Source organism: Macrobrachium nipponense, chromosome 42 (genome assembly GCF_015104395.2).
Source record: "Macrobrachium nipponense isolate FS-2020 chromosome 42, ASM1510439v2, whole genome shotgun sequence".
Taxonomy (NCBI): Eukaryota; Metazoa; Arthropoda; class Malacostraca; order Decapoda; family Palaemonidae; genus Macrobrachium; species Macrobrachium nipponense.
In genome coordinates this window covers 48,126,236-48,270,414 of record NC_061103.1, presented here as the reverse complement: position 1 = coordinate 48,270,414, position 144,179 = coordinate 48,126,236, and the positions used below count along the sequence as shown (strand labels likewise).

The 144,179-nt window shown below is 42.3% G+C and overlaps 2 protein-coding genes across 2 annotated transcripts; one reads left to right on the top strand and one right to left on the bottom strand.

Annotated features, from left to right (window-relative positions):
• The first annotated feature begins 28,210 nt into the window (after window positions 1-28,210).
• Window positions 28,211-107,085, top strand: LOC135213190 (zinc finger protein 501-like). Its single transcript, XM_064247159.1, has 2 exons — window positions 28,211-28,774; window positions 105,621-107,085. Exon 2 carries the CDS (start codon window positions 105,696-105,698, stop codon window positions 106,965-106,967), a length of 1,272 nt encoding a protein of 423 aa, XP_064103229.1. The 5' UTR covers window positions 28,211-28,774; window positions 105,621-105,695; the 3' UTR covers window positions 106,968-107,085.
• A 34,306-nt stretch (window positions 107,086-141,391) lies between these two features.
• On the bottom strand, window positions 141,392-142,459 carry LOC135213369 (uncharacterized). The gene has a single exon (XM_064247349.1). It carries the CDS (start codon window positions 142,457-142,459, stop codon window positions 141,392-141,394), a length of 1,068 nt encoding a protein of 355 aa, XP_064103419.1.
• Window positions 142,460-144,179: the final 1,720 nt, after the last annotated feature.

Genomic DNA, 144,179 nt, shown 5'->3' with positions numbered 1-144,179 from the left:
TCTTGGCGACACTCGAGATCGGGGCGCTGTGCTCAGTCCAGCCGTTTCCTCCACAGCGAGACGGTTCGACCAGGCCTGCAGCTCGATCGCCACCGCGGGTTGACGATCGCCTGCAGCCCTCCAAGCCTGCTGGTTCTGCCAGCGAGCGAGGAGGGAGCGTCAGGTCTGCCTCTCCCGTACTTTCAACCTCCTCGGGTTACACCGGGAGGAGCGAGGTATTGAGGAGTGATCGTGAGGGGTGCGCCCCTCATGATCCCACCACGACGCCCTACGTGCCAGGCACGGTTCTTGGACCGGCCAGGACGTATGCGCAAGTGGATGGAAAGACGAGAGGGCTGTCGCTGTTCCCCCTTCTTAGGAGGAAGGTTCTCGGAATATGCTCTTGTTCGAAGGGCTTAACGGTCCTACTCTGCAAGTGCTGTGACTTCCGAGATCCAGAGGAACTTTGCCGAGGTTATGGTGCTGATTCGTCAGCACAACGACCTCGGGGAAGGATCGCCGCTCCCACCAGCAGAGCCACGTCTCGGCTCGAGTCGTTTTGGGGCCCGAGAGGGAACCCAAATCGACGGTGGATCTGCCGCGATCGGAGCTTGCCGACTGTGTTGAACCAGGTAGTCTCTCGTCTCCGGACAAGAAGGCTCTCTCAGTTCTGGCCGGTCGAACAAGCTACTTCCACCTCCTCTACTGCGACAGAGGCGTTTTTACGTGTCTTCGGACACCGTATTTGAATACCCCTTCGGTCCTCCTGAGAGGTTTCGACCTCGACGAGGACTGGAATGAGTCGGAGGACGGTATCGGCTCTCTCCTGTCAGGTGTCAATCAGCCCCACCCAGACGACGTTCACAGTGGCGACAGACCCTTACCTACAGTATGAGTTCGTAACCCTCCTCGGGGAAAACGTTTTCTCCTGACGATACGTTTTCCCAGGCTCTGAGAGGCCATCGCCGTAAGGCGATGGCTGCTCCTTTTCTTCTCCAACTGCTAGTTCCGCTGGGAGGAAGCGAGCAGTATCCAAATTCCTCCCCCATTCCCTCTCTCCTTACGGCTACGAGGGAAAGGGGAGGATCCTACAGAGATTTCTCTGTAAGATCCCACGTTAGGGGCTGCGCTACCGGGGGGACCTTCGGGTTCTACCTGACGTAAGCCCCGGTCGTTGAGGAGGGATCCTGCCCCTTTCTCGATTTCTACGGGAATCGAGAGGACCACCAGCCGATATCGTTTGACGAATTCGGTGGGTTTCGCAGAGTGATTAGAATTCTACGGAATTTCTAGCGCATCGAGTGTTCGAGTTTTTTACGATCTCCAAACACTTAGGCGAGACCACGGTCCCAAAGTGAGAGAATCCCCGATAATTGTTACACGATATCGGGAACCTCGCTTATGCTCGAATTCCTGTAATTTCTAGCATTTGGAAGAAGACTGCTGCTGAAAGAAAAGTATCTCACAGTAGGCGATTAACCTGGAATAGAGAAGAACGGACGGGAACTTCCAGTTTGGCTTGAACTATCGTCTTCGGTATTCTGTTCACCATTGAAGCTTTCCTTTTGGGAAAGACTTCTCCTTCACTCTCTTGACTAGAGAACGAAGGCGGTCGATCTCCAATCATTATTCTCATTCTCGAGGGGAAAAGAATTTAGGATGGAGGTCATTGTACAGAACCTACAAATATACTATGTATATTACCCTCGCGACATGATTCTTTTACACAGTTGAATTGTCCGGGGGGTAGGCGCATACCGTAGTTAACTCTACGGTTGTGACCGAGACGAATTGTATCTTAATTGAACTGCAACTCGGGGTTGCCTGCAACCTCCCAGCAGTTATCAGTTTTCGATTTTAGATACTTGGTATTGTCATGACAACACCAAATCAGCTTTTGTATTTACCGAAATCCGTTTTCGTTTAAATATAATTGCTCGAGCGTATTCTTTATGCTCGATGGTTCTAGCCGAAACGCATTCCTTCGTGGAATAATGGATTACCTGGCAACTCAGGATGACGAGTCACCGAGAGCTACTGCGTATTGAACTGCCTGATAGCAGCTCAGTATCAGCTAGGTCTTGGAGATGCACGGTTGGTTACGTCTCTCTCTCCCCTGGTTTGATTGACTACCGAACCGTATCTCTGCCCAACAATCATGGACTTAGGTCTCTGATTAACGGGGGATCTCGCAATAATGAAGGGACCATCTACTGCTGTGACGCTCGATTTCATCGCCTTCGACATTGCGAGAATTTTCAACAGAGATATCTCTTGGACTCTTTCATCTTTCTGTTTACCGCACGGTAACAGAAGTCTGTACTAGTCTCCCGCTGCATTGCACCGCGATAATGCGAATGATTTTTGCAGACATCTGAGTTTTGTCTTCAAAATATCTCTTATTCGTAGGTGTGCAATTATTCATTGTTCGCCCCGTCCCCAATTAACAGATGTGTCAGAAGACATCGCCTACTCTCCGACCTGACAGCTCTACTTCCAAATGTTCAGCCCATGAGAAGCAGTTCTTCAAGCAGTATTTCCCTGTGTCTTCATTACTGAAAAGCGCTCCGCTTTCATTGCAACTACGATCCTCACCGGACAGCAATGAATAGCGGTTTAGCGTTTCTCAGTGTTTGTAGCACAGGTTCAGAATCTTGAGAATCCTTCTCTCGGTTCAGCTGTGAAGACGTAGGTTGCATTTTCTGTACACCTTCGTCTTCAACGACACATAGTGTTGTTTCTCCTTAGCTGAGAATCAACTATACTATGAGATATCTTGCCATCAGGGACCTCGGTCTCTAGAAGGCAATTGACTTTCGCTTGTTGGGCACATGCCTTAAGAGAAATCATCACCTCGCCTTCTGGCATCGGTGACGAACAAATTATTTGTTTAGTCTCTTGGCATAACCCTTTTAAGGCGAAGGTCACGTGACTTGCTCGGGTGCTTGGACAACTTGCCTCCTACCGAACGCAGTCAGTCGGCAGCTGTCAGAGCGCCCAGTCTGTTACGAACTTCGCTGTGGACTTAGTTCGGTTGTTCCATAACAGTCTTTTCTTCGTCCTAACGGCTTGTCACAGTACCCATACCATCGCACCCAACATTGAGTGTCGGTGTCCTATCCACTACCGAGAAGAAGAACTTCACTGCTTGGGGATAGGAGAATGTGAGACACTTCGCTGCAGACGGATAGACCAGTATGGGTACAGGACATCACCGAAGTCGAGAAGAGGGATAGGTCATACGACCATTCCCTTCTTTTCCTCTGAGGTAATTGCATGACTTTCCCTGCAAAGTCAAGCATCCAGGGGATGGGGATTCGTGATGCTTGATTTCGTACCGACTTCGTAGCAAAGACTCAGAACCCTTCGGTTCCTGACGATCGGTTAGAGTCCTTCACAATCCCCTCCCTAATGGACTTCACCGCCTTCGATGCGAAGGGAGATGCTGCTTTGTCCTGTGAAAGCGCGACCGCGCTTTCTGAAGAAACTCGACATCCCAGGCTGGAGTGTTGAAGACTCTTCGTCAGCACCAAGATGACCTAGAAGTACACTCCCTCGAGTTACACAAGAACTTTCTCCGTGGCGCAGGTACTGAAGGCAGGGGTCTGGTACAACCAGACCACTGGCACCTCCTTCTACCTTTTGGATATTGCCCACAGGTCCTTGGATCGTTTTCCTTGGGACCCGTGGTGGCTGCTCAAACAACGTTGTGTAGCTAACCCCAGACCCTAGCAGGCTGAACAGCATCGAGTCCTGGTGTGTGACTGTAAGAATAGATAAGTGAATGAGAGAGTGACTGGCTTCTCTTTCCTATCTTTTTCTCCCCCTCTACCTGTGGGTAGAGGGATACGGTCATCACCTTGCTGGATAAGGACGAGATGCAGGTGAGCTACTCGACAGAGCCCCATCCTATCCCTTTCACTAGGGATGGGAGCGAATATCCACCACTTCCTCCTACAAGGGGGGGGAAGTGGATGCCAACAAGAGACAAACCATAACTTTATGTTGCCTCTTGCAAATAGGAACTTGTTCTTGTTTGCTGGTACGAAGAGATACGCTTGCCTCTCTCTTAGTACTTGGTCCAGAGGTCTGACCATTGATCCTGCGGTGCACACCCCGATCAATCGGACAGAGGCTTGGATCCCTCCCTCGCTCTTACGACCAGGGAGGCATTCCAAGTTGGCGAAACACCAGTCTGTTTCACAAAAGGGACTCAGATTCCTCCCACCAAGAAGTGAGTCTTCCTATTGTAAAAGGACCGAAGGTTTGTATGCCGTGTCGGAACAAATGACAATTTGTCCAAAATTGCATTTTTCCTAACTATACAAACCTGAGGTCCTTTTTACAACATAGTCCCACCTCATGCCACACCCCTCACTCTGCAGTTTTGCTTGGGCCAAAAGCAAAAGTGATTTGTTTACCTCCCAGTCGCGCGCGCGCGCCTGTCGGACAAGCAGTTAACTACCGAACCCCTTGTTCGAAAGCTTACGACCTATCCAGCTGCCGCTAGTACCTTCCTATTGTAAAAGGACCTCAGGTTTGTATAGTTAGGAAAAATGCAATTTTGGACAAATTGTCATGTTATATCCCCTTGGAAATATAACTTGATGCCCCGAAAGTGGGAGGCTACTCTTTGTTGTCTCCGAATTGGTCACACTCGGATGACACATGAGTTTCTGCTAGCTGGCCAACACCAACCATATTGTGACGACTGTTTGATACCCTTGACCGTGAGGCATTTGTTGACTGAATGCCCCACTTATAGCACGGAAAGAAATCGATATCTGTTTGAGGCTCGAGGTGAGGATGGCAGGTTCATCCTTGCCAAGATTCTTGGACATGATGTGTCATACAATGCAAGTGGCATTTTTAGATTTATTTCAGAAGCAGGTCTTTTGAAAACTATAATGATATATTTGCTTTTATGGTTTTAATTGAATATACTTTTATTCTTTATTTATAATAAACGATATCGGCATCAATGACCTTCGATGTCAGGATGCCAGAAAACTTCCAATCATTCATTCATTCGCCCTGTGAAATCCCCCCCTATATCCCGCCCTGCAGCCCAAGATTGGGCGTGGGGTATAGTAGTAGTAGTTGCCGCCTCCGCCTATGGATCGGCTCTCGCAGGTGTGGGATTTTGATGTGGGAGAGTTCTAAATGGCAAGAGGTTCGTGGTAGTGGTCTCACTCGCCCCAGTTACCATACCGACACTCTCTTTTTATTAGGGTGAGCGAGTCAGTTATACTGACATCTTTCTGAATTTATTTTTCTCTGGTATATTTTAGCTTCATTTACCTTAGAAATAATGAACTTAAGGATTATTTCACAGGGCGACACGAACCCCTCACCCAGAAATAGATTTTTCTTCGTCAAAATCCTTTTATTATGAAAATATAATTTTTCTCAATCAAAACATATGCCCCTCAATGCTAACTTTCCTCTTTTAACGACTTTCTGGTCATTGCAAATTCGGCCCCATAATTTCTTATGGTGCGAAAACAGACAGAGGCCCAGGGACCGAAAACTATTGCGTCACACTACGGCGATAATCCGGCAGTAAACATCTTCATGTATCCAAAAAGTAAATAATAAAGATATATATGCGCATAACGATTATAACAATTACATGAATAGCTGATAATCTGCATGAATAAGTGGTAAACTGTTCTGCAAGAAAGTTGAGTAAAGCAATTATTTACCATAGGTACGAAAGTCAAGATGTCGTGACGTCATAATGCAGGACTTAAAAGAACGTTCTAATTCCTAAAAATAATTACTTAAATTTGAGTCAGAATCGAGTTACTTTTTAAATAACGAATATTTTCAAATTAATCATCATAAATATGTAAAATATTGATGTTTTACTATTTATTTAAAAAATTATCTAAGTGCATGCTTCGTTGTCGTCTTCTACCAAAACAGTTGTTTACTAAAAAACGTACTGGTAAGGGACCGTGTTCCGATTGTTGTGATGAAAGTGCCCCAGCGTCTGTGGGTACAAGTGGTGTGCGGATTTATCACAGGAAATGGGAAGTTTATTGACACAAGTGACTCCGTGAACATCGAGATGGCGTCAGTCTTCTAAAATATTGAAGCGTAAGTAAATAAGGGATTTTGACGAAGGAAAAATCTATTTCTGGGAAAGTACCTGTGTTGCCCAGTGAAATACTTCCTTTAGTGGATATTTCTAAGGTAAAATATTGTTATAATTACCAGAGAAAAACTAAAATAGTAATGCCAGAATAGACTGGCTGGCTCACCATTAATAAAGGTGTCGGTATGGTATCTGGGGTGGGTGGAAACCACTACCAGAGGTCCCTTGCCATTTAGGTTCTCCCTTCCTCAATATCCCTCGTCTACAGAGGAGCCGATGCAAGGCCCCGCTACCCACCACTACTACGACTAGCGCCTTTGTTTTCATTCCTATAGATAGTACTAGCGCCTTTGTTTTCATTCCTATAGATAGTACCCAAGCTGGGCCAAAAGGGGGTGTGGAAAGAAAAGTCGGGTGGGATTTCACTGGGCGACATAGGTCCTTGCCCAGAAATAGATTTTTCCTTTGTCAAAATCCCTTTTCTGGGCCCAGCCTGTGTCGCTCCGTGAAATAGTGCCAGAGAATTGGCTCCACCAGCTTGGAAAAATGTAGATAGTCAATAATTACAGGTGAATTAAAACTCAGTTAGAGTTAAATACTACAGTGGTACCTCGAGATACGAAAGGCTCAACTTACGAAAAACTCGAGATACGAAAGCCAATACGAAAAATTAACGGCTTTACATATGAAAAGTTTTCAAGATACGAAAGGTTTCTGTAAAGTCCAAGATTCACCCGAACCACCGATAACAATTTTGAAACTCGTGCGCCGCCAACTTAGTAGACTCGCCACCATCCTCTTGCTCTCCCATTGGTTCCTGATGCTAGTCGCGGCCATGAGATCCTTCTCTCCTATTGGCCAGCGTCCCTCCCATCATGCATCTATGTACGTGGTGGCGTGCCTCGGCCACTCGGTACCAGCATTGTTATAGTACGCACGCTGTATTCGTTTCGGGATCGTCAACTGTTTCTGAATCTACTAGTCAGAGTTGACATTGTGATGGTGTTTGTGTCGTGTATTTAAAAAAAATTTCTCATATCTTTTCACAGAAAATGGAAAAAGAAGAGCACCTCTTGAGTGATGACATATATGATACGATTGACCAAGATCTCTCGTGGGATAAGTGACCAAGATCTCTCTGGGGATAAGTGACAAAGATCTTCAGGGATAAGTGATCAAGGTCTCTCTCATGGGATAACTGGAAACTTTGCAAGGTTGGTAGAATCTCCACTCCCTGCTGAACAAAGGGTGTTGACCAATCATTTACAACATGCATACCAGTATAATCAAGGCACTTCAGTTTATGTTGAAGGTCAGCAGCCGAACATTCAGTACCCAAATCAGTTGCAGAGAGAGCATTTGGTTGAACTGGGTTTTGATGGATACCAGGGCCAACAGAGTCATGAGGTGCAACAATTAGTAGATAATTATCAAGACGGGCAGCCGTTAATGAACACTATGCGTTTATAGAAAAAAGGCACCCCGAAAAGGCTCACACAGGTCGTATGCTTGCGCAGTTCGATGACGTTTGCCTGAGTTGTTTCAGGAACATTGTGAAAAGGAGGCAGAAGCAATCTTCCTTGGATCGTTATTTTTTAAAGAGGCCTTTAGCATTAGCAGGAGTAAGCAAAAAGGAAGAAACCAATGATAAAAAAACAGAAAGTTGTAAGCAAAAAGGAAGAACCAAGTGATAAAAAACAGAAAGTTGTAAGCAAAAAGGAAGAACCAAGTGATAAAAAACAGAAAGTTGAAAGTGGTGATGAAGTTAAAATTCTGTAAAAAAAGAAAAAAAAAAAACCTACGTAAAGTAAAAAAAAAAGTAAAAAAAAAGTTAAAAATTAAAAAAAGAAAAAAAAAACGGCAGAGATTAAGGATTCTAGCCGCTTTTCATAAAGTGCAATCGTTTGTCCTCCTCCTCCTCTGCTGCCACTTTCGGAGATAGCCTTACTCAAAAGGTAAGCTTCCACATTTTACGTACAGTATTTCTTGTATACCATGTACACTAATACACTTTATTTACAGGTTATTTTGCATTTTGTTATTAATTTAGGTGTTGAATGGTCCAAATTGTTGTAGTATTTCATTGTTTATAGGTCAATTTAGCTTTATTATGAAATTTACTGGGGTGTTTTTGGAGGGCTTGGAACGGATTAGCCATTTTACATGTAAAATGTGGTCCAAGATACGAAAACCTCATGATACGAAGGGCGCCTCGGAACGGATTAATTTCGTATCTCAAGGTACTACTGTATAATGTAAGTAATATTAGATCACAATAAACAACAAAATACAAGAGTTCTAGAGTTTCAATGATCCTTAACCTCTTCATTACCGAAAGTTTGTTTGGAGGTAGGCGGGTACCACCATTCAAGTCTACTACACCGCCCCGGGTGCATAAAGGTGGTACGAAGAGTACCATCAAAACTCCTCTTTTCAGATAGGGACTTCCAATCATTCTGTAATTTTGGTTTGAAGAGTTTGGAGCAAAATAAACAGTATGACACGATGCCAAACGTATAATGAACCCAAAAAAATATTATTACTGCTTATAGTAGTGTGTAGGTGACAGATGAACTGCGTTCTCAACAAAAAACTCACAAACCAGGCAAGGTAAAACATGTAATAACTTCTACCCAAGTATAAAACCAGTTGCATCATCATTTACTGTATTTATTTATTTATTTATTCACTTATTACATTTTACAAATAAAAGATATGAACACCAGATAAATGAAGGTAAAAATAAAACCTTATAGTAACTTTATATATAAAAAACCAAACCAGAGAAAAAGCAAAAAAGCGATTGTTTCTGAGGACAAGAAACTTGAAAAATTAGTTTAGATACCCCTAAAGTTGTTTTCTGTGATGAAAATAATCTTAGAAAACGTAGAAAATGACATCGACCAATTTTTGAGAGGTATATGTACTACTATAAAATTTGCGATTTCTTAGTTGTTGCTCTTTTTTTTGTTATTACGTGCTTATTTACTGTTCTACTTTGATAATACTTTATGTGCATGTTCCAGGTGGATATACCAACATTCTGTAAGACCGAATTTCTATTCAAGACTGTAGTTTTCTCACCGACCACCAATGTCCCTTGTACAAGGGACACTGAGTTTCACATTTTTTTTCATAAAATCATGTATTTTCCCTGTAGGATGATAAAACTCACAGAGAATATGCATTATAATAGTGCTAATAATACCTGATAATTTCATTAGCCTGTCTTGATTAGTGTATTTTTGGCAAATATTTTTATGATCGGCACCCCTCCAAACTGGAGCCTACACTTCACTACCGAGAGATATGGTTCTGCAGCGAACGCAATGTTTACATTCTGCTCACCCACCCGGGAAAGAAGGGGTTAAAACTAACTTATCTACAAAGTGGGGTTAAATAACCCACAGAGATCCAAATAACACACACTAGTAACAAACCATCACAATGGAATTAGACCCAGATACAATTATATATATACAATACAAATGATACATATATACAGAAAGTGCTATCCAAGGTAAATTATGAACCCGGTAACGACCGAGCTACGGCAAGAATGCTAGTGAGGCAGGTAGGAGAGAGAGGAATGTAAGAGAGATATAGGCTATATAACTACTTATTATTAATTATACAATGTCAGGGGAAACTGTGTTTCCGGCTGCCACTGCTGGAAATTTAAAGGCCTCTAAAGACTTCAAGTAGTGGCGCTTAAATACTGTCAGAGATTTCCAGCCTGTGTACTTCTTAAGATCATCAAAATTCATATGTTGAAAATAATTAATGGAGGTGGCTACTTCCCTAACATTATGCACCCTCGGAAAGGATTCCGGGTTAGCTTGTTTTATGAAATACAAAATTTGTTGTCTAATCCCTTTTAGGGAAATAGTTCCGCCTTTTTCCCTAATGAACAATGGGTCTGAAGATATCAGGGCAGTCCTGTTTAAATATGCTCTTAGAGAATTAACTGGACATAGGGATGGGTCCTGAGGAAGTGGGACAGTCTTCCATGGGGCCCATCTATCTTGTGGGTCCTCATTTTTAGCTAGAAATTGACGATCTGGTGATAGAAGTAGTTCTCCTGTAGGGAGAAATTCAATATGATCTGATTCCTAGAGAGGGCCGACAGTTCAGAAATTCTGGCGCCTGAGGCTAAACTTACTATTAGGAATAATGTTTTCCTTAAGAGGGTTATATAGTTACATGAGTCATTATTAGTGTCAGAAGCCAATTTAAGGACATCGTTTAAAAACCATGAGACCGTTCTGGGTCTCTCAGATGGTCTGAGTCTTGCACAAGCTCTTGGAATGGATGAAAAGTACGAATCTGTTAGATCTATATTGAAACCAAATTGGAAGATCTTCTTAAGAGCTGATTTGGTAGTAGTAATTGTACTAGCTGCTAGACCTTTCTCGAACAAGGTTCTGAAAAAAGTTATAGCCAGATTCGTGGACATGGTTTGTGCATCTGAGTCCTTTAAAAATATAGCTAGTTTCTTAACTGCTGAGTCATATTGACGCAAGGTCGATTCTCGCTTGTCAGATTCTAAGAACAGGATGTTCTGAGGATCTATGTTAGCATCTTTCTGAGCTGCAAACTTCATAAAGTCCATAAAGTTAGGGCTTTCTGAATTCCTGAGTAAGCGGACACAGTCCGCGTTTGAACCAACTGCGTCAGTTTGGGATTGGGAATCCGTTGAGGCCGGAGTCCTAATTCCAATAGTAGAGGGAACCAATTGCTCTTGGGTCAATTGGGGGCTAATAGTGCAACATGACCCTTGAACGTCCTGAGCTTGTTCAGGACATTCAGAAGCAGATTCACTGGAGGAAAAAGGTAAATTCTCTTCCATACATTCCAATCTATAGCCATAGCGTCCGTGGCGTAGGCCAGAGGGTCGAGGTTGGGAGCCACATAACAAGGGAGTCTGTGGTTCAACTCTGTGGCAAAGAGATCCACTTGAAGTCCTGGTACCTGTTGACAAATCCATCTGAATGACTCCTTGTCCAATGTCCACTCCGATTCTAGCGGGATGGATCGTGATAGGGCATCTGCCACCACGTTCCTGACTCCTGCTAGGTGAGTGGCTGACAGGTGCCATTTGTTCTTGTCTGCTAAGGCAAATATGGCTATCATGGCATGGTTCACGTGGCTCGATTTGGAGCCACCCCTGTTTATGCAGTGGACTACTACCGCACTGTCCAATACCAACTTGATATGAGACTTCTTGGCTGGTCGTAGTCTTTTCAGGGTGAGAAACACTGCCATAGCTTCCAGTACATTGATGTGTAGCTCGCGGAATGTTAGAGACCAGGTTCCCTGTACCTTTTTGTACTGTGAGTACCCGCCCCAGCCGCTTAGAGAGGCGTCTGTGTGGACTACTAGGGCCGGCGGAGGAAACTGCAAGGGTATTGTCTTTGACAGATTCTTAATTTCCGTCCAAGGGCGAAGTCTCTTGCGTAAGATCGCTGGAATGGGAGCCATTTTGTCCCGGGATCTCCGGTTTGCTTTTGAGCGCCAAACCCGGTTTATATCCTTTAGTTTGGCTTTCAGCAGAACGTCCGTTACTGATGCAAATTGGAATGATCCTAGGATTCTTTCCTGGTTCCTCCGGGATGTCTGCTTGTTTTTGAGAAATTGCCTTGTGGCCTTGGCTATTTCTCTTCTCTTCAACGGCGGAATTGATAGAGTATGAGAGTTCAAGTCCCTTTGGATTCCTAGCCACTGGAAACGTGACTCCAGTGTTAGCCGAGACTTGGTTTTGTTTATTTGGAACCCTAAATGTTCCAGAAACTGAATTACCTTGACCATCGCCTTGTGGCATTCTTCGACAGTTGTGGGCCATACGAGCCAATCGTCCAGATAGGCTACTAACATTATTCCCTGAGTTCTCAACTCCTGTATGTACTACTGTTTCCGCCAACTTGGTGAATATTCTGGGCGCTATGTTGAGCCCGAATGGCATTACTCTGAAGGAGTAAGCCTTCTTTCCTAGTTTGAAGCCTAGGAATGGACGGAGGTGTCTTGCTATTGGGACATGATAGTAGGCATCTGTAAGATCTATAGAGGTGGTGACGGCCCCACGGGGAAGTAAGGTCCGCACCTGTGAAACGGTCAGCATTCGAAACTTGTCGCAATGAATGAATGAGTTTTGTACATGAACTTCCCTGCCAGATATATACTTAGCTTAGGTCTCTGACGTCACGACAGAAAATTCAAAACTCGCGGCACACGCTACAGGTAGGTCAGGTGATCTACCTTACCCGCCGCTGGGTAGCGGGTGTAAGAACCAGTCCCCCTTTCTTGTCAAATTATTTTCTGTCGCCGGCTGGACAATACCTGTTGTTCAGTCCTTACGATAGTTAAATTCTTTCTCGTTGCCGACGAATTGGATTTTGGTGAAGTACCCTTTGTTTGTTGGCTTGGCATACGTTTTTTGGATTGTTATTTGGATTTTTCTTTTGGATTTCTCTTTGAATTAATAATCATGGATGATTCTGAAGTTAAGAAACCTACTTTATTTAGGGTTTGTTCAGTGAAGGAATGTAAAGTGAGACTTCCTAAAGCTGCATTAGATCCTCACTCCGTATGTACGTCTTGTAGAGGGAATGAATGCTCTTTTATTAACCCTTGCAAAGAGAGTGAGAATTTTGATGAGGATGGTTGGAAGGCTCTTTCTTCTTATGTGAGAAAGTTAGAGAAGGATAGGGCACGCAAGGCTTCTTCAAGGAGCTCTAGTAGATCGAGAGTGAGTGAGATTGACGCTGAGAACCCTGTAGTAGAAGTAGTTCCTTCTCCAGTTTCAGCCCCTGCGCCCAGCTTTGAACCCGAAGATTCGTTTTCGGAAGTTGCTTCCGGGAGAGCCTCGATCAGGAGTAAGGAGAGCTTCGCTCGCTCTCGACAAGGTAAGAGTGATAGTGCAAGTGATCAGTGCAGTGGAGGGTGCGTCTGACCGGCTCACTAACGCTTCCAGGCCTAGACCTCTTCCAGACTCCCAGACCCAGTGGAGGAGGAAAGTCGAAAGCCGCAGGAAGGTTAGGGAGAACCCCCACCGGTCAGGCGTCCCCTCGGCAGATCCTGTTGCTCGTTCCCAGGCTGCCTTGGATCGAGCCAAGAAGGAGTTATTGCGCCAGTGCTTCTCGTCATCTTCGTCGCCTTCTCCTAAGCGTAGATGGAGCGCCTCGGAGTCGTCTCGCCCTCTCAAGAGGCCCTGGAAAGCTCCTTGCGCCCTTCCTTCCAGCCCCGAATCCTTCGCGGAAGAACCAGAAGTGGAACGCAAGAGAGCCAAGAATTCTTCTTTTTACGCTTCTCCTGTGCGGTCTCGGACTTCGTCTCCTGTAGAGGAATTTAAGAGGTCTCCTGCGCGCATACTGGCGGGTCTGCAGGCGCAGATTGCGGCTTTAGCTGATTCTATTGCCGGGACTTCTCATCGTCGGAAGGACGCCTCGCTTCCGGTGAAGAAGTCTAAGAACGTCCCTTCTGCTAGCTCTCCTCTGGCTAGAGAAGTTATTGAGCCTCGTAGCAGGAAGTCAGAAGTACAGACTGAAGTTCGGGATCAATCTCCGAGTAGGCTCTCCTCTCTCCCCAGCAAGAGTATTGAGCATGTCAGGCGTAAGGAGCCTGACAGGCTCTCTCCTCAGGATTTCCGCTCCTCTTCAGTTAGGCGTCAAGAGCTTGACAGACGTCAAGAGCCTTGTTATCGTCAGGAGCGAAGGAAGAGTTCTTCGCCTGGTAGCCGCTCTCCTTTTGACGGACGCTCGGAGCCTAGTAGGCGCCAAGAGTCTAGTAGGCGCCAAGAGCCTAGTAGGGCGCCAGTGGCAAGCATTTCCTCTCCGTTGGATCACTCCCGAGTTGGATCGGCGCGGTCAGAGGCCTTTTCTGTAAGCGCCGTGCTTCGGACAGGACTCCTCCGTGGATGTTTTCTCTCCCCGTGGCAGGCGTCAAGAGCCTGGGAGGGGTTTTGAGTCTGACAGGCACCAAGAGCCTGGCAGGCGTTTTGAGGATGGCAGGCGCCAAGAGCCTAGCAGGCGCAGAGAGCCTGATAGGCGCTCTCCCTTGGTCCAGCGCGACCTTAATCTGTGGACTTAGACTTTGTTTCCGACAGGCGAGCTTCCACACTTAGTAGGCGCTCTAAAAACTAGTAGGCGCTCCCCAAATAGTAGGCGCTCTCCTAGTAGGCGCTCTCCTAGTAGGCGCTCTCCAAGTAGGCGCTCTCCTAGTAGGCGCTCTCCAGGTAGGCGCTCTCCTTGTAGGCGTTCTCCAAGTAGGCGCTCTCTCTGTAGGCGCTCTCCCAGTGGGGGCTCTCCATGTAGGCGCTCTCCCAGTGGACATTCTCCCAGTAGGCGCTCGCCTAGTAGGCGCTCTCCGAACAGGCGCTCCCCGAGGAATAGCTCTCCTCCTGGCAGTAGAACTTCTAAATGTCATTCGTCTGAAGAATATCTTGGGGAGTCTGAGGAAGATTTGCCCAAGGATGCTTCAGTTTCGTCATACAAGAGACTGACCGACCTCCTCTTGCAAGATTTTGGGGAGTCTCTTTCGGCTGTTGCTCCTCCGTCACCTCCGTCCTTATTTTCAACGACCAATACGACTAAGAAGTCTTCAGTCGTTAAGATGAAACCGACAGTGTCGATGAAGAAGGCTCTTAAGAACTTTGACGACTGGTTGGTATCGAAGGAGGAGAAAGGCAAGACCGTATTTTCTTTTCCCCCGTCCAAACTTAGGGGTAAGATGGGGTTCTGGTACGAGTCAGGAGAGCCCTTGGGTCTGACTCTTCCCTCTTCAGCAGACTCAGACTTCTCTTCGTTGATTGATTCCGCACGTTGCTCGGTGCTTAATTCTGCGAAGACGACGTGGGGTATGAGCGAGTTGGATCACCTTCTGAAGGGAATGTTCCGAGTCTTAGAAGTTTTTAACTTTCTTGACTGGACCCTTGGAGTCATGGCTAAGAGGACTCAAGATCAAGACACTCTTTCACCTGAAGACCTTCACGCAGTGCTGTCTTGTATGGACAAGGCAGTAAGAGACGGATCCGGGGAGATAGCTTCCCTTTTTGGCGCAGGAGTAGTAAAGAAGAGGGCGGTTTTCTGCTCCTTTCTTACCAAGGCTGTTTCTCATGCACAGAGAGCTTCCTTGTTGTATTCGCAACTTTCTCCGCAACTCTTCCCGAAGAAGATAATTAATGACATCTCCAGCTCGTTGTCAGCAAAAGCGACGCAGGATATGCTGGCTCGCTCAGCTAGAATCCCAAAACCTTCGTTCCAACAGAAAATGAAGAAGGAAACTCAGAGTAGGCAAGAGCCCTTTCGAGGAGGCCCTTCGTCCTGCTCTTCTTCCTCCAGAGGTTCGAGACCACCTAGAAGAGGAAGGACCTTCTCTTGGTCTATTAGGGCCAAGAAGTAGCTCGCGTGTCCTCCAGACAACTGTGGGTGCCAGACTTCTGAACTTTGGAGACGTCTGGGCATGACAGGGGGCGGACAACTGGTCCCTCGCTATCTTCAAGAGGGGATACCTCATTCCCTTTATCTCGAGACCACCTTTGACCACCACACCAAGGGAACTGGTGGCCAAATACAAAGCCCCACTCATGAATCAAGCCCTCGCTCTAGCAGTAGAGCTGATGTTGGAGAAAGAGGCAATAGAGATGGTACAGGACCCTGGACGTAAGTGCCCTGAACGTCTTTGTGAAGAAGAGGAAGTTCGCTATGGAGACGACTTCATCAGTCTTAGCAGCTCTTCGTCCCGGGGACTGGATGGTGTCACTGGACCTTCAGGACGCTTACTTCCACGTGCCGATCCATCCTTCGTCACGCAAATTTCTAAGATTCATGTGGGGAGTGGGGAGGGGGAACGTTTTTTCAGTTCAGGGCCCAATGCTTCGGCCTTTCCACAGCCCCCCAAGTCTTCACAGGGCTGATGAAGAACGTTGCTCGGTGGCTTCATCTCGAGGGAGTGAGGATTTCCCTCTACTTGGACGATTGGCTAATCAGGGCCAAGTCCAAGGAGAAATGTCTGGAGGACTTACGATTAACGTTGAATCTAGCAGCTTCTCTGGGTTTGCTAGTGAATTTCGAGAAGTCACAGCTAATCCCCAGTCAAGAGCGTATCTATCTGGGGATTCTGATGGCTTCTCAGGTTTTTCGGGCGTATCCTTCCCCAGAGAAGATAACCCGATGTTCAGAGAAGGTAGCAATCTTTCTAGAGAAAGATGTATGCACAGCGAGGGAGTGGATGAGTCTGTTGGGGACACTCTCCTCGCTGGAGCAATTCGTTTCTCTAGGGAGGTTGCACCTCAGACCCCTACAGTTCTTCCTGACGAGGAACTGGAACCGAAGATCTCAAGGTCTAGACTTTGCGTTCAAGATTTCGCAAGAGATAAAGGAGGATCTCCGTTGGTGGCTAGACCCTCTCCTGTTCAAGGGGGGCCTTTCCTTGCAGGTTCGGAACCCCAACCTAGTGTTATATGCAGACGCATCGGACATAGGTTGGGGAGCTACTCTCGGGTCGAGAGAAGTGTCAGGCACCTGGATGGGGGATCAGGTGTCCTGGCACATCAACAGGAAAGAGCTAACAGCGATTTGGTTCGCTCTCAAAACCTTCGAACCCCTCGTAAAGGGAAAGTCTATTCAGATCAACTCGGACAACACCACAGCCCTGGCTTACATTCGGAAACAGGGGGGGACTCATTCTTTCTCCCTGTACGAGACAGCGAGATCGCTCCTCCTGTGGTCGGAGGAAAGGAAGATAAGTCTTCTCACCAGGTTCGTACAGGGAGAAAGAAATGTCAGAGCGGATCTGCTAAGCAGAAGGAATCAAGTCCTTCCCTCAGAGTGGACTCTGTACTCAGATGTATGCCAGGAGCTGTGGAGGACGTGGGGCAGGTCCCATCTCGATCTCTTTGCGACCTCCAGGAATGCGAGGATAGATCTATACTGCTCCCCTATTGCGGACCCAAGAGCAGTGGCAATAGATGCATTCCTGATGGATTGGAAAAACCTGGATCTTTACGCGTTCCCGCCTTTCAAGATTCTAGGGGAAACGCTAAGGAAGTTCGCAGCTTCAGAGGGAGCAAGGATGACTTTGATAGCTCCGTTCTGGCCCGCCCACAACTGGTTCACAGAGGTACTGGAATGGCTGGTGGATGTTCCAAGATCCCTACCACTAAGAGTCGATCTGCTCAAACAGCCCCACTTCGACAGGTTTCACAAAAACCTCCCCGCTCTCAGTCTGACTGGATTCAGACTATCAAGAGTCTCGTCAGAGCTAAGGGGTTTTCGGCAAAGTCTGCAAGGGCTATTGCCAATGCACGTAGACCTTCCTTCACTCTAGAGTCTACCAGTCGAGTGGGATGTTTTTCGACGTTGGTGCAGGACTCATAAAGTTTTCCTCCTCCAGTACCTCTGTGGACTCAGATAGCAGATTTCCTTATCTTCCTGAAGGAAATATGCGGGTTAGTAGTCTCCACCATCAAGGGCTACAGGAGCATGCTTTCCTCAGTTTTTCGTCATAGAGGATTAAACATATCCGAAGACAAGGACCTCCATGACTTAATCAAATCTTTTGAGACGGTTAAAAAAACCTCTTGCTTAGTTCCTAGCTGGAATCTAGATGTCGTGCTGCTCTTCCTGAGGTCCTCAAGATTCGAACCTCCCCATACAGCTTCGTTCAGGCAGACCTCTCGATGAAGACTCTTTTTCTCTGCGTAGCTTCAGTGAAGAGAGTCAGCGAGCTGCAGGCTCTAGAAGGTGAGGTAGGTTTCCAAGGAGGCTCCGCGGTTTGCTCTTTTCTTCCGGCTTTCCTAGCCAAGAATGAAAACCCTTCTTCACCGTGGCCCAGGAGCTTCGAAATTAAAAGCTTATCCTCCTTAGTTGGGACAGAAGAGGAGAGATCTCTTTGCCCGGTGAGAAGTCTGAAATTTTATCTCCAGAGGAAGAGAAGACTTGCTGCTAATGAGAGCAATCTCTGGTGCTCAGTAAGGGACCCCAGTAGGCCCTTATCTAAAAATGCCCTCTCATTCTTTATTAGGAATGTTATTAGAGAAGCCCACACATCGTGCAATCAGCAACAGTTTAGTCTTCTGAAAGTCAAGGCGCACGAAGTAAGGGCCATCGCGACGTCTTTGGCTTTCAAGAAGAATATGTCATTGCAAAACCTCATGAAGGCCACTTTTTGGAGGTGTGAATCAGTCTTCTCCAATCACTACCTAAAAGACGTATCGATTATGTATGAAAAGTGTTTTGGGCTAGGCCCTTACGTATCGGCGGATTCAGTGCTGGGGCAGGGAGCTGAAACACATCCTTTTTAATCTTTTTCCCTGTTAGTTTTTGATTTTGAGTTTTTGGTTGTACGAAGGAGGTTGCAGGAGGCAGCTCCTTCTTTCGTATACTAATATTTGTATTTGGTTAGGTGATCGGTTGTGCTTGAGGCTCCTTGCGGTTGGTAGTGATAGGCTCTGTCACGTAAGCGGGTTGATACACATTGACCAGACCCTGTTTGGATTCTGCCAAGTAAGTGGACTCAGTTCCCATTGGTAGACCCAAAGAGTTCTTCAGCCATAGGTCACGCCCTCGCTGAGACTCTTTAGGCAACGCAGACTAATAGACAGTAACTATGAAGTCTTCTGCCTAAATCAGGTAAGAACCAAGGGTTTATATTTTATTCCTTTAACATGTGTTGTCCCCACTTTCTAGGTGAGTATGTGTCTCTTTCCCTCCACCAAGGTGTCAATCAGCTAAGTATATATCTGGCAGGGAAGTTCTGTACAAAAATGATATTGTTAGTATACAATAAAGTTTTGTACAGACGGCCACAAAGAAGTTGGCGTAGTTTCTTAATTCATTGTTCATTATGGAAATATTGCCATATGCAGGTGCCAGAATATTTACTTAACAATAAATAAAAATTTCCTTTCAAAGGTGCTATACTTGAAATAAATGACATTAGAACTGAGTAGACTTATTCAACGTATGAAAGATAATTATTTTGCAAAGTAAGGAAAATATATACCGATGGGTCCACCGTCCACGATTTCTAATTTTATTTTCAACTCTAGCTTCGTAAACAGCATTCCGAAGATTTTGAAGTGGCTTTGCTGCCGCTCGAGTCTTGACTCAACATATCGTACTGCACTGAAGTGTTGTCATTTCGTCTCTAGAGCCGATAAATAATACATCAAGGCGTTAACATTCTTTGAAAACGATGTTTAGTTAAACTAATTTTGGTCCTTTGATCAAGAAAATAATTTGCATGACACGTTTAGTGGGCCTAAATTGACTTCTGATTTTCCCACATGATAAAGCCTAGGTCTATTTTCAGCAGCATACTCTCTCGGATACGTAATATTAATGAATATTTAAATCGACAATATATATATATATATATATATATATATATATATATATTATATATATATATATATATATATATATATATATATATATATATATATATATATTATATATATATATATATATATATATATATCATAAATACTATATATAGTATATAAATCGCTTTATTTGACTATTCCCGTTATTCTTCGTTTTATTAGCCATGTTCGCCTTTCTTCTTATCCTTTTAATAATTGCTTAACATAATTAACTCAGACCTAGCTATTCAAAGTCAAAAAGCAATTATAAAAAATCAAACGAATATAATTGTTCTTTCTTATTTTATTATCGAATTCCTTGCATATCATCCTGTTTCATTTGGACACCTTGGAAAGCTGTGGGAGTCAAACTGACGAATACATTAAGAAAGGCTTACTTTCCCTTAAAGCTTTCTTAGGATGATCTTTCTGTAGCTATTCATTTCTTTTAAATAGAAATTAATTCAAATTAGTTCACATGTATAACTACTAGACCTACTTACATAAGCATATTATAAGCAGCTGAAAGAATAAGAAATAGGAAAGGTGACGTTCTCGTTTAAGTCTATTTCATGTTTTTTTTTGTTTTTTTCTCTCAAGAAAAACCTACTGCTTTAATCAAGGGTTGCTCTTTGACGGCTACAGGGGGTGTAACACGAGGGTATGCACACTTTTGTGGAATGAAAGATAAAGTTTCTTTGAACAGAAAATGTTTTACAAACATGTATTTTAAGGTGTCCGTTGTCGGTGCGGGGAATTTTAAAATAACCGTTATCATTAGTGATGCTTTCACGAGGTGGAGTTCGTAGTGAGAAGTCGGATCTAGTCGCTGAGATGTAGAAGAGAGCGGAGCGGAGGTGGCTTATAGGAGTGATGGAAGGATTAGGCCGATGTTAGTAAAGTATCTCCCAATAAAATGTATTCTTTAGGTTTTGAAGAAAAAAAATGCATGCATCATTGAAACCGTGTCCCTCCCTATCCGTGGTAATCACTGGCCACCGATAAAAAAAAAGAAAAAAAGTAAGCCTAACTGAATCTCTCATCCATCAAAGATAAGTTTTGCTTATTCATTAGACAACTATCAGACTTCAAGTGTAGATTTAAAAATCTCTTCCTCTCATTAAAGTATCATCAGACACCAGTCATAAGCGGTAAAGCTAGTTATGATCCCTGGTTCAGCAATGTCGTGACGAGGCACTAGAATTCAAAGTTCACAAATGAATGTTGCTCAGCAACATTTTCACTACTGTATTGTCTTGCTCTCATGTGGTTGCTTCGAGGTATTCCACCTCTAGGGCCCATGTTCTGAAACTTTGCCGTCCTTTAAACAATTTTATTCATCTATGTATGATTCTCTCCGGTTTATTAAGCTTTCTTGATATCTCTCCAACAGAAACTTTGCCCAACCGAATGCAGTGCAATAATTCTCTCGCTCATCGAAGGATGTTTCTTAGACCGATAAATGACACATTGACATTAGATACCCGTGCACATAACATCAAAAGCAATAGAGTGAGGTCGCCTAGTTCACATTGTTAAGATATCGGGGTTTTTTTTTCTTTTTGTTTTTAAATTTGATAGCATTTTGTGAGATTCCAATGTTTTCTGTAAAATTTAACAAATGGAATAGTTCAACTACCTTCAACTTAATATTGAAATGATAATTTAAGGACTATGTTTATGTGATACTACTAGTGATAGGTGTCTCCTATCTATTTGGTAATGCATATCTATGGTTGTGATATGACGTTTTTTATCACTTCGTTTCGTTCACGTCAATTTTGCTATATGGAAAATAGTTTTACATAACAATAACATAATGTTCTAAAGATATCAGTGACTGTTTTTAATGTCATTACACATGATTTCATCCATCTTTGAAAAGAAAAATAGATAAATAAGGCATGAATCGTGCGTCAGGCAGGTGAAGAAGAAAAATTATGAAACTCTGCCACGAGTTTTTTGGCCGACAGTACATACTTACCTGGCAGATATATATGATTGATGGCCCACCCAGCCTCCCCTCAGGAGACAGGTGGAAGAAAATAATCTAACAAGAAAGGGGGACTGGTTCTTACACCCGCCACCAGCGGCGGGTAAGGTAGATCACCTGACCTACCTTTAGCGTGTGCCGCGAGTTTTTGAATTTTCTGTCGTGACGTCAGAGACCTAAGCTAAGTATATATCTGCCAGGTAAGTATGTACAAAACTTTATTGTATACTAACAATATCATTTTAGATGGGACAAGTCTAGAATTATTCTTAATTTGTTTGAGTCTTTCTTTGGCACGCTGAACAAGCGCCCTTGAAACTTTAAGTTTCTGACTCTTAATACTACCGTCTTTTGAAGAAGTTCTTGGGTATACTCTACCAACTCCGCTGTTGGTTTTTGGTAAAAGGTATTGGATGGAGGAGGACCTTGAAGCCAACTCCACCCCAGACCTTTGGTCACAATGCTCTGTGCCCAATTGCTGAACCCCCACCGATGCCGTTAGAGGTACAGCCTCCCTCCTACCTGGGGATTCTCACTGGCTTGGTGACGGGCGACCACCTCGTGCTCCCCGAAAGCCCTTGCCCCGGTTGGTGGCTCTTCCGGCGCCCCGGTGAAGGGAGGGACCCCTAGCTCTGCTGCCTCTAGCGAACCTATTGAACGGTTGAAAGGACTGCGATTCATAAGTCGCATTAAAGGCCGGAGAAACTGCAAAAGAGGTCAAAGCCTGGACTTGTGCTGGTTGGGTCAACAGCACAAACTGCTGTTGCGGCTGTGCCTTGGATGTTGACGGTCGAGGTACTTGGGGTACCGGAACCGCCTGCATTAGAGTCTGTTGGGGAGCCTGGTAGGGCTGGGACTTCCTAGGTCTCTTTTTTGATTTGGGATTTGATCCAGTAGACTCGGGCTTGCGTTTGGGCACGAGTCCCCAACGAATCTTCAGACTCTGGTTTACCCTAGCCGCTTCGAACAGAACCTCATTCACAGCGGTGGGGGGGGAAGAGGTCCGTGCCCCATATGGATGAGGCGATCAATTTGTTCGGTTCATGGCGGATAGTAGCTTCCGCCAGAACATGTTTCCGACAGTTACACCGCGCTACCATAAAATCATACAAGTCACACTGCATTGTATGCAGTAGTGACTTAGTCATGATTTTAAATAGCGTCTCTTGTCCATAGATAAGAGATGCCATTTCGGTCATCGTTAGCGAACTGAGGGACCTGCTGAGCCTCATCCTAGCGTCGTATTCCGTTTGGATTAGGGCATCTGACAGTCTAGGCAACCTCTCGCTGAACAGCGTGTTACCGCAGTCCGGCTTGAGTTTGCCTACTGAAAAGTGGCAGGAGCATCAGAGTAGAACTCCTCTGAACCGGGGAGCAGAAGGGAAGTCGGTTCTGTCTCCTGGAGCTGAGGCATAGGCTCGTCTTTCAGGACTGCCTGGGCTGTTGCGTCTGACACCTTTGCGATGAATGGCAACGGAGTGTCTTCATTTACTGTGAACATTGTAAATGGGCTCTTGAATGCAGTAACTTTCGTATTTACGCATTCCCATTCATCAAGATTCCGGCGCCAAGCTTGTTGAGCTTGGTCCCGGATTACTGTTTCCTTCGGGACTTAATCCTCCCTGCTCATGGTGGCATCCTTTAAACGGACATAGCCAAAGAAAGGGGGTTGGAGTCCCTAAGGGTAGAACTCGAAGTCCTCTAGCCTTCGAGTTCCACAACCCTCAATGGTTAGCATGCCCTCTGCGAAGGGGGCGTGAGCTGCTACCCTCCATGGGTTGTTCAGTTTGAACGGAGGGAAGTTGGATGAGTCCGGCATCAGCAAAGCCTGAGTTGCCTGGCCGGACTGTGCTTGCCCTGCTGCCATACTTTCTCGGAGACCGGACATCATGTTCTCCTGGGCTACTATCCTCTCCAACAAGGATTGGATAGTTTGTCCCGAAGCTTCCAGCGTAGTTGACAGCTGGGTCAGCATTTCCTGGAACTTGGTCTGGACCAAGTCCCCAACCATGAGAAAGTATCAGGGTCAAAGGAGGAAGGCTGAGCCTTCTCCTTGGGAACCTTGGTCCTCGATCCCTTTGGTGGGAGAGTGACCTTTGCCTTGACTGCCCTGGGATTATGAGCTGGTGGCGTAGTGGCAAGCTTGGTTCCTGACCTCTTCGGCAGGACTTCTGCTTAGACTTGAAGTCTTTCTTACTTTTAATTTTAGGGATCGCCGACAAGGACTTCGGTCTAACCGACTGCGGTCTATCGGCGAACCCCTGGAAGGAAGTAGAAGTAGAAGGAGAAGAAGACAAAGATGGACTCAAGGAAAACCCTTGAGCCCCTAGTAAACCTGCCTCGCTACCATTCTTACCGTTGCCCATATCGTCTATAGCCATGGGCTCGTGGTCCAGGTCGAGGGCTGCTACTTCCCCCGCTACTCCTTCTGCGATGCCTTCCTCCGTAAGAGCTGCAACTGCCTCCTGGATCCTGGCGATCAGAGGAGAGGCCACTTCCGGATCCACCACAGATCCCTTCTTCACCCCTGGGAAGATGGGAGCACGACAGTTCGCCGCGGACAGTTCGCCGCGTGCCAGTTCACCGCAGAGCCAGTTCGCCGCCAACCTTTTCGCCGCCAACCTTTTCGCCGCGAACCATTTCGCCTCCAATATAAAAGCTGGCAAACATGCACAGGATATATTAAATGAGGAATAGGATAATAGGAAAGTATAGCCTAGAGATTGATAATTTATAACGTTACTATTATTATCATTATTGGTATTATCATCATTTTCTCAATGAAAAAGCCAAATTTGCCTCAATGAAGAAGCTTACGAAGCTTGTACAGTTTTTTTACTCGACCGCATCTCAGAGATCAAAGGAGGCAAACTACCACAAGTTGGGTAGCTTGGTTAACAGTTTGCCAAATGAGTAAATCCTCGCAGTTTTTTCACTCGACCGTATCTCAGAGATCAAACGAGGCAAACTACCACAGGGTGAGTTATAGAAAATTGTATAGTATATAAGTACCGCACGAACCAAGAGTCGTCACTTAAAGTCTTCATTGCTCTGTGCTCTGTTCTTCAACGTTCCAAAACCATAATGCTGCCTGTTTTGTCCGTTCGTGGAAAGGAGAAATTCGTTGACAACGGCACGACATATGTTTTCGATAAGGTTTCAAAAGACGGCGAAACGCAGTTCTGGCGTTGTGATCAACGTTCTTCCTGCAAGGCGCGTATTCATGTTCACCAAGGAAGAATAACCAAGCGTATTGGTGCCCATACACACCTCGGAGACGCAGCCAACGTTGAAGTGATGACAGCCCTGATGGACTTGAGAAATCGTGCCGTTCAAACGCAAGACCAAACCGCACAAGAGATAGCCGCAGCCACCGAAAATTTATCGCAAGCTGGACAAGGTGCTCTGCCGAACATGCCCAACTTGAAAAGGATGGTACAGAGGACACTTATATAGGACGTCCGAATCGCCGTGGGTTAAGACGTGCTCCTACATTTCCAATTGAATTGTGGAATGTACATGACCGTGTCATAAATGGTGAAGACTGCACCAACAATGTTGTCGAGACATGGCATCGTTCTGTCCAAGTCACACTGGGTGAAATTCGGCATTCGATATGGAAATTCATTTAAGTACTTACTCGATCGCAAAAACTTAAGAGACACTGAAATTGAAGGACTCTTGGCTGGAAATCTCCCCCCCCCCTCCCCCCGATGTCGCCCCCGATATGAACTTTTAAATGAGAGAATCGAAACTATCGTGAATGATTACTACGAGGACTAGCACACAACTTCTGAAGAGACAGCACGATCTGTGGAGTATCAGTTTTTGTATCTGTGCAGTATCAGTAATCAGTTTTTGTACATAAGTTTCTTCAATATAGGTATAATTTGTTATTACATATAATCTAATGTATCATTCGGTATGAATCATGTTTTAGATATTATATAGTGTTCAAATGAGGTTTCATGATTAAATTTTTCAAAACAATCTTTCTTTATTTTTGCCTATTTTTGCCTTTGATCTCTGAGATACGGTCGAGTAAAAAAACTGCGAGGATTACTTTACTCATTTGGCAAACTGCCTGACCACGCTAACCCAACTTGTGGTAGTTTGCCTCCTTTAATCTCTGAATAGATGGGGTCGAGTAAAAATCTGTATAAGCTTTGTATTAGCTTCTTCATTCTGAGGCAAATTTGGTTTTTTCATTGACAAAATGATAATAATACTAACGTGCTAAATTATCAATCTCTAGGCTATGCTTTCCTATTATCCTATTCCTAATTTAATATACTTTGGCGGCGAAAAGGTTGGCGGCGAACTGTCGCCGTGGCGAACTGGCTCTGCGGCGAACTGGCATGCGGCGAACTGTCCGCGGCGAACTGTCCGCGGCGAACTGTCCGCGGCGAACTGGCGGTGGCGAACTGTCGTAGACCCGGGAAGATAAGGGTGGCCATTTCCTGGGCCAGGATGTAAGGTTGGCCTTTGGCGGAGTTGCGCCCAAAACCGCCAACCCATACCTTCAGGGTGGATAAGGCGGCTTCCCGGACTGCTTGCGCTCCCTGTAAGCAGAGCTATTATTAATACTTAACACTAGAAGTAGACTTAACCTAGTATCAAAGTGTACATTACAGTATATTGATTCTCATTGTATCATTATGAAGAGGCTGGAGTGTTACATACTCCGGAGGAGGCTTCGTTGACCAAAGCGTAGCAGATGGCGCAGTTCTCATGGTGCCAAACTACGTAGTCCTCCATGCAAACTGCACAGCCGGCATGGGCCCGGCAGACCACGTGCCCACAGGGTTCCTGGAGAATGGTGTTGCCCCCATCCTCCAGACAACAGGTAACCTGTAAGTCAAATGATACATGAGTATCATCAACAACCTTTTGGATTAGGTCCGTGATTGTCTGTGGTATGCTAATGCTGCCGGAGTAACTCCGGTGTCAGCATATATCATGCACGATAACATATCACTCTGTTACTGCTAGCTCCGGCGCCCCGTGTATGCTTATAGGAACATCCTAGGCAGATAATGGGAACTAAGAGATTCCACTGTAGCTCCGGCGACGCTGGAGCTATAAAATCTGACCGATTAAATGGATTCAAGCTGTCCTCCATATGCCGGAGTGAGGGATAAACCAAGTCAGACACAGGGTGAAGAACAAGTCGTAACAGGGTGGAATGGTTAAGTACCTGGCGGAGTAAGGAACATATAATAGAAGGTGGATGTCATGTAATAAAATATGCATGTAACGAAATCCCAAAGATAGGTCGGAGCCTTCACATATCTAATGAAGCAACACTATCCCGAGGACAGGTCCGGCGTGTGCCGGATTCCTGAGGCCGCCGAAGCGGGGTGGGGAAGGGTGGGCTTCCTAGATAGTGAGAGGGATACCCTACCTAGTGGGTGGAGGGGTGTCCCACTCTCCCGCGCCTGGTGGCCAACCATGGCTCGGTCGAGCGAGGTACCCCCCCCCCCCCCCCCCCCACCCCCCCCCCCTTCCCTCCCCCCCTATAACAGCGCGGCAGAGTACGGCAGGCCTGTTCACCGAGTGTGCCCCCCCAGTGAATCCCCCCCCCGAGGAGACTCGGATGGGAGCGAGTCGTCACTCCACCGAAGTGGGTGAGCGAAGGGGGGGAGGTGGGGAGAGCTGGGAGGGGTCGGTAGCAGGGTGGCTCGTACGCGATCGGTTGGGGACACTCTCAGCCGGGTGAACAGTCACGCGGTGTGAGAGGCCAGTCGATCTAAGAAGGCCTAGGCCAACTAAGTGCCGGCTATAGGGAGAGCACATAACATAAATATCCTGTCCTAACACGGGGGGAGGAGCGAAATAAAAGAGGAGTGAGAGAGAAAGAGAAGGTCCTTGAGAAACTAGGTTAAGCGAAATCCAATGAAGGAAATGCTAGCCTAGAAACTCAGATCGGCTTAGCCTAGATGCCGTAACGAATGATCGAGGGGCAAACGGCCAGGGTGGCTCAAGGACGGAGTGCAACGAAGGCAAACAAGACAATACATCCTATCTTACTGATAAACAAGGGTTGATATAACAGCCTCCATGCAAGAAAGGAAAGCGAGCGCCATGACTGAAAGCATGCGGTTCGGAAGTAGGCTATCCCCCGTGAACAGACTTAAAAACTTAAACAACATGGCAAATGCATCTTAAAATAAATATATATAGAGTACTGCTGAAGTGCAATCGAGACCAATTAGTGTGGGAGACCAATTGGTGCAAGAAAGCAGGGAATCATCACGCGGCTGGCGAGCCAAGAAGGCGGCGCAGGACCGGCAATGCACGTGTTACCGCTCGCACATATAACCTAAGATAATTTGGCATAAAATGTCAAAAACCGTCTCAAAATGATCCCAAACATTAAATGCAGTACTTAACTTGGATGCAGAAGCTTGAAGGTCCATGTTGATGATGAGAGAAAATCCAAACGAGCGAAAGACACAGACAAAGGAAAAAATGCGTTTGGTGTGAGCGATGCTATTGAAAGGAATGAAAACAAAGGCGCTAGTCGTAGTAGTGGTAGGTAGCGGGGCCTTGCATCGGCTCCTCTGTAGACGAGGGATATTGAGGAAGGGAGAACCTAAATGGCAAGGGACCTCTGGTAGTGGTTTCCACTCGCCCCAGTTACCATACTGACACCTTTATTAAAGGTGAGCGAGCCAGTCTATTCTGGCATTACTATTTTAGTTTTTCTCTGGTAATTATAGAAAATTTTACCTTAGAAATATCCACTAAAGGAAGTATTTCACGGAGCGACACAGGCTGAGCCCAGAAATATAATTTACTTTAGAAAATTGTGATTTTGCTACATAAGCTTTATCTTTCAGTCCAGTCTTTTACAATCAGCCATTAGCTTAGCATTAAATATTATCAGTAGATTTATGCAGTAACCACTTTAATTTGTGTATAGAGCCAAGGGGCTTGTGGATTTCTGCAAAATGACAGGAGGCTGATGAGTTAATCAAGTATAATCACATAAAATAAATAAAATATTAAATAATTACAAATTAATTTTTCCACATAAATAAATGAATTTACCTTAACAGCCTGAGTGAGGCTTGAACTGGGGACTTCTGGAGATTTGTTTACTCTGGTCTCTTAATACATGTTATATTGATTGTTATTGAGAAAAACAAAAGGCATGTAAACTAATCTGTCTAATACACATGTTGTATATTGGTAATGATCAGTTTTTTTACCTTACAGATAATTTGTGATGCCCCAATTGAAGACTTGGTTAGAGAGCTTAGAAAAGTGACATTGAAGTAATCATCAGAAAGGAAGTTTATTTCTTGGTCTTGTTGGAGAGCCTTCTTAGACATTTACTGTGAGTACTGCTCTCATTTTCTTTTCTACTAGTTTTTTTGAAAAAGTTTTCATACCTGGATGAGTACTGTAGGTTAGGAACGCTGTAAGTGTTAGGTATGGGTAGTTCTCGTGGTGTCATAGTAGTGAAGAAATAAAATTATTTGAGATGAATCTTACCTGTTGTTAAAGTTAGCTATATCTCCACGCCGATTAGGAGAGTCGGCATTCAAACAAAAAATCGAATGGCTGCCCGGATGACTGTCTAGTTTACTTGTTCTCCACCAGGTGTGTTTCAATTGTTTTAGCTCTTGTCAGAATTCTCCTTGCCGCTATTGCGGCTAGGCAAATGTTGGTACAGTAATACCTTGGGTTACGAATTTAATCCGTTCCAGAACCTGCTTCGTAACCTAAAAAAATTCGTAACCTAATGGATTTTCCATAAGAATGTTATAAAAAGCAGATAATGCGTTCCACCCGACCATGAATGACCATTTCAATTCATATTTTTCCATTTATTTTGTTCACTAAGGTTGAAAATTCGTGTAGGAATTACATAAAATTATAAAATTGAAGAATGAAATTAAATATAAACACTAGATTTAATATGCATGCACAGTAAAACCTGAACTTTACCTTTGGCGAGTGTGGCTGCTGGCTTGACGGAGACGGGAGGAGGGGAAGGGTGAGGAGGAGAGGGTTATGGCTTGGGGGGGAAATCTCCCTCCGTGAACACTTCTGGAAGACTTTTCTGGTTCTTTCTCTAGAGAGCACCGTTTCACTACAATCACTAATTTTACGCTTACGCGACACTGTGTCGTCTTTCACAATTTTGAAAAAAATATTTTTCTATGGAGGCTTGCTTTTGCCTGTTCTTTAAAAATTTTATAGAAATGACCCACCCCATTATCGATAAACAAATTTGTTGCACGCCCTGACGCAGCCTTATTCGGGTGATTTTTTCTCGATAAAACTTTTAACAATTTCCCAGTGTTTCAAAAAATCCTTGATCTCGCTCGAAGGAAGCGACTGTGCAGCGTCTTCCCCTCCTCCTCAGATGAGATCTCCTCCGTTACCTGTCTCTGTTGCTCCTTGTGTAGCTCCAACAGCTCGTCGGTCGTCAGCTGCTGCCCATGCTTCAGTCAGGAGGTCCTCGATGTCGTCCGTGTCAACCTCCAGCCCTAAGGATATGCCAAGGATACAATCTCGTCTTCAACTGCCCCCTTCTCGACGGTTTCGAACCCCTCAAATCTCGTTCAGCAACGCAGTCGGGCCCACAGTTTCTTCCATGCAGAATTGAGGGTTCTCCTGGTGATTCCCTGCCAGGCTTTGTCAATCAGATTGAGGCAGTTGTAAACAGAGTAGTGATCTTCCAAAACTCTCTGAGGGTAAGGTTGGTGCTTCCGTCATCTCAAAGCAGCGCTGGAACATAGCCTCGTATACAATTTTCTTGAAATTGGCGATAACTTGCTGGTCCATGGGCTGGAGTATTGGAGTGGTGTTGGCGGGCAAGAACTTGACTTTAATGAACTTGAATTCGTCAGCTAGTAAGTCCTCTTCAACGGATGGAGGATGGGCAGGAGCATTGTCCATCACAAGTAAGGCTTTGAGTGGGAGGTCCTTCTCCCGGAGATACTTCTTCACTCGGGACCAAAAACCTCGTTCATCCACTCGACGAACAAGATCCTTGTCACCCAAGCCTTTGTATTAGATCGCACATAACATGCAACAGCTTCTTCTGCACGTTGTTTTTCTTAAAGGCGCGTGGATTTTCCGAGTGATACACGAGGAGAGGCTTAACCTTGCAATCCCCGCTTGCATTAGCACAAAACAGTAGGTTAGACGGTCTTTCATGGGCTTGTGACCGGGAAGTGCTTCCTCTTCTGCCGTAATGAACGTCTCTGGGCATCTTCTTCCAGAATAACCCTGTCTCGTCGCAATTGAAGACTTGTTGGGGGAGGTATTTCTCGGAATCCACGAGCCCCTTTTAAAACTCTTTTACGTAAGCCTCTGCAGCCTTCGTATCTGAGCTTGCAGCCTCACCATGGCGAACAACACTGTGGATGCCAGTCCTTCTCTTAAAATTCTCGAACCAGCCACGGCTCGCCTTAAAACTGTCTTTTTCACTGTCTGCTGATGTGCTGGCTCATTTTTACTCAAATCTTCGTAGATCTTACGAGCCTTTTCGCAAATGATGCTCTCACTTATGGAATCTCCTGCCAGCTGCTTCTCGTTTATCCAAACCCATGAGCAAATTTTCTACATCATCGAGAATATAAGGCCGTTGTTTCGTCAATACTGTGACACCTTTTGATGCTTTACTGGCTTTAATTTCTTCTTTTTTCTTCAAATAGTGCAGATCGTTGATTGCGACCGCTTGAAGAATGCTGCAATGTCTTTCACGCGCTCGCCTTTATCATGCATTTGGATAATTTCCTTCTTCATTTCGACTGTAATCATCTCCTTCTTTCTTATGCTTTCCTTCTTGCTGCTTGCCTTCGTCATCTTGGGAGCCATTGTCTTTAGTACGTATTTGGGTAATATTACGTAGTAATATAAGCACTATCACGGAAACACAACACGTGCGCAAATCACTAAACAAATTTGAGAGCGTATCACGGACAGATGCTTTCAATCTTAACACCAGCGAGATAGTGAAAGAGTTCTGGTTTAAAACGGGTCAAGGGATGCGTGGGAGGAAGTCACGTGACCCTCGTTAAGTTTTGGCCGAAAAAAAAATGCGTTCGCCAGCGAGATAGTGAAAGAGTTATGGTTTTAAAACGGGTCAAGGATGCGGGGAGGAAGTCACGTGACCTCGTTAAGTTTTGGCCGAAAAAAATGCGGTTCGCCAGCGAGATAGTGAAAGAGTTATGGTTTAAAAACGGGTCAAGGGATGACGGTGGGAGGAAGTCACGTGACCCTACGTTAAGTTGTGGCCGAAAAAAAATGCCGTTCGCATACCCACGCTCATCCGATGTCCGATGTAAACAAAGCAGGCGGCCTCAAATGATAGAAATTCGCGCATTCGTATTCCAAGTGAAATTCGTATTCCAGAATGAGGGCGTCACTTCGTAAGTTAAAAAAATTCGTATACTAATCGGTTCGTAACCCAAACAAAGTATTACTGTATTCTGTGAAGTTTGGCTGTTTTATACCTATTTACAGTATTGTAATTTCATTTTCCTAGGATACCTTCCACCGGAAGCAAAACCAATAACATCAGGCTATGTAGGAATGATTTTGGTGCCCAGGATGCAGAAATTCAAATTTGATCAACATTCGTATGTACTTGCAAGGGTACAGAGTGTGATCTTGGAACTACAAGGAAGAAGACCGCCCAGATGCTGATGCCTTGCCGAGGATGGGGGCTTAGGGTTCAGCAGCTGGGCCCTGATGCCTGGTGGGAACTACTTTCTCGCTGGGCCTTGGTGCCCAGCTGTTGATCCAACTAAATAAGTCAGCCCTTTTCCTTTTACTAAAACTTTTCTTCCTTCTGCTTCCTCCCTCTATAAGGCACGGATTTATGGAGGGTGAGGATGGTTGGCATGCCACCTCACCCGTAGAACTCGAGTACCTAACGTGGTCGAGCGAGGGGAAAGTTTATATGTCAAACCCTTCTTTTTGTACATGAACTTCCCTGACAGATATATACTTAGCTATAGTCTCCGACGTTCCCGACAGAATTTCAAATCTCGCGGCACACGCGACAGGTAGGTCAGGTGGTCTACCTTACCCGCCGCTGGGTGGCGGATGTACGAACCACTCCCGTTTGCTTGTTAGATTTTTCTCTGTCGCGGGAACGATAACAAACTGTTGTCGGTTCCTCCTCGATAGTTTTTTTCGATTCTCGCTTGCCTGGAGTTAATTTGGACTTCTTTTGTGACGTATTCGCTTTGTTTGGCTTGGCATACGCTGATTGTGGGACCGGTTTGATTTGATTTGATTTTCTTTAACGATGTCTGACCTAGATTCAGTAGTTAAAACTTCGGTTTTGTTTAGGGTTTGCAGTGAATGAAGGAGTAAGGTGAGGTTGCCGAAAGCTTCGGTAGACCCTCACACGGTTTGCATGAAATGCAGGGGGAATGAATGTTCTTTTGCTAACCCTTGTAGTGAATGTAAGGGATTGAATGAATAAGAATATAAGGCTCTCTCTTCTTATGTTAGGAAGTTGGAACGTGATAGAGTGCGTAAGGCTTCCTCTAGAAGTTCTAGTAGATCTAGAACTGAGTGAGTTGGATGTGGGATCCTAATACTAAACGTAGAATTAGAAACTTCTTCCCAAGTTGCAGCCCCTGCTCCCGCACCGAAGCCGAAGATTCGCCTTCGGAGGCGGCAAGCTCTGAGAGCCACGATTCTTTCTATGGATCAGAAGATTCGTCAGTTGGAAGGTAAGGAGAGTGTTAGTGATCAGTGCAGTGTCCCCAGTGTTGGTGGAGGGTGCGTGACCGCTCCTTAGTGCCTCTAGGTCTAGACCCTCTTCCAGACTCCCAGTTCCAGTGGAGTAGGAAAGTCGAAAGCCACAGAGGGCTAGGGAGAACCCCCCCACCCCGGTCAGGCGTCCCCTCGGCAGATCCTGAAGTACGCTCCCAGGCTGCCTCAGGATCGCTACAAGAAGGAGCTCCTACGCCAATGCTTCTCCTCTTCGTCTTCCCCTCTCCTGAAGAGAGGTTGGAACTCCCCGGATGCGTCGCGCCCGTTGAAGAGGGCTTGGAAGGCTCCCTGCAGTCCTTTGGCTTCTAGTCCGGAGGTTTTCCCGGAAGAATCGTCGGTGGAGGCGAAGAAACCCAAGAAATCCTCTTTTTAGGCGTTCTCCTTCATATGGGGAGGTTTCGTATGAAGGTAGGGGCTCGCTGTGGAGCGCCCTCGCTCGCCTGGCTCTCTTTCGACTTCAAGGCCGCCAAACATCAGTAGGACGCTTTATGGAGAAAGAAGTTTTTTCTCCAGATTGGATTCCTGCTTCCGGTAAGCGCACTGCACCTGCTCATCAACGCTATTTCTTCAACTCCCTCGCGTGAGACTTCTCCTCAGCAGCCTCAAGATCCTAGAAGGCGCCCTTATACAAGTAGGCGTTCTTCTTCCAGATGTCACTCTCCTCGAGTGTCGGATCGTGACTTCTTCCTCCTTGACAGGCATCAAGAGGTCTGGTAGGAGTCGTGTGCATGATAGCACGGCCTGCTGTTAGCCGCTCCCCGCAAGGTAGGCGCCAAGAAGCCTACTGCACATCGATATCCTAGTAGGTGCTCGTCTCTTTAAGGCGTTTATACTCCTGATTATTCTCCTCGGGGAGACAAACAAGAGTCTTTCAAGCGCCCTTCTCCGTGTAGGCGCTCTCCCGCTTCTAGGCGCACTACTCCTGACCGTTTTGTCTCTTGGTAGGCACCAGGAATCTCGGAAGCGCCCTCTCCAGGTAGGGCGCTCGTTAGCTTTGAAGCGCCCTTCTCCTGAATGTTACCCTCTTGTTAGACGTTCAAGAGTCTCGCAAGCAGCCTTCTCCCTAGTAGGCGCATTTCGCCATTCCAGTCGAACTTCCGTTGATCGTACGCAACTGGACATATGGAGAGCTGCGCAAGCGCTCTGCTCTCGATAGGCGCTCTTTCTCCTGGCAGCCGCTCGCCTCAGGAATAGGACGCAAAGAGTCTAGTAGGCGCTCGCCTCCTCGTAAGCGCCTGTGGATGTTTTAACGAGGATTCTCCGGAGTAGGGAGCCCTACCTCTCCTCGGCTGAGATTCCGTCTACCTCGAAGAGGAGTCTCATCGTAGACAACCCAGATCTTCTCATTGTTCTCCAGTGGATGTGAACTCTTCTAAGAGAGGGCGTTTCTCCAACCTCTCGCTCAACTCTACTAGGATCCCATTCGTCACCTAAGGATCTTCCGCGCTCGCCTCGACAAGACGTCCTAAAAGGTTCGGATGAGGAACCGAACACTTCTGCTGCTGTGTCTTCTCAATAAAGAAACTTACAGAAGCTACTTTTGCAAGTTTTTGGGAGGTTCCCTTACTCATACGGCTCCTCCTTCTCCTCACCTCACTTTTTTCAACGGCGAAGACAGCGAAGAGGTTTATTTTCTTGTGTGGGATGAAGCCAACTCTTTCAATGAAGAAGGCACTGAGGAGTTTTGGTTCCTGGATGGCTTCCAAAAGAAGAAGCGGGGAAAAAACGATGTTCGCTTTTCCTCCTTCGAAAGTTATCAGGACGCGCTGGTTTCTGGTACGAAACAGGAGAGTCCTTAGGATTGGGTCTACCGTCTTCGGCTGATTCGGATTTTTCGGCGCTGGTAGATTCGACAAGGAGAACTGCCCTTAACTTCTGCTAAGGACGACTTGGGCAATGAATGGAATTGGATCCACATGCTAAAAGGCATGTTTAGAGTGCTAGAAGTCATTTAACTTCCTTCCTTGATTGGTCGTTGGGGGTCCTAGCCAAGAAAATTGAAGTGCCAGAGTCATTTTCCGCCAGAAGATATCATGTGGTTTAGTCTTGTATGGACAAGTCGGTAAGAGACGGAGCGAGTGAAATCGCCTCCTGTATGGGGCCGGGGGATCGTGAAGAAGAGGTCTGTTTTATTGTTCCTTCTTAACGAAGTCTGTCTCCCATGCCCAGAGGTCTTCTTTGCTGTTTGCTCCTCTGTCTGCCTCAGCTTGTTCCCAATAAACATCGAGTGCAGGACATTTCGAGATCACTTTCGGCTAAAGCCACCCAGGACCTTTTGGCACAGTTGGCAAGAAAACCTCGCCCTTCCTTCCCTACCAAGGCTAAGAAGGAAAAGGCAAGTGTTCGAGAACCCTTTCGAGGGGCGTCTTCATCAAGAACCTCTACGTTTAGAGGTCGTAGACCTTCAAGAAGGGGTAAGACTTTCGCCAAGTCTGTTAAAGCCCCCAAATAACTTGCAAAGTCCTTCAAACAACGGCTATTCTGTGCGCCGACTCTTAGAGTTTGCAGAAGTCTGGGCCCAAAAAAGGGGCGGATCTTGGACCCTTTCTATTTTGAGGAGAGGTTACCTCATCCCTTTCGTCGAAAGAACCTCCCTTGACGACCATCCCAAGGGAACTGACGGCCAGGTACAGAGACCCCATCATGAATCAAGCTCTCCATCTAGCAGTAGATCAGATGCTGGAGAAGGGGGCTATCGAACTAGTGAGACCGATGTTGGACGTAAGCTCCCTGAACTTCTTCGTAGAAAAGAAGAAGTTCACGATGGAAACGCCTTCATCAGTGCTGGCAGGCAACTTCGTCCAGGGGACTGGATGGTTTCCTGGATTTACAGGACGACTTACTTCCACGTACCAATCCATCCTTCTTCGAGGAAGTTTCTCAGATTCATGATTGGGGGGGGAAAAATTTTTCAGTTCAGGGCTCTGTGTTTCGGCCTCTCGACGGCCCCTCAAGTGTTCACGGGGATTTTGAGGAATGTGGCTCAATGGCTTCATTTGAAAGGGGTGAGGATATCCATGTACCTCGACGATTGGCTAATAAGGGCCAATTCAGAAGATCGTTGTTTGAAGGACTTACAAGTAACTTTAGAATTGACGAAGGCGTTGGGACTCTCTCGTCAATTTCAAGAAGTCGTCACTAATTCCCGAGCGAAGCAAGAGTGTGTATCTCGGGATACAGATGAACTCTCTGAGTTTTCGGGCTTTTCCCTCTCAGGAAAGGATAGCCCGAGGATTCGAGAGAGTAACAACCTTCTTAGGGAAAGAAGTATGCACAGTTGAGGGAGTGGATGAGTCTGCTGGGGACGCTCCCCTCCGCTGGAGCAATTCGTTTCCACCATAGGAAGGTTGCACCTGAGACCGCTCCAATTCTTCTTCATCGGAATTGGAGTCGTCGTTCTCAGGATTTGACTGTTCTCCCTGTCGTTATCCCAGGACGTCAAGAAACATCTCTTATGGTGGACAGATCCCAACCAACCTCTTTGCGAAGGGACTGTCTCTTCAATCCCAGACCCCCAACCTGATGTTGTTCTCCGACGCGTCAGACACGGGGTGGGGGGCAACTCTGGGAACCAGCGAAGTGGTCAGGTACCTGGGTGGGGGACCAGGTAGCCTGGCACATCAACAGAAAGGAGTTGATGGCTGTGTGGTTGGCTCTGAAGGCTTTCGAGCCCAAAGTCAGAAGATCGGTAGTGCAGGTCAACGCGGGGACAACCACTACAGCTCTGGCATATATCAGGAAAACAGGGGGGGCGGGCGCATCCTTCTCCCTGTACGAGACAGCAAGAGACCTTCTTCTGTGGGCAGAAGAAAGGAGGAATCAAGCTTCTCACCAGGTTCGTGCAGGGAGAAAGGAATGTAAGAGCAGATTTCTCCTCAGCAGAAAGATCAGGTCCTTCCCACAGAGTGGACCCTTCATCTGGATGTATGCAGAGCCTGTGGAAGTTATGGGGCAGGCCACACATAGACCTCTTTGCCACGTCAAAGAACAAGAGGCTGGATCCTTACTGCTCTCCGATATCGGATCCAGAGGCATTAGCAATAGATGCTCTTATTCTTCTAGACTGGAACGGACTCGACGTTTTACGCGTTTCCCCCCTTCAAGATCCTGGGGCTAACCATCAAGAAGTTCGTAGAGTCCGATTCAACGAGAATGACCGACTAATCGCTCCCTTTTGGCCGGCCCAAGAATGTTCACAGAGGTAACTGGAATGGTTGGTGGACCTTCCAAGATCGCTCCCGCTAAGGAGCGATCTACTCAGACAACCCCACTTCGACAAGGTTACCACAAAAAATCTCCTCGCTCTCAGTCTGACTGGCTTCAGACTGTCCAAAGTTTGGTCAGAGCGAAAGGCTTTTCAGCAACAGCTGCTAAAGCAATCGCAAAAGCGAGGAGACCTTCCACCTTGCGTGTATACCAGTCAAAGTGGGATGTCTTCAGACGTTGGTGCAAGAGGAAGAAAACATTTCCTCTTCCAGTACCTCTGTGACCCAAATTGCGGCATTTCCTTATTTTCCTCAAAGAAGAATGTCATCTGGTTGTGTCAACTATTAAGGGATACCGCAGTATGTTGGCGGCGGTATTTCGGCCATAGAGGCTTAAAATATATCCGATGATAAGGACCTGCATGATCTTAGTTAGATCATTGAAAACCATTAAGCGTCCTCATGTAGTACCGAACTGAATCTAGACATAGTTCTACAATTCCTTGGATCGTCTAGATTCGAACCTCCTGGCTTAGCCTCTTTCAAGGATCTGACGAAGAAGGCTATCTTCCTTTTGGCCCTAGCTACAGCTAAGAGAGTGAGTGAGCTCCAAGCTATCGAGGGCAATGTAGGGTTTAAGGAAGATTCTATGGTGTGTTCGTTTCTTCCAAATTTCCTTGCAAAGAATGAAAAACCCATCACGGCCTTGGCCCAGGAGCCTTGAAGTTCGTAGTTTATCTTTCTAGTAGGGGAAGAGCCTGAAAGAACTCTTTGCCCTATGAGAATTATGAAGTATTTCCTTAAGAGGAAGGACACAACTTAAGGCTAATCAAGATGTGCTTTGGTGCTCTGTAAAGGACCCCACTCGGCCCATGTCGAAGAATGCTCTTCCTTTTTTCTGAGAAGCCTTATTACAGAGGCAAACTGTTGCCTGTAAGGAAGAACATTTTAGACTAACTGAAAGTGAAAGCTCACGAGGTGAGAGCCATCGCAACTTCGCTTGCATTCAGAAAAAATATGTCTGTGCGGAACTTGATGGAGGCGACTTTTTGGAGATGCCAATCGGTTTTCGCAAACCACTACCTACGTGATGTAAAAATCACATATGATAAATGCTTGCGCCTTGGGTCCTTTCGTATCGGCGGATTCGGTGCTGGGGCAGGAGCTGAACTTATCCTGTGTACATTTTTTTATGTTACCCTATATTTTATATTGGTGTTTTTTGGTTGTCTGAAAGAGGTTGCAGGAGGCACCTCTTTTTGTCGTAATATTAACCCTTTGTATTTTGGTTAGATGGTCTGGTGGGTTTTGGCTCCTTGCAGAGGTAATGGTAAGGATCTGTTAGGTAAGCGGACAAGGTCCTCTAACAGGATCCGACCCTTGGATTCTACCAAATAATGGATCACATACCCAGTGGTAGATCCGAGAGTCTTTCAGCATCAGGTCACGTCCTAGCTGTGTAGCTCTCCAGGCAATGCAGACTCAGAGACAGTTATCTATGAAGTACGTCATCCTGAAAAGGTGAGAACCAAGGTTTTTATATCCTACAACATTAGTTGTTTCCCGTCTTACCTGTATTATTTAGCTGTCTCTTACCCTCCACCAAGGGTGCCAATCAGCTAAGTACAGGCAGTCCCCGGGTTACGACGGGGGTTCCGTTCTTGAGACGCGTCGTAAGCCGAAAATCGTCGTAAGCCGGAACGACGCTTGGAAATATGTCTTAAACTAATAAAAAGTTATAAAAACCTTACTTGTAATCCTGGTTACACTACATGTGTTTCCTGTAGTTTTATGTACAACCTGGAGTTATTTTCATAAAAGAATGCTGGGTTCTTGAAGGTAAAACTATTGTAATCCTCTGGTGACCACTACATTCTTAAAGTTTATGTACAACCTGGAGTGATTTTGCCAAATCTTGAGGGCTACAAGAACAGCTGATTACTATTTACGTATCATATAGACTAATTAAAGTAAACGTATCTTTAAATAGGCTTATATATTAGTATCAAAAACAAAAACAGTTCCTGCCATGAGTCAGAGGCGTTTAATGAACGAACACTTCTCTGTCCCAGCTGTTCAGAAAATAAACGTTACGTCAATCCCCGAGGACCATTGTGCCGCCAAGGCGTCTCTCTCTCTCTTTCTCTGATCAAATTACACTGGAACCTTGACATACGATTGCCCTAATATACGAATGTTTTGAGATACAACAGAAAATTTCCGAAAATATAAGCTTTGATATACAAAGAAATATTTGAGATACGACTTTGCGATGAGTGTTAGTTGTATAGGCGACCGATAAATGGCGTTCAGTCTGTTTGTTTGTTGGTGCTGCATGTTAACTCGTCGTTGTTTAGTTCGTTGTATTTGCGCCTATTTTTCGTGTTATTTTGTCTATTTTATTATTAGCCATGGGTCTCAAAGCTAAGACAAAGCAGGTGATAAGAAAAAACCCAAGAAATGATTTTCGATAGAAGCAAAACGTGAAATTATAGCAAAGCATGAACGTGGCGTTCGTATCGTCGATTTGGCAAAACGAGTATGGTCGAAATCCTTCTACCAATATCCACAATCATCAAGTAGAAGGAAGCTATTAAAAACCTTCCAAAGGCATCACCATTATTTCTAAACTACGAACTGATTAAAAAAATAAATAAAAATTAGTTTAGCAATGTTATTTCATTTGTGTTTATTACGTAGTTATTAGTCGACATACGTAAATAAAAAGAGAACAAATCGTTCCCTGCCACCCTTCCCTACCTCCTCCCCCTGCTGGCCTCACGTCATCTTTCGTTGTGGTAAGTAAAATTTCTTTCTTTCTTTGAATTGATTTTATTAAAAGTTATCATTATACATTGCTATGTTATGTTTTTTTATCATTATGTGTGTTTTACTACTGTTTATTTGTTGTATAAATTGTGTATATTATATGTAATTTAGCTGTGTTTAGGCGTGGTTTCATAGCGCTAGAACGGATTAATACATTATTACATTTATTTTTTTAATGGGAAAAAATGCTTTGAGATACAACTGTTGATATACGACGATGGTAACGGAACAAATTAAATTCGTATGTCAAGGTTCCAGTTACTGGATAATGTCTCTCTTTGGATACTTCGATTTTGCCAAAATCTTGAGGGCTACAAGAACAGTTGATTACTATTTACGTATCACATAGACTAATTAAAGTAAAACGTATCTTTAAATAGGCTTATATTATTTAGTATCAACAAAACATTTACTGGCATGAGTCAGAGGGCCGTTTAACTGAAACGAAACACTTCTCTGTCCTTAACTCGGAGCGTCGGAAGACGCCTCTCTCTCTCTCTCTCTCTCTCTCTCTCTCTCTGATCAAATTACTGGATAATGTCTCTCTTTGGATACTTGGAATTTGTGTTGTAATCTAACCAGAAACTTCGTTTTGTAATTATTATCGGAAACAATCAATGATTTTTTCATTATTTGCGCTTTTGGACTGTTATATGTAAACTTTGCGCACCGCAAGCTAGTATGTATTCATTCGCTCGGAAACTAGTTCCGCATATGAGGCGTCACTAAAAAACATCGAAAAATACGACATAAAAAGTGTCGAAAATCATCATAACCTCAAAATTTTTGTTTTAATCTAACCAGAAACTTATTTTTATTAATATACTGTGCTAAACTCTAAAGGATTTTTATCATAGTATGCGTTTTTTAAAAGCGTCGTTAATCGGAGTCGGAAGCGTCAGCGTCGTAACCTCGGAACAAACGTCGTAACCCAGGACGGATTTTTCCATTGAATATTTAAGAAAAAGCGTCGTAACCTCGGAACGTCGTAAGCCGGAACCGTCGTAACCCGGGGACCGCCTGTATATATCTGTCAGGGAAGTTCATGTACAAAAATGATATTGTTAAACTACAATAAAGTTTTGTACATACTTACCTGGCAGATATATACGATTAATGGCCCACCCAGCCTCCCCTCAGGAGACAGGTGGAAGAGAAAAATCTGACAAGCAAACGGGAGTGGTTCGTACATCCGCCACCCAGCGGCGGGTAAGGTAGACCACCTGACCTACCTGTCGCGTGTGCCGCGAGATTTGAAATTCTGTCGGGAACGTCGGAGACTATAGCTAAGTATATATCTGCCAGGTAAGTATGAACAAAACTTTATTGTAGTTTAACAATATCATTTTAGTGCTGGGTCTGATCTCGACGGACATCATGACGCCTTAAGCACTGAGGGTGGGGTGTATATCTGGGTGGTACCCCTAGGGCAGCCCTGTATGGGATAACACTGTCCTCTAAATGTGGCTCCATGGTGGGTGGGGGGCTTCCTGGACGAATCATCAATTCTACGTCTTATGGAGACACTAAAACCTTCTGTGGACGACTTAGGCAAGGATAAGGACAAGGAAAATTCTGGTAATTCCTCCATTGTGACTTTGGAGCCTTTTTCAAATGAGTTCCTTGTTACAAACATTTTGTATGTAAAACCAGTCCCTTTAGACTGGAATTATGAAACCTTATTTAATGAATTTTGTAAATTTGGGAACGTAAAAGAATTACGGAATAGACTTGGCAAAAATTATGGTTGTTTTGAATTTTGGATATTTTTCAACAACCAATCGGAAGCTCACAGAGCCTACAGAGAGTTTAGGTCAGATTCTATGAGTGTTGGACTTGTAGAGGCAGAAGAGGTCCCTAGATATCTTGAGATATATAGACCACCAACTGAAACTAAAGATTCGAGTAAAATAAGTAAAACCTCCAGATCACCAGACACAGCTAAGTGGTTGATTATTACAACACATGGTGAGAGAGGCAACCTTTTCAAGGTGAAAAGGTTTGTAAGCCAGAAGATCGGCAATGTTGGGAGCCCAGAAGTAACTCGCTTTGGGCGTAATAGTTATTTAGTTCATGCCAAGACCAATGTTCAATCAGTAATGCTCCTAAATTTAAAGCTTGATCCCGAAGGTATGATAAAAGAGGTAAAACCTCACTATAATTTTAGTTATGCAAAGGGTGTCATCTTCAATGAAGATTTACATGAAATGGACAAAGAGGAAATTTTGGAGATGTGTCCAGATGTGGTTTGGAAGGTTTTCAAAGTGCCCCGCTCGTCTATGATTATTTTAACATTTGTAAGTCCTTTTTTGCCATCTGAAATTGTTCTTGACAATGAAATTATGAAAGTTCATCCTTATAGACCGAGAGTGCTCCAGTGCTTTAAATATTTTGGCTTTGGACACTCCTCTAATGTTTGCACCAGGAATAAACTTTGTGAATCATGTGGCAAGCCTGAGCACGAGGAATGTTCTGAACCGGTAATTTGTGTGAACTGTAAGGATGAACATCGAGCCCGAGATAAGAAATGCAGTGCATTAAAAAAAGAACAGGAGGCATTACTTAAATCTATCGCTGAACACATCAGTGTGGGACAGGCCAAGAAGCTGTTGGGAAGGAAAACTTATTCAGATGCTTTGAAGGCACAACAGCTGGATATTGCTACTTCTGGTGCCCCTTCAGGTGGTGCTCCCCGGGGGCCTCCTAATGGGGTTTCCCTCGCCCCCTCTGGTGGGGCTCCCCGTGGCCCCCCTGTTGGGGCTCCCCGTGCCCCCCCTGGTGGGGCTCCCCATGCCCCCCCTGGTGGGGTTTCCTACGCCCCTCTGGTGGGGCTCCCCACGGCCTCCCTAGTGGGGCTTCTCATGCCCCCTCTGGCGGAGCTCCTCATGTTGCAGAGACTCTGGTCAAGCCAGGGGACCCTGTTGGTTCAAGGGTTCAAGCCAGATCTCAATTTGTTGACGACTTCTCTCTGACAGGGACATTGCTTGACATTGAGCCCTCACCTGATCCTGTCATTACAGTGCACCGTGGAGATGACGGTGAGGAGATAGAGGCCCTCTTTATTCGTCAGAAGAGGGCCCTTTCTCCCTCTTCGCCTCATTCTCGGTCACTCGGCCATCATAGGAAAAATAAAAGCAAAACTGGAAGGGCAAGTGAAGGCCCATCATCTAAAAGATCTATAACACCCAGATCTAGATCAAGTAGTTCTGGTAAAACTGATAAGATCTCTCTCACCAGGACTCAGATTCCTAAATTGGTAGAAAATTTTAAGATCCCATCTTCTAAATAATGGCTCTCATGCAATGGAACATCCGTGGATTTATACCAAATAGAGAGCAAGTTCGGGTTCTGTTCAAGGAACATAATCTATCTGCGATGTGTCTACAAGAGACAAAGTTGGGAGAGCACACTCCCAACGTGGGTTTTAATTATTCATTTCATAGGTCTCCACCCCTGATAGGTGTACGTGCTCAGGGAGGCACAGGCATCATAATCATTAAGTCTGTTAATCACAGAGTTGTTCAATTGAACACTGTGTTGCAGGCTTGTGCAGTTCAAATTTTCAATTATAAATGGATCACAATTTGTTCTCTCTACCTTGATCCATCATTGGAAAATAGATTGCAGGATGCGCAGGGTAATCCCCGTCAGCTAGAATTAACCAATCTACAGACTTTAATAGACCAGCTTCCTAAACCCTTCATTCTGATGGGGGATTTTAATGCCAAGCACACCCTCGGGGGTGAGCCAAACTGCGACCGGTTGGGTTTAATAATAGAACAGCTGCTTGACTTAAATGACATCACTTTAATGAATGATGGTTCCCCTACAAGACATGATGTTTTTCATAATACTGATTCAGCCATTGACCTCACTATCTGCTCTTCGTCTTTGAGGTTAGATTACCAGTGGGTAGTAGACCAGAATGATCATGGCAGTGATCATTGGCCCATTCACTTAAAGTATATGAAAAATATTCCATCTCCATGTTTACCAAAGTGGAAGGTAGGGGAGGCTGACTGGGGATTATTAAAAAAATCTAAAGTTGATCAAGAGATAAAAGATTTTGAGAGCCCAACATCTGCTTATGAGTATTTAATCAATATATTGCTGTGTGGGTGCCATGCTGTCTATTCCTCGAACTTCTGGTAAGCCTCGGCGTCCTCTAGTACCTTAGTGGAGCAATTCATGCGCCTTGAGCCGAAAGATAACTAGAACTTGCTACAAGAGATATCATAGATTTCCTTGCTTGGTCAATAAAATTATCTATAAAAGAGCTCTTACTAAGCAAAAGAAAACATTTAAGCAAGCAAAGAGGGAATTGTTTATCAGATATATAAGTGAATTAAAATATGACTCCCCTATGTCATTAGTCTGGAACAGAATCCGAAAGCTGCAAGGGAAATTTTCTCCACCTCCCTTGCCTATATTGAAAATTGATGGCTTCCTCATATCTGATTCTGGAGAAGTTGCAGAAACCTTTGGTAGGCATTTCTCCAGTATATCTAGTGCCCTACATTACTCTCCTGCATTCAGGAATATTAGGGACGGTACCACGGTTGTTCCTGCTGTTAGTGTAAATTTAGAGTCATATAATCTTCCTTTCACCATGAAAGAATTGGATCATGCAATCTCATTGTCTTCCCCAACATCTCCTGGGGAAGATGATATACTGTACTCAATTATTTTTAATCTGCCTAGAAGTACAAAACAATTTCTTTTAGACATTTTAAACAGTTTTTGGCTTTCAGGAACTTCACCAGAGTCTTGGAAGATATCGATTATTGTACCTGTTTTAAAACCTTTTAAAGATTCCTTCCTTCCTAAGAATTATAGGCCAATTGCTCTAACTAGTTGTGTTAGCAAGATTTATGAGAGGATGGTCAATGCTCGACTTGTGTGGTATTTGGATTCAAAGAATCTTTTATCTAATCGGCAGTTTGGCTTTAGGAAAAATAAAAGTACTTCTGACCCTTTGATGTTCCTTACTCGGGAGATACAGAATGCTTTTGCTGTGCAAAACCTGACTGTTGCAGTGTTCTTTGACCTAGAAAAAGCCTACGACACTACCTGGCGAGGGGGTATCCTTTTGCAACTTGTAGAGTGGGGTGTTGTGGGTAATTTGTTCTATTGTCTGAAAGATTTTTTGTCAGAACGTTACCTGAAAGTAAGAGTGGGCTCTTACATTTCTTCTGCTTACCCTCAAGAAGGGTTACCTCAGGGAAGCGTCCTTAGTCCAACAATCTTTAATGTAGCTGTCAACGGCCTACTAGAACAAGTTCCTGTCGGGGTGCATGGTCTGGCCTTTGCTGATGATTATGCAATAATCTGTAGCAAGTCTACAGCTGTCGAAGCTTGTCAAAAGATCCAGACTGCTATTAATGCTTCAACATTATGGGCCAGTGCTAAAGGTTTCAAATTTTCACCAGAAAAAACCAAAGCTATACGATTTTGCCGATTAAGAAGAGTGGAAGAGATCCCTATGTTGTTTTTAAATGATTCGATTTTACCTTATGAAGGTAGCATTAAGTATCTAGGTGTTACATTTGATAAGAAATTAACTTTTACTCAACATGTTAATGAAGTTGTATGTAACGTGAAGCTTCGTCTTAATATTCTTAAAGTTGTGTCTAATTTTAATTGGGGGCAGATCGAATCACCCTTTTGAGGATGTACCAGGTTTTATGCCTAAGCAAAATTGATTATGGTTGCCAAGTTTATGGTTGTGCATGCAAGACAACACTGCAGAAATAAGATGTTGTCCATAATTTGGCTTTACGTATTTGTACGGGAGCCTATAGAACTTCTCCAGTAGAAAGCCTATACGTCGAGTCAGGTTTTCCCCCACTATTTATCCGTAGGGAGGAATTAGGCTTGAGAGTCATATCAAGAGTACTTACATCAAAGCTAAACCCTAATTATAAGTATGTTAGAGAACCAACTGATAGAGCCCCAAATACGTAGACCTAGACTGCCAAAGCCGCTTGAAGTTCGACTAGCAAGCTCTGCCAGGGAGGTGGGATTACTACCCCCTGCAGTAGCTGAAATTTCGCCCTCAAAATTTCCTCCTTGGAATAGGCCACACTTAGAAATCTGCCCAATTAGGGACAGCAGGAGCATCAGTTCTGGTGATCAGTTGAGGGCAAGTTTCTTGGATCATGCTTTTGAACATGATGATTCTCATCATATATATACTGATGGTTCGAAGGGTTCTGATGGTGTTGGTTGCTCTGTAGTGACTATTGATAATATTAAAAAGAAGCTTCCATCTACCAGCAGTTTTGACTGCTCTTAAATATATTTTTTATAGTTCTTATTTTTGTACATGAACTTCCCTGCCAGATATATACATAGCTTACGACTCTGACGTCACGACAGAAAATTCAAAACTCGCGGCACACACTACAGGTAGGTCAGGTGATCTACCTTACCCGCCGCTGGGTGGCAGGTGTAAGAACCAATCCCCCTTTCCAGCCAGATTTTTCTCTGTCGCCGGCTTAACAGCACCTGTTGTTAAGTCCTCTCGATAGTGGATTTATTCTCGTCGCCGACGATTTTTGGATTGACTAATTTGGTGATGTACCCTTTGTTCGTTGGCTTGGCATACGCTATTTTGGATCGTTTTTTGGATTGTTCTTTGCTTTTTTCTCATAATGGCTGATTCTGAACTTAAGAAATCTTCTATGTTTAGAGTATGTTCGAAGAGTGAATGTAAGGTGAGGCTTCCTAAAGCGTCTGTAGACCCTCACAGTGTGTGTATGAACTGTAGAGGGAATGAATGTTCTTTCGTTAACCCTTGTCAAGAGTGTGAAAGGTTGGATGAGGACTGATGGAAGTCTCTTTCTTCCTACTTAAGGAAGTTAGAGAAGGATAGAGCGCGTAAGGCTTCTTCCAGGAGTTCAAGTAGGTCTCATGTTAGCGAACTTGATGTTGAGAACCCGATAGTAGACATAGTTCCTTCTCCTGTTTCAGCCCCTGCTCCCAGCTTTGAACTCGAAGATTCGTGTTCGGAGAACGCAGTAAGGAGTAATGAGAGCAAAATACGCTCTTATAAAGGTAAGAGTGACAGTGCAAGTGATCAGTGCAGTGCCCCTAGTGCAGTGGAGGGTGCGTCTGACCGGCTCACTAACGCTTCTAGGCCTAGACCTCTTCCAGACTCCCAGACCCAGTGGAGGAGGAAAGTCGAAAGCCGCAGGAAGGTTAGGGAGAACCCCCACCGGTCAGGCGTCCCTTCGGCAGATCCTGTTGCTCGTTCCCAGGCTGCCTTGGATAGAGCCAAGAAGGAAGTGTTAAGACAGTGCTTCTCGTCTTCTTCGTCTCCTTCTCCTAAGCGTAGATGGAGCACTTCGGAGTCGTCTCGCCCTCTCAAGAGAGCTTGGAAGGAACCTTGCGCCCTTCCTTCCAGCCCCAAATCCTTCTCAGAAGAACCAGAGATCGAGCGTAAGAGAACCAGGAGATCTCAAGGATCCTCTTCTCCTTTCCGTGCTCAGGCTTCTACTCTTACCGAAGAGTTTGAGAGATCGCCAATGCGCATCTTGGCCGGCCTACAGGCGCAGATATCTGCTTTAGCCAACTCTTTAGCGGGGAGTTCTCACCGTCGGAAGGACATCTCTCTACCGGTGAAGAAGTCGAAGAAGGATTCTGCGGATTTTTCGCCTAATGCAGGAAGAGTGCAAGAGCCTCGCAGCAGAGCCTCTTTCATTAAAGAGAGACTCAGTCGCTCTCCGAGCAGGCGCTCCTCTCACGCCAGCAGACGTAAGGATCTTGACAGGCGTTCTTCTCCGGAACTCCGCTCTCCTAGTTTTAGGGAGGATAGACATCGCTCTCCGAAGACTCGCTCCTCTTCTTGCAAGCGTCAAGAGTTTGACAAGTACCAGGATTCTCGTTCTGTCCAGGATCGCAGTAGGCGCTCTTCGCCTGGAAGCCGCTCTCCTCTGCACAGGCGCACGGAGACTAGTAGGCGCTTTTCTCCGGATTTTGTTTCTTTGCCTGAGATTCGTTCGCCATCTGTCAGACTCAGAGAAGATAGTAGGCGCAAAGAGCCTAGCAAGAGACAGACTAGACTATCTCCTCCTTGCGAGCGCACTCGATCAGATAGGCGCTCAGTACCTCGCAAACGATTTGCGTCTGACAGACACTCTTCTTCGGAAGACTTTTCGCCTTGTGACAGGCGCCAAGAGCCTGACAAGCGCTTTGGATCGGACAAGCACCAAGGGCCTGACAAGCGCTTAGAACTTGACAGGCGCCTAGAGCCTAGCATGAGTAAGGTTCCTGATAGGCGCTCTCCTCATACTAGGAGCCCTTCAGTTTTCTCTGACAAGGATTTTGACAGACGCGCCTCCTCTAGCAGGCGCTCTCTTAGTAGGCGCTCTCCCAGTAGGCGCTCTCCCAGCAGGCGCTCTCCCAGCAGGCGCTCTCCCAGCAGGCGCTCTCCCAGCAGGCGTTCTCCCAGTAGGCGTTCTCCTGGTAGGCGCTCTCCTAGGAAAAGCTCTCCTATAGACAAGAATTTGGAGAGTCTCTTTCGGCGGTTGCTCCTCCGTCTCCCCCTTCCTTATTTTCAACAGCTAAAACTACGAAGACGTCGTTGGTGGTGAAGATGAAATCTACGGTGTCAATGAAGAAAGTGCTCAAGAGCTTCGACGATTGGTTGGTCTCTAAGGAGGAGAAGGGGAAGACCGTTTTTTCCTTCCCACCTTCCAAGCTTACCGGAAAGATGGGATTCTGGTACGAGTCGGGGGAGCCTTTGGGTTTGACTCTTCCAGCTTCTGCAGACTCGGACTTCTCTTCGTTGGTGGATTCCGCGCGTCGTTCGGCACTTAATTCTGCTAAGACGACGTGGGGAATGAGCGAACTCGACCACCTTCTGAAGGGAATGTTCCGGGTTCTGGAAGTGTTTAACTTCCTCGACTGGACCCTAGGAGTCTTGGCTAAGAAGACGAGGGATCAAGACTCTCTATCTCCGGAGGATTTACATTCAGTACTGTCTTGCATGGACAAGGCAGTGAGAGACGGTTCTGGAGAGATAGCTTCGCTTTTCGGGGCAGGAGTTGTTAAGAAGAGGGCAGTTTTCTGCTCCTTTTTAACCAAGGCGGTGTCGCATGCACAGAGATCGTCGTTGTTATACGCTCATCTTTCCCAGCAACTCTTCCCCAAGAAGATCATCAACGACATTTCCAACGCTCTTTCTGCTTAGGCGACGCAAGATATGTTGGCTCGTTCAGCGAGAATTCCAAAGGCTTCCTTTCAGCCTAAGGCGAAGAAGGAAACGTCGATCAAGCAAGAGCCCTTTCGAGGAGGCCCTTCTTCCCGTGCTTCTTCCTCCAGAGGAACAAGACCTCCTAGAAGAGGAAGGACCTTCTCTCGTTCGATCAGAGCGAAGAAGTAGTACGAGTGTCCTCCAGACTGCAGTAGGTGCCAGACTGCTGAGTTTTGCAGACGTCTAGGCACAGAAGGGGCGGACAACTGGTCCCTCTCTATAATCAAGAAAGGATACCTCATTCCCTTCGTGTCGAGACCACCTTTGACCACCACACCAAGGGAGTTAGTGGCCAGGTACAAAGACCCCCACATGAATCAGGCCCTTGCTCTAGCAGTAGAGCTGATGCTGGAGAAGCAAGCAATAGAGATGGTGCAGGACCCTCATTCCGCGGGTTTCTACAACCATCTTTTTCTTGTGCCCAAGAACTCAGGAGGATGGAGACCGGTTCTGGACGTAAGCGCCCTGAATGTCTTTGTGAAGAAGAGAAGGTTTACGATGGAGACGACATCCTCAGTATTAGCAGCCCTTCGTCCAGGGGACTGGATGGTGTCACTAGACCTTCAGGACGCTTATTTTCATGTGCCAATCCATCCTTCTTCGCGCAAGTTCCTGAGATTCATGTGGAAAGGAAAGTGTTCCAGTTCAGGGCTTTGTGCTTCGGCCTCTCCACAGCCCCTCAAGTCTTTACAGGGCTTCTCCACAGCCCCTCAAGTCTTTACAGGGCTGATGAAGAACGTAGCCCAATGGCTTCATCTCGAAGGAGTGAGGGTGTCCCTTTACTTGGACGATTGGCTGATCAGGGCCAAATCGAAGGAGAAATTTCTGGAGGACCTTCACATCACTTTGACCTTAGCGAGTTCTCTGGGTTTGCTGATAAACTTCGAGAAATCACAGCTAATCCCCAGCCAAGATCGTATTTATCTGGGGATTCGGATGGTTTCTCAGGTTTTTCGGGCGGGCATCCTCCCCGGAAAGGATAAACCGTTGTGCAGAGAAGGTCGCAACCTTTCTAGAGAAAGATGTATGCACAGTGAGGGAGTGGATGAGTCTGTTGGGGACACTCTCCTCGCTGGAGCAATTCGTTTCTCTAGGGAGGTTGCACCTCAGACCCCTACAGTTCTTCCTGAATCAGAACTGGAATCGGGGTGCTCAGGACCTAGATTTTGTGTTCAAAATCTTGAACGAGATAAAAGAGGATCTCTGTTGGTGGGCAGACCCTCTTCTTTTCAAGGAAGGCATTTCCTTACGGTTGAAGAACCCCGACCTAGTATTTGTTGGGGAGCGACTCTAGGATCCAGAGAAGTGTCAGGCACCTGGATGGGGGAACAGGTGTCCTGGCATATCAACAAAAAAGAACTCATGGCGATTTGGTTAGCCCTCAAGGAGTTCGAACCTCTCGTTCAGAAGTCTTCAGTTCAGATCAACTCGGACAACACCACAGCCCTGGCTTACATTCGGAAACAGGGGGGGACTCACTCATTCTCCCTGTACGAAACAGCAAGAATGCTCCTCTTGTGGTCGGAGGAAAGGGAGATAAGTCTCCTCACCAGGTTCGTACAGGGAGAAAGAAATGTCAGAGCAGATCTGCTCAGCAGAAGAAACCAAGTCCTTCCCTCAGAATGGACCCTTCACTCGGATGTATGCCAGGGGCTGTGGAAGATCTTGGGCAGACCTCATCTGGACCTCTTCGCAACTGCCAGGAACGCGAGGATAGACCTGTACTGTTCACTGATTTCAGACCCGAAAGCAGTAGCGGTAGACGCGTTCCTGTTGGACTGGAGCAACCTAGACCTTTATGCGTTTCCCCCTTTCAAGATTCTAGGGGAGAGACTAAGGAAATTCTCAGCGTCAGAAGGAGCAAGGATGACCTTGATAGCTCCATTCTGGCCCGCCCAGGACTGGTTCACAGAGGTACTGGAATGGTTGGTAGATGTTCCAAGATCCTTGCCACTAAGAGTCGATCTGCTCAAACAGCCCCACTTCGACAGGTTTCACAAGAACCTCCCCGCTCTCAGTCTGACTGGATTCAGACTATCAAGAGTCTGGTCAGAGCTAAGGGGTTTTCGGCAAAGTCTGCAAGAGCAATTGCCAATGCACGTAGACCTTCCACTTCCAGGGTCTACCAGTCGAAGTGGGATGTTTTCCGACGTTGGTGCAGGAATCAGAACGTTTCCTCCTCCAGTACCTCTGTGACCCAGATAGCAGACTTTCTTATTTTCCTGAGGGAAAAATGCGGTTTGGTAGTCTCAACCATTAAGGGCTACAAGAGTATGCTATCTTCTGTGTTCAGACACAGGGGATTAAACATCTCTGAAGATAAGGATCTGCATGACTTAATCAAGTCGTTTGAGACTTCTAAAAGGAACTCTTGTTTAACCCCAAGCTGGAACCTGGATGTAGTGCTATCGTTTTTAAGATCCGCTAGATTCGAACCTCTCCATTCAGCTTCCTTCAGAGATCTTACTATGAAGACCTTGTTTCTCTGCGCTTTAGCTTCGGCTAAGAGAGTAAGCGAACTGCAAGCTTTGGAAGGAGATGTTGGGTTCCAAGGAGACTCAGCTGTGTGTTCGTTTCTCCCGTCTTTCTTGGCCAAGAATGAAAACCCCTCTTCACCTTGGCCCAGGAGCTTCGAAATTAAAAGCTTATCCTCTCTAGTTGAAGTGGAAGAGGAGAGGACCCTTTGCCCTGTAAGGAGCTTAAAGTTTTATCTCCAGAAGAAGAAAAAACTTGGGGCTAACTCAGACATCCTATGGTGTTCCGTAAGAGATCCTAGTAGGCCTTTATCAAAGAATGCTCTGTCATTCTTTATAAGGAACCTTATCAAAGAAGCTCACGCATCTTGTGACCAAGATTAGTTTAGACTTCTTAAAGTCAAGGCGCATGAGGTAAGGGCCATCTCTACGTCTTTGGCTTTCAAGAAGAACATGTCCTTACAAAACCTCATGAAGGCGACTTATTGGAGGTGTGAGTCAGTCTTTGCCAACCACTACCTGAAAGACGTAAGGATTACGCTTAGAAGTGCTTTGGGTTAGGCCCGTACGTATCGACGGATTCAGTGCTGGGGCAGGGAGCTGAAGCATATCCTTTTTAAATATTTTCCCTTATTGTATTTCTATTGTGTTTTTTGGTTGTGGGAAGGAGGATGCAGGAGGCATCTCCTTCTTTCGTAGTTTTAACATTTGTGTTTTGGTTAGGTGATCGTTTTGTGCTTGAAGCTCCTTGCAATGGTAGTGGACAGGCTCTGTCATTTAAGTGGGTTGATCCCCGTTGACTAGACCCTAACTGGATTCTACCAAGTAAGCGGAGTCAGTTCCCATTGGTAGACCCAAAGAGTTTTTCAGCTGTAGGTCACGCCCTCGCTGGAACTCTTCAGGCAACGCAGACTTGTAGACAGTAACTATTAAGTCTTCTGCCTAAATCAGGTAAGAACCAAGGGTATTTATTACTTTAACATATGTTATTTCCCCTTTCTCTTGACTTATAAGTCTCTTTCCCTCCACCAAGGGTGTCAGTCAGCTATGTATATATCTGGCAGGGAAGTTCATGTACAGAAATGATATTGTTAGTATACAATAAAGTTTTGTACATACTTACCTGGCAGATATATACGATTGATGGCCCTCCCAGCCTCCCCTCAGGAGACAGGTGGAAGAGAAAAATCTGGCTGGAAAGGGGGATTGGTTCTTACACCTGCCACCCAGCGGCGGGTAAGGTAGATCACCTGACCTACCTGTAGCGTGTGCCGCGAGTTTTGAATTTTCTGTCGTGACGTCAGAGTCGTAAGCTATGTATATATCTGCCAGGTAAGTATGTACCAAACTTTATTGTATACTAACAATATCATACTAACAAGGTTTTTACCTTTTTTACCGACTCTTTGAGTGTTTTATCTTCTCTTAAAAGCCTAGTCTCCTGCAACCCTTTAGTGCAAGAAGTACAAGATTGGTTTTATCTTTTAATTAATAGAAGAGGTTTTTCTGTTAGGTTTTGTTGGGCTCCGTCCCATGTTGGAATTGTTGGGAATGAGCGAGCCGACGCTGCTGCTAAGGCTGCAACTAGGCTTAGGAACATTTCTAACATGGGCGTCCCTGTTTCCGATTTTAAAAGTACCATTCGATTTTATTGTAGAGACCAGTGGCAGGCCCACTGGTCTACTTTAGATAGTAATCTCAAATTAAAGTCGATTAGGCCTTCTGTTCATCCTTGGCCTCATAGTCGGATGGATAGAAGGTCTGAGATAGTTTTAGCTAGATTACGTATTGGCCACACTAAATATACTCACGGGTATCTAATGGTGAGTGGAGCAGATAGGCAGGTTCCTCGCTGTTCCACCTGTCATGTGGATTTGACTGTGGTGCATATTTTGGTGGAGTGCCCACATTTTGAAAACAAGCGTAGAGCTTGTTTGCTGGCAAATAAGACTTGCCGATATTTTAGGTGAAGGTGCTCAGGCAGAGCAAATTATGACATTTTTAAAAAATATTGGTCTTTTTTATGAATTTTAATTTTCTCTAAATTGTTTTAGGTTTCTTGTTTGGTTTTTATGAATGAATGATTTGTATGTTTGATCAGTTCTGTGTATGTTTGTTTGTGCGACATTGACTTTTTTATTCCTAAGATATATATGCGCTGAATGGCCCCCTGGCTCCGGCGCTTGGCTGTGAGCAAAAAATTTTATAATCTAATCTAATCTACAAGGAAGAAGAAGACAGGGACCGGAGGAGTGCCGGCTAACACCGTTACCTCCTCGCCTGGCGCCAGATACCGTCAGGTACCGTCTTGGCCTCTCGTTCGTGAGAGTCACTGAGTGTACGGTCACCTGCGGGTGTCCGTACAGCCAAGACCCAGGCAACAGAGTCCACTCGGCGCCAGGATCCAGGCACGTAGCGGAAGACTGGTGGGGGTCGCTCAGGCGACTCTCACCAGACCAGCGATCGCTCTCGCGGCGATACGCTGGTACCCAGGGTTGACGTGATGGTCCCAGACCGCTCGCAGGCTGAGGCGAGGAAGCGGTCCCCTTGGTCGCCTGAACCAGCCTCAGCTGGTCCAAGCGGCGTGATGCGCCGTGAGGACAGGCCTCGCTCCCACCGCGACAGTGGACTCTGCAGGTCCCCTGACCACCGCTCCTACCGGGACTGGGCGGAGAGGGGGACCAGCAGCAGCTCTTCTGACGCTCGGGACCGTCGCCACTGTTCTCGGTCCAGCCGCTCTCCCTGGGAGAGCCGCTCGACCAGGCCTGCAGCCCGATCGCCACTGTGGGTTGGTGATCGCCTGCAGCCCCCTCAGCACACCGGTTCTGCCGGTGGGTGCGGGGGGAGCGTCAGGTCTGCCTCTGATCCCTTCAACTTCCTCGGGCTTCACCGGGAAGAGCGAGGCGATCAGGAGGGAACGCGAGGGGCGCACTCCTCGCGATCCCGCCACGACACCCTACGAACCTGGCACGGTCCTTGGACCAACCAGATCGTACATGCAAGTGGCAGGAGGAGACCAGGAGGGGTCTGTCGTGGTTCCTCCTGTGGAAGGAGGAGGGTCTTGGGAGGCATTCTCGCTGGACGGGCTTGACGGTTCGTCTCCACAGGATGCAGTCACTCCTGAGATCCAGAGGTCGTTCGCGGAGGTAATTGCGCTGATTTGTCAGCACAACGACCTCGGGGAAGGATCGCCGCTCCCACCATCCGAGCCCACATCGGGCTTGGAGTCATTCAGCGTGCTGAACCAAGTGGACGCTCTCGTCTCCGGACAGTCGTCTCCGGACAGGAGGGTTCGCTTCAGTCCGGTAGGTCTGCCAAGCTCCTTCCTCCACCTCTACCGCGACAGAGGCGCTTCTACGTGCCTTCAGAGGACCCTCTGCCGCCCAAACAGGTTAACCCGGAGCTAGCTAGGCTAACTCTGGGGGTGTCTCTGCCGCAGCTCCTGTCGGAGAACGTTTGGTTCTAGCAGCAAGAGGCACTTGCCTTGGAATCTACCGCAATGGCAGCATTCCAAGCAGTCTTCTGGATCGACCTGTGGTCCCTCACAGTGTCGAAAGCCGCAGCCTCCTTGGGGAACATCACTCCTGAAGGGGACCCAGCTTTTGTGAGACTGTGCCTGTCTGGGGGTAGGGCCATCGCCTACCTGGCCCACCAGACAGCTAACCTGTGGGCCAACCTGGTTCTCCGGCGTAGAGACGCTGTTCTCACCCGAGTGACCAGGGCGGCTGGGCGTGAGGCGGCTCTGGGTCTTCGCAACGGACCAGTGTGGAGTTCCTCCTTTCTCTTCCCCAGAGAGATGGTGGACGCTGCAGTGGAACAGCGGCGCACTGACGACAGTGACCGTCTTGTCCACCAGGCAGTCTCCAAGGTGGCTGGGCAACCTCGGACGACTGCGGCTAAGCCCAAGAGCTTAGCTAGTGCTTCCTCTGCGGCCAAGACGGTCGCCTCGTCGAAGCCGAGAGGAAAGACTCTGCCTTCGACTTTTGTTGTAAGGAGTGACTGCAACCAGCCCTCCTCCCAGTCCTTCTCTTGAGGAGGATCTGGGAAGAAGAAGTTGAAGAGAGGAGGGAAACATTGGGGACGGCGTTCCCCCTCACCTGCTGCCGGAAGTTGGGGGGGTGCCTGACGAGCCATTGGGCAACATGGCAGCGCTACGGTGCGGAGACCTGGATAGCAAACGTCCTTCGGCAGGGATATATACTACCCTTCGAGTCTCGGTCACCCCTCACCTCCAACCCGGTCCATCTGCAAACCTACGTTCCTGGCTCGACCAAGGACGTGACACTTCGGCGGGAAGTAGAAACCATGCTGAGTAAACGTGCTGTGGTGATCGTACAGGATCAGTCACCGGGCTTCTACAGCCGACTCTTCCTAGTGGAGAAGTCCTTGGGGGGCTGGTGCCCGGTGATAGATCTCTCCCTTGAACCGATTCGTTCGCCAGACTCGGTTCACGTTGGAAACAGCACATTCAGTGCTCGATTCCATCAGGGAGGACGACTTCATGCTTTCGGTGGATCTGAAGGGCGCGTATTTCCAGATACCCATCCATGAATCCTCCAGGAAGTACCTCCGCTTCATCCTCGACTGGACGGTGTACCAATTCAGGGGACTTTGTTTCAGTCTCTCAACCGCCCCACAGGTGTTCACACGAGTATTCATGCTGGTGTCGGCTTGGGCCCACTCGGTAGGGATACGTCTCTTGAGGTATCTCGACGATTGGTTAGTCCTGGCGAGTCCCACTCGCAGTTGCTACAGGACAGAGATCGACTCCTCGAATTCTGCCGCGATCTGGGGATCGTAGTGAATTACGAGAAGTCAGGTCTCGAGCACAAGCAGAGGATGAAGTACCTGGGCATGCTGATTGACACGGTAGCAGGGCGAGTCTTCCCCGCAGATTCGCGGATCAGCAGGTTCAGGGAAGCTGCAAGACAGTTCCTGTCTTACAGGAGCAACCAGCTCAGCAGTGGCAGGTCGCGATCGGTCACCTGTCGTCTCTCGAGAAGCTAGTCCCTCACGGGCGTCTTCACCTGTGGTCTCTTCAGTGGGGACTAAAGGATTGTTGGTCACAGACAAGGGACCCTCCCTTCTTCCCCTCAAGGAGGAGGTGAGGCAGGACCTAGCCTGGTGGCTGGACGACGGGAACCTCGTAAGAGGAGTGCCTCTTTGCACTTCCCCCCCGGAGATGCTGCTCTTCTCAGACGCATCGACCGAGGGATGGGGCGCACACCTGGAGGAGTTGCTGACTGCAGGTGTGTGGGACCATCACGAGCTCAAGGCAGCGTTCCTCGCTCTCCAAGAGTTCCGGGACCGTCTGGTGGGACACTCGGTGGTGTTGATGAGCGACAACACCACAGTAGTGGCGTACGTCAACAAGCAGGGGGGCCTAGTGTCCCTCCCGCTGCACCAGTTGACGTTGCAGGTGCACGAGTGGGCCGCGGCACACTCAGTAGAGCTGTCGGCCCGCTACATTCCAGGTAAGAGGAATGTGGTAGCTGACAAGCTCAGCTGTCGGGATCAGGTGATAGGAACCGAATGGTCCCTTCATCCAGATGTGGCGGAAAGGCTCTTCAACCTGTGTGGGCGTCCAGTTGGATCTATTCGCCACCCGGCACAACAGAAAACTCCAGGTTTTCTACTCGGTTGTGCCGGACCCATGGGCAGCTGCAGAGGACGCTCTTCAACATCCGTGGGACAACCTCTTCGTGTACGCCTTTCCCCGTTCTGTCTGATTCACAAATTGATCAGCAGGGTGCTGATCACCGCGAACCTTCGGATGATCCTGGTGGTGCCCAAACGACCTCAGGCCACTTGGTACCCGTACCTGCTGGCTCTGCTTGCTGAAGCACCGAGAGAGATTCCCCCGTGGCACAACCTCCTGTGCCAGCCACACATAGAATGGTACCACCGGTCCGTCGAGTCCCTGTGTCTTCACGGCTGGCTGTTATCCACCATCTCTTGTGAGCGAGAGGCTTTTCCCGCAGCGCAGCAACAATGGCTGGATACCATAGACAGTCCTCTGCAGCTGTCTACCAGGGGAAGTGGTCCGTCTTCTGTGGTTGGTGTCGTGGACGGGGTCTCTCTCTTCTCAGAGCCACTCTTCAGCAGGTAGCGGATTTCCTCGTCTTCCTTCGCTGAGAGAAGCTCCTCTCCGTCTCTGCAGTTAAAGGATACAGAGCTGCCCTGGCCCTAGTCCTTAAACTGCGAGGTGTGGACCTCTCCTCTTCTTTCGAGATATCCCTCCTGATGAAGAGCTTCGAGAGGTCTTGCCCACCCAGGGAACTCAGGCCCCCGGGGTGGGATGTGACTCTCGTCCTTAGGAGTTTGCCTTGCAGACCCTTCGAGCCACTCCAAGAGTCGTCAGACAGGGATCTGACCCTCAAGACCCTCTTCTTGCTGGCCCTGGCATCGGCGAAGAGAGTAGGGGAACTTCATGGCCTTTCCTTCGATGTCAAGCATTCCAGGGGATGAGGATCAGTGACGCTCGATTTCGTCCCGAACTTCGTAGCGAAGACTCAGAATCCTTCGGTCCCTGACGACCAGTTCGAGTCCTTCACGATCCCCTCCCTGAAGGATTTCACCGATAATTATGCAGATGAGATACTGCTATATTCTGTGTGGGTGCTACGGCACCATCTGAAGAGAATTCAGCACCTCAGGCCTGAGTGTCGACGCCTCTTTGTTAGCACCGGGGTTACCAAGAAAGAAGTTTCCAAGAACACTCTTTCTTTCTGGCTGCGTGAGGTGATCAGGAGGGCGTACGAGACAACTAGTAGTGACGACACCTGTACCCTTCGTCCGAGAGCCCACGAAGTCAGAGGTATTGGTCCAACCCTTGCGTTCCGCAAGAACTCCCTGGCGCAGGTTCTGAAGGCGGGTCTGGGCCAACCAGACCACCTTCACTTCATTCTACCTTCGGGATATCACCCACAAGTCCTTGGACACTTTTTCCTTGGGACCCGTGGTGGCTGCTCAACAAGTTGTGTAGTCTACCCAGCACCTGAGCGGACAGAACAGCATCGCATCCTTGTGTGACTGCATGAATGGACGTGTGAAAGAGAGTGTGACTGGCTTCTCTTCCTCCTTCGTTCTTCTCCTCTACCTGTGGGCAGAGGGTTGCGGTCGTCACACAGGGGTCCCCCCGTATTCGCGGGGGATGCGTACCAGACCCCCCCGTGAATAGTTAGAACCCGCGAATGTTTGGAACCCCTATAAAAATGCTAAAAACAGCCTATTTTGTTAGTTAAAACTCAAGAAAAACCCTCTAAAAATGTTCATACATGGTTTTTTTAATAGTTTTATCACAAAAAGTGCATTTTATGATGAAATTCATCAAAAAAACCAGGAATTTGTGGATATTTACCATAGAAAAATACTGCAAATGCGCGAATTTTCCGCAAATAATGCAGGGAAACGTTCCCGAGAGAAATCCGCGAATGTGTGAGTCCACGAATCTGGAGAACGCGAATACGGGGGGTCCACTGTACGCTGAAAAGGAGGCCGATGCAGGTAAGCTACACAACCGAGCTCCATTCTATTCCTTTCAGTAGGGATAGAAGTGTCTGTCCACCACTCCCCGACAAAGGGGGGGAGTGGAAGCCAACAAGAGACAAACTCATGACTTCATTTTGGCTCTTGAAGTAGGAACTAGTTCTTGCCTTTTGCTATTTATAAGAGGAACGCTCGCCTCCCTCTTATAAATCTGGTCCAAAGTCTGGCCACTGATCCTGCGGTGCACTCCCTGATCAGCTGGACAGAGGCTAGGATCCCTCCCTCTGCTCTTACGACCAGGAAGGGAATCCAAGGTAGGACGAACACCAGTCTGTTCATAAGACTCAGATTCCACCCACCAAGAAGTGAGTCTTCCTATTGTTAAAGGACCGAGGGTTTGTATACGTATCGGAACAAATAACAATTTGTCAGAAATTGTATTTTGTTCATGAAACTTACCAGCAGATATATATATAGCTGTATTTCTCCGAAGTCCAACAGAATTTCAAAACTCCCGGCACACGCAGTGGTCGGCCAGGTGGCTAGTACCCATTCCCGCCGCTGGGAGGCGGGTGTCAGGAACCATTCCCGTTTTCTATCAGATTTTCTCTGTCGCCGGTGCTGATAACAACTGTTTTCAGTACCTCCGTCTAGGATTTTCGAAACTTCTTTGTTACTTAAGTATTCTGTTCTATTTTGGTTATTGAACGTGGATCGTGACTAGGCATACGCTGATAGTGGATTGGAATTTGAATTTGGTTTGGTTTTTTCTTTAACTAAGATGTCTGGGACTAGTTCAACTAGCACCAGAGTGTGTTGTATGGAAGGTTGTAAGGTGAGGCTACCGAAAGGTTCGGTAGACCCACACACAGTATGCATGAATTGTAGAGACCATGTGTGTGTAGTAGATGACCGTTGTAAGGAGTGTGAATGTCTGTCTGATTCAGGTTGGAAGGCTTATGAATCCTATGTGCGAAAATTGGAGCACGATAGGATAAGGAGGTCTTCCTCCAGGAGTGTATCAGTCAGTAGAAGTAAGGGTAGTAAGGTTTCTCCTACTATTCCTTCAGTAGTTTGTGCAACACCTAAATCTGTTGTGCCTTCGGGCCCTGAAAAATCTGTGGAGGTCAGTGCCCTATCTACGATTCTAGAATCATTACGGAATCTAGAATTTAAAGTGCTCGCTTTGGAGGGTAAAAGCATTGTTAGTGAAGTGAAGTGCAGTGAAAGTGCCCAGTGTTGTGGAGGGGGCCTCAGATCGGCCCTATAATGCCTCTAGGCCTGGACCTCTGTCGAACTCCCAGGACCAGGGAGACGGACATGTCGAAAGCCGAAGGAGGGTTACGGGGAACCCCCACCGATCTGGCGTCCCTTCGGCAGAACCTGTCGACGATCCCCAGGCTGCCAAAGAGCGCGCTCGTGCTCTTATCCTCCGCGAGTGCTTTTCGTCTTCGGAGGCGTCCTCCCCGCACAGGAGTTGGAGCTTTGGGAGACACTCGCGTCCTCTGAAAAGAACTAAGACGTTAGATGTCGCACAGGCGGCCGTCGTCAGTAGTTTCTCAGAGGAAGACGCAGAACGTCCTTTCGCTCCTTCTGCTTTACGGGCTTCGTCTTTGTACGTGGACTACTCTCCACCGCAAAAGAGATCAAAGACGCAAGATGTCGCACAGGCGGCCGGCGTCTTTGATCTCAGGGAGGAGGACGCTTCACGTCCTTTCTCTTCTGCTGCTTTGCAGTCTTCACCAGAGAGTTTTGCTGCATTGACGCCACAAAAGAGAACCAGGACGTCATCCGACGATGATGCCTTTGAGCGCCCCAGTCGCTCCAAGAAGAGAACTGAGTCGGTCCATGTGAGAAGGAATAGGGCTTCCCCTCGCCCCTCGCCTTCTCACAGGATCAGCTTATCACCTGAAAAGGAACCGTCTCCAACAAAAAGAGTCATCCGTTCGATGCAACAACAACTTGCTTCGCTGCTGGCTGAGAGGGAGGTAGAACCGCGTCGTAGAAGAAAAGATGATAAATTGCCGATCAAAAGATCTAAGCGGTCTCCCACTTCGTCGAATCGCTCTTCTCTTTCACCGGTTTGTACGCCCTCTAGATTCCGTGCATCTCACCTGCAGTTGGGTAAAGAGCGCGAGGAACCTCCTCCGAAAGATTCGTATATCGAGAGGAAGAAAACTCGCCCTACTCTTCGAAGCAATCCCCTCTCTTCTCATAGGGGCTCGCTTTATCCGAAAATTGACGTTCTTTCTGCTGCGAAACAAGGCGGTTTTATACATACTTACCTGTCAGATATATACTTAGCTATAAACTCCATCGTCCCCGACAGAAATTCGAATTTCGCCACACACGCTACAGGTAGGTCAGGTGATCTACCGTCCTGCCGCTGGGTGGCAGGAATACGAACCATTACCTTCTAGAACCAGATTTTCTCTGTCGCCCGTATTGTAAACAACGTTTGCGGTACCTCCTGACTTGATTTTCGTGTTACATCGCCATCGATCATCTGGGCTGGCTTTTGCAGGGAAATACTGGATCTTTGGTTTGGCATATGCTGTTATTAACCTTTATCAACTTTTTAATGAATTTTACTTCAAAAATTTCGAAGAATAAATGACGTGTAACTACCGAAGTTTTCGGTAGACACTCACATAGTTTGCAAGAAAGGGAAATATTAGTATTTATTCATATTACGTTTAATAAATGTTGTAATTTGATTGAGGAATATAAACTAACTTCCTCCTTTAGGAAGTCAGAGAAAAGCTTATTACTAGGAACGCTTCTTTTAGAAGTTTAATAGCTCTCGTACTAACAAGCAGTTAGAGTATTAATAGTAATACTCTAACTGCTTGTTAGAGTTTTGTATCCTCATCACCCTCTTACTTCATTAATAGTTTTGTATCCTCATCACCCTCTTACTTCACAGAACTACAAATTCATAGTACAATTTGAAGATAAAGGAATATAGCTCTAAATGCGAGCTATTAAAAGGTAAGAAGTGATTATAGTGTTCCCCTTTGCAATAGAGGGTGCGTCTGATTGGCTCTGTCTCGCTCCCAGGCCTAGACCTCTTTCAAGCTCCCTGGCCCAGAGGAGAAGGAATGTTGAAAGCCGTACGGAGGTTATGGAGAATCCCCACCGATCAGGCGTCCCCTCGGCAGAATCTGTAGAACGTCCCAGACTGCCAAGGATAGCCATTGGAAAGGCATCCTAAAACAATGTGTTCCCCTTATTTTTTATTCCTCCTTGGTGGATAAGGAGAAGGAAGATTCATAGACAAAGATTTCATGAAGATGTAAGATAATCTCGTTATGGGTATTAAAACCTCAGGAGGAAGTTTTACTGCCAATCAAGATGTCCCGTCCTTTGGACTTATACAGGATAATATTGGTTCGATACGGACAGAGACCAACCATTATTGAGGATCCAAACAGGCGCGAGGAGCCTGCCAAAAGAAGAGGCAGAAGCCAGGCGCCATAAGCGCCAGTCAGGCGCCATAAGCCCCAGCCAGGCGCCAGGCACCAGTTAGGCAAGAATCACCAGTCTACGGGAATCCTTTAGAGACTGAAACATCTCATGCTTTCCAATATAGAGCTGCGAAGTCACTCAGTCACTCACAGATTAGAAGTCCTTCTCATTCAGAAGAAAAGGGAGGGCTACAGAAGAATTATCCGATAAAAGGGATCAATCTCTTTCTGATCTACTCAAATTAAAGGAAATTTCAGAAGACGACGTTCCAACAAGGGAAGGACTGTCGAATTCTAAGATTCTTACAGCACTTCTTCTTATTTTATATGGAGATTCTCTGACCCAGGCTGCGAGAACGAGTCACAAAAAGGCTCCAGCTAGGCTCTAGCCAGACGCCAGGAGCCAGCCAGGCGCCAAGTGCTAGCCAGGCGCCACCCAGGCGCCACCCAGGCGCCAGCCAGGCGCCACCCAGGCGCCAGGAGCCAGCCAGGAGCTTCTCAGGCGCCAGCCAGGCGCCACCCAGGCGCCAGGCTCCACGATCTCCAGCTTCTTCGTGTTTGGAGATAGAGTGCACCAAGAGTCTCCTCTTTGAGATTTGTCACAAGATCAGTTGTTTCCTGACAGGGACGCAAGATGTCGCACAGGCGGCCGTCGCCCGTGTCAGGATGGACTGAGATTGTGGGAAGTTTCTAGCAAGAACAAACTTCTCATGACAGGGAATATAGTGGTCGCATAAGCGACTTCATCTCTGTCAGGAGGGTTTGTTTTGGAGAGACGTTATTTGTAAGATCAACCTTCACCTGACAAAGTATTCAAGATGTCGCACAGGCCGTAGCCCTTATCAGGATGGAGCTCGTACTGCTTAAAAGCCCTTCACTTTGTGAAGAGAGGCTCTCTCCTCAAGTGACTCACTCTTCTCCCAACATTATGAACAAGAGATGGAAGATATACTAGACTAGGAAGTCAATGAGGGTGCAGGTCTTTCAGATTACAAGACCTTAGCAGCCCGTTTATTGCGAGAATTCGGCGAGTCTCTGGAGTCCTGCCACCTCTCCTTCTCCTAGTTCTTTTCTATTAAGAGGAGTATAAATTATCCTCTTCTATAGATATATGCAGCAAACCGGTTTCAGAATGAGAGCTTTGCAATTGTTTAGAATGGGACAAGACTTGTAAGAGCTCTCATTATTTGGTTAGAGGCTCCTTCAAGTAATAGAGGCGCGGATTACGGCCTTATGTCCAAGCAATAGGAAACTGGAATGATTCTCTTAGATCCTTGCTACTCATTAGGATCTCCTTTGTCTAACACTAATTTGTCTTATTGACGAAAAGAACGAAGATAGAAAATTTCCATTCTGTATCTGCCTCGGCGAGGAAAGAAGTTAGTAGAGAATTCACCGTAAGACTACAGTATGGTCAAGTCATATGCACATACCAAAGTTAACTACAGAATTCCTAGTATCCTTACAAAGGTTTCCTAAATTAATGCTGTTTACCACACTGTGACAGTATTATAGAGGATTCTAATGCGGCAGAGCACGATATGATATAATTCTCTCATGCTTTCGAGAAGCGCATGAAGAGAGCATAACCTTATTAGAATCAGATATTGCTCAGGAGAAGATGGATGAGTCGGATGGGAAACATTCTCTTCGTGGCAGAAGTGGGTCCCTGAATGGACCATATTAAGTCTATAAAGAATTACAAGCAATTTAGGTGACTGGCTCCAGCCAGGCGCCAAGACGGGCACCTGGCGCCACCTCACAAGGTGGAATACCAGAAGAGCCAGGCTGGCTCAAGGCTCCAGAAGCGCCAGAAGAGCCAGCCTGGCGCAATGCGCCAGAAGCGCCATCCAAGATAATTTCTTGTTTTAGCGAGTTATTAACCTAAGAGTCCAGTAGCCTCTCTGACACTCGGTGACGGCAAGATTTGTTCCTGATTTTCGTTCCCCGTCTAATCGGAAAGGGGTCGATCCCAAGGAAGGATGAAATGATTGATTTTAATCACTTAGGCCAATTCCACAGCTCTCTCATATCGCAAGGAGCATCGAGAATCTCTTTTTTCGCCCATGTTCGCGTTGACAAAAGAGAACCTATTTGTAAAACAGACAACTTACGTAACGATCCTTAAGAGGTTTGCTGCAAGATGTTGCACGTCCGTGAGAAACATTCTCGATCGACAATAATAACTGTTAACGTATGTCTAACATTTATTGGAAAGAGTTGTAAAAAAAAAAAAAAAAACGCCATCTTTAGTTTAAAAGAAAGGGGAATAAACTTTAGTCTTTTTTCTCCTAAATATAAATTCTTAACAGATATTAAGATAAAGGGCATCAAAGGAAGAGAGGATGATACTTTATGCCTCATTTTGGTCTTAGAGAGGTTGGATTCACAGAGGTCACGTTCTTCTCACAGCATGTTTCGGAAGGCTTTTCCAAGAGAGTCTGGATATTTTATCAGAATTTATTATGAATAGACCTGAAAAACCTCTCCACTCTGAGTCGGTCTGAGTGCAGACTGACCAGAAGTAGATAAGAATGAGAGGATTTTTTTCAAGGTAAAAGACAAGAGTCATGTTAAAGACATAGAATTGCTGCAGATCGTGCTAGATGGAATGGGGAAACTGTCCTCTTCCGATACCTCTGTGAACCACATAGCGGGTTTTCTTCCCTTCCATAGGGAAGAATCGCCTTTGTATATATCTGCTATCAATGAATGCAGTAAAAGGCTATACTCTGTCTCTACAAGGAGAATTAGAGATAGCAGAGAATTAAGATCTTCGAGATCTTATACGATACCTCAATACGACAAGAGTAGGATATCATGTACTTCGAATGGGATCCTTTTTTGGACCTCAGATTCCGTGTTCCGACAAGATGGAACTGCTCCTCATTAACCCTTAAACGCCGAAGCGGTAAAAAAAAAGTCCCGTGTGCTGGAGGTGTTTCAGAGTGAGCGCGGAAGCGGAAAAAATATTATTTTCAAAAAATCACAGCGCGCTTAGTTTTCAAGATTAAGAGTTCATTTTTGGCTCCTTTTTTTGTCATTGGCTGAAGTTTAGTATGCAACCATCAGAAATGAAAAAAATTATCATTATCACATATAAATAATGCAATATATGATAGTTCAAAAACGAAATTTCATATATAATTGTATTCAAATCGCGATGTGCGCAAAACGGTTAAAGGTAACAAGTTACTATTTTTTTGTTGTAATGTACACTAAATTGTGATCATTTTGGTATATAACACATTGTAAAACAATAAAAGCAACACAGAGAAAATATTATCACAAAATAATGCATGAATTCGTAACGCGCTGACATAAACAAATATTTTTTTCAAAAATTCACCATAAATCTAAATATTGTCCTAGAGACTTCCAATTTGTTTCAAAATGAAGACAAATGATTGAATATTACTATACTGTAAGAATATTAGCTTACAAATGCAGTTTTCGACCATATCTGACGAGTTAAAGTTGACCGAATGTCGATTTTTTTATATATATTATTTTATATCCAATTATTTCGGAAATAAGAAAAGCTACAACCTTCAAATATGTTTCATTTTATTCTACATGGAATTGTGCACATTTCCATATATAAAACTCTATGAAATGCTAATATGAAATGGAGCAAATATTCTGAGAATGGGACGTACGCATTTCGGAGATTTGTGGCGAAGAATCCGCGCGCGGAGGGAAGGAAAGTTTTTTTTTTTTTTTTTTTTTTTTTTTAAATTCACCATAAATCTAAATATTGTGCTAGAGACTTCGAATTTGTTTCAAGATGAAGATAAATGACTGAATATTACTAGACTGTAAGAGTTTTAGCTTACAATTGCGTTTTTCGACCATTTCGGTAGAGTCAAAGTTGACCGAACGTGGTTTTTTTTCTATTTATCGTGATTTATATGCAAATACTATTTCAAAAATGAGAAAAGCTACAACCTTCAATTATTTATTGTTGTATTCTACATGAAATTTGCGCACATTTTCATATATAAAACTTTATGTAACGGCTAATTTAAAATGGTGCAAACATTACCACAATTGCATGTATGATTTTTTTCAGAAGAGTTACCGCGAGGACGTAAGGAAAAGGTTTTTTCATAAATTCACCATAAATCGAAATATTGTGCTAGAGACTTCCAATTAGTTGCAAAATTAAGGTAAATGATTGAATATTACTAAAATATAAGAGTTTTAGCTTACAAGTGCGTTTTTCCACCATTTCGGTAGAGTCAAAGTTGACCGAAGGTTGAAATTTTGGCACTTATCTTTATTTATATGAAAATATCTCAAGACTGATAAAAGCTACAATCATGAGTATTTTTTTTTGTATTCTACATAAAAATGCTCACATTTTCATATATAATACTCCATGTAACGGCTAATTTAAAATGGTAAAAAAATTATGTCAAAGTGACAAAATAATTTCCGAGATGTGTCACAGATACTTTTTAGTGCGGCAAGAAAGAAATTCGCGCTTGCGCGCCTGTGTAATGATTGTAAACAAAACAACACCTTGATCCGTGAACTCCCAACATCCCCCAAGGCGCGTGATTCAAGAGTTTTCGGCTGGTAGGCCTAAAAGTATTTTTCCGCGAATTTTTAAAAAAACTTTTGTATGTCGACGTAAAATACGTCCAGTCGACACCCGAGAGACAAAAAATGTTGACATAAAATACGTCCAGTCGGCGTTTAAGGGTTAAACTTCTTTGAGAAATTTTTTTGAGGGAATTCTTCGTTTCTCTTGGTCCTAAACGACCAAGAAGACAAGTGAATTTTTTGTGCATTGGAATCTCACTTAAGATTCTATGGAGACTCGGCTATGGGTTCTTGCCAGCATAGTATGTCTGATTAAAGAACTATAGAGGTTTCGTTGTCCAGGCAGGGTACTTACGTTTTCATCTACAGAAGAAGAATGGTTTAAACGTTTGCCTACAGAGTCTTTGGGATGCGATGAGGGCTCGAAATGCTTCCCAGAAGGTATTCAGCAGGGGATACAATAAATAAAGATCTAGAAATACAGGAGATCCCCCTCCCAAATTTCAGCTCGGAGTCTCCTTCGACTTCCAGGCTCCTTCCCTTCCTTCGGACAAGGATAGGGAAGATTCTGCAATGAGGAACCTTATCAACATGTAAGAAGAGATCTCGTTTGCAACGGAAGTACTCAAGAAGGATCCTCGGAGGAGGAAGACTTTTATCTCTCGTACTGTTAGATATCCTATGGTCTAATGGACGTAGCCGACTACAATCACCTCCCCTTGCCGGAGAGGCCAAAAGCTCAAAGTGGAAGAATTTTTTCCACCCTTCTCCTTTCTCCTGATAAGCTATTGTGGATGTTCAGGACTTTCGGACAATGTAGCGCCAACCAGGCAACAAATGCCGAAACAGGCGTAAAAAACGCCAGCGGCATACAGTTCCAAGGAACACTTTCATTGTCTGATGAGGAGAAAGAGCAGGCCTCCAACCTAGCACAGATGCGCTAGAGGCGAACAAATCGGACAGTTAAGAGTGTCCGATGTGGACATCGCCAGACATCTTCGAGACTCTACCAAGCTCGAAGCTCTAGCAAGTGGGGAGGAGCCAGCCAGGCGCCAAAAAGAGCCAGTCTGGAGCCAGGCGCGAAGCTCCTTCCAGGCACGAGGCGCCAGCCAGGAGTCAGGCAAAAAGTGCCTTCCAGGCACTAGGCGCCAACCAGGTGTCAGGCGCCAGGCAGGCGCGAGGCGCCAGGCAGGTGCGAGGCTCCAGCCAGGAGCGAGGCGCCAGGCAGGCGCGAGGCGCCAGCCAGGCTCCAGTCAGGCTCTAGGCTTCGTCCAGAAGAGATCCATTTCATAGAAAGCCTTGGTCTTCTGTGAAACAAGTGTGATCGCTAAAGCATTTCATGAGTAACTTGATGATTCCTTCAAACAGCTGAGAATTAAAAGTGCATGAAGTGCGAGCTTTTATGAATTCTTGTTCTTTCCATAACAATATGTCATGAGGACATATTAGCTGTCAATTACGGGAGATGCAACTCTGTGTTGACTTCCCATTACACGAAGGAGGTCAGGTTGACCTACGAGAGATCCTTCTCTCTTAGTTATACGTGTCTACGGATATGTTGCTGGGATTGGGAGCCGACACTGATCCTTAACTAGTGAGTTAATTTTTATTTTAACATAGTGTTTTTTTGTTTGGGTTGTTTGAAAGGAGTTTGGGGATAACTCTTTTCAAATTAAGCACAAACCCTCGGGTTAGGATCAGGTGATCGGGATCGGTGTTGTGCTCCTTAATTATGCCACTAGGCATAGGTGTATTGTCATGTAAGTGGATAAGACCCCATTGACAAAAGACCATTAGATTCTGTCGAGTAAGTGGATAAGACCCCATTGACAGATCTACAAGAACTCTTAGCCATAGGTCACATCCTCGCTGAGGCTCTTGAGACGAAGCAGACTCCTAGCAATAGCTAGGAAGTCAACCCTTCGTCTAAACACATAGGAACCAAGGTTTTATTTATTTATTACCTACAACGTATGTTGTTTACCTGTCTACTCAGTAAATAGCTGTCTCTTACCCACCACCGTTTGGTGCCAATCAGCTAAGTATATATCTGACAGGGAAGTTGATTGTATAAAAATGTTATTGTCATGATACAATAAAGTTTTATACATACTTACCGGGCAGATATATACGATAAATGGCTCACCCAGCCTCCCCGCAGGAGACAGGTGGAAGAGAAAATCTGGTTCTAGAAGGTAATGGTTCCTATTCCTACACCCAGCGGCAGGACGGTAGATCACCTGACCTACGTGTAGCGTGTGCCGGGAAATTCGAATTTCTGTCGGGGACGACGGAGTCTATAGCTAAGTATATATCTGCCAGGTAAGTATGTATAAAATTTTATTGTATCATGACAATAACATTTTGCAAGCTGAGAAACAAGATATGGATGCTTATATGGACGCCAAGCGTGGCGCTCAGCTGAGCGCTAAGCATGACGCTCGGTCGGACGTCAAGCGTGATGCTAGGCTGGACGCCGAGCGTGACGCTCGGCTGGACGCTAGGCGTGACGCTCGGCTGTACGTCAAGCGTGACGCTCAGCTGGACGCCGGGTGTGGCGCTCGGATGGACTCCGAGTGTGACAAGTTTACGAACGCTCGTACAGATGTTATGAATGACCCTTTGTTGGACACTCATCAGGACTCACAACGTGATATTTGTCTGGACTCTCGCCGACACTCTAACATTCGTAGAGACTTCCATCAAGAGATTGTTCAGGAAACAAGCACTTCTATTCCTGAACCTATGGATACTAATGTACAGAATGCACCTGGTACGTCACAGCAGCGCTCTTCATCAAAGATTGGACCGAAAGGACTTATACCACCTTCGTTGGGAGGCCCCTCTGCCGCTCCTATAGAAGGAGGAGGAGTGAGTAGTATTTCAGAAGAAACAGACGAGGATCAACCTTCTACGTCAGCTTCTTCTGATTATCAAGTATTAGTTCGCTTGCTTCGGGTTTCTTTTGGAGGCTAATTCCAACCCGCAGCTCCTTGCTCTCCTCCTTCTCAGTTTTCATTGTCGAAAACCAGCAAGACTCCTGGATTTGTTAAGATGACGAAGTCTCTTTCAACTAAAAGAGCTTTCAAAAAGGTTCAAGATTGGATGGAGTCGAGAAAAGCGCAGAGAAAGATTTCTTTTGCCCAGCCTCCTTCAAGACTATGCGGCAAGGCAGGCATTTGGTACGATACAGGTGAAGATGTCGGTTTAAGAGCTCCCGCATCTGCACAAGGTGATTTTTCCAGTATAGTCGACACACCAAGGAGGTCTCTTCTTTCGTCAGCAAAAGTAGCGTGGACACCTGCTGAAATGGACCACCATCTTAAAGGCCTTTTTCGGACAATAGAAGTGTTCAATTTCTTGGACTGGTGCTTGGGACTGCTAGACACAAAGGCTCGTAGTCAAGATTCAATTAGCCTGGGGAGCTATCCAGCGTTCTTGCGTGTATGGATAAGGCCGTCAGAGATGGTTCAGAGGAATTGGCTTCGCATTTTTGTGCAGGGCTCTTAAAAAAGAGAGCTCTCTACTGCAAATTCACTGCGAAGTCAGTATCTCCAGTACAAAGGGCAGATTTGCTTTTCGCCCCTCTCTTGAACCATCTCTTTCCCCAGGCTATGATTAAAGATGTAGCCGGCAGTCTGCAAGAAAAAGCTACTCAGGACCTCTTAGCGCAATCTTCTAGACGTCCTGTAGTTCCTTCGACTTCTGCAAGAACACAGTTTTCCAAGAAAATAAAGCCCTTTCCAGGTGGGGCTTGCTCGAGACCTCCTCCTCGAGGAAGAGGCCTTTCCAGAGGTAGAGCCCCGTCTAAACCCAGAGGTAGGAAATGAGAATGTAGTCCTTCAGGCACCAGTAGGAGCCAGGCTTCAGTTTTTTGCAAAAGCCTGGAGAATGATAGAGGCGGACACCTGGTCGCTCAATGTCATCGAGCGAGGATACAAAATACCTTTCCTGAAGCCACCTCCGCTGTGCACGACGCCCAGGGATCTATCACCTTCGTACCATCTGGAAACACAACAGATCTTGTTCGATCTGCTCGAACAAATGCTCGAGAAGAGGGCAATAGAACAGGTCGACGACCTTCAATCCCCGGGTTTCTACAACAGGTTATTCCTGGTACCGAAACAGTCGGGAGGTTGGAGGCCAGTTTTAGATGTGAGCAGTCTAAATCTTTTTATAGAGAGACAGAGGTTCAAAATGGAGACACCTCAGTCAGTGCTTGGGGCCTTAAGACAAGGCAATTGGATGGTGTCATTAGACCTTCAAGACGCATATTTCCATGTCCTGATTCATCCCCAATCGAGGAAGTATCTGCGTTTTGTCATGAAGGGAAGAGTTTTCCAATTCAGAGCTCTGCTTCGGACTGAGTACGGCACCAATGATCTTCACAATTTTAATGAAGAATGTGGCGAGGTGGCTTCATCTTGCAAACGTCAGGATCTCTCTATATCTAGACAACTGGCTCATTCGAGCATCATCGAAAGAAAAGTGTCTGAAGGACCTTCAATCAACCTTAACTCTAGCGAAGTCCCTGGGACTTCTGGTGAATTTCGAAAAGTCACAACTGATCCCCACACAGTCCATCGTGTATCTGGGGATTCAGATGGATTCAGTGGCTTTTCGAGCTTTTCCGTCCAAGGGACGTCAACAGCAAGGATTAGACAAAATATCAGTCTTCTTAAGGAAAGAATCATGCTCGGTGAGGGAATGGATGAGTCTGCTGGGGGACCATTTCCTCACTGGAGAAGTTTGTTTCCTTGGGGAGACTACATCTCAGACCTCTCCAGTTTTTCCTGAAGGAGAATTGGAAGGACAAAGAAAATTTAGATGTAATTTTAAGGATTCCGAAAGAAGTAAAGGATCACCTAAAGTGGTGGCTCGATCCTTTAAAACTATCGGAAGGAGTATCCCTCAAACTTCAGAGCCCCGACCTAGTGTTGTTCTCCGACGCATCCACCACGGGGTGGGGAGCTACACTAGGGGGGGAAGAAGTGTCAGGTACCTGGAGAGGGGAACAGAGGTGTACTGGCACATAAATCTCAAAGAACTAGCGGCCATATACTTGGCGCTACAATTTTTCGAAGACAAGGTCTCACACAAGATAGTTCAGATAAATTTGGACAACACCACAGCTCTGGCATACATAAAAAAACAAGGAGGGACTCACTCTCAGTCATTGTTCAACCTAGCGAGAGAGATCTTGTTGTGGGCGAAAACGCAAAACTTAACGATTCTGACGAGATTCGTTGCAGGCGTGGAGAACGTCCGTGCGGATCTCCTCAGTCGGCAAGGTCAACTGCTGCCGACCGAGTGGATTTTACATCAGGAGGTGTGCCAAGAGCTGTGGAAGTTGTGGGGACGTCCTCTAGTAGATGTCTTCGCAACATCAAGAACAAAGAGGCTTCCGCTGTACTGCTCCCCGGTGCTCGACCCGGGAGCAATAGCAATAGATGCCCTTCTCTGGGACTGGACAGGGATGGATCTGTACGCCTTTCCTACCGTTCAAGATCCTGGGAGAAGTGATGAAAAAATTTGCGACTTCAGAAGGGACGAGAATGACGTTAATCGCCCCTTACTGGCCGACAAAAGAATGGTTCACAGAGGTCATGTTCTTCGTAGTAGACTTCCTGAGGACACTGCCTTCGAGGACAGATCTACTCAAACAGCCCCACTTCGAGAGGTACCACAAAAACCTCCCCGCTCTGAGTCTGACTGCATTCAGACTATCAAAAAGTTGGCCAGAGCGAGAGGTTTTTCAAGACCTATGGCAAGAGCTATTGCCAATGCAAGAAGGGCTTCCACTCTTGCAGTGTACCAATCAAAGTGGGCTACGTTTAGGAGTTGGTGCAGAAGGAAGGGCATTTCCTCTACCACGACCTCTGTGAGCCAAATAGCAGACTTTTTATTTTACCTGAAGAACGACTTGAAGCTTGCGGTCTCGACAATCAAAGGCTACAGAAGTGTGCTATCTGTAGTCTTTAGACATAGAGGAATTGATTTGGCAAATGACAAAGATATTCACGATCTATTAAGGTCTTTCGAAACTACAAAGATTCCTCAACCTAATTTACCGTCTTGGAATTTGGACGTAGTCCTTAAATTTCTAATGTCCAGTCGGTTTGAACCGCTTCAAAATGCATCGTTAAGAGATCTTACCAAGAAAACTGTTTTCCTAACCGCTCTGGCGACGGCGAAGAGGGTTAGCGAAATTCAAGCTTTTAGCAAGGATATTGGATTTAAGGGGCATAATGCAGTCTGCTCATTAAGCCCAACGTTTCTAGCTAAAAATGAGAATCCATCCAACCCTTGGCCCAAAAGTTTTGAGATTAAGGGTATGGCGGAAATCATTGGACGAGAGCCAGAGAGAGTCCTGTGTCCTGTCAGGGCTCTGAAGATTTATTTGCGGAAAACGAAGGAAATGTCTAGGTCCTTCTAACAACTTATGGTGTTCGGTCAAGAGACAAGAGTTGCCTATGTCGAAGAATGCTCTAGCATTCTTCTTGAGGGACACCATTAGACAGGCGCATTCATCTTGCGAAGACAGTGATATTAAGCTGTTGAAAGTGAATGCCCACGAAGTGAGGGCTTTATCTACCTCGGTAGCCTTCCAAAAGAACATGGCACTCAAAGACATTCTGAGTGCCCTCTTTTGGCGCAGCAACTCGGTGTTCGCTTCACACTACCTGCGGAATGTGAAGACGACATACAAGAACTGCTATGTGCTTGGACCATACGTCGCCGCAGACACTTTGTTGGGGGCAGGAAGTAGCACTCATCCTACCCTGTAGAAAATGGGTAGGTGAGTTTTTAAAAAAGTTTATATTGATTTATGGTTGTAAGGTCGTCCGCCTGAGGCGGACTTTCTTTCCTTTAGCCTAAGTAAGGTGGTAATTAAATTTGTTAGGCTGGTCAGGTGGTGGTTTTTTGCTTCATTGCCCTCATTGTATGGTCAAAATGGTCTAGTCACATTGTGGTCACGCTCCCGTTGACAGATCATCTAGAACTCACCAGCTATATAGGTCACTACCTTGCTGGAGACTCTAGTAAAGCAATAGCAGACTTGGGTGACAGTAATCACGAAGTCAACTATGCTAACAGGTAAGGAACCAAGATGTCAATCATCTGCATTTAATGTGTTTCCAAAATCCTTTTCTGTCTCTCCCTACCTCCAAAGGTGGGATTCAGCAATATATATATCTGCTGGGCAAGTTTCATGAACAAAATGATATTGTTAAGATACAATAAAGTTTGTTCATACTTACCTGGCAGATATATATAATCAAAGTACCCGCCCACCTCCCCTCAGGAGACAGTGGGAATAGAAAATCTGATAGAAAATGGGAATGGTTCCTGACACCCGCCTCCCAGCGGCGGGAATGGGTACTAGCCACCTGGCCGACCACTGCGTGTGCCGGGAGTTTTGAAATTCTGTCGGACTTCGGAGAAATACAGCTATATATATATACAGTGGTCCCCCCGTATTCGCGGGGGATGCGTACCAGACCCCCCGGTGAATAGTTAGAACCCGTGAATGTTTGGAACCCCTATAAAAATGCTAAAAACAGCCTATTTTGTTAGTTAAAACTCAAGAAAAATCCACTAAAAATTTTCATGCTTGGTTTTTTTAATAGTTTTATCACAAAAAGTGTATTTTATGATGAAATTCATCAAAAAAAAACCAGGAACTTGTGGATATTTATCATAGAAAAATACCGCGAATGCACGAATTTTCCGCGAATAATGCAGGGAAACGTTCCCGAGAGAAATCCGCGAATCTGAAGAACACGAATACGGGGGGTCCACTGTATCTGCCAGGTAAGTATGAACAAACTTTATTGTATCTTAACAATATCATTTTTCCTAACTATACAAACCTGAGGTCCTTTACATATAGGCCCACCTCATGCCACCCCTCACTCTGCGTTTCCTGGGCCTAAAGCAAAGTGACTCCTCTCCTCGCAGTCGAGCTGACCGCCAACTGCCGGACAAGTAGTTAACTACCGAACCCCCTTGTTCGAAGCTTACGACCAGTTCAGCTGCTGCTAAGTACCTTCCTATTGTTAAAGGACCTCAGGTTTGTATAGTTAGGAAAAATACAATTTCCGACAAATTGTTATGTTAGGCCAAGTATCAGTGTTGTGTCCGAGGAGGCGGCTGTCCGTTCCCCCTGTTCTCCTAGACGAAGGTCCCTGTCCTGCTCCCCAGCTATCCGGGAGAAGACATACCGGAGGTCGAAGGGAGACTGGGGGAGTTTGCCCACGGTCAGTCGCTGACTCCGTCGACGTAGTCGACTCGCGAGTGCCCAGGAAACACCGCTGGAAAGGCATAGTTAACAGTGACGCACAGTTGTCATCCTACTCGGAAGTGCAGTCGCCTGTGTCGAGGCGAGAAGTGTGGAGTGATTTAGTGTCGCATCCTTTGAAGAGACATGCCCAGCGTACGAGAGGGATGTCACCACCTGTTAAGAAATCCAAGGAGCACTGGAGTCCACAACCTTCCTGCAGTTTCGCGCCGGACCAGTTTTTCCGGGAAGATCGTCTGTCCTCTTCGGATAGCGTAACATCGGACGGAGTCAGACGCTCACGTGCGTTACAGCGTTCGCGTGCTTGCGAGACTGACTCGCCTTGTTATGTATCAATAGGAGTTTTGACTCGTTCGCCTCATTCGTCTTGAGCTTTTTCGACTCGTTCGCCTCATTCACCTCGAGCTGCTTCGACTCGTTCACCTCATACGTCTCGAGTTGTTTTGACTCCCAGTCGTTCGTTTTCGAAGAAGAGCCGTACGACAGCCACAACTTCGTCTTCGCCTTAAGATGATTCGAAGGCCAAACCCTTGCTAGAGGATTCTGCTTTGGGTCCCTTTAAACATCAACTTCAAGAATTGATGGTCTTTTTGAAGAAGACGAGCCAGACGGAAGAGGAAGACGGGGTATCGGCCGTCCTGTTGGAAGAGGAAACTCAAGACTAGGATTCGAAGCCCTCTTCTGCTTATTCTAGTCTGTTAAGGTTTCTTTTACAGACTTGTCCGGACTTTTTTGAACCAGCTTCGCATTCTTCACCTCTGTCGATGTTTGTGAGGGATAGGAGATCGGCGCCTTCGGGGTTACCGAAACCAGTTCTTTCTCAGTCCTCGAAGAAAGCACTGAAGGAAGTAAAAGAGTGGCTTGCTAAGAAGAGGGAGTCAGGCAAGGCTTCGTTCGCCTTCCCTCCGTCGAAACTGCAGAATAAAACCTACAGGTTTTATGCGACAGGAGAAGTTCCTTCTTTGGGAGTTTCTGCCTCCTCCCAAGGAGACTTCTCCGGTCTTATGGACTCTCACAGAAGAGGAGCGTTCTCGGCTGCGAAAGTGTTGTTCTCTTCACCCGAGTTAGATTACCTGGTGAAGAGCTTATACAAGTTGATCGAAGTCTTCAGTTTTCTGGATTGGACTATTGCAGCGTTAGCCAGGAAAATTGAAGATTGCCAGTCTCTAGATGAGGATTTTTCTGCCGACTGGCTTAATGTGTTGTCCTGTGCGGACAGGGCAGTGAGAGACGGTTCAGGGGAATTGGCCGCCCTATTCACTATGGGAGTACTAAAGAAGAGAGAGCGTTGGTGCTCCTTCACATCTTGAGGAGTAACCACGAACCAAAAATCGGCTTTGTTGTTCTCCCCCCTGAGTAAATCTCACCTGTTTCCAGAAGAAACCATCAAGCATGTGCTGTCGGACCTTGAGAAAAAGTCCACCAATGATCTTTTTCAGTCAGCGAGAAGATCTAAGGAACCTCCAGCGACAGGAGCCAAAGCTTCTCCTCTACAAAAGCATCCCTTTCGAGGAGGTAAGTCGAGGTGGCATTAGAGACCAAGAACTAATCTACAAACCACCTCCAAGTCTACCAAGAAACCTTCCTTTAAGACAGAGAAATGACATCCATCAGAACTCCAGGAAGTTCCTGAGATTCGTCTTCAAGAAGAGAGTCTTCCAGTTCAGAGCCCTCTGCTTCGGTCAGTCAACCGCCCCTCAAGTATTTACTCGGATTCTTGCTCCTCTGGGAAAGTGGCTGCATTTGATGGGGATCAACACAGCTTTTTACTTAGACAACTGGCTCCTGAGAGCCAGATCCAGTCGTCAAGTGTGTGAAGGACTTGGAGAAGACACTTACTTTGACACAACAATTGGGTATCATAGTAAACACGGAGAAGTCCCAATTGATTCCAACTCAGAGAATTCTCTATTTAGGGATGATACTAGACTCTCTAGCTTTTCGGGTTTTTCTCTCCCCGAAGAGGATAGAGTCCTGCCTGTCGACAGTCCAGCAATTTCTGGTTCGCCCGTCCTGCTCAGCCCTCGAATGGATGAGCCTACTTGGGACCCTGGCTTCAGTGGAGAGTTTTGTCAGGTTAGGACGCCTACACATGAGGTCGCTTCAGTTCTTCCTGAAAGCAAATTGGTCTCGGAAGACACAGTCGGACTCACTAGTTTTCCCACTGACGGAAGAGATAAAGATGGATCTTTGTTGGTGGCATTCGAGAGAAAGATTACAAGAAGGAATCTCCCTAGTCGTGTCGAACCCCAACCTGCAGTTCTTCTCAGACAGAACGAGAAAAGACCTTGCAAATCAATGGGAAGGAATTGAAGGCCATCCTCTTAGGGCTACAAGCATTCAACCACTTAGTCACCGGAAGAAACGTAGCGGTCTGCTCGGACAACACCACAGCGTTGTCATATGTACGGAAGCAGGGAGGGACCCACTCGTTCTCTCTCAACAAGATAACTGAAGATCTCCTCACCTGGACGAACAAGAAGAGGATCACCCTTTTCCCAAGATTCGTGCAAGGGAGAATGAATGTACTTGCAGACGAACTGAGTCGGGCAAATCAGGTGTTACCAACAGAATGGACTCTGAACGAGAGTGTGTCAGGACCTCTGGAAGCTTTGGGGAAGATCATCGATAGATCTGTTCGCCACATCGAGGAACAATCACCTTCCCATTTTCTGTTCTCCGATTCCAGAACCACTAGCGTGGAGAACAGATGTGATGCTTCTAGATTGAACAGGACTGGACGTTTACGCTTTTCCTCCCCTTGGGATAATAAGAAAGGTCTTAAACAAGCTCCAATCGCACCAGAATGTGACAACGACCCTAGTAGCGCCATTCTGGCCCAGGAAGGAGTGGTTCCGGGACCTTCTCAATCTGCTGGTGGATTTTCCCAGACTACTTCCACAAAATCCATCGCTTCTCAGACAACCCCATTTCAACCGTTATCACCAAGGGTTGTCCACTCTGGCCCTGACAGGATTCAGACTGTCAGGAACCTGGTCAGAGCAAAAGGGTTTTTGCGAGGGCGTCAGAAGTTATTGCTAGCTGCAGAAGAAGCTCTTCTGCCAAGCTCTACCAGTCCAAGTGGAGAGTCTTTAGGTCATGGTGCAGATGACATAGCATCTCTTCTTCTGAGACATCTGAACAGGAAATTGCGGAATTTTTTTTATTTCTGAGGGACACCAAGAAGTTGGCCACTTCAACTATTGAAGCATATAGGGCCATGCTTTCATCGGTTTTCAATCATAGAGGCCTCGACATTTTGTCAAATCAGGACATCAGTGGCCTGATCAGATCCTTTAGTTCCTCCAAGATTTTCAAGCCTGAAGAAGTGGAATGGAACTTGGATGTAGTTTTAAGGTGGCTCAACGGCCCCCAATTCAAACCGTTGAATTCTGCAACCTTGAGGGATGTAACTAGGAAGACACTATTCCTAGTCGCATTAGCCACAGCGGGAATAGTAAGCGAGTTGCAGGCAATGAGTAAGGAAGTGGGTTTCGCCCAGGGCAATGCAGTTTGCTCTTATGTAACAGACTTTCTTGCTAAAAATGAGGATCCTTTGAATCCTTGGCCCCGTTCTTTCAAGATAAAGAACCTAACGGACTTAGTCGGGTCGGAAGATGAGGAACGTACATTGTGTCTGGTCAGAGCCGTCAGACACTACCTGACTAGGACAGAAACTGTGAGAGGAGAGTCGAACCGACTCTGGTGCTCGGTGAAAGACCCGTCTCGGCCTCTTTCAAAGAATGCAATGTCCTTTTTCCTGAGGAGTTTGATCCGAGAAGCGCATGCCCAAACTCAGGAACATGCTCTTAGGGTGCTGAAAGTGAAGACGCATGAGATTTGTGCAGTAGCAACGTCTTTGGCTTTCAGACAGAATATGTCTCTATCCTCCATTATGCAAACTACATTCTGGAGGTCGAAATCGGTGTTTGCATCGCACTATTTGAAGGAGGCCGAAACTACTTATGAAAACTGCTTTAGATTGGGACCGTTGTCAGTAGCGGGAATGGTGTTGGGAGAGGAAGCATAGGGGGACTTGGTTTTTTCCCTCTACTATCTCCTCGCCTTGAATTTGAGGTTTTTTGAGTTTGTGGGAAGCCTGGGGGTACATGTACCTGAAGTACCCACCAGTTCTTATATCTGGCTAAGGGTACCATATGGTTTTTAGTGTAGGTGATGGTTTTGTGTGGTTTTTATCTGGTCTTATTGTTGTTTTTGTCAATCATCGCTGCACTTCCATGATTGCAAAAATCCCACCATTAGTAGGGGCGACCCTGGCCTTACTGCCACGGCTCCTACATGTGATGAGAGCGCCGACCAGAGGCAGGATCTACCTGTAGCTGCTCTCTCACAAGGTAAGGTACTGCAGACATTATATATAATGTGAGCACATGACTGTTGTTTTTGTTCATAAAGCTGTCCATATACCCACCTTCTGGGTAAAGTGAAGTCAGCTAATGTAATTGTTTGGTAAGTCACTTATGTGAAAATGATATTTTAATGATAAAATAAGGTTTCACATATACCTACCAAACAATTACATAATCAGAGCCCTCCCTCCTCCCCACAGATGGACGTTGCGGCTCAACGAATTGATGAGTCTAAGCTCAGCAGTACCAGGTATTCCCGAAAGTGGGCGGGGTCTGTATCACCTACACAAACAATGGCAGCGCTGCTACCTCTGCCAGGAATTTGAATTTTCGACTGCCAGGTAAGAAAGCGTACAGCTAATGTAATTGTTTGGTAAGTACAGTGGACCCCCATATTCGCGTTCCCCAGATTCGCGGACTCACACATTCACAGATTTCTCTTGGGAACGTTTCCCCGCATTATTCGCGGAAAATTCGCGCATTCGCGGTATTTTTCTATGATAAATATCCACAAATTCCTGGTTTTTTTTGATGAATTTCACCATAAAATGCACTTTTTGTGGTAAAGCTATTAAAAAAACCAAGCATGAAAATTTTTAGTGGGTTTTTCTTGAGTTTTAACTAACAAAATAGGCTGTTTTTAGCGTTTTTGTAGGGGTTCCAAACATTCGCGGGTTCTAACTATTCACGGGGGGGTCTGGTACGCATCCCCTGCGAATACGGGGGACTTCCTTTGTAGCTCTGCCTTTTGCTCCCCGTTTGGTTCAGGAAAAGCATAACGAGAAGTTAGAACATAACATTAAACCTATTTTTAGTTCTATTACAAGTTGAACTGAGTTTGTGATGGGAATGTTCTGAATCCCTTCATAGTGTGTGCTCTTTTTTTTTGTATTCCCTGTTCGGAGCCTAGGACTGCCCTGCGACAGTTGGTAATGTCCGCTGCCAGAGAAGCGGGTCGGTTCTCGGGATAATGGGGTTCTGTGCCCTCCAATACCTACTTAACCCTGTTCATAGTCTGAATCTCGTTTAAAGTATTCGCCAAAGGACCATTAAAGCGTTCGTATAAGGACCGTCTCGGTAAGCATTAATCCTTGCTCCATAGGTGCATTCTGCCGTCTTCAACACCTAGTTTGAGGTGTTAGCTTGCATAGGATTAATGATATGATATAGATGTAGACAGTTTCACATAAGTGACTTACCAAACAATTACATTAGCTGTAAGCTTTCTTACCTGACACTTGAAAATTCAAATATCCTGGGGATGGCGGTGCTGCCATCGTTCGTGTAGGTGATACAGGTCCCGCCCACTTTTGGGAATACCCGGTGCTGCTGAGCTAACTAGTGTCAATTCTTTTTTTGCTGGCCACGGGGTAACACCTGTGGTTTTTTGTTGCAATCTACTTTCGTTGCCATTTTGAATTATATCTTTTTGGTGATGTACTATTTCTTGGTTGGTTTTTTTGCTTCATCAGTTAGCTGCCTCGTTATTAGCAAGTTATTGTGAAGATGTCTTATGCAAGTTCATTGTCAGTTAGGTTTTGCAGCAGTGGCTGCAAAACTAGATTAGCTAAACTGTTATGATCTGCACTCCAAATGTGTTAAATGTAGGGGTCAGACATCCCGGAGGAACCAGGAGAGAATCCTAGGTTCACTCCAGTTTGCATCAGTGACAGACGTGCTGCTGAAAGCCAAACTAAAGGATATATAAACCGGGTTTGGCGTTCGAGAGCAAACCGGAGATCCCAGGACAAAATTTCTCGCATCCCGGCGATCTTACGCAAGAGACTCCGCCCCTGGACAGAGATCAAAAGTCTGTCGAAAACAATACCCTTACAGTTTCCCGGAGACCCGCCGTGAGGTTCTCCTGGGTTACCAACCTCTCCAATAAGGTTTGGATGGATTGACCCGATGCTTCTAAGGTGGTGGATAACTGGGCGAAAATTTCCTGGAACTTGGTCTGGACCAAGTTCCCGACCATGTTGCCCATCTGCTGCATGATGTTAGCAGAGAACGCATCGGGGTCAGAGGAAGAAGGCTGGCCCTTCTCCTTAGGAGCCTTGGTCCTCGACCCCTTTAGTGGGGGAGTGACCTTTGCCTTGTCTGCTCCGGGATTGCGACCCGGCAGCTTGGTGACTTGGCTGGTTCCTGACTTCTTCGACAGGGATTTTTGCTTGCATGGACTTGAAGTCCACCTTGCCCTTAAGTTTAGGGACCACCAGAGTAGACTTCGGTCTGACCGACCGAGGCCTATCGGTGAATCCCTGGAAGGAAGTAGAAGTGGAAGGAGAAGAAGCTCGAGATAGGCTCAAGGACAACTCTTGAGCCCCTACAGTACCTACCTCACTAACGTTCTTACCACTGCCCATGTCGTCCACAGCCATGGGCTCGAGGTCCAGGTCGAGGGCTGCCATGTCCCCCATGACTTCCTCCGTGAGAATCTCCTCCGGCAAGAGCAAAACTGCGTCCTGGGTCTTAGCGATCAAGGGAGCTGCCACTTCAGGGTCCACCGCTGAGGTCTTCTTTGCTCCTGGGTAGATGAGCGTGGCCATTTCCTGGGACAGCATATAAGGCTGGCCCTTGGGGGTGTTACGGCCAAACCCGCCTACCCATACCCTCAGGGTGGTCAAGGCAGTGTCCCGGACCGCTTGTACGCCCTGTAAAAGCGGTTATTATTAATACTTAAGACTAAAGAATAACTTATTCTAGTAAAGCATGTTAAACTTCATTGATTCTCATTGTTTCATTATGTATAGTCCAGAGTGTCACATACCTCGGAGGTGACTTGGTTCACCAGGTCGTAGCAAACCAGGCAGATCTCGTGGTGCCAGACCACGGTATCGTCGAGGCGGACCGCACAGCTGGCATGAGTCCGGCAGACCTTGTGCCCACAGGGTTCCTGGAGGACAGCGTTACACCCCTCCTCCATGCAAGGGGTAACCTGTAAGTCAAATGATACATGAGTATCATCATCAACCTTCCGGAACAAGTCCGTGGTTGTGTGCGATATGCTGTTGTCGTCGGAGTACTCCGGCGTCAGTAAACAAATATCACAATAACATGTGACCCTGTTACGACCCGTTCCGTTGCCCCGTTACACCTGTAGTAACATCCGAGAAAACCAATAGGAAAACGGCTTTGAATCTAGCGTGGCTCCGGCGACGCCGGACCTGAAAAGTTTTACTGAATCAGGGGTTATCAAGCCATTCCCATTGCGCCGGAGTAAGGAGTAATCCAAAAAACAGGTACCGGGTGCGGAGCGGGAGGGAACAGGGTGGGAAAGTTAAAATACATGGCGGAGTTTGACAACTCCGCCATCGTAAATAACTTAATAATAATGAATTGTGGATGCTATATTATGTGCAATAAAACATGCATGCAAAAAGGGTATCCCATGGAAAGGCCAGAGCCTTTTCCCCATCACAATACGCTTAGCTATCCCGATATCGGGTCTGGCTTACGCCGGAGTCCCGAATCCGCCGGAGCGGGGTGGGAGAGGGTGGGCTGTATAGATAGAGAGAGGGATACACAGCATAGTGAGCCGAGGCAAACCGCGCTCCACCGAGCCTGGTGGCCAACCAGGGCTCGGCCGAGCAGGGCTCTCCCCCACTCTACTAGGCTAGAGTGGCAGGGTACAGCGGGGCCGCTGGAGTGTCCTCCCCAGCTATCTCCCCCCTTCCCCCCACAGGGGGGGGGGGTTTACCTCGGATCGGCTACCTGAGGTAGCGGGAGTGAGTCGTCACTCCACCGAGGTGGGTGAGAGGGGGGGAGGGAGAGAGGCTGGGAGGGATCGGAAGCAGGGTGGCTCGAACGCGGTCACCTGGAGACACTCTCAGCCGGGTGAACAGTCACGCGGTGTGAAAGGCCAGGTGATCGAAAGGAGGCCTATAGGCCAACTGGATGCCGTCTCTAACAAAATGATAACACATAAAATAACTATCCTGTCCTAACACGGTTGAAAGGGAAATAAATATGAAGCGAGAGAGAAAGTAATGTGTCGTAGAGAAGCTTGGCTAAAACCAATCGGAACGATTGGCCTAATAGCTTGGCAACTCAGAGCAGCTAGCCTAGATGCCGTGACGAAATAATCGAGGGGCAAGCGACCAGGGTGGCTCGAGGACGATATAGGCTATGAAGGGACTGTAGTCCTCTCGTACATAAGACAAGAGAGTCTTAAAAGAGATATAACCTTACAACTAGAAAGATACATGGATGTATGGCAACCTAACATGTAAGGCTAACTGAGTAGGCTATGACCCGAAAGCATGCGGTTCGGTAGTAGGCTATCCCCCGTAAACGGGCTAAATAAAATCAATAATGTCAATAAAAATGCATCTCATGATAAAAACAAATAGGGTACTGCTAAATAATGCATCGAGCCCAATTAGTATAGGAGACCAATTGGTGCACGGAAAGGGCGAATCAACACGAGGCTGGCGAGCCAAGCATGGCGGCGCGGGAACGGCGACGCTCGTGCCGCCGCTCTCATATAACCTAAATTAATTGGCTTATCATGCCAAATGCCATCTCAGAATGATCTCAAACATTAATAGCAGTACTTAACTTGGATGCAGCAACAGCTTGACGTTCCATGATGATTATTGCAAGAATTCCAAACGGAAAAACACAGCACAAAGAAAGAACGCATGCAGCATGAACAGTGCTATCGAAAGGAATGTAAACAAAGGCGCTAGCTGTAGTAGTAGCGGGTAGCGGGGGCTTAGATCAGCTCCTCTGTAGACGAGGAATATTGAGGGAGGAAGAGACTAAATGGCAAGGGACCTCTGGTAGTGGATTCACTTGCCCCAGATACCATACTGACACCTTAGATAAAGGTGAGCGAGCCAGAGTATTCTGGCACTACCATATTAGCTTTTTTCTTTGGTATTTATAGCAATATTTATGCCTTAGAAATGAGTGCTAAGGAACCATTTCACGGAGTGACACAGGGTGAGCCCAGAAAGTATTTTATATAGATATCAAGTCAGTGTCATAATCTAGACATCTATCATTATTATCATACAGATAATAACAGAAATGGTCTGGATGTACAGTATATATAAATATAAACAGAACAACAAGTCCCCAACCATCTGCAGTCAAATTTGTCCCTATTTTTGTACTTGATTTTATCCTGGGATTTCCCGGGATGTGCAAAAATATCTCAGGATTATTAAAAACCTTGAAAATTGTCCAGGATCCCGGGAAACAAACCAGGCACTACCTGTACCTGAGTATTCAAATTCCTCAAGTGGAGGAGACCTGATACTGGGGCCATCAACTGAGTAAATACTTGAGGGGCTGTGGAGAGGCCAAAGCATGTCACCCAAAACTGCCATACTTTCCTATCACAACAAAACCTGAGAAGATGACGAGACTGAAGGTGAATGAGGACCTGAAGAAATGCATCCTTGAGATCAGTGGAGAACATTCAATCGTCCTGATGGACTGCAAGAAGAACTGATCTGTGTGTTTCCATCTTGAATGGAGTCCTGAGCACATGCTTGTTAACCCTCTAACGCCGGACCGGTAAATAAAAAAATGACTACCGTATGCCGGAGGGGTTTGAGAGTGAGAGCGGAAGCGGAAAAAATATTTTTTTCAAAAAATCACAGCGCGCTTAGTTTTCAAGATTAAGAGTTCATTTTCGGCTCCTTTTTTTGTCATTGCTTGAAGTTTAGTATGCAACCATCAGAAATGAAAAAAATTATCATTATCATATATAAATAATGCGATATATGATAGCGCAAAAACAAAATTTCATATATAATTGTATTCAAATCGCGCTGTGCGCAAAACGGTTAGAGGTAACAAGTTACTTTTTTTTCGTTGTAATGTGCACTAAATTGCGATCAATTTGGTATATAACACATTGTAAAACGATAAAAGCAACACAGAGAAAATATTATCACAAAATGATGCATGAATTTGTAGCGCGCGGACGTAAAAAAATAATTTTTTTAAAAATTCACCATAAATCGAAATATTGTCCTAGAGACTTGCAATTTGTTTCAAAATGAAGGTAAATGATGGAAAATTACGATACTGTAAGAGTTTTAGCTTACAAATGCAGTTTTCGACCATTTCGAACGAGTTAAAATTGACCGAATGTCGAATTTTTGTTTAAATTTTTTTTTATATGCAAATATAAAAAAAAATGAGAAATGCTACAACCTTCCAATAATTTTTGTTATATTGTGCAAGTTTTTGCGCACATTTTCATATATAAAACTCTAAAAAAAAGCGTAATATGAAAAGGCAAAAATATTAGGAGAATGTGACCTACGCGTTTCGGAGATTTTCGGCCGAGAATCGGCGCGCGGACGGAATAAAAATATTATTTTCAAATATTCACCATAAATCGAGATATTGTTCTAGAGACTTGCAATATGTTTTAAAGTGAAGATAAATGATTGAATATTACTAGACTGTAAGATTTTTATGTTACAAATGCGTTTTTCGACCATTTCGGTTGAGTCAAAGTTGACCGATCGAAGTTTTTTCCTATTTAACGTACTTTATATGCAAATATTTCAAAAATGAGAAATGCTACAGCCTTCCAATATTTTTTGTTATATTGTCCATGTTTTTGCGCACATTTCCATATATAAACCTCTAAAAAAAGCGTAATATGAAAAGGCACAAATATTAGGAGAATGTTACCTACGCGTTTCGGAGATTTTCGGCCGAGAATCGGCGCGCGGAGGGAAAAAAATTTTTTTTTTCAAAAATTCACCATAAATCGAGATATTGTTCTAGAGACTTGCAATATGTTTTAAAGTTAAGATAAATGATTGAATATTACTAGACTGTAAGATTTTTATGTTACAAATGCGTATTTTGACCTTTTCGGTTGAGTCAAAGTTGACCGATCGTAGTTTTTTTCGTACTTATTGTACTTTATATGCAAATATTTCAAAAATGAGAAATGCTACAACCTTCCAATATTTTTTGTTATATTGTGCATGTTTTTGTGCACATTTCCATATATAAAACTCTAAAAAATGCGTTATATGAAAAGGCACAAATACTAGGAGAATGTGACCTACGCGTTTCGGAGATTCGCTGCCGAGAATCGGCGCGCGGACCGAAAAAAAATATTTTTTTCAAAAATTCACCATAAATCGAGATATTGTTCTAGAGACTTGCAATATGTTTTAAAATGAAGATAAATGATTGAATATTACTAGATTGTAAGATTTCTATGTTACAAATGCGTTTTTTGACCTTTTCGGTTGAGTCAAATTTGACCGATCGTAGTTTTTTTCGAACTTATCGTAATTTATATGCAAATATTTCAAAAATGAGAAATGCTACAACCTTCCAATATTTTTTGTTATATTGTGCATGTTTTTGCGCACATTTCCATATGTAAAACTCTAAAAAAAGCGTAATATGAAAAGGCACAAATACTAGGAGAATGTGACCTACGCGTTTCGGAGATTCGCTGCCGAGAATCGGCGCGCGGAGGGAAAATTTTTTTTTTTTTCAAAAATTCACCATAAATCAAGATATTGTTCTAGAGACTTGCAATTTGTTTTAAAATAAAGATAAATGATTGAATATTACTAGATTGTAAGATTTTTATGTTACAAATGCGTTTTTTGACCTTTTCGGCTGAGTCAAAGTTGACCGATCGTAGTTTTTTTCGAACTTATCGTACTTTATATGCAAATATTTCAAAAATGAGAAATGCTACAACCTTCCAATATTTGTTGTTATATTGTGCATGTTTTTGCGCACATTTCCACATATAAAACTCTAAAAAAAAGCGTAATATGAAAAGGCACAAATACTAGGAGAATGTGACCTACGCGTTTCGGAGATTTTCGGCCGAAAATCGGAGCGCGGAGGGAAAAAAAATATTTTTTTCAAATATTCACCATAAATCGAGATATTGTTCTAGAGACTTGCAACATGTTTTAAAGTGAAGATAAATGATTGAATATTACTAGATTGTAAGATTTTTATGTTACAAATGCGTTTTTCGACCATTTCGGTTGAGTCAAAGTTGACCGATCAAAGTTTTTTCCTATTTATCGTACTTTATATGCAAATATTTCAAAAATGAGAAATACTACAGCCTTCCAATATTTTTTGTTATATTGGGCATGTTTTTGCGCACATCTCCATATATAAACCTCTAAAAAAAGCGTAATATGAAAAGGCACAAATATTAGGAGAATGTTACCTACGCGTTTCGGAGATTTTCGGCCGAGAATCGGCGCGCGGAGGGAAAAATTTTTTTTTTTTTCAAAAATTCACCATAAATTGAGATATTGTTCTAGAGACTTGCAATTCGTTTTAAAGTGAAGATAAATGATTGAATATTACTAGACTGTAAGATTTTTATGTTACAAATGCGTATTTTGACCTTTTCGGTTGAGTCAAAGTTGACTGATCGTAGTTTTTTTCGTACTTATCGTACTTTATATGCAAATATTTCAAAAATGAGAAATGCTACAACCTTCCAATATTTTTTGTTACATTGTGCATGTTTTTGCGCACATTTCCATATAGAAAACTCTAAAAAAAAGCGTAATATGAAAAGGCACAAATACTAGGAGAATGTGACCTACGCGTTTCGGAGATTCGCTGCCGAGAATCGGCGCGCGGACGGAAAAAAAATATTTTGTACATGAAACTTACCTGTCAGATATATATATAGCTGTATTTTCTGACGTCCGACAGAATTTCAAAACTCGCGGCACACATAGTGGGCGGCCAGGTGGTAGTACCCATTCCCGTCGCTGGGAGGCGGATATCAGGAACCATTCCCATTTTCTATTCATATTTTTTCTGTTCCCGGTGCTGTAAACAACTGTTTGCAGTACCTCCATCTAGGATTTTTGGATTATCTCGCTTCTAAGTATCTGGATTGACTTTTGGTTATCGACTCTGGATTGTTGGATTGGCACGCGTAATAGTGGACTGTTTTTTGAATTTGGATTGGCTTTTCTGTGTACATGATGTCAGGATCAAGTACAGGGAGTTTCAGAGTGTGTGTGAGGAGTGAATGTAAGGTGAGGCTTCTTAAACCTTCAGTTGATCCTCACACAGTTTGTATGGAATGCAGGGGGCATGTTTGTTTGGTTGATGATCGGTGCAATGAATGCAAGGATTTGAGCGATGATGGATGGAAGATGTATGAGACCTATCGGCGTAAATTGGAGCGTGATAGAGTCAGGAGGGCTTCCTCCAGGAGCAGTTCTACAAAAGGTAAGGAATGTAACATTTCTCCTCCTCTAACACCGGTAGATTTTGTTTCACCTAAACCTGTGATGTTGCCTCCGGGCCCTGTTTCTGTGTCTGGAGAAGGTAATGCCCTTTCTCTGATTCTCGAGTCTCTGCGCACTCTTGAATCTAAAGTGTTGGCCTTGGAAACTGGCCCTGTGAAAGTTTGTGATCGTGCCCCTAGTGTTGTGGAGGGGGCGTCAGATCGGCCCCATAATGCCTCTAGGCTGAGACCTCTATCGGACTCCCAGGACTCAGGGAGAGGGTATGTCGAAAGCCGCAAGAGGGTTACGGGGGCTCCCCACCGATCTGGCGTCCCTTCGGCAGGCCTTGTTGCAAAGTCCCAGGCTGTCAAGGAGCGCGCACGGGCGCGCATCCTTAAGGACTGTTTTTCGTCCTCCAAAGCGTCCTCCCGCGCAAGGGGTGGAGTTCTCGGAGAGACTCTCGTCTGCTGAAAAGGACGTTTCGTGTTGAGGACGCTTCACGTCCTGCATCGCCGCTTTCTTTGGAGGACGCTTATGACGCTTTTCCTCCTCAGAAGAGAGGTAAAATCTTTTCTGACGATGACGCTGGGTTGCGCGCACAGGCGCGTATCCCCGAGAAGCAGGTAGCTGTACCTGTGAAAAGGAAGGAGGCGTCCCCTCGCCCCTCGCCTTCTCGCAGGTTCAGTCCTGCCCCTTCTAGTTCGTCACCTACGAAGAATATTCTTTTGTCCCTTCAGGACCAGATTTCTACCCTTATGGCTCAGAGGACTCGCCCAGCAGCAGTCGAGCCTAAGTGGAGAAAGGACGTCAGGCTGCCCGTCAAGAGGACTAAGGAGTCTCCTTCTCTCTCTCCTCGTTCGTCTCTTTCCCCGCCTTCGGAACATCGCCGATCTCGTTCTCCTGATATAGCTTGCGCTCAGCAGGACGCTTTCCGCTTTCGTCAGGACGCTTTCTACGTGAAGCAGGACGCTTTTGAGGACGCTCGGCAGGACGCTTTCCGTTCTAAGCAGGACGCTTTTCGAACAAGGCAGGACGCTTTCGAGGACGCTCAGCAGACGCTTTTCACGAGAAGCGGGACGCTTTTGAGGCCTCTCGTCAGGACGCTCGTGTGGACGCTTAGAGAGACGTGTCTCCCCATGAGGAGTTTCTTAGAAGTAGTGCTATCAAGAAGCATAAGACATCTTCAGTTAGAAGTAAGGCAGTCTCCGTCGTTTCACAGGACGCTCGACGCACCCAAGACGTTCTTCCTTCTGCAAGTGTTAAGGATCATCGTAAGGACGAGTCCGTGCCTCAAGCGTCAACTTCTAAGCAGCGGAAGTCTTTGTTTAAGCCTAGACCTGCTGGACGTACGCCCTCTCCGGATGGACGATCACCGGTTCCTCTTAGAGAAGAAGGGGAACATAGTAGTCCAGCGAGCTCAGTGGAAGAGGAACCTCCTTTGGTTTCTTCTGTCTCGGACTATAAGGTTCTTGTGCGGCTGTTACGTTTGTCCTTCGGGGACAAGTTTCAGCCGGCAGCTCCTAGGTCTCCTCCCTCGCAACTTTCGTCTTCCAAGTCATTCAAGACACCGGAGTTTTTTGAAATGAAGACTTTTCTTTCAACCAAGAGGGCTTTCAAGAAGCTCCAGGACTTCATGACTCGAAGGAAGGATCAGGGCAAGACGACTTTCGCCCTTCCTCCCTCTAGACTCGCCGGGAAAGGAGGCGTTTGGTATGAGACCAAGGAAGACGTGGGTGTGAAGGTTCCTTCGTCTGCACTTGGGGACTTCTCCAGCTTAGTGGACGCCCAGAGGAGGTCCCTCTTATCAGCTGCAAAGGTGTCCTGGACTCCTACGGAGACAGACCACCACTTGAAAGGACTGCTGCGCACATTGGGAGTCTTCAACTTCTTGGACTGGTGCTTGGGAGTTCTGGACCTTCAATCTAGAAGCCCTGACTCTCTCAGTCTGGGGGAGCTGTCCAGTGTGTTGTCATGTATGGACAAGGCCGTCAGGGATGGTTCGGAAGAGCTAGTTTCGCACTTTGGAACAGCTTTCCTTAAGAAAAGAGCTCTTCTTTGTAATTTCACCGCAAAGTCGGTTACTCCCGCTCAGAAAGCGGAATTGCTCTTTTCTCCTCTTTCGGACCATCTCTTCCCCCAGACGATGGTAAAAGATCTAGCGACTAGTTTGCAGGAGGAGGCGACCCAGGACCTTTTAGCACAGTCCTCGAGGCGTCCAGCAGTTCCTTCTACATCATCGTTTGTGAGACCTCCGAAGAAAGTTAAACCCTTTCGCGGAGCTCCTCCCTCGAGAGCAGCTCCTCGAGGGAGAGGACTTTCAAGAGGAAGAGCTTCCTTTAAACCTAAGTCAACCAAATGAAGAACATGTCCTTCAGACGCCAGTCGGGGCCAGACTGAAGTTTTTTGCGGATGCATGGAGGCAGAGAGGGGCGGACCCTTGGACTCTCAAGATCGTAGAACAAGGGTACAAGATCCCCTTTTTGCATCCTCCTCCTCTAACATCAACTCCCAGAGACCTTTCCCCGTCTTATCAGGGAGAGAAGAAACGCATCCTTTTCGATCTTTTAGATCAGATGATCGAAAAAAGAGTGGTGGAGCAAGTCGTGGACCTGGGGTCACCAGGCTTCTACAACAGGATTTTCCTGGTACCGAAGCAGTCGTCGGGTTGGCGCCCAGTCCTGGATGTAAGCAGGCTCAATCTTTTTGTAGAAAAAAGCAAGTTCAAGATGGAGACGTCTCAGTCAGTGCTAGGAGCCTTGAGACCTGGCGACTGGATGGTGTCCCTAGACCTGCAAGACGCGTACTTTCATGTCCCCGTCCACCCTCTTTCAAGGAAGTACCTGAGATTCGTCTTAGGAAACAGAGTATGGCAATTCAGAGCCCTTTGTTTCGGTCTCAGCTCGGCCCCGATGGTCTTTACCGTAATAATGAAGAATGTAGCGAGGTGGTTACATTCTTCAGGGATCAGAATATCCCTATACCTCGACGATTGGTTGATCAGAGCGTCGTCGAAAGGAAAATGTCTGAAGGACCTTCAGTCAACTTTAGCCTTAGCAAAGTCCCTGGGACTTTTAGTCAACTCCGAAAAGTCACATCTGACCCCGACACAGTCCATCGTGTATCTGGGGATTCAGATGGATTCATGGCTTTTCGGGCATTTCCGTCCCAGGAACGTCAGCGTCTAGGCTTAGAGAAAGTCTCAGCCTTCCTAGGGAGAGAGACTTGCTCGGCGAGGGAATGGATGAGTCTGCTGGGCACCATTTCCTCGCTGGAAAAGTTTGTCTCCTTGGGAAGACTGCACCTCAGGCCTCTTCAATTTTTCCTAGCGGAAGAATGGAAAGCCAAGGAGGATCTGAATGCGATCTTGAAGATCTCAAATACAGTAAAAAGCCACTTAAGATGGTGGCTCGACCCTCAGAAGTTGTGAGAGGGCTTATCCCTAAATCTTCTGAGCCCCGACCTAGTGTGTTTTGTTTCAGACGCTTCCATTTCCGGTTGGGGAGCAACACTAGGAGGGGAGGAAGTGTCAGGCTCCTGGAGAGGGGAACAGGTAGCCTGGCACATCAATGTGAAAGAATTAGCAGCGATCTTCCTGTCGCTGCAGTTCTTCGAAGACAAAGTGACAGGCAAGGTCATCCAAGTCAACTCGGACAGCACCACAGCCCTTGCATATCTGGAGAATCAGGGAGGAACTCACTCCCGATCCCTTTTTCACCTGGCAAGGGAAGTTCTGCTATGGGCAGATGTGAAACAGATCAAGATTCTGACGAGATTCGTCGCAGGGGTACAGAACGTCAGAGCGGACCTTCTCAGTCGACAAGATCAAATCCTGCCAACAGAGTGGACCTTACACCAAGAAGTGTGTCAGCAACTATGGAAGTTGTGGGGACGTCCTCTAGTCGACCTGTTCGCGACGTCGAGGACGAAGAGGCTTCCTCTGTATTGCTCCCCGGTCCTGGATCAAGGAGCAATTGCGGTGGATGCATTGCTCTGGAGTTGGACAGGCCTAGACCTTTACACTTTTCCTCCATTCAAGATCATGGGGGAAGTCATGAGGAAGTTCGCAGCTTCAGAAGAGACAAGGTTGACCCTGATCGCCCCGATGTGGCCAGCAAGAGAATGGTTCACAGAGGTCATGACATTCCTTGTGGACTTCCTAAGGACGTTGCCCTGGAGGAGAGATCTACTCAAACAGCCTCACTTCGAAAGGTATCACCAAAACCTCTCCGCTCTGGATCTGACTGCGTTCAGACTATCGAAAAGTTGGCCAGAGCGAGAGGTTTTTCGAAAGCAGCTGCGAGAGCAATCACTAATGCTAGAAGAGCCTCTTCAAGAGCTGTTTACAATCAAAGTGGGCCTCCTTCAGGGCATGGTGCAGAAAGGAAGGAATTTCCTCTTCCACGACCTCTGTGAACCAGATAGCCGATTTATTGCTTTTCCTACGAAATGTGCAAAAATTGGCAGTCCCGACCATTAAGGGATATAAAAGTATGTTTTCGGCCGTTTTTCGACACAGGACTGGACCTCTCTGACAACAAGGATCTCCACGACCTCTTGAGATCATTTGAAACCACCAAGATTCCACAAGCGAGACCGCCTTCTTGGAACCTCAATGTGGTTCTTAAACATTTAATGTCAAGTCCTTTTGAGCCTCTCCACGAAGCGTCTCTACGGAACTTGACGAAGAAAGCGCCTTTTCTAACTTCTCTGGCGATGGCGAAGAGAGTTAGTGAAATCCAAGCGTTCAGTAGCCAAGTGGGCTTCAAGGGGGACAACGCTGTCTGCTCGTTGAGTCCAACTTTCTTGGCTAAGAATGAGAACCCGTTTAACCCTTGGCCCAAGAGCTTTGAGATCAAAGGTATGTCGAGTCTCGTGGGTCAAGAACCAGAGAGAGCCCTGTGCCCTGTCAGGGCTCTCAAGTTCTATATTCACAGAACTAAAGAGGTAAGAGGTCCCTCAGGTAATCTCTGGTGCTCGGTGAAAAGACCAGAATTGCCTTTGTCAAAGAATGCTGTGGCTTTCTTTCTGAGGGACGTCATTAAAGAGGCTCATTCATCTTGCCAGAAGACTGATTTGAGCCTCTTACAAGTGAAAGCTCACGAAGTCAGAGCCGTAGCTACCTCTCTTGCCTTCCAAAGGAATATGTCTATCAAGGATATCCTTGATAGCACCTTTTGGAGGAGCAATTCCGTATTCGCCTCACATTACCTTCGGGATGTGAGAACGATTTACGAGAACTGTAGTTCTTTGGGGCCATACATTTCTGCGGACACAGTTTTGGGGGCTGAAGGTAGCTCTCTCCCTATCCCTTAGCTTAGAATAGGTTAGTTTTATTGTTGTGTTTTTGGTTGATGGTGAGATCTTCTGTGAAAATCTCCCATTCTTTAGATTAACTGTCAGGGGTTTTTTGGTTAGTTGGTCAGGTGGTGGTCAGTTGCTTCGTAGCCCTCATATGTTTGGCTCGATGGTCTTGTCACGTTGAGGTCACGTCCCCGTTGACAGAGCATCCAGAGCGCACCAGCACTACAGGTCTCCACCTGGCTGGCAACTCTGATTAAAGCAGAAGCAGGCTTAAGTGACAGTAATCACAGAGTCTACTTTGCTAACAGGTAAGGAACCAAGATGTACATCATCTACTTAAGTTTCCTAAAAATCCTATTCTGTCTCTTCCCACCATCCGAAGGTGGGATTCAGCTATATATATATCTGACAGGTAAGTTTCATGAACAAAATGTTATTGTTATAATACAATTAAGTTTGTTCATACTTACCTGGCAGATATATATAATTAGAGTGCCCACCCTCCTCCCCTCAGGAGACAGTGGCATGGATAAAATATGAATAGAAAATGGGAATGGTTCCTGATATCCGCCTCCCAGCGACGGGCATGGGTACTACCACCTGGCCGCCCACTACGTGTGCCGCGAGTTTTGAAATTCTGTCGGACGTCAGAAAATACAGCTATATATATATCTGACAGGTAAGTATGAACAAACTTAATTGTATTATAACAAAATTTTTTTTTCAAAAATTCACCATAAATCGAGATATTGTTCTAGAGACTTGCAATTTGTTTTAAAATGAAGGTAAATGATTGAATATTACTAGATTGTAAGATTTCTATGTTACAAATGCGTTTTTTGACCTTTTCGGTTGAGTCAAAGTTGACCGATCGTAGTTTTTTTCGTACTTATCGTAATTTATATGCAAATATTTCAAAAATAAGAAATGCTACAACCTTCCAATATTTTTTGTTATATTGGGCATGTTTTTGCGCACATTTCCATATATAAAACTCTAAAAAAAGCGTAATATGAAAAGGCACAAATACTAGGAGAATGTGACCTACGCTGCCGAGAATCGGCGAGCGGAGGGAAAACAAATATTTTTTCAAAAATTCACCATAAATCGAGATATTGTTCTAGAGACTTGCAATTTGTTTTAAAATAAAGATAAATGATTGAATATTACTAGATTGTAAGATTTTTATGTTACAAATAGCGTTTTTTTGTTTTTGAACCTTTTCGGTTGAGTCAAAGTTGACCGATCGTAGTTTTTTTTGTACTTTATATGCAAATATTTCAAAAATGAGAAATGCTACAGCCTTCCAATATTTTTTGTTATATTGTGCATGTTTTTGCGCACATTTCCATATATAAAACTCTAAAAAAAAGCGTAACATGTAAAGGCACAAATACTAGGAGAATGTGACCTACGCGTTTCGGAGATTCGCTGCCGAGAATCGGCGCGCGGAGGGAAAAAAAATATTTTTTTTCAAAATTCACCATAAATCGAGATATTGTTCTAGAGACTTGCAATTTGTTTTAAAATAAAGATAAATGATTGAATATTACTAGACTGTAAGATTTTTATGTTACAAATGCGTTTTTTGACCTTTTCGGTTGAGTCAAAGTTGACCGATCGTAGTTTTTTTCGTACTTATCGTAATTTATATGCAAATATTTCAAAAATAAGAAATGCTACAACCTTCCAATATTTTTTGTTATATTGGGCATGTTTTTGCGCACATTTCCATATGTAAAACTCTAAAAAAAGCGTAATATGAAAAGGCACAAATACTAGGAGAATGTGACCTACGCGTTTCGGAGATTCGCTGCCGAGAATCGGCGCGCGGAGGGAAAAAAAATATTTTTTTCAAAAATTCACCATAAATCGAGATATTGTTCTAGAGACTTGCAATTTGTTTTAAAATAAAGATAAATGATTGAATATTGCTAGATTGTAAGATTTTTATGTTACAAATGCGTTTTTTGACCTTTTCAATTGAGTCAAAGTTGACCGATCGTAGTTTTTTTCGTACTTATCGTACTTTATATGCAAATATTTCAAAAATGAGAAATGCTACAGCCTTCCAATATTTTTTGTTATATTGTGCATGTGTTTGCGCACATTTCCATATATATAAAACTAAAAAAAAGCGTAATATGAATAGGCACAAATACAAATACTAGGAGAATGTGACCTACGCGTTTCGGAGATTTTCGGCCGAAAATCGGCGCGCGGAGGGAAAAAAAATATTTTTTTCAAAAATTCACCATAAATCGAGATATTGTTCTAGAGACTTGCAATATGTTTTAAAGTGAAGATAAATGATTGAATATTACTAGATTGTAAGATTTTTATGTTACAAATGCGTTTTTCGACCATTTCGGTTGAGTCAAAGTTGACCGATCGAAGTTTTTTTCCTATTTATCGTACTTTATATGCAAATATTTCAAAAATGAGAAATGCTACAGCCTTCCAATATTTTTTGTTATATTGTCCATGTTTTTGCGCACATCTCCATATATAAACCTCTAAAAAAAGCGTAATATGAAAAGGCACAAATATTAGGAGAATGTTACCTACGCGTTTCGGAGATTTTCGGCCGAAAATCGGCGCGCGGAGGGAAAATTTTTTTTTTTTTTTCAAAAATTCACCATAAATCGAGATATTGTTCTAGAGACTTGCAATATGTTTTAAAGTGAAGATAAATGATTGAATATTACTAGACTGTAAGATTTTTATGTTACAAATGCGTATTTTGACCTTTTCGGTCAGCATCCAGGTCCAAAACTCGCCTTACACGATCCCTTCCGACGGGTAAAACGTGCTTTTTGCGGTCCACACGTCGTTGAGACATATCTAGGAATGTCCTGTAGCAACACAAATACTCTAAGTCTCGCACAAGTCCAGAAAAACACGCTTCTGACGAAAGATCGCTCTCGGATGATGCGCTACTGATGCTGGCTGGAGCGAGAAGAAGGGATATCGCGCATGCGCACTTGGGTCACGCTTCAAAACAAAACAAGGCCTTGATCCGTGAACTCCCAGCATCCCCCAAGGCGCGTGATTCAAAAGTTTTAGGCTGGTAGGCCTATAAGTATTTTTCCGCGAATTTAAAAAAAAACTTTTGTATGTCGACGTAAAATACGTCCAGTCGGCACCCGAGAGACAAAAAATGTCGACGTAAAATACGTCCAGTCGGCGTTTAAGGGTTAAGATGAGAGAGATATGTAATATGTCTCCAACCTCCCATTACTTTCCTGACAATGAACATCAGACTGTAGTACCCCTTCGATGGAAGTGGAGGTGGTTCCACTGTTCTCTTCATTACTAAAGAATTTATCTCAGCCTCTACAACTCTTCCTTTGGTTGAAGTGGGAGAATAACTGTCGAATTGAATAGGGGTATTCAACAGCGGTGGTACAGACTCCAAGAGAACCATATACCCTTCCTTGAGGGCTTGGATGACCCATTGTTCCACTTTTTAGGATTACCAAACTCCAATGCGTACAGCCCTAACTTCCCCCATTTGCTACCTGCTAAGGAGATGGCCCCTATTTCCCTAAAGGTTTGCCCCCTACAAAGGCCCAAACTAAAGAATTAACAATCTCCATCATGGTAACAAATGCCCCATCCAAATGCCCCATCCAACTTTGAACAATCATCCGCCAAAATCCCAACCTGAGCCCTCAAAGACTTACCAGAAGCGGATAACACATTAGTCATATTCTCGTTCAAGGTCTAAGCTGAACATGAGGAATCTGAAACTAAAATATTTAATCCTGGATGTCAAAGCAGAGATGAGAATAGCTGGCTTACCCTCTAAAACCTTGGTAATTGTCCTATCAATAGCAATGTTTCAACAATCTCATGAAGGTTCTAATGCGGAAGGGAAAAAGGTGATGCTTCCTCTGACATTCCCCTAACAAACCTGGATGCCTGACCTTAAGAACACCATTTAGCCTGAATCGAAAGAGCTATAGCCTCAGGGAAAAGTTCCATAACAAACTCCTGCATACCCTTATACATTCCCACTGAGGCTAACTCTCCATCCACAGCTGTCTCTGCAATATTCAGTAAGGCTGGAACTGAGTTCTGATCATCCCCTTCTCTGTCAGAAACAATCATCTCCTGAGATTCCTCCACCCCAACTGACGAAGAACTAGCAACCAAGGGCTGTAAGGATGACTCAGTCTGCTGCAACCCAAACTGAGACACCTCTCCACTAGCCAGGGCACAAAGGGCTTCTACAGAAGACAACTTCACCCTGCCCAGAACAACCTTCCTCTTGTTACGGACTCTGAGATCTCAGAGATAATGTTACAGTGTCGAAATATCCTGGTTAAAGGTCGGCACAATGTTACGGCCTCTGAGAGAGGTCCGCTTCAGGTTCGATATGAAATAAAAAAAATATTATATCAACACAAACAGTTGAAACTGGGGATACGAATATAGAAAGAAACACTAACACAACAAAGGTTTATTTACAAGCTTATTAACAAAGGTAAATGCAGAATGGTATCTCCTATTTACATAAAAAGATAGAATCTTACACTGCATGAACTGGGGGAACAGTGAGGCAATTCAAATACTTGCGGGATGGTTTAGTGACTTGTAGTGATGGCTTCTCCAAAAGTAGAGCGGCAATTGCCATCATCCTCTTGACTCCGTATTGCAGAAACTAGTCTACTTGAAAGGCAGGAAATCCCCAAGACCTGTAGCAGGACCTTTTCTTCTCTGAGTCTGCTTGACGTCTAGAAAACACGGCCGTCCACTCCTGAAGACGACTAGACCAATATCCAAAACTCTCGAACAACTCTTCTTTTGATTGATACTTCGTCGGTTCCTTCGTCTCTAGTCTCTCTCTGACGATTACTGCTGCTGATCTCTCACTGACAATCTGATCTGTGGCTCTTACTAACTGGTGATCTCTCTCTTTTACGATCTCTTCCTTCTACGATCACTCCTCTCCAAAGTTCGTTCGTCGCATTTATACGGCGCTCTGGGGGCGGAGCCTACGGTGAACGTCACAGGTTCCCGAGATTGCTAGAATTTCTTAGATGAATCTAGACGAGGTATTGCATCAGAAATCGCGACGTTTCTCATGTCCCGACGAGATCCACAACACTCCTGCCGATTCTAGAACCATCATGATAACAGGCACCTCCAACACATTGCGCTAACGCCTCCTTGCTGCCGAACTTCTCGAAAATGCGTTCTCCTTTCCTTTATCTTCCTTTGCTATGAAGCAATTACCATCACACGCCCCCCAAAAGAGAAAAAAAATGAAATCAACTGATTTTTTTTTTTTTTTTTTTTTTTTTCTAAAGAGAAGCAAGAATTAAGCAGCGGGGAAACAATTCTGCATAAAGCTTCAATACTTTTCATCCACTCAACCACTCGTGCCAAAACAGAAAACGGTTATTAGTCTACTCATTCTGAGAAAAATCTGTAGAGGCTACTAACTATAACATTATCCTTCTCTCTTACTTTTTCCGTTTTCTGAACTATGATTAAAACTTATAAATACTAAAACACCTCTTGAGTTTTTCTCAAAACTAATCTCACTCAGTAACACTGTTACACGGGCGGAGGCCACGGCACGGGGCGTTGTTTATAATTCTGAAGCAAATTTACATTCATTGCCTTTGCTCTACACTTACCCACATTAATTCTATAATGTATATTTCCCTTCTCCTCTAACACTGAATAAAGACCTTCATACTTATAAGGTAAAAATGGACTTTCTCTCGGGACTAGTACTAAAACTTTATCTCTTACACACAAACTTCTCTTGTTTGATCTCAGATCAAGCTTTCCTTCAGTTCCCCCTTGACTTCCGTTCAGGTTTTCTTTCGCTAAGTGCCAAGCGCTTCCGTTCTCCTCCGCTAGTTGCCAAACATCTCTTAGATTGTTTTTATAATACTCAAGATTAGTTATGCAATCATCTCTACCCTTACTTCTAGGCAAAGTTCCGAACATATTTATAAATTCATTCTCTAAAGATTCGCCTACTGAAGGAATATTACACACCTGAACTCTGGGAATTACTTGAATCGGTTTGCCGGCAATTTGATATTCAGAACAGCTTAAAGCAAACCTCTTAAAACACACATCATTTTTCATCTTAGACCAAAAGTACGCCCTACTAGTACACTTGAAAGTTTTATTTACTCCCAAATGTCCTAGCTCATCGTGTGCTAACTTCAAAACTAGTTCACGAAGCTTCCTAGGAACTACTAATTTTCCTGTGATTCTCCCTTCACTACCTGACTTAGGATGAACATGACACAAAACTTCGTCCTTTACACAAGAAGTTTCCTTACACATCCTCGAGATCATCATCCAGCTCACATTCAAAAATTCGGGTTAGTGTCTCATCCTCTCTCTGCAACTTGACTAGCTCATCCTTATCCAAAACATTAGAGCCTAATTCATCACCGTAACTAGTACTAGATACTGGTGCATTTACTACGTTACTCTCGACAGCTACGCCTTCCCCTTGGCTCTCACTGTCAACGATAGAGTTAGGTCTCTCAGCCACATTCATGCCAAGATCAACCTCACTATCTCTATCACACTCGTTCGAATCCACGAACTCACTCAGGTTCGAATCCACGAACAAATTATGACCGTAGTCTACGTCTGTATCTAAACCCGACCTAGTTACTACCATTTCAGGCACTGGAATATTCCTCACAACAGGATTCACATTCTTGGATAAAGCTAAGTCGTTACCGACAATAATGTCAACGCCTTCGATGGGCAAACTGTCCACAACTGCAAGTTTTACTTCTCCTGACACTACCTGACTTTCTAAATTCAACTTCAACAAAGGACAAAGAACACAAGTGTTAGGAAATCCACCTAACATAACTTTCTCTTCCATATTGATTTCTGCCCTGTTCGGCACACACTCACTCCTTATCAGTGATACAGCGGCCCCTGTGTCTCGAAGCAAGACCACTTCTCTCGAATCTACTCCTCCAAGAGAGGAAACTACGCCTTCCGACAGAAATTCACAAAAAAATTTCCTAGTTTCTCTCATCACATCATTCCTACTTGACGAAAGGTTAACTAGAGACACTGGTTTTTTTCTTTTCTTACCGTCCCTTGCCTTTCTACTGCACAATTCCTCGCTAAATGCCCTTTCCCATTACATCGGAAACAAGTTAATTCTGAGCCACTATATGCCATTCTACTCTTACAAACCTTAGACGTATGACCAGGTTTTCCGCATGTATAACAGGAATAGTCACTTTTACTCGCATTGCTATTACTAGGACTGAAACCTTTACTGCTTTGTATTCTACCAGACGAAGGATCATTTCGTTTCTTACTAACACTCAAATTATGAGTTAGACTATATTCGTCAGCTAACCTAGTTGCTCCTGCAAAAGATACTTCTCGCCTATCCTCTATATAAAGTTTAATCTCAGGGGATACGTTATCTTTGAAGTTTTCTAACAACACTAAGTTCTTCAAACAATCAAAATCATCAACTTTAGCAGAAGTTAACCAATCAAAAAACAGCCTGTCTAACTTCTTACCGTATTCTACATACGTAATATTTTCATCCTTTCTCAAATTTCTAAATTTCTTACGGTACGCCTCCGGTACTAACCTGTACATGCTAAGAACAGTTTCTTTCACAATATCATAATTATCACATTCCTCCTTAGACGTGCAACTATACACAGTAAGCGCCCTACCACTCAAAACTGACTGCAAATATAAAGTCCACATTTCTTTAGGAGAACCTACTCTTTCCATTAACTTCTCAAAACACATGAAATATGTTGTAACATCTTCCTCATCAAACTTTGGTACTAATTTCAACACTGCACTCATACCTAACCTATCAGTTTCGTTTTCGTTCTGGCCTGACTGACTGTTAAGAGTGCTTTGTCTTAACCGAGCGATTTCCAACTCGTGCATACGCTTTCTCTCTCTCTCTTCCTGCTCATGCATGCGTACCTTTTCTCTTTCTTCCTGCTCATGCATACGCTCTTTCTCTCTCTCTTCCTGCTGCATTACCAACATTTCTCTCTCTTGCTGCATTCTCATTGCTTCTCTCTCTTTCTCTTGCTGCATTTTCATTACTTCTCTCTCAGCCGCTCTTTCATCTCTCTCATACTTTTCTTTCTTTCTTTCTTCTCAACATACTCACGGAGATCATTCCCCTCTAAACCTAGTAGCTTACCCGACTCAATAAACTCTTTCACCATCTCACTCATTCTGGTTCTTTCTATATCCTCCCTGTTTCAAACTGTTAAAGTATTGATAGCCTAGGCAAGGTCGCCACAATGTTACGGACTCTGAGATCTCAGAGACAATGTTACGGTGTCGAAATATCCTGGTTAAAGGTCGACACAATGTTACAGCCTCTGAGAGAGGTCCGCTTCAGGTTCGATATGAAATAAAAAAAAAATATATCAACACAAACAGTTGAAACTGGGGGAATGAATATAGAAAGAAACACTAACACAACAAAGGTTTATTTACAAGCTTACTAACAAAGGTAAATGCAGAATGGTATCTCCTATTTACATAAAAAGATAGAATCTTACACTGCATGAACTGGGGGAACAGTGAGGCAATTCAAATACTTGCGGGAGGGTTTAGTGACTCTTAGCGATGGCTTCTCCAAAAGTAGAGCGGCAATTGCAGTCATCCTCTTGACTCCGTATTGCAGAAACTAGTCTACTTGAAAGGCAGGAAATCCCCAAAACCTGTAGCAGGACCTTTTCTTCTCTGAAGTCTGCTCGACGTCTAGAAAACACGGCCGTCCACTCCTGAAGACGACTAGACCAATATCCAAAACTCTCGAACAACTCTTCTTTTGATTGATACTTCGTCAGTTCCTTCGTCTCTAGTCTCTCTCTGACGATTACTGCTGCTGATCTCTCACTGACAATCTGATCTGTGGCTCTTACTAACTGGTGATCTCTCTCTTTTACGATCTCTTCCTTCTACGATCACTCCTCTCCAAAGTTCGTTCGTCGCATTTATACGGCGCTCTGGGGGCGGAGCCTACGGCGAACGTCACAGGTTCCTGAGATTGCTAGAATTTCTTAGATGAATCTAGACGAGGTATTGCATCAGAAATCGCGGCGTTTCTCACGTCCCGACGAGATCCACAACACTCCTGCCGATTCTAGAACCATCATGATAACAGGCACCTCCAACACATTGCGCTAACGCCTCCTTGCTGCCGAACTTCTCGAAAATGCGTTCTCCTTTCCTTTATCTTCCTTTGCTATGAAGCAATTACCATCACACCTCTCCCTACCAATAGCAACACTATCTTCACATTAGGCAGAAATCTAATGCATTGATGTGATCTGCTCTTTTTAACCTTCCCAAAACTAGTCTCAACATTAAGGTTATTACCCACACTAGAAACCAAATTATCCCCTGACTCAGAATGAACAGTAAGTGGTCTAGGTGGATAATTCCAACCATCAAGCTTATGTCAATGTGAGCCAGACCCTAACTTAACCCCACAGAATCCAAAATACTGCATAGGCGATAATTCCACTGCAAGTCAGAGAGCTTGCCCATCCCATAACATGCACGATCGCATGGCCTGAAATAAAATCTCAGTAACATAGTCTTCCGACCTAGGCCTACCCAGATCTTCCCTATCGCCTTCAAGAGCCACATCAGTATCCTCATCTAGCTGAATACTAGGGGAAAGGGAGACTGGTAACCAAGGTCCTGCTATTCACTCCAGTGAGAACACTCCCACTATTTGTGGCATGGTGTGGTACTGAATGCACTGACTCTTTTGCGACAGGATCGCTCACTGGCGAACCCAAAACAGGACCATGAGGGCAGGAATAAACATGATTAGCCAAATCCTTAACATCAGCTAAATCCTTGATCTGGCTATTTACAAGATCTCTATAGTTACAAAGGATCAGACTGTGTAACAATTTAAGCAATTCATCTACCTTCTCGCACTGATTGGTAAAACTGCAAGATCTGGTATCTGAAAAAACTTCCACATCCTTGGGCAAAAATGAAGGAGTGCTTACACTACTATCCTGCACATCTGAAGCCACACGCTTATATCTAATCTTGCTCTTGTTATTACTCCTAATAAGACCAATCTGTACACTGATCACAGCCAAACTCGAAGCAGTCATGCCCCTACAATTAGAACAGACAGTATGATTGTAAAAAACAATTTCAACACTTAGTCGTTTGTGGTAAGAAATACAGCATCTTGTGTTCATTGAAGCTGATGAAGCTGCGCTGCTATGACGGGATAGATACTCCATAATAATGGAGACAAATGTATTGATAACTAAAAAGTAAGATTGCTGGCCAATGCAACAAAGAGCTGTCAAGCATCCGTGTGCACTGGACAGCGACAAAAAAAGGAATGGCTTGGTGTTTGAAGAAGCTCTGTCACTCCTCCACCATTTGGGATAACAAGTGGCAACAGTCTAATTTCATAGAGACCAACTGGCTTTATTGTCTATTGGTTTGGGATGTAAGTTCTGCAAGTACTATATGTATTGAAAGGGTATATATGTGGCTGTATTATATGTGCATGCATATGTATGTAGTATTTTGATGTTATTGAATGTTTAGAATTCAGTGCTGGTAGGTTTGTCAACCAGTTAATGGGCATGAAAGGTACATGCAAATATTTGTTTTATACTAGTTAGTATAAAACAAATACTAGGTTTATAATACTCCCAACTCCTGAAGGAAAGATGCTGTTCATTTGATTGTCAAAATCAGAGTAAGTCAGGAATTTGTGGTAAAGCAAAATCTAGTAGAATTGTCAACTAACTTAGCCTGAATAAATTTGTTGATTCCGAACAAATCCAAGGATGATATTTTATTTCTTTTAAGACAAATTTTGTCCAGATGATCATTGCATTGTGATATGTATTTGTTTTCCCTGAGTATGCTTATTTTAGAATTGTTATGAATGGTGCTACTCAGAACATGTTTTTCTCAGATAGTTTATTTCATTTCAGAGTACTATTCCAAACAGGAAAATATCATCAGCTCCTAACTAGGATTGAGTATTGTACATAGAACATCCTGTGAAAATGGCAGCGGAAAAAACATTGTCATTGGTGTTAATCAAAGAAGAGGAGGAGGGTCTTATTGAAAACACAGGTGAAGGCTCTTCGTTTACAGACCCCTTAGAAATAAAAGCAGAACCAGAATTTATATACAGTAGTGAATTTGACATGAACTGTTCATCCCAATCCATTAAGAACGAGGACGACAGCTCTCCAAGCTGTGATGATGAAAGCAGAAAGATCTGTATTGCAGAAGAAAATAGACATTTGGGTAGAAGCAGCACGGCAGGGAAGCAAATAACTTGTAATGAATGCCAAAAGACATTTTCACAGATGCACCAATTGAAATCCCACATGAGAACTCATACAGGAGAGAAACCATATACTTGCTCTATATGCCAAAAAAGTTTTTCTTATCAAAGTCATCTCAAAAGACACATGAGAACCCATACAGGAGAGAAACCTTATACTTGCTCTGTATGTCAAAGAAGTTTTTATGAGTCAGGTGCTCTCACAAAACACATGAGAACTCATAGATTAGAGAAACCATATACTTGCTCTGTATGCCAAAGAAGTTTTTATGAATCAGGTGCTCTCATAAAACACATGAGAACTCATATGGGAGAGAAACCATATACTTGCTCTATATGTCAAAAAAGTTTTCCTCAATCAGCTAAACTCAAATATCACATGAGAACTCATACGGGAGAGAAACCATATACTTGCTCTACATGTCAAAGGAGTTTTTCTCAATCAGCTAATCTCAAATATCACATGAGAACTCATACAGGACAGAAACCATATATTTGCTCTATATGTCAAAGAAGTTTTTCTCAATCAAGTGATCTCACAAAACACACAAGAACTCATACAGGAGAGAAACCATATGCTTGCTCTATATGTCAAAGAAGTTTTTCTCAATCAAATGGTCTTATAAAACACACAAGAATTCATACAGGAGAAAAACCATATACTTGCTCTTTATGTCAAAGAGGTTTTTTTCAATCAAGTGCTCTCACAGAACACATGAGCACTCATACAGAAGAGAAACCATATACTTGCTCTATATGTCAAAAAAGTTTTTCTCTTCAAAGTTATCTCAAAAAACACATGAGAACTCATACAGGAGAGAAACCCCATACTTGCTCTGTATGTCAAAGAAGTTTTTATGAATCAGTTTCTCTCACAAATCACATGAGAACTCATACAGGAGAGAAACCATATACTTGCTCTGTATGTCAAAGAAGTTTCTCTCTTCAAGGTAATCTCAAAGTACACATGAGGACTCATACATGAGAGCCCCAGGGTGGGGCGGGCCCATTGCACCGCTGATATATGCAAATTGAAAATTAAGAGTAACATAAGCCAGAGAGATATAAAGGTGCAACCATAGACTGCAGGCTGGGCCCCATTGCACCCCTGATATAAATTGAAAATTAAGAGTAACATAAGCCAGAGAGAAACCATTCATTTACTCTGTATGTCAGAGTTTTTCTCAACCAATTCATCTCAGAAGACACGAAATTTCACACTAGACAGAAACTATATACTTGATCTCTGTCTAAGTAGTTTTTATGATATGATTTCATTGAACTTGACTCATGCATCTGTCTGTCCTCAAATCTTGCAACTAATTTTCTACCTGTCCCCTTCGTCCGATAGGCTTGAAATTTTGCCTGGTCACTCAATTCTGGTGACATTACAACCTTACATGATCAGTAGGTCAGGAGTAACCTCTAGTGACCCTACAGTGACACCTTGCCCAGTACCTCAGGATTTGTCAGAAACTCTTCGGATTTTTCACAACTTCTTTGACTAGGTAAATTCTGTCTTCTAAATAACCCTTCCCCCTTCCCTCCACTTCCATCCCCCCCTCCCTGCCCCCTTCTCATTTCCCTCTGTTTCCCCTTCCCTCTTCCATCTCCCTCCCATCCCCTCCCCTCCTCCACTAGAAATATATTTTTCTATTCCTTGTAGGATTTCCTTCGTGTTTGGGTCTCTTGCTTTTATTTTTGTAGACATGATTAACAGTAAGAAAATCCTGGGGTTTCAAAAAATAATTTTTAATTTTTATAAAAGTTTTTTTTAAATTCTGAAGTTGTCAAAGGACACAATAGAAATCGTTGTAGAGAGAGAGGACATTCTCCAGTCCTAATGTCAAAAATGTCAGACAACTTCAAGTGCTTTGAGATAAATCATGAAAACTCAAAATATTTAGCGGGCAATTAAATGTACTGAATTCTGTATAGGTCTTCAGTGTTCCTCTGCTCTTAAAATCCTTATGAGGACCCATATTGGAGAGAAGCCATTCATGTCTCCTGCATGGCAAAGGAGATGTTTTGAATGAAGGTGTCTCAAAAAGTGTGTTAAAACTCATACTGGAAGGAAGTCGTATGCTGTATATGTACTTGGTTCCCAAGAAGTCTTTTTTCATTAGGTCCATCTTAGAATGGATGTGTTAAATGGAAGAAAGACATCATTCTTCCACACAGTGTTAAAAGTTTTTCTCTTGTAGATTTATAATATATGTGAGCACTCATGGAGGGTAGATATTGTTCTTTTACACTGAATGTTATATTTGTGTCTTGTAATCTGCAAATCACATTCATTGGTTCTGAATGCCAAATTAGTGTTTTTCAAGTGTCAAAATGCAGAAGCAAAGTCACTCATCAGAGACGATGGTCAGTTGCACTGACAGATTTGTTAGTGTTTTGCATCCCAGAGTAAGTTGCACTTGATGTGGAGATAATTATTATGAACTTGTATGCAAAATCTATGAAAAAAAAGCAACAGCAACCTAAGGGACTATAAAAAGAAAAGTCATATTTATATTTTTAAGATCCAATTCATGTTCATCATCATTGCTGTTAATCAAAGAAAAGGGGAATCGGGAGGAGGGTCTCATTGACAACACAGGTGCAGCCTCTTCATTTGCAGATTCTTTCTTAGAAGTCAAGGCAGAACCAAAGTATTTTGGCCAGAGTGAATCTGATGCAAGATGGTTGTATAACCTTTATTCAAAGGTAAAATAAATTGCTTGTTTTTTTTTTTTTTTTTTTTTTTTTTTTTTTTTTTTTTTTGTTTTTTTTTTTTTTTTTTTTTTTTTTTTTTTTACAATTGTTCTCATTGAACACCATACAGTGTGCTAGGTTAAGAAATTTTCCTGTCTTCTTCACTGTGTACTTTTTTATGATTTCCTAATGAAGAATTAGTATTGTCTTTGGCTGACATGAATTTCTCTTCCTTTTGTCATTCAGCATTGTGCATATGCACTTGTATATGTTGTTGTCAGCTTGAATATTTCAGTGAAATGTCCTTTTTAGTGGAAATGACGAGATTGATTTCTTAATTAAACATCAATGAAAATTAGGTGCAGTTTTATTTGATTAATTTTTATTGATATGTTCTTGGTTTAATCTTCTACAAAGAATGTGATACAGCATTAATAAATTCCAATGCTTCGTATTATTTCACTGAGCACAGTGGACTGACTGTTTTATATTTGAAGCTAACCAGTCAGAAGTGTTCAGCAGGACTCATTTTGTAAATGACTAGAGTAATTAGATTAAACCTCTTTTGTTATTTTATTTCAATGTATAAACACTAAAAATATTGATGAATAATAAAAATAGTTTATACATAAAGAAAATCTTTCATTTTAAACCATTAAAACTTGAATAATATCTGAATAATATTGAACTCTACCAAAAGTTCATTAATGCACCATGAAAGTTCGACATGGACACAGTAGCTCAGATTGGAGCTTCTGTGGAGGCTTTTATGCAAAATAAGAGTGTTGTAAGTGTTAGTGAAGGAGCTGGCTGCTCAGCCCACTGATTTTTCCAGGCATAGGCCCCTTGAATACTCCCCCACACCAGAGAGAAGCTATACCGGAAACCCAAGGAAGGTCGTTGGGGTCTGCCCCCAGGTAATTGGCCCCTCAGTCCCACCTATCGTGAGCTCCCAGGTGGCGACAGATGACCAGTGGAAAGGTGTATTCCAGGAACGCAAGTCTCCTTGGTGGGAGGAGAACTACAGGTTCCAGTTACCACATAACTAAATATGGTTGGTAGCAATACTAAATCTTCAAATTTCTAAACCCTGGAGGGTGTAGTATGTTGTACACATTGTCAACACATTTATGTATTTTATCCTTAAATCACACAGTGGTTACTTTCCCTTCAGGAGTGAGCTCATTTGGAGGCAAATCTCTCATGTGCTACACTTTAGTGACAAACAAAGCGCAAAATTGTAAATAAATGTGAAAGGAAGAACTCTACCCGTGTCAATAGCTTAGAGAATTTAGGTTACGGATGAAGTTTGAAACAGGCCATTACAGTTAGGTTAAGGGAATCATTTTTGTAACATAAATACACTGATAGGTTTAGATGTGTGTAGTTTGAACATGGAATGCAAAGGCTTAGATATCAGAGGTAGTTTAAATAATATAATTTAAATAATAAGGAAAAGGAGGAACTTTGGATAATACAGATGGAGACATATTAGGGTAATTCATTATCAACTGTCTATCTTTTATTCTTGAATGGGAAGAAACGTGATGAGATCAAGATGTAATGTGCTAATATGCTATAGGTCATGTGGTGGTTAAAAGATGATACATACATATTATATATCTATATATATATATATATATATATATATATATATATATATATATTATATATATATATTATATGAATAACTTGATCACGAAGTATATAAAACGTGATGCTATGTATAAAGGAAAGGTTTTTTGCCACGAAGGAAAAAAATGAAAAAAGCGAGATAGCCAAGTACTTTCGGTCCTGTTCGGACCCTTTACTGAGGCAAACTGATTTTACAAAGAACAACATAGTCAAAAGAAGGCTTAATATACAAACTGACACTACCAGATTAGCCATAAGGGCGATTTTCACTCTACAGAAAGGAGGAGCCGCCAGAGGCTAGCCACACCTTGAAGGATACCCGCAGTAAACAAGTGACTCTTCCAGAAAACAGTACATTTTGAAAAAAACACGGAAGCATATACAATTTAATATCATGAATTTATACACAATTTTCCAACAAAAATTATTATTAATGAAAAGACGAAAGAAAATATAAATATACATATACGAGTAAGAGAAAGAGGGAGAGAGAATATCGAACCAGAGAGAGAGAGAGATGAGGAGATGAGAGAGAGAAATAATAACTATATGCACGTGGGACTAATTTATTAGTTGTTCATTTATTTTGAGGTCCTTCATAAACATCTTACAAATATATGGGTCCAAATGGTACATTCCCAGACTAAGATTTAGGTTGTTTTTATTAGTGATTTGTATAATTGCCAATTCCAGTAAATTTCTTGAAACATAATCATTAGATCTAGCAATTACCGGGGTATCACCCCACCCCAATTAATACAATGAGATTTTTCACTCAGATAGATAAACAGTGCATTTGAAGTCTGGGCTGTTCTAACTGAATACATATTTGTTGCTTTAATCACCGTACACATAAATTTTTATTTTTTTACTTGACTGACCAACGTAAAACGAAGGGCAATCCTTACAAGGAATTTTGTAAATGATGTTGTTATTTGTTACGGGACTATTCTTAATTAGCATATCTTTAATGGTATTGTTATAAGAGAACACTACATTAACATTAAACGATTTAAATATTGATTTTATGGTTTCAAATCCACGAAAATAATAAGTAAGCTCCAAAGTACATTTTAGGCATTTCTTTTTCATTAATAGCAACATTTTATAAAACTTTTTTTGTGAGCTTTTTGGATAACATAAATCAATTAAATGAGGTGGGTAGCAGAGATCGTTTCCTATCTTTTTTATGTATTCTATTTCTTGGTCCAGATATTGTGGACTCGTGATACGCAAAACGCGTAGGAACATAGAAGAAAAAATTGAAATTTTAATAATAATTAAGATGGTGGCCAGAATAAAAATGTACATATTAAATTATTTGTGGGTTTTCTATAAATACTGAATTTGCATTGGAAAGATTCTCTATGTATTTAATATATCTAGGAAAGGGATGACATTGATTTTTTCAATTTCAACAGTGAATTTTATGGATGGCACTAAATTATTCAATTTAGACAGTAAATCATTTACATTGATACCACCAGGTAAGACTACTAAGATATCATCGACATATCGGTACCATTTTAAGGGGATAAGTGTGATATTCGGGAGGTGTTGTCTCTCAAAAAATTCCATATATAAGTTTGAAAGAAGAGGTGATAAAGGGTTACCCATGGCCATACCAAATATTTGTTGGTAAATATTCTCTGTAGAGTGAACAAAAATCGCCCTTATGGCTAATCTGGTAGTGTCGTTTTGTATATTAAGCCTTCTTTTGACTATGTTGTTCTTTGTAAAATCAGTTTGCCTCAGTAAAGGGTCCGAACAGGACCGAAAGTACTTGTCTATCTCGCTTTTTCATTTTTTTCCGTTCGTAGCAAAAAACCTTTAATTATATATATATATATATATATATATATATATATATATATATATGTGTGTGCGTGTGCGTGTGTAACACAATAATATGCCATAACTAACATACGACAAGGGCCATTAAATGTAACTAATCAAGTTATCTTATCTCTGAATGAAATTCAGTTTTTCAATTGGCTAGAAGTGTTCCATCTATACCAGCCACTGAATATTAATATATTAATTTCATAATTATCTATATAATAATATAGGCCACATTTCCAAGCAATTTTCATAATAATTCTTTTGGCTTTTGCTGTCTTCCAAAGAATTACCTATTAATTAATAGTCAGTTTGTTGGTTACAAAGAACATTGCCACTAGTAGTCATTGAACGAGAAAGGTGTAACAAATATCTATTACTACTACTTTTGGCCCAAGGAAATATTAAACAGGATATTGAGCTGTTACAAAAAGCAAGAACTGACGACTACTACTACTTCTAGCCGAAGGAAAACTTAAACAAGAAAATGAGCTGTTGCAAAGACTAAATACCTACTACAACAACTTCTGGCCAAAGTAGAAATTAGATAAGAATGTGAGATGCTACATACACCTTATATCTACTACTACAGCTTGTGGCCAAAGGAAAAATTAAACAAGAAAGGAACTGTTTAGAAGAAATAAATGCTGCTACAACTTCTAGCCAAGGGGAAAAGTTAAACAAGACATTGAGCTTTTACAAAGATGAAATACCTAGTACACTAATACTATTACTAGAAAGAAAAATTTGAACAAGGTAAACAGCTGTTACAGACATGAAATGACAATTTCAAGCAAAATAATAAAATTATAATAATAAGAATAATCAAAATAAAATAAAAATAATAAATATGAAAAATAACAATAGAATAGAAATAAAAAAGATAAGATATAATTAAAATGAATAAAGTAATAATAATATTAATACAAAATAAAATAATAATTGATAAATAATGATAATAATAATAATAAAAAATTATATAATAAAAAAAATCTAGAAATAAAAATAATAAAGTTAAAAATAATTATATTTATAAGAATAAATATAAAGAATATAAAACTAAAATGAAAATAATAGAATAATAATTATAAAAAATTAAAAACATATAGATTAATAAAATAATAAAAATAAATATAACAATGAAATAAAAAATAATGAAAATAAAATTAGTAGAAAATAAAAATGGTAATACAAAAATGATAAAATAACAATGATAAGAAAAATGAAAGATAATAGAAATAAAAGAAACTATAAAACAATAAAAACAAATATAAGGAAAATAATTAAAGTAAAAATGATATAAATAAAATTTTAAAAAATGATAACAATAAGAATAGAAATGAAACGTTTTAAAAAAAGTAATAAAAATAAAAAAATAAAAAAAGGAAATGAAATACTAAAAATGGAATTAAAATATAAAAAAGTAATAAAAATAATAAAAAATTAAAGTGATAAAATAATTATATTAATTTTTAAAATAGAAAAAATAAAAATAAAACCAATAATGAAATAATATTAATAAAATAAAGATAATAAAAATTAGAATTAGAAAATATAAAGGAAATAATATAGAAAATTAAATAAAACTAAAAGTGATAGAATGATGACAAAAATGAAATATTAAATAATAACAATAAAAAAATTAAGGTTAAAAAAATAATAACAAATAAAAATAATAAAAATAGAAATGAAATAATAATAAATATGTTCCTACCCCCCCTGTTCAATAAACTACACAAACTGGAAACTCTTACCTGTAGTCAGTAGTGCCCTCTGTCTGCAATCATGTCATTAGGCTATTAAGATCTCGTAAGTACAAAACTATACTATTTATTACCCAAAGCAGTTGATTATAAAATAGGACAAAATGATTAACAAGTCATAATGGCATAAAAACTAAATCTGCCCATAAAGAAACCAATAAGTTAACATTATACCCTCCTGACTAAGAATTCTCTCCCATACCCAAATTGTCAATAAGTACATTGTATTAGTCAGGTTAGAGATTCCCGTCTCTAAATTAGCCATGGAATAGGACCCATCTGTAATAAAGATAATAAGGCATAAAAGATATATATCACACACATCACACTTTCGAAGTATTCACGTAAAGAGAGTATTGCACACTTCTCTCTCTTTTTCAAAAGTAATGATTTTCTAAGTCTACAGAATATGTCCTACCTTTACGATGGGGCATTCTCTCCCGACACTCTGTGTGTACCGCTTAACCTCTTGGCGTTCACTTAAAAGAATGTCACTTTCGCAAGTGCCTTGGGCTATTAGGCCTCTAACATCCGTACAAACGAATGTACACGCCTCTCGACTGGGTGAATGGTCTCTCGGTTAAACTGCTTACGTATTCAAATTCCTTTCTCACGCAAGCTGCCCCTTACAGTTCAGCCAGTCTCCAAGCGAGAAGTGATATGTGACTTCACTTAACATTACATTGGCACTTTAAACATATTATTAATCATTGCCCCTCTTTTCATCTGACAGAGGAGCTCGGCCACCCAAAATTGCTAGCTCCCGCCTAGCCACTGTTCACAAACAGCTCATATATATAAACATTGACTGGCTCAAAAAAAAAAAAAAAAAAAGTAGTGCACTCCCGTCGCACACCATGTCGGCAACTAATGCACAATGTATCAGTTTACCACATGACTTAGGGCCACCTCCGTTGCTGGAGCCCTTGTGCTTCGTCGAATACACAAAAGTTTAAGAACTCCTAGCACACAAATTGTGATCAGTATAGCACCTAGCATGACCATTACTATTGGTATAGTGTAACGGTCGTCGAAAAAGAAAGGCTCATCCTCGCCACTATCCTTCAGCGGCGGGACTGTAACGGTCTCCACTGTAGGCGGGATTCGAACCGCCTTATGGCTTCCATGCAAATGTTGATGAAACACTTTGGTAGACGAGTTGTAGACACGCCGACTAAGTACCATGAAGGAATCCGAGAGAACCCTGCAGGAACCGTCAAACAGCTGGGATCCCTGTAGGACGAGCGAATTGTTGTCTCCGTTGCACATAGTAGAAATCTTGCATCTGGTGCAGTAGACCGCTGTTGTCATCTCCGTCGATATTACTTGATATGGGTCGGGGAATTCTCTAAAGTCACAGTGAGTCGGTAAGTTCGCGTGAGCTAACTCTAGTTCGCAACTTGACAGGTCAATACGTCGAAGAGTAAATATCGTACTTTCACACACATATCTATCATAAACTAATACACACCCAAATTCATAGTCAACTGCCGAGGACTGGAATTCCTCACCTAATATATACATAACCTCTACCCCCGTCCAAACCACTACCGACCCTTGGAAAGAACTAGGGAATGGCCTAAATATATAACTGTGAAACGGTTTTTTATCAATAACTAACTGGTATGTCAACGAGTAACCCCTTATCTGATAACTGTACCTTTAAAATCCCATAGTATCTATAAATTAATTCTCCCGTAAAAATAATATTTGATCCCCATTCAATGCCGCGTCTTTTAAGGTTGACTCCAAAGTTCCCAACGGCAATATTTCCCTTGAAATTTTTCCCTGTGAAGCTGCTATAATTGCTTCCACTTGACTTTTAATCTCATTCAACAAAGATTCTGTTTCTTTTTCAATATTCAACAGTGAAGTGTGTATAGTGAAAAACGTAATGGTGACATCTAGGTCTTCCCGGACTCCTTTTACTGTCGCGTGTAATATGTTACTTGATTTCCTCAACTCATTAAATCCGTTTTCTAATTTCTCATTTCTCCCTCTTAGAGAATTCAGAGCTTTACCATGTTCGGCGAGTTCCGCTTCTAATATCCCAACTTTCACCAAACTCGCTATTGCTACCCCAGCTATGGCCGCAATAGCTACACCCCCCGCCGCCAACAACTGCACTGCCCTTTTCTGTCTTCTAGACGGGTCCCTCCCCCCTACTGGTTTTGTCTCTGGGACCCAAGTGAGTGTTTCCCCGATCTTGCCTTGCACCCTGTTTGCAGTTATTTTAATTTCCGTTAAAAGACGTCCCAGTGATGCAGACAAATTTCTTGTAGTTTCAAGTTCGTTTAGCGTGTTTACCAGTCCTTCGACTTTGCTCCGTGATTCTTCGAGTTCCAATCTGGCTGAACCCAGACTTTCGAACTCGATACTCAATGTAACTTTATCCGATGATAACCATACTAAGTGGTCTTCCTCAATTAGCACTCCAGGACCCAGACGTACTTTCGTCTTTGCAAGCGCCACCAACCTCAGCGCGACGATTAAGCAATATTTCAGCATCTGACAGAACAAGAAAAAATAAGAAAAAGAAAACTGTCAGTTATTTAATCTTCTCGGACGACATTTACATCAAGTAATAATAAAAAGGAAAATAATCAACCTTCCTCATTACTAACACACCTAAGAGAGGAAAACCTATACATGATCTAATATTATTCCCAAAACGAAATGTGCACCGTTAAGGAATCTGGCACCGCAGCAAACCCATCGACCAGAAGCGACCAGAAAAGAATCCCCTTACATGATACGTTCTCGTGAAATGCCATAATCAGCATCTACGAAAATAGTGCAAATCCCCCAAGTAATCAACTCCAAAGGAAAAATCCGCAACCGGACTCATTACAGCAACCTTAGCAAAAAAAAACCCACCTGTGAACATGTCAGGTGCTTCGGGCTGCAGCATAGTCAGACTCGCGACGCCAGAAACTCTTGACTCTCAAAAAAAAAAATGTTCTATACTGAACTACGTAAGCACACTCCGCAGAACTATATCCAGGATATGACTAAGGTGTTCCAAAGATTAATGTCACCTCCATATATATAAATCATCATCTTAATAATAACACCACTCCGGTGATATAAATATTTCCTCTATTTAATTAATGACCCCACGCCAAAAAGACCATCCCGTTTCTCAGCTAAAGCAAAAATTTGCCGTAAAATATTAACCCCGAAATCTTACGCCAAAACGCCGCAGATTTGCGCATAATAAGAAAAAAAAACGTAGGAAATAAAAGAGAGAGAAAAAATGTGAAGGCATTCTGTCACCAAATCACAAAAAACAGACAGCAAGAAAAAAAAGAAAAAAAAATGCAATTGCACGACAATATATTAATCACCACAACCAATTCTTTTCAATTTCGAGATATGTGTTAGCCTCGACTGACCTGTTTGTTCATTTAAAACTACAAATCTGTTTCCAATTTTCTCTTCAATGACTTTAAAAGGACATTCAAACTTCGGGCTTAGTTTGTAATTTAACTAATTTCTCACGTTAAGTTTTAAAAATACCTTGTCTCCGATATTGATCTTGGGATCAGACGATTTACTATTACTCTTCTGTACCATATCTCTGGTTGTGGATTCGAGATTACGGCTGAGACATGCGTGTCTCTCTCTCGCTGTGGATATTAACGCCTCGACCGTATCCTCCCCATGATGAGGCATAGTTAGCAAATCAAATGTGCCTCGCGCTGGACAACCAAACAAAGCTTCAAATGGGGACATTTTAATTGAATCACTAACCATAGTGTTAATACTATGTCTAACAACATTAATATATCTGTCCCAATTCCTATCATTACCACCAACCGTTTTCCTGAGCGCTTCGAGCACTTTCCGGTTTGCTCGTTTGCACAACCCATTAGCCTGGGGTCTGTATGGAATAATTGTTACTTTCTGTATCCCCATGACTTCAGCTAAACATTCCAAGGTTTTGTTCACAAATTCTCTCCCATTGTCGGTTAATAGAACTTCAAGTGAGCCATATCTGCAAATGATACCACTGAAAAACGCTATGGCTACTTCTTCGGCCGTTTTATGCTTAAGTGGGAAAATTTCTACTATCCTTGTAAGTTCATCTATTATCACTAACAAGTACTTGTTCGCATAACTAGACTCACAAAAATTCCCTAAGATATCCATATGTATTCTCTGAAAAGGTCTACTCGGTATAGGATATGATCCTATTTTGCATGAAGTTGTCCTTGCAGGCTTACATGCGTTGCACACCGTACAATTCCTTACGAAATTTTCCACATCTTTCCCCATATTTTTCCAAATGTATTTAGCACGAACCTCATCATACGTTTTTTCTATTCCCAAGTGAGGACTACCGAACCTGCAATGAACTATATCCAAAACCACTGGAATTAGGACCTTCTTAAACCGCCTGCCACCACTGTTCCTAACCCCCCTGTTCACTAAACTACACAAACTGGAAACTCTTACTTGTAGTCAGTAGTGCCCTCTCTCTGCAATCATGTCATTATGCTATTAAGATCTCGTAAGTACAAAAATATACTATTTATTACCCAAAGCAGTTGATTATAAAATAGGACAAAATGATTAACAAGTCATAATGGCATAAAAACTAAATCTGCCCATAAAGAAACCAGTAAGTTAACCTTATACCCTCCTGACTAAGAATTCTCTCCCATACCCAAATTGTCAATAAGTACATTGTATTAGTCAGGTTAGAGATTCCCGTCTCTAAATTAGTGATATGTGACTTCACTTAACATTACATTGGCACTTTAAACATATTATTAATCATTGCCCCTCTTTTCATCTGACAGAAATATAACAATGAAAAAATAAATTTAAAAATAAAATAATAAAAATGAAAATAATAAACATAAAAATAAAAAAAATAAAAATATAGATCAAATTAATAAAAGTAAAAAGAAGTAATATTAATAATATAAAATAATAGAAAGGAAAATAATAAAATTTAAAATTAAAAACAAAAATAATGAAACTAAAATAAAAGTAAAAATTATAAAATAAAAAGAATAGTAATTATTTAGAAAATAAAAATAATAATTGTAAGAATAACAACAATAACGATATAAATACAAATGAAAACAATGAAAATTAAAATGAAAATAATTATAAAATGAAAAACAATTATAAAATAAAACAATAACAATTATAATAAGAATAAAATAAGAATGAAATAATAAAACTAGGAATAAAAATAATATATCAAAATTAAAATTAAATAAAAAATTGAAATGATCAGTAAATGATAAACATAAAAATATAAAAAATATTTATAATAATAAAATAGAAATGAAAATGATAAAGATTTATATAAAATCAATGAAATAATAACGATAAAATTCGAAATAAATATAATAGAAATAAAGTAAAAAAATACAAAATTATAGTAAAAATTTTTGCAATAAGAATATTGAAAATAAAAATAATAATAATGAAATAAATAATAATACTAAACTAGTAATAATAATAGAAATAGCGCCTCAGTGGCTTGATCGGTATGGTGTTGGCGTGCCACCTCGGTGGCCACGAGTTCGATTCTCTGTCATTCCATTGAGGAGTGAGAGATGTGTATTTCCGGTGATAGAAGTTCACTCTAAACGCGGTTCGGAAATCACATAAAGCCGTTGGTCCCGTTGCTGAATAACCATTGGTTCCATGCAGCGTTAAAAAATACCATACAATACATACAATAATAATAGAAAAAAAAAGTATGTAATATTTTTCAAATACTTTTATTAAATAAACCATGCTAAGCATGACATATGGGATGGTCCTAAGTCGAGGTGCAATCAGAAACTGTATAAAAAGCCATAACAATATTTATTTAAAAAAAAAAAAAAAAAAAAAAAAACTCACAGTTCACCGGATACACTCTTAAAGCATTTTGAAAATGAACATTAACAGATGAACAATTGACTTTCATATCACTTCAAATTAAATCCTTCGTGGGTAAAGGTTGGAGAGGACCTCTACTCCAGAAGCTGAAAACAAAAGCAAAAGCCATATATAAACAAAATTCTCAATGACTGGCTATAACAGATTAACATTGTACAATAATATAAATGGCTTCAAAACACTATATTTTTGAAATAAAGTAAACAAATACAAAGACCACCCTCACCTCCACCCTGTGCGAGTCTCAGCCGTGAACTAAGGCAGCGGCCACGAAAAGAAAGATGGCGAATGTGGACGACGACGACAAAATGACATTGAAACTAAAACATTATTGGAACATCATAAAAATAGAAAAAAAAAATTTAATTTTTACAAAGTAATAAAAATTTAAATAAAAATAATAATATAAAAGTAAAAAATGTGATAAAAATATTAAAAATAAAATAATAGTTAACAGTAAAAATAAAATAATAACAATAAAAAGAATAAAAATAAAGAAAAATTATAAAATTAAAAATAGTAAAAATAGAAATAAAATAATAAAATAGAAATACAAATAAATATACAATATAAAATATGACATATAATATTGAAAATAATAAAATAGTAATAAAAAATAATAGACATAAAAGTAAGAATAATAAACATAATAATGCAAATGAAGATAATAGAAATAAAATTAATAAAATAATGATAAAGAAAGAATATAAGAAAAATTACAATAAAAATAATAAAGTAATATTGATTATAATATATTAATAAAAATAATAGAAATAAAATAAAAATAATAAAATTAAAAAGTTAACAAAAATAGAAAATAAAATAAAAATGATAAAATAATAATAAAAATGAAAATACAAAGAATAAAATTAAAAATACAAAGAATAAAATTAAGAATAACTATAACAAATAAAAATATATATAATGAAATAATAATAAAACTAGATATAAAACTAAAAAAAATAAAACTAAAAATAATAAAATGAAAGTATTGGAATGAAAAGAAAATTGAAAATAAGGAAATATTAATAATATAGTAAAATATTTTCCGTTACTTCTATTTTCATTTTTATTATCATTTTATCATGTTTATGTTAATTTTATACTTTTTAATTTCTTACTTTTATATTTATTTTTTATTCTCAAATATTATCATTCATTATTATGATTTACTTTTTTATATATTTTATTATTTTTTTATTTACATTTATCTTATTTTTGTTTCATTTTAAATATTTTTTATTTTATTTAAATGTTTATTACTTAAATTTTTTGTATTTTATTATTGTATTTTATTAATGTTTTTATTTTCAGAATTATTACTCGTATTATTTCATTATTTTTATTTTCATTATTTATTCAAATTTTATTACTTATATTTTTATTATTTTTATTTTATTGTTATAGTAATTTGCACTAATTTTCGGTATGTCATTATTATTTTTATTTTCAAAATGATTACAGTTATTTCATTATTTTTTTATTTATTTTTTTTATTACTTTTGTTTTTTATTATTTTATTTTATTAATTTTATTTTGAATTTTTATTGTATTGATTTTGAATTATTTATATTTTCATTATTGTTTTATTTTTGTGTTATTATTATTTTATTTTTATTTTTCTGTTTAGTATTTTTATTTTTATTATTATTTCTTTTCATTATTATCATTTTATCATTATATTTTTTAATTTTTGGTTTTGTTTTAATATTTTTTATTTCTATTATTTTTATATTTTTATCTATATTCTTTTATTATTTTATGTATGTTATTTTTATTTTCATTTTTATTATTATTTTATTTCTATTATGATTCTTTTTGTTTTTGTTTGTATAATTTTTATTGTAATTATTTTTATTTTATTTTTTATTTTATTTTTATTATTTCTATTTTTATTTTTATTATTTATTATTTTCATTCTTATTTTCATTTTCATTTTTATTTTTTTATTTTACTTTTATTATTGTATTATTTTTTATTTTTATTTTTCGTTTATTATATTTATGTTGATTATATTTTATTATTTTATTATTTATTCTATTATTTTTTTATTATTATATTTTCATAATTATTATTTTCTTCTAAGGGGTCCACAATAATACAAAATTTTGAGAGTTCGTGTATAATTTAAAAACACTTTACAAAACTTTCAAACCCTTCCCGGTTCTTATCTTTTTTTTCTTTTTTTTTTTTGAATCTTGAAGATGAATCCAGGGAAGGGTTCGAGAGCTTTGTAAAGTGTTTTTAAATTATACACGAACTCAACATTTTTTATTATTGTGGACCCCTTAGAACAATATATGTTGTGGGTATCAAAATGACCCATTTAACTAAAAGGAGAGAACTCCTAACTGATAGCGTGACCTACCTTTGTTGATTCTCATCACCTGCCTTCCCTGTAGCTAGCTGAAAGTCAATTATTATTATTATTATTATTATTATTATTATTATTATTATTATTATTATTATTATTATTTCTTGTATTATTATTCTATATTAAATATTCAAATAGAAATATTTTTATTTTTAAAAATATATTATTGATTTTCATATTTCTATTTTTATTCTTTTCATTTTTATATATTTTGTTTTCATTTTCATTTTTATTATCATTTTATTACTTTTATTTTATTTTGATTTAGTTTATATCTGTTAATTTAATTATATTTTTATAATTTTTATTATTTCATTATTTTTATTTTTCTTATTTTATTATTTTTATTTCATTTACTTTATTTTGTTATTCATTTTTATTGTTTTATTATTTTTGTTATTTTTATTTAATTCTTAATTTTTATTGCTTCTAATTTTATTTTTATTATTGTTTTATTATTGTTATTTTATTTTTATTATTTTTGTTTTTATTATTTTTATTCTATTAGTATTATTACTTTATTATTTTTATTTTTATTATTTTATTTTTATTTTTATTTACTTTATTTTATTGTTCATTTTTATTGTTTTATTGTTTTTATTATTTACAACATCTTGAAATGAACTAAACTATAAACCACAGCAAAGGCTTTTTTGTCAATTGGTGGACATCAATCTTTCATTGCTACCATCAAACTTCTGCATAAGGCAGACACCTATACCATCTGGACTGGCATCAGTCACCAGAGTAAATGGCTGACTCAAATCTGTAAACTTCAATACGAGGATTTACTAAAGCATCCTTGATATTCTTAAAAGCTAACTGCTGAGCTTCGCCCCATTGCAAACTGGACACCATCCCATAAAACGTCCACTAGGGAGCTGACAAAATAGAGAGCCTTCATGAAACGCCTGAAAAAGCCAGCCATCCGATGAAGGAATAGACTTGCTTCTTAGTCTCAGGGACAGGAAAATCCACAATAGGCCTAACTTTATCACTATTAACCTTAACACCCTCCTTACAAATGACATGCCCCAAATAAACTATCTGTTTCTTCAAGAAATCACATTTTTCCAATCTGGCCTTAAGGCAGCTAATCCAAGTCTTCTAAGGACTTCCATAAGCACTTCCAAATGTTCCTCTATGGAGTCTGTAGCAATCAATACCTATGTCATTCAAGTGTACAATCATGGAATTGTCCAACAACCCTGCAAAACTGTATTCACTAACCGTGTAAAAGTCAAAGGGCATCTGTGTAAACTTGGAATGCCTCTTCGGCAATGAAAATGCAGTGAATAGTCCGCTTCCCTCACTATGAGGAACTTGCAAAAACCCTTGCATGAGTCATATATCCGACTCCCAATCTCAATAAACAGGTCTGTTATACAGGCGACTGGATATCTGTCAGGAATAGTTTTTTCGTTTAATTTCCTAAAATCTACACAGACCAGTACGGAACTATCTTTCTTAGGCACCGCTAGTAGTTGAAAATTAAAAGGCGACGAACTGGGCCTAATAATGCCTTCTTCCTCCCATTCATTAACTTCCTGCTCTACCTGTTCCCTAATTCCATATGGGATCTTTTAAGCTGGTATAGAAACAGGTTTAGTATCCTTCTTCAAATGGACTTTGTTTTCTAACACGTTAGTTAATCCCAGCTTATCCCCTTTCAGTGCAACACTATCTAGAAAATCTGCTAAAACATCACTTAATTGCTATACATATTCCTTATAATTTGCATTAGCTAAGTGATTCCTAAAAACCTGCTTCCTAGCTTGCATCCCTGCTTCAGAAAACTCTCATTTAGCTCTCCTACAACAGCAACAGATTTGTCACCGTTAATCCAATCCTCAAAATCTAGGATATATGTATTTTTCTGATATTTCCTAACTGTGTCATTACAGTTTAATAACTCTACCCAGGTGGCCCCAGAACTCACATCATTAACAGAAATAGTGCTAGCAACACCTTTGAGTTTTTCGCTACCATCCACAACATACAGTAGATTAGGCCTTGAGACACTTTTTAATTTGAGTTTTACTAGAGCAGCCATATCTGGCTCTTAAATAACATTATCAACTAAAACCACCCTGTATATATCATTCAACTGGCTATCAGCAATACCTTGGGACTGACCATTTACCCCAGAATCAACTTTAGCATAAACATTATCTGCATTGACAACAGTATTACCCCTATTGTTATCAACATTCCCCATTTCCTCAACTTTCACATAAGGGACAAATAGCCCAGGGACCCCGACTGTTATACCCCCAACCCCAGTATGCACAGAAATTTCATTACACCAACACGGACGGTGACCCAGTAAAATCCTATTCCCAAGGCAGGACCTTTAATCACCAATACTGGTTCAACCAATTCTCTATCCCCAAGGGGAAAACAAACATCTGTAGAGCCCAAAATATCCAAACTGTGCTTCCGCATCACAAACCCTTTCCCTGGTAGGCCTCAGAGGGTACTGAGAAAACAACAACTGATAGAAGATATAATCAATCTATCAGGTTCCGCTGCGGTCCCAAGGCCAGCATACATTGGACAAGGAGCTGTGTAACCTTGTAGAGGTGCAGTGGCTTAAACCTACCATAAGACTCCTTGGGGGTTATGTTGGAACCTCTGTGACCTTTTAAGAAGCAATAGGCTTATGGATGGTACAAATTAACAGCTCTCAGGGCTCAAGACAGGCCTAGCAAGCTCGTGAGCCGCTATAAATTGCTCATGAACCGCACGACTTACTTCAAGACAGACCCATTGATCAAAGGATGCCCGGGCACATCCTGATGGACATGGACAGGGAAATAGATCTTTGAGATTAGGAACAATTAATCTAAGTACTTTGAGAGGTAAGGAGGAGGAGGTAATCATGATGATGGAGGAAAGAAAAATAGACATTTTGGGGTTGTGTGAAACCCGTTTACCAGGAGAAGGAACAAAATTATTGCATAACAATTACCAATTATTTTACAAAGGTGGAAGAACCGCACGACACGGAGTAGGTTTTATTGTGAGTGAAGAGCTAGCTGGAAAAATTAGTCATTTAGAATTCAAGTGTGATAGGATTATTAGCATTTCCTTAAAGTTAGGAACGCTTCAAGCCAGCATAATTCAGGTGTATGCACCACAGCAGGGCCGCCCTCAAGAAGAAAAGGAAGAATTCTACAGACATTTGCAAGAAGTAAAAGATTCTGTCCCATATGTAGAGAATACATTAATAATTGGAGATATGAATGGGCATATTGGGCAAGACAGGACAGGCATAGAGAGCATATTGGGAGCATTTAGCACTGGAGACAGAAATAGAGAAGGAGAAAACATAATTGATTTTTGCATACTAAACCAGATGTCCATTATGAACTCTCTATAATCATAGAGACAGCCACAAGTGGACGTGGTACCGATGGAACTTGGCTTTAGGAGCATATACTGAAAAATCAATGATTGATTTGGCAATAACAAATAACAAAAATATGGTTAGAGATGTAAAAAGCATCCCCTCTGTGTCATTCGATTCAGATCACAGGCTTCTCTTAATTAAATTAAAGATGACGAAACCCAAACCAATTAAAAGCCAAGTGAGAGAAAGATTTATTTTAGAGAATGATATGAGAGAAGAGGAGTGCTTAGTTAGATATCAAAACGAAATAAGTAGAGCTAAACAAATGCAACAGGAGAGCAATGACCCAAATGAAAAATGGAGACACTTTAAAATGGCTGTAGTGGGTGCTGCTAATAATACAGTGCAGAAGAAAAGAGTTCGAGGTAGGAGGAAAAAACAAACTGCTTGGTGGACCCTCACCCTAAAGGCCGCTATTGCAAACAAAATGAAACTCTTCAGAAAATGGATGAAAACTTTGAACTTGGAAGATCACAATAACTATAAAGAAGTCTCGAGAGAGACGGAAAGAATAAACGCTCAAACAAAAAGAGAAACATGGGAAAGAATAGGAGAAGATCTGGGAAATGATCTCCAAGGTACCAGAAAACTCATTTAGCACAGCCAAAAACTATGGAAAGGGAAGCCAACCACCCACTTATGTAATCAAAGACCCTATGGATGGGACAATTTTAACCGAACCCCGAGAAATTGAATTAGGATGGAAACATCACTCTGAAACACTACGAAACAACGAAAACAATGACCTTGAAGAGCATGTAGAATTTGATGTGGTTGGGGATGCAGAACCTGATATAACAACACTGGAGGTAAAAAATGCCCTCAAGAGGATGAGAAAAAGTAAGGCCCCTGGAGTGGATACAATACCTGCAGAGCTCCTTAAAAACATGGGGGAGGATGGAGTCATCTGGCTACTAGAGCTAATCGACATACTCTGGAATGGGCAAATGCCACCTGAAGACTGGAGAAGAGATCTAATATGCCCAATCTATAAAAAAGGTGACAAGACAAATTGCAGTAATTATAGAGGAATATTCCTAATGTCACATGCTTTTAAAGTATATGAAAGAATACTTGAAACTAGATTAAGAGGATATGTTGAACCAAAGCTGGGTGAATGGCAAAACGGTTTTCGACCAGGAAGAGGGACAACCGATATGATTTTCTCCCTCAAGATGATATTTGAGAAGAGCTGGGAATGGGACAGGGACAGATATATTGCTTTTATAGATCTAGAAAAAGCTTTTGATAGAGTACCTAATGAAAATATGGGCTGCCCTAAAAGACCCTTACTATGGAATCCCTGAGAAACTTATAAGAGCAATTTATAACACCTATCAAAACATCAGATCCAGAGTAAAAACAAATAAAGAGAATGAAGACTGGTTTGAAATTAAATCAGGAGTAAGACAGGGCAGCATCCTTTCTCCACTTCTTTTTATATTGTTCTTAGATAAATGTATGAGGGAACTAGGTGAGGATGAAGCTGCAGATATGACCATCAACCTTATGTATGCAGATGACCATGCAATGATAGCCCCCAGCGCAGAATCTCTCCAAGAAAACGTCAACAACTGGAGCGCGATCTTAACAGCTAATGGAATGCGGATCAACAAGAATAAAACAGAGATCATGCACCTATCACGAACACCAAGTAATGTAGATGTAGAATTAGGTCAGACATTGAAACAGTGTAGAAATTTCAAATACTTAGGAGTAGAGTTTAGTGACTAAAACGATTCAAAACTGGAAATAACTACCCGAATACAGAAATTCAGTAACAATCTGTATCAGCTCTACCCACTAATGAAAGAGAAATATACCTCGCAAAGTGAAAACCATAATATACCTCTCTATTTTAAAACCAATATTGACTTATGGCCATGAATCATGGACATTAACATCAAGAACTAGAAGCCAACTTCAAGCAGCTGAAATGAAAGCGCTAAGACTCATAAAAGGTGTAACAAGACTGGATAGGCTACGAAATGAAGACATTAGAAGAGAACTGGGATTGGAGGGGATACTAGATTTTGTGGAGAGAGGACAGCTTAGATGGTTTGGACACACCAAAAGAATGGAGGAGGAGCGATATCCTATAAGGTTTTTGGAATGGACACCGGAAGGAAGGAGACCGGAAGGAAGACCTAAAATGAGATGGCTACAAAACATAGAGAGAGGAGTAGAAAGGAGAGGCTCCAATTTGCGGGAAGTTGATGAGATGAGGCTCTATGATGATCGCCAAGAATGGAGACAGTTCCTGAAGCAGGATGACTGACAGGCCTGGAGGCCTACCTGGCGTCTGGTGAGAAAGGCTCACTGATGTGCTGGTGTCCATGAATATCAGTATATTGTCCCCCTCACTACAGGCTTAGGCTCAATTTCCCCAACCAACCTCGGGACGTGACATAAGCACAATGCTACTATCTCTTCCCTTTCAGTTGATTGGCCCTCCAAAAAGACTGTCTTTCTCTAAAATTCTCGAATAATATAATCTCCCTGAGAGGTTTTTCTATTTGTAGGGCCAAAACTGGGAGGTTTGTTCCAAGTATTTCATTACTCCGCTTGAGCATTGGGCAGAATCGCCAACTGTAATGTGAAGTTTAGTAGGCCATGCAGAAACGGACTTGACAAAATTTCTTTGTATGTTCCTGCTTATTGCAATTAAAGCAACAAACTTGTGGTGATGGATCTACAAAATTTCTATCACCCTTTACCCTAGAACACAAATGTGTGGAAGGAGAAATGTGATTCTCCTGAGACTTATATTTTGTAATGGCTCTGGAAGCCTTCGAAGCCCCGCCGTAAAAAGTGTTATCTATCGTCGGGCACTTCGACATATGCCAACGGATCTGAGAAAAAAAGCAGACCCTCATCAGACCCCTATTCCAACCTTTCATCAAAGCTATCAACAATGGCATCAGGCACGTCGTTCAATAGCCATGCAAAATGCAAAAGTTTCTTGCAATTATCCAAAGAAATATTGTTACCATTCATCCACGAAGGCCATCTCAACTTCTTTGTTAGGTTCCCAGCAGCATCAAACAATCTAGAGCTAAAACCATCGACAGAGTTCTGACCTTTTCTAATTTTAAAGAACGACCTAAGGTCCCGAAATACATCACTGGCTTTAGCTGTCCCATGAGCTGACCTCAAGAACTTCTGGAGATTACTCCAATTCCGGCATTTATGAAACTGATGTCTCCTTTGTCCAAACTAAGGAAACCTTTCACTTCATTTAAAGCGTCTAGAATTTTCTTGGTAGCCAAAGAATTTGACACCCCCTCGATAAAAATCTCTAGGGGTTGGGGAAGAACCCCATCAACCAATCCTGGAAAGGGTTGAATCCCATCTGCAACCGTAGGGACCTTATGAAGCATGGTCACCTTACTATTGTCTTCATCCCCTCCTGACGCCATATTCCCAAAGTTAACAACCCGGCCTGATCTCAATTTCATAAAAAAAGAGTAATAAATCGGCATTACTCCCCTCAACAAAAAAAAAAAAACATAAAACAATAACAAAAACACACTAAATGAAAGAAGAGAGAGAATTTTTTTTTTAAATCTATTTATCACCAAGAATGTACCAATAGCACTACAAAACCCTAAGTAACGATAAGTATTCTCCAATCACAAATGGTACCCCAATCATCGATGCGCACCGCTGACAACGAACATAAAATTTCAGTTTCCTCTCAACGGAAGAATACACATTAGAAAACCGGATGGGAGAAGCAAAAAGAAAACAGAGTACGTAAAAGCCACTCCCGCATCTGGCTCTCCTCTAAACCGCTGAACACAGACATGTCGATAGCATGGCCTACTACAAGGCACTGTCTCAAAACAAGCCGCAGCAAACCGAAAACGTACTATAAAGAGGGTGATAGAAAAAATGAATAATAATAATAAGAAAAAGACTCCCCTACTGCAAACACAAAAATCGCCCCCAAAAATCGACTTATTTAAAGGGAAAACGAAACCACAAATTGAACACTCACCAGAGGTCACTCTGGTATCTCACACACGTCAATTTTTCCCTACACCCGCGACAAAAGAATCAAGAGAGCCCTCTGCCTTACACCCCAGAACAGAAGACAACACACTAAGCGATACACTCAGTCACTCATAATAATATCAAGTTTCCTATGAACTGTTTCACCCACATCCGTCTCTCTCTCTCTCTCTCTCTCTCTCTCTCTCTCTCTCTCTCTCTCTCTCTCTCTCTCTCTCCAGAACTAAAGTAGGAAGTATAGAAAACCCATGAATATCAAAACTAAAGTTTATTATTAAGACAAACAAGATTAATGAGATTAAATTGAAATGCATGAAATAATCACAAGACATAGGGACCCTTAATTGAACCTTTCCCTCCTAAGGGCACTATGCCAAGCAAACTCACATAACACAAGTGCCAAAAACTCAAATGTATTTATAAGTAACATTGTCAAAGTTCCCTGTACATTGTGACATCTTATTGATACATCTTGAGACACAAAAAGAGAGAGAGAAAAAAAACCGTTTTTAGAAATATGCACAGGGAATGATAATTATGGGGTTTTCCCACATTACTCACAAAACAAAATATACAGGAATAACACTGCAGCAAAAATGTAAAAGAATAAAGATGCAGCAAAAAATCTAAATGACCCAATCAATGCACACATCATAAAAAACAATATAAAAGATCACTGTAAAATATATATGTTGTGAGAAATCCAAAGTTCAAATGGGCTCTGGAAATAAAGTTTTTTGGTGCTCACCTTACTGGCAATCGGCAGGAGTCCGAATCAGTGACCTCCTCTGGGCAGATAGTGTCTCTTAAGAATAATGATGATTGTTTCAGAAATCAAAATCGATCTTTCACTCGTTCCACCCATTGAACCAACTTACGTACACACTTCCCACGCTCTCCGCACAGAGCACGGCCATACTCAACTTCCGTCGCAAGAAGCTTCTGTGACATTTCTCAGGTTCAATCCAAGGAGAAGGTAAGACAACAAGATGTTATCAACGCGTGCATTTCGTATCTGTGCGAGCCTGCTCTAAAAGCTGATTTCGCAAGCACTGACAAATATCTTTGTAAGCCCTACACCTTCGATTTCCATCCGCTCACAAGATCCCCATATGGAAGAATGATTAATAAATTCTACTGATTTCAAAAATCAGCAAAAGCAATAGATTTAAATAGAAAATAAAAATAATAATCAAAACTGAAATAATAATAATATACATAAAAAAATAAAAAAAATAGAAAAAAATATATAAATATAAATAAAAAATGAAATATAATAATAAATATATAAGTAGACAAAATAAAATTAATCAAAATAAAATAAAGATTAAAATAATAAAATAAGAATAGAAATAAAAATTTAAAAATAAAAATAATAAGATAATATAATAATAATGAGAACCAAAATAAACATTTTAAAAAATCAAATTAAAAATTATGAAATGAAAATAATAATAAAATAAAAAAAATAAAATAATAATAAAATACTAATGAGAAAAATAAAATTAATGTAATAATTATAAATTTAAAAATATATATAATTAAATAAATAAAAATAATAAAAATAAAAATAATAAAGATCATGATAATGATAATAAAATAATAATGATAAAATAGAAATAAGAATAATAGAAATTAAAATAGTATAATAAAAATTATAAAAACAATAAAATATTTATAACAAATTAAAAATAATAAAATAATAATATTAAGAATAAAAGACATTATAAATGAAAATAAAAGTAATAGAAATAAAAAAATATGAACTATAAAATAATAATGATAACAATGAAATGAAAAATAATAGAAATGAAAAGGAAAAGAATAAAAATGTAAAATAAAACAATAATAAAAATATGGAATAATAATAAATCTAAAATAATAATAGAAATAAAAGGAATAAAAATAGAAATAGAAATAAGATAAAAATGGAAAATCATAAAAATACAAATAAAAATAAAAGACAATAAAAAAGAAAATTTAAAAGATTAAAATAAAAGTAATTAAAATAACGATGAAAATAATAAAGATGAGATAAAAAAATAACTAATAAAAATAAAAAAGAAATAAAAATAATAAAAATAACAATAAGAAAAATGAAAAGGATGAGAATGTAAATAAAAAGAATAAAAGTAAAAATACAAAATATAATAAAATAAAAATAATAAATATAGATATAAAAATAATGTAAATAAGAATTAAAATAATAAAACTAGAATTAAAAATACTAAAAACAAAAATTAGAATAGTAAAAGAAAAATAATGATAAAAATAATAAAATAAAAAAACTAATGATAGAGTAATAATAATAATAATGAAAATAATAATAATACTGAAATAATAATAAACATTAAAATAATGATTTTGAAAAATAATAATAATATAAATAAAAATAAAATAGTAACTAAAAATAAAATAAAACTAATAAAAGTAAATTTTAAAAATATAGTTGTTAAAATAATAATAATAGAAATGAAGATAAAAACAATAAAAATAAGTGAAAAAATAAAAATAAGAAAGTAATAATAAAATTAAAAGAAATAAGTAATAAAGTAATGAAAATAATGAAATAATAAAACTGATAAAAATGAATATAATAAAGAAATAATAATAATAAAAAACATAAATAATAATAATAATAATGTTAAAATAAGAAATGAAAACAATAATTATAAATATAAAAATAAAAGTGATAAAATAAAAATAAGAAAGTAATAGTAAAATTAAAAGATAAAAGTAATAAAGTAATAAAAATAATAAACTAATAAAAAAACTGATAAAAATCAATATAATGAAGAAATAATAATAATAAAAAATAAGTAAAACAATTTAGTAATAATAATAATAATAATAATAATAATAATAATAATAATAATAATAATAATAATAATAATAATTAGGAAGGAGGCCTTCTCTGAGGGCAGTTGCATTGAATACTATAGCTGTTTTAACGGCATTTAATTTATATAGAATCTTCTCAATTCTTCTTATTATCTTTTTCTCGTCAGCATGCAGCTGGTGTATTAAGTTTCCTAAGGACATGTAAAGATTTCATTTGTCTTAGGTTTATTCCTCTAACGTGTCGACAGCGCACAGGCAGTCATCTATGAGAGTATACAGTAAAGTGAATTACTAATGAAATTCAGGGCCTCTGTAACACGGTTTTTTGGACTTTGCTCCTTATCAAAGCATCTGACGTAGCTGAAAGTTGACATATGTATATTTTACAACTACACACAAATTTTGTCAGCATTATCAATAACATAAAACCGATAGTTTTAATTTTTTAGAGTAAAAATGATCTAGCCGACGCCATGGCCAATGATTGCGAGCCAGGAGTCGAAAAACATTCATTTCATAAGCAAGGTACACATCGTTTTACGAAATGCTGCCCCACCCATCCACCAGACAGAAACCCATTCACCTTATTCCATCGGCTCTGAAACCCATAGTAGTCAAGAATGGCTAACAGGATTTGGAATTGTCCCCCTGGTTGCAAAACTGCATTTATCTTACGACTTGCAACTTTATACAGTCAAGAGAAAGCCCGTGGCCATACTTACTATAGCCCGAATATGTAATTATTCAGTTTATAGTTTAAATCCAATGTTTATGGTCTGATTTGTATTTAGCGTAACGTGATTATAATACTTGTAATGTCATTCAGGATTTTGAACATTTCCATTAACTATTCACTATGCCACCAAGAGAGAGAGAGAAAGAGAGAGATTGTATGTAAACAGTCTTTATATAACTATTTTTGTTAAAATAAGATTTTTATCCAAAGTAAATACAAGCTTATATGTGCTAAAATCTCCAGCAGACCAACGGATGACCCGATATAATTTTTTCCTTCTTCTTTAGTCTGTGCGACCATGTTGGATATAAAGACTATGAATGGCGGAACGATACATAGATGTGGGTGGGGTATCTGTGCTAGGTAGTAATACTACTGTAGCAGTATTCACTGTAGTGCTGCAAAATTAGTAATAGCAGCAATATACATGAATTAAACGTTTAGGCCAACTGCTGGGATCCCTGAGGATCATTTAGCACTTCTTACAACTACTCGAGAAATGAGTTTTTATAGCCAGAAGTTAGATTTTCTAATACAACAATGTCCATGATAGCCTTCATTGTTATACTGAATTTATTACGAGGCCAAAGTGAGTGGAGCCTCATGAAGTCATCATTCTGACGATAATTATTGGGGAAGGTTTAAAGCCAAAATACGGTACCATCTATTTTTTTTTTTTTTTTTAGTAAATAGGTAGATAAATAAAAATTGCTTGACATTGGATACAGCAGTTATCAAATCAAGCTTGTCTACTATGTCTTTGAAAATTACCAACTATTCCCTACATCTTGTCAATCTGATTGTGACCCATAAAGTAGATTATAATTTCTTAGGACACTTATTTTGGGAGTTAGACTAATAATCGAAGTGTTTTTGTATTTATTAAAAATTTTTGTTGGTTTGTTCATTATGACAATTATCAGTGGAGAGGATTCAGAGTTTATAAAGGTGTACTGCTTTGCTTGTATTTAAATTTTTGTCATTGTTGCCAGAGGTATAGCCTTCGTTACGTATATCCAATCATCCATCGAGAAAGAGGGAAGAAATGCTGTCATAAGTTACGTAACGAGTGCGTTCGAAACCTTATCTCTGAGTAAGTTGGCCCGTCTTCAAAAAAAGTAACTTTTACATTATAAGTACCAAATTTATTCAACCTACGTAATGCAGAATACAGTCAAAATTTATGTGTAGATATAATGTGTATTCTGAATAAGCGTTATATCTATGAAATGCATAGATAAAAAGTTATTGCCAAAAAACCGTGTTACAGAAGCCCTGAATCTCATAGTAAGATATGTTTTACAAGTATTTATAGCAGGCAAGGTCGTGTACATTCGGTGGGCGGGTCGGTGAGCAGGGATTCTAATTGGTCGTTGGATGGTAACGAAATCTATCCCTGAGGCGTTGAGATCTTCTTGGTCTGGCCGGGGTTATTAGCGTGGGTTGGGTGTTGGTTGGGGTACCCACCTCCTGGGTGGCAGGTGCTGCAAGCCGTCCAGGTGACATGTCGTCCGTTCGTTCTCTCCCGCTTTCTCTCTCTGTTTCTTCCTCTCTTTCTCTCTCTCTCTTACTCTCTCTTTCTCTCTCTGCAAGTTCCTCTTTCTCTCTCTCTCTCTTTCTCGTTCGCTCCTTCTCACTCTCTCTTTCTCTCTCTGCTTGTTCCTCTCTCTATCTATCTCTTTCTCTCTCTCTCTCTCTCTCTCTCCCCCTTCAGTCTCTCCGCTCTCTCCGTGGCGGTATATGGAGTCGGTTGGATTCTTGTGCTATTTTTTCTTATGTTGGTAGGAAGAAATTCTGTATCTTTTACTGTGTTGATAGTCAGTTTTTTCTCTAATATGTGTAATGCTTCAAGATAACATAGGCGTTTCCAGTCCAGTGCATGGTCAATAATTCCTATGTTGGTTATAAGTTCAGCTCTTTCTGGTCTTCTGTTATGCTTTTCCCTGTAGTGAATGAAAATGGCCCCTTATTGAAGGTGGCAGGAGAGACGCTTGGAGAGTCTTGTGGTGGTCATCCCGATGTAAGAGTGGTGGCATCCATCCACCGGGCATGCAAATTCGTAGATGACACTCCTCTTCAAAGACGTTTCTGAGGGTGCCGGGTTGTTTTTAAGAAGCAGCTGGCTGGTTTTCATATTTATATAGTATATTATGAGGCTAATTTTATCACCTTCTGCAGTGGGGGAGACATTTTCACTGATTATTTTCCTTATAGCCTTTTCGTCTTCCAAATATTTGTGGTGCATATAATTTTTATAAAATATTTTTATAGCTCCACTTTGGTCGTTAGTTTCGGTCGGTCTTTCCTGGTGCCAGTAATTTATGGAGTCCTGCATTTGGCGTTCGACCATGCAATTTGCAAAGTTATTGTTGATGAGGACTTGTGTAGACCTTTCGATCTCTCTGGTGGTTTCTCTCCATGTGGAGCAGTGTGTAAGGGCGTGGCGGATGAAGGCATCTACCACAGATCTTTTATACCTGTCTGGGCACTAGCTAGACCCATTAAGGCATAGACCCGGGTTTGTGGGTTTCTTATAAACCGTGGTGGTATATCCCATAGGGGTCTGCTGTACCCGAACGTCCAGGAAGGGTAGGGCACCGTCAACGCTGCGTTCACATGTGAAGTGGAGGACGGAGCATTCTTCAAAAGTCTCTCTTAAAGTTTCAAGGTCCTCTTCTCTGTCGACTCTTATGAAGGTGTGTCTATGTAGCGGTAGTATTGGGGAGGGCAGGGGATCTTATTGAAAACCCTTTCTTCGACGACACTCATGTAGAAGTTGGCAAATAGAACCCCTAATGGGGATCCCATTGCCACACCGTCAATCTGGCAATAAAGATGTCCTCTGTGGGTTGTGAATGGTGCCTTCTTGGTGCATATTTCAAGAAAGGCTTTTAGGGCTTGCTCAGGGATGTTCAAAGCCTGGATGTGTTCAATCGTCTCGTCGACTGGAACGTTCGTGAAGAGGCTCTCAACGTCAAGAGAGGCGATGATGCCTGTAGACGGAGAGTCTCGGAGTTTACGTAAAAGTCGGTAAACAACTGTAAACAATACCTGTCAGGGATATATGGCATGAGGAGTTCATTGAGTCTCTTCGCGATTTTGTAAGTTGGGGTTAGGATTTGGCTTATACTAGGGCGGAGAGGATCACCAGGCTTGTGGGTTTTTACGGTGCCGTAAATATACCCTGGATTAAAGTCACCCTGGGCAAGGGGAAGCAAGGGAGCATTCCTAGCGGCATGGATTCTTTCGACCATCCTATTAATGTCTCGTCGGATGTCTTCGATGGGGTTCTTGTTGATTTTTCTGAATTTGGATTGATCAGCCAGTATTTGGTCCAGTTTCTCATGATATTCGGAGGTCTTGATGAGCACTAGGGCAGCAGCTTTGTTTGCCCTTCTTATTGTTATTTCTTTGTTTGCTTTCAAGTTTTTAGCAGTTTCTTTCAATTCCCTGGTAAGGATAGCTCTTCTGTATGGGGCACCTCGGTTGGTAAGGGCTTCTGCTAACAGTAAGGGCTGGAGGGAGTCACTCGACCTGACCCTACCTTCGTCCTCGAGGGACTGAATAGAGTCAAGGAGGACTTCGACCTCCAGGCGCTTGGCGTGTGGGTTTGACTTTTTTATCACGTGGATATTGAGCCCAAGATTAAGGAGATCTTCTTCTTTGGGTGTCGGTTTATATTCTGTGAGGTTGATGAAATCATTCTTTTTTTGGGGTACCCCAACCAACACCCAACCCACGCTATTAACCCCGGTCAGACCAAGAAGATCTCAACGCCTCAGGGATAGATTTCGTTACCATCCAATGACCAATAAGAATCCCTGCTCACCGACCCGCCCACCAATTGTACACGACCTTGCCTGCTATAAATACTTGTAAAACGTATCTTAATTCACTTTACTGTATACTCTCATAGATGACTGCCTGTGCACTGTCGACACGTTAGAGGAATAAACCTAAGACAAATGAAATCTTGACATGTCCTTAGGAAACTTAATACACCAGCTACATGCTGACGAGAAAAAGATGATAAGAAGAATTGAGAAGATTCTATATAAATTAAATGCCGTTGAAACAGCTATAGTATTCAATGCAACTGCTCTCAGAGAAGGCCTCCTTCCTAATTATACCCGTTTACGGCTCCATGATCCAGCTGCAACGAGAGAAGACAACACTACATCCTTCAGGAAGACATTTATTGTTACTCATTAGGGTCAAACAAGCAACAACATATAATGACTTCAGTCAATTACAGAAATTACTAATTACCAGATTCGTTTAAGAGAACTCAAGACCCTTTCTCTACATAAAGAATTCATTGCGTTGTGTTACAGACATGAAAGGACATACTATATTCTATTGTGCTTTGCCCCCGAATTATTACTTACTAGTTTCATATGAAGTTCTTGCCGAGTTCGGATTACAATAGGCACAGGTAAACCACGATACCACTAATATATATTCAATTTTACCCAGTCACGGAATCCCACACACAGATATGCATATCCCTAGCGATTTATCCCAGTCAAGGCAAATTATAATTAATATAATGATAGTGTATCAATCATCCTCAATAAACTTCGGTTGATTAATCCATCCACTTCATTAAATGCTGGGAAGGAACGAAATCGTTAATCGAAGTGAAATTCTATTCACTCTGATTAAGTTCTCCTGTTACCAAACCACTCTACCAGTACCAATGTTGAGAAGCAACTGCCACCGTTCCCTTTGCTCACCTCTGTCGTGAAAATAATACGTTCGCTCTCTCACCCAAACCCACGACTTCGGCCTCGTTCGCTCACGACAAATTTAACAACAAAACGAACGAAGCCACCAAACCAACACGAACCGAACGAAACTATCAAACAACTTACATCGCATTGTTAACCAATTATACAAACCATTCACAAGACAATATTCCTTGGTAACAATGCTTATTACATGTTTTATTAAATATAAATGAATGTTTTATTAAATATAAATAAATCATTCATTTGTACACAAACCTGCACATTTCCACTTAACGCCATGTAATATAAAGGAACATTTTCCATATACAACATGAACATAGATATTCAATAAAAAATGATTTTCTATGTCGTTATTGTAAGTAACGACATATTCCCCGCCACCAAAAGTCATAATATACTAGTATTTACAACAGTCCCTTTTGAATCAAATCTTTTCTAGTTTCTGCAGCCACCCGAGCAGCCTTCCTGGATGGTCGAGTACTCATTGCAGGAATTTTGGCAGGATCAGGAGTCTCAACTTCTTGCCACAACTCTAACGGGTACAATTTCACAATGGGACGCATGATCTGACCATGGGAGGTTTTGAGGGTAGCTACTCTAACTACATTGTCAGACCCCACATGCACCTGAATCACCCGACCCAACTTCCATTTGTTTCTTGGCCCTTCATCATGTACGAGGACGAAATCTCCTATTTTGCTGGGCCAAGAAATTCATGTTGGACATCCAACTCGATGAGGTCTCTCTTAAAGAAATCAAATATTCAATGGTTCCCATCTTTTCCATAATTGATCACACAATTTGGATATGTAAAGGAATCTCTTTTCTACATTTTCAGTTTTACTATACAATGGATCTTCAGATACCTCCTCCCAATTAATTATTTCCTTGGGAAAGGATCTTAATTTTCTACCCAAGATCAGGTGATTAGGTGTTAAAATCTCCTTCTGATCAAGGTCCCCCGATGTGTAGCTTAGTGGCCTGTCATTTTTGATAGATTCCAATTCCACCAAAATGCAGGATAATTCATCATAACTGAGAAGAGCTCGACCGACTACCTTCTTCATACAGGTCTTCAATACTCCGATCAATCTCTCCCAGTTTGCACCAAACCAAGGTGCTCTTGCTGGTATAAATTTCCACTTACACTCGATGTTCTCCAGATGGTTTTGAAAAAGGGGGCTATCTGCCATCGTTTTCAGATATTCAGATGCTGCTACGAAAGTAGTGGCGTTGTCACTCAACATTAGTGAAGGAAAGCCTTTACGGCTGCTAAACTTCCAGAAGGCCATGAGGAATGAGTCAGCGGACTGGTTTCTGACTACTTCCAGATGTATACCCCTAGTGATCGGGCATGTTAATAGTATGGCATACACCTTCTCCGGATTTTGCTTCCCTTCTTTTATCCATAAAGCCCCGGTGTAATCCACCCCCGTAACGCTAAAAGGTTGTTTCCGTTGTACCCGGAATTCCGGCAATGGGGGTACTATATTAGTTCTATATATGGTTTTCCTTGAACTTTCTTACAGATCACACAATGATGTAACACGCTCTTGACTAGTTGTCACAGCTGTGGAATCCAGAACTTCTGTCTTACACCAGCTACAGTAGCATTCATCCCCATGTGTGCTTGCATCACATGATGTTGTCTTATTATTAACTTACTTAGAACACAACCCTTTGGCAGTAAAGTAGGAAATTTGACTTCTTCAGGCAGTGTCGCGTGTTCCAACCTGCCTCTACATCTCATTACATTATTATCCAAAAACAAATTCAACTGGCGAATTAATGTCAATTTTGGGTTTGTTTCCTCCCTCTTCAGGGCTTTATATTCTTCTGGAAAGTACTCTCTCTGCACGAGAACAATTGTTTTGACCTTTCCTTCTTGCAACTCTTCCAGAGTCAAACCACCAGTTTTTCTGTCATTGGTTGATAGTTTGCAATTCTTTATAAATCGCATTATCCAAGCTATGGTCTTAAAGACCTTGTCAGCTCTGCTGAGTCTTTCCCAATCCAGCAGGCATGTTGCATCTATGTCCCCTACAACATTGACCACAATGTCCTGTTCACCCTGCATATGTGTACACCCCACCCATGACCTATCAATTGGCAGTGTGTGATTTTTTAACCAAGGAGGTCCCTCCCACCAAAAGGAGTTTTTTGCTAACACCTTAGTCCTCTTTCCCCGTGTCAACCAATCACTGGGATTTTCAGATGAGGGTACGTAAGACAGGACTGACCCCGGAATCAAAGAGTTAATCTCAATTACTCTGGTTTCTCACAAACACAGGCAGAACATTACTGGACACAATCCAGCTAAGGGCGACTTTACTGTCTGACCAGACATAATTGTTTAAACTCCTTCTCATCAAAGGAGTCAATAATAAATTTGGTCATTCTTGCTCCTAGCAACAATGCCATTAGTTCCAATTTCGGAATTGTCAATTCCTTGATGGGCGCCACTCTACATTTTGCCATAATTATATTAGAGCTTTCACCATTTGCTCTATAGGCCACACAACCATATGAAGTTTCGCTAGCATCGCAGAATATGTGCAAGGTATCACCAGTTCCCAAGCTAGCACTCCTAGGAAAAGATATTTCAAAACACTTCTCTAAGTCCTTGCGTAATTCACTCCATTCCTCTTGTAGTGGGTTGGTGAGTTGTTCGTCCCAATCCAGATGTTGCTTCCACAATTTCTGCAAAAATATCCTTGCTTTCATAGTAACAGGGAGAAGCAATCCCAATGGATCGTATATTTGGGCAACGGTACTGAGAATCTCTCGCTTTGTTTGACTCGATCTATTAATATGAGTTGGATTTATAGTTAAGACGTCTTTAATTATATCCCAATTCAATCCCAATACTTTATGAATTTGTTTTTGTTTGGCTTCAATTTGATAAGCAGCAGCAATAGTTTGTATAGACTTGCTATTGCTGACGCACTCCTTCAAATATAAGTGAGTCTGAGCAAAAATTTTGTTGGCATTAAAGTATAAATCCATTAACTCAGATTCACTATTAGCCGTAAATTGCAAATTATCTACATACAAACCTCTCTTCAATCTTTCCACTACATCCACTGTATTGGACCGGGGTAACCACGAGACCACAGTGGACAAGTGATGCTTGATGGTTGCATTTAGAAGAAAAGGTGAGCATGTAGCTCCAAATAATACTACTCTAAATCTGTATACTATTAATTTACTATTGGGATCTGTTGGATTTTCCAACCACAAAAAACGCGTATAATTGCGATCTTCTTCACGCAACTGTACCATTAAAAATGCCTTCTCAATATCACCAATACAAGCAAAGGTGTTAGTTCTAAATTGCAGCAGGACTCTGAGTAGATCAGCCGTTACGTGTGGTCCAGTCCATAGACAATCATTCAGACTTAATCCATTTTTACCTTGTTTTGATGAGCAATCAAACACTATTCTTTAAGCATTCCATGATGTGCCAAGTAATGACAATCCACATCAGATTTATTATAGATCACCTTCTCAATGAATCCTCTATCTTCTTGCTCTTGCAAGATTTTCTGAAAATGACCCAAGTAATCCACATCCTTCTGAAACTTGATGGTCTGCTGTCGAAGTCTACTCATGGCTAAACCAAAATTTGTCTTCAATCTGAATCTATTGGTTCTCCATGGCAACGCCACAACATACCGTTTATCAGTTTCAGAATAGATTATAGTGGTCTCAAAGTCCTTTAAGACCCTCTGGTCTTGTTCTCGCAACTCACTGCAATCTATTCCCAATCTGTCCAAACTCCACAATGCGTCCAGATCAGTCTTGGGATTTTCATTATGAGTAGCTTCAATTTCTTCAGTTTGTACAGCTAGCTTCAAAATTGTCACATGAGTCTCCCTAGTGCATGTGCCTGTCACCACATAACCGAATATGGTCGGCAGCAATATCAAGTTTCTAACCCTTTTGAACCCTGGATGCAAAATATTGTAAACATTATCAACCCCTATTAACAATTCAATAGTTGATTGATTCTCAACAGGCAAATCGAAATCTTTATCAGCCAAGCTGATCTCAGTTTTACATAACGACTTCAAACTTCTCTTAACGTCGAATTTCTTCGCATATTCTGGCAGCTCATCCACCACTATGCAGTCCATTATTATCAACTTATCTTTATGTGGTATGGCGACGCTTATCATCTCGTATTCATGAACAGGTTTACTAGTTAGATAACCTCTCAAGGCTATCTTTTCAACTCCTTTGGACCTATATTGCAGTCTCTCTAGAGCTGATCTTTTAATGAACGTTCTCTCGGCACAAGTATCCAACAGCCCTCTAAGTCGTTCCATGCGACCTTTCTTCCCTTTCAGGGGAATTGTTGCTATTGGTAATATGGATTGCTTACCTGACTTATTTGGTTTGTCCTGCTCATTTACTGATAGCGTTCCCACTTGTACACCACTTTGTTTATTCTTGCTTTGCTTTCTTGTTTGGTCTTTATCACACAAGATGCGATGATGTCTCATATTACAACCATTATTGCAACTTGGTTTGTCACAGTCCACACTAAAATGCTTCTTAGAAGCACACACAAAACATAACTGTAAAGCTCTGATGCGATTCAACCTTTCATCTCTGGTTGCGTAAGTTTTGCACTGTGTCCACCAATGTTCTTTATCACAAAGAGCCCATCTTTTGGATTGCTGATAAACTGGAACTTATTCACATTTCCCTTGGATTGTTTTTTGTCTAACAGCTTGGGATTGATTTACTGTGAATGTTGATATTGACGACAGTTTTTCAGTTTTATTCACATCAGTTGAAACAAAAGTTCTTAGATTGCAAATTTCCTCTTCTAGGTATTTCTTAAAGGTGTCTAATACCAACCAATCGTCTCTACACCTACGCTTCACAGTCTCACTGACGCTTTGAGGCAATTTGGTATAGAGCAAAATAGTATAAAGCTCATTTAATTCAAGCTTTTCACTTTCAAGCGATCTTATTGAGCATTCAAAATTAGATCTGAAAGTTTGCAACGATTCAGAATTGGCAGCAGGAGACTCCATTTCTAGCAATCTTCTCACCAGAAACATGCTTTAATATCATCTCTCTCTTTCCATAAGTAGATAGGAGAAGAGCTACAGCTTCTGGATAATTGGCGGCCTCAAATTTAAATCCCGAGATTAATTTCGAAGCTTCTCCTGTGAGCAAACTTCGTAAATATGAAAACTTCTGAATTGGTTCCAAGTCTTTCCGCTGATGTACTGACACATGGTATAGTTCCCAGAAGGAATCAATTCTAATATATCTCCAGAGTAATGCGGAAGATCCAGTTTTTGGGCAATCTCAATACTGGCTGTAGGTAGTGGCGGGTGGTTGCTTGCTGTTAGCGGAATTTAGTAACTTCAAATTGTTAGTAATAGAGCTATTGAGTCTGCCGATATGTGTACGGACGTCTCTTGCATATTCAGCTTGATTTATCATTTCATCAGACATTTCTTCTTCTTTAACTGAATCCAAAATTTGTTCATCCAAAGCAAGAACTTTGTTCAAATTATCTAAAATAGAATCCCTAAGGGAAGTTATGGCATCAATATCAGTTGAATCGATCACTTCGGTCATCTTCCCAATAAAACGTGTAATAACGGATTTATAACCGCCACGTCTACGCGTCAACGACTCCATCGTGACAAGACCAAACTCAGAAAATACAAATACAATATAATATATTCAAATTTTCAATAATTAATAAATATGCATCCAACTATAATAACTGGGTTCAAAAGTTAATATTAGCAAATTTTTTACAAAGGTGACTCACCCCATCACCCAAAATTTTCTCCCAAATTAAACAATCAATGAAAAGGAGAATTTTATTATACGTGCGTAGTGGAATGTGCAGGCTGTCTCATACTCAACCCAGCCCTTAAATTGAAGGGGAAGGATGGTTAGGGTAACCACGATCCTACTCACCTTCTACCACCCTTTACTTTTCACTATTTGTTTGACTCAACGCAAATACGTTGAGCCAACGCCCTGTAACTTTTATGATGAAAATGAATCCCCATCTCTAGCTAAATCACATTCTGATAATAAAGTAGGGATCACCCTAACTCTTGTATCTCGCTTTAATTTTTTGTTTAAATAGTTTTTTCTTTTTTGATAGTTTTTGGCAGATGTTCTAGATGGTGTTTTACGTATTTCTATTAACATAACAAAAACCTCTGAATTATTGACTGTACGTAG

Coding starts and splice junctions, on each gene's coding strand:
- LOC135213190 (XM_064247159.1), top strand. CDS start 105,696: ATGGCAGCGGAAAAAACATTGTCATTGGTGTTAATCAAAGAAGAGGAG.
- LOC135213369 (XM_064247349.1), bottom strand. CDS start 142,459: ATGAGACATCATCGCATCTTGTGTGATAAAGACCAAACAAGAAAGCAA.